Consider the following 144,179-nt stretch of genomic DNA (forward strand, 5'->3'; position numbering starts at 1 on the left):
ACACTGAACTCGAAAACGAACCCGAACATAAAATCAAAGTACTGAAGTCCTGCCGGGAGTTATTGATTATTATTGATTATTGACTCCCAAAACTTAGATTTAAAAATTAGTTTTCGCAAAAATATGTCAACTAGACGCAACCAAATTGTAAACTTAAACTGTTGTTTGACATTTGAAGCTGTTCAGTAAGTTTCATAGTAAAAAAGTGTGGAAAACTGAAGTGGAACAGACAGACAGTCGGACAGACGGATTGACGGACGTAGAAGAAAGCTATAGTCCCCTCCAGTGAAACCGGTAGGGGTATAATAAATGTGAAAACATTTCTGCAGCGAATCGCACAACAGCTGGCAGAAAAGGCTATTAGATTATTTGGATGGAACGGAATCGGTTAAGAGGCGGGCTACGGAAAATTGAAAAGAAAAAACATTTTTTTTAATAAATATGTTTTCTGGGGCGAGCGCAGCATGTGATCAAATAATGAATTATGATAAATCAATTAAAATAAAAGTATCAACGTAACGTAAATGAATTTGAATGCAAAATGAAATATAGATGTGTCTATTTTTTCTAGTAAATTTTCATTACTCATAATTTATAAGATTGTTTATTTATTTAAATAGAATTTATCTCGGATACAATGTTGTTAAATAATAAAGATTTTAACAAAATGTTTATTGCAGTTTTTTTCCTTATTTCTTGCAGCAGACATTTTTCTTAAACTTACATATAAAAATTTGACTTATCATAGAGTCCCCCCCCCCCCCCGTTTAAAAAAAATATAATTTACGTATAAACAAAAATTTGCTGATCATATAAGAATAACGGTTTAGTTTAAACAATATTTATTCAGTGAATTTCATCATACATATTATAATAACAGTATACAGAAGATTGAGAAACAAGCCAAAAGGCTTATGTTAATCTCGCTCTCGTCATTTTACAAATGAGAGGTGGGTAAAATTTTCAATTACTATAACATTGCACATAAACATTGATTAGGAGAAATGTAGGAGAAAGAAAAAAGAAAATGAATGGGGAGAAAAGAATAGCTGGAATTGAGTATTGGGACAATTGTATAAAACCAATAGATAATGTCTATACTAATAGACTAAGGTTACTTAAACATGTATTAATATTGAACCATAATGTTGCTTAGTAGCTTTAAATAAGCGTTATATATCTGTGAACATACAGGTACATACAAATATGGTATTTAATGTACTACAGTAGTAATAGTACAATAACAGGTGGACTCAGAACCTATTACAGGTACATACAAATATGGTATTAAATGTAATACAGTAGTTATAGTAAAACAACAGGTGAACTCAGAACCTTTTACTTTCAACAAGAAGTTTCTGGACAAGGTAAAAAATATTGTTGTTTTCACAATTGTATCAAACCAATAGATAATGTCTATACTAATAGACTAAGGTTACTTAAACATGTATTAATATTGAACCATAATGTTGCTTAGTACAATGTAGCTCTAAATAAGCGTTATATATCTGTGAACATACAGGTACAAACAACTATGGTATTTAATGTACTACAGTAGTTATAGTAAAACAACAGGTGAACTCAGAACCTTTTACAGGTACATACAAATATGGTATTAAATGTAATACAGTTGTTATAGTACAACAACAGGTGAACTCAGAACCTAATACAGGTACATACAAATATGGTATTTAATGTAATACAAATATGGTATTATATGTAATATAGTAGTTAAGGTAAAACAAGAGGTGAACTCAGAACCTTTTACTTTCAACAAGAAATTTCTGGACAAGGTAAAAAATATTGTTATTTTCAATTTCAGATAAATTAGCGTTACCATATAACAATAATTCTACATTAAGAATATATGAAAGTGTCAGGATTGTGTTGATCCTAACTCTGGAATATGTATTACAGTGTAGTAAAAAATGGTCAGTACTTTCAACTTCGCCGCAAGTACAAAGAGGCGAGTTGATTAACTTTCTTTGAAACAAATGAAAACTAGTGGGTATTGTTTTTTTATACAAAAAAAACACATGTCTCCCCTTCTCCCCAAGGATTGTAATATGGGGCAAATTTAAAAAGTGAAAAAGAATGAAGTCAGCTATATGTTAGATATCATCCATAAATGATACAGTTTAGAAAATGAATTAACTTGAGACACAAGATTGGTCAAGGTCAAAAATTATGGAGGCGTGCACTCCTTCTCAATACCATCTACCTATGTTCCAAGTTTGAAGCCTTAATGTCAAAAGGTATCCAAGTTACCACCCAGACAAAATTGATTATTTTTTTCTTAATTTGACCTTAAGTAAAACAAGGTCAAGGTCAAATAATAATCAATAGTACACCTCAGTGTATTATAATTGTTCTTTGTGTAAAGTTTGAAGTCCTTCTGTCAAAGAATATTTAGGAGGTGAACAATGAAGTTTTTTCTAATTTGACCTTGAAATAAAATTTTTAGGTCAAGGTCAAAAATTTTGGTATGGTTGAACTGGACTATATACCATCTATGTATGATACAAGTTAAAAGATTGTATGATTAAGGAGTCTTGTGTTATGGTCCGGACTATATTTTTTATAAAACGCTTGACCTTGAAGAAGATAATAGGTCAAGGTCAACAATTTTGATGGCGTGCACTTCTTCTCAATACCATCTACCTATGCTCTAAGTTTGAAGTCTAAATGTCAAAAGGTATCTAAGTTACCACCCAGACAAAACTTAATTATTTTTTCTCAAGTTGACCTTGAGTAAAACAAGGTCAAGGTCAAATATTTATCAAAAGTACACCTCAGTGTATTATAATTGTTCTTTGTGTAAAGTTTGAAGTCCTTCTGTCAAAGAATATTTAGGAGGTGAACAATGAAGTTTTTTCTAATTTGACCTTGAAATAAATTTTTTAGGTCAAGGTCAAAAATTTTGGTATGGTTGAACTGGACTATATACCATCTATGTATGATACAAGTTAAAAGATTGTATGATTAAGGAGTCTTGTGTTATGGTCCGGACTATATTTTTTATAAAACGCTTGACCTTGAAGAAGATAATAGGTCAAGGTCAACAATTTTGATGGCGTGCACTTCTTCTCAATACCGTCTACCTATGTTCCAAGTTTGAAGTCTTAATGTCAAAAGGTATCTAAGTTACCACCCAGACAAAACTTAATTATTTTTTCTCAAGTTGACCTTGAGTTAAACAAGGTCAAGGTCAAATATTTATCAAAAGTACACCTCAATGTATTATAATTGTTCTTTGTGTAAAGTTTGAAGTCCTTCTGTCGAAGAATATTTAGGAGGTGAACAATGAAGTTTTTTCTGATTTGACCTTGAAATAAAATTTTAAGGTCAAGGTCAAAAATTTTGGTAAGGTTTACCTGGACTATATACCATCTATCTATGATACAAGTTAAAAGTTTGTAAGTTTAAGGAATCTTGTGTTATATTCCAAACTCTATTTTTTATAAAACGTTTGACCTTGAAAAAGAAAATAGGTCAAGGTCAAACATTTTGGTGGCGTGCACTCCATCTCAATACCATCTACCTATGTTCCAAGTTTGAAGTCTTAATGTCAAAGGGTATTTAAGTTACGGCTTGGACAAATTTGGATGAAGAAGAATAAGAAGAACTAGAGCAAACCTCGTTGCAAAGCAACGAGTGGGTCTCCCGTTAATGTCGGAAGTAAAGCTGGAAGTTCCTGTAAGAAGCAGAGCTCTTAAACCAATAACTAAACCGAGTAACTAAAATAAAAAGATGAAAAAATCTAATAATTCCTGGTACGACTTAACAAAATCCGAATGATTTTAAGTACGACTTAACAAAAACCTTCTTGATTTTAAGAACAACTTAACAAAAAAAAATCCGAATGTGTTTAAGTACGACCTAACAATTGTTTTTGGTACGAGTTAATTTTACTATTAACATTACGCTATTTTTTAAACCAAGGACGCGGAAACAAAATTTCCGGAAAAATCAATTTTTAAACCCCGATATCTCTGAAATGCATCATCCGATTTTAAAACGGTTTTCAGTGTTAGATTCAACTTGATTAGGTTAACAAAACACATATTCATTTTTGATTTGATCAGAAAATTCATTTTTTCGAAAAATTTGATTTACTTCCAATTTCGACCGGAAGTGACGGATTTTGTTTTCCAGCCTTATTACAAAGGCAAAACGATCAATATATAAGCACGAAAAATTTCAATTTTCTATCTTGAAGCATTTTTGAAAAAAGCCGCGGACAAAATGACTTTTTGAAAATTTTAAAAATGACGTAACGTAAAAACAGAAGTGACGTTACTAAAGAAACTTTAACATCTTTGAGGCATTATAATTGCACATAATCTCTGAAAGTTTCATAAAAATCGGTTAAAAACTTTTTGAGTTATGAAGCCGAAAAGAAGTCAGAAAAAAAAAAGAAAAAGTATAATAACTAGAGCAAAGCTCGTTGCAAAGCAACGAGTGGGTCTTCCGTTAATGTCAGAAGTAAAGCTGGAAGTTCCTGTCAGAAGCAGAGCTCTAAAACCAACAACAAGAGTAACGAAAATAAAAAGATGAAAAAATCGAATTATTCCTGGTACGACTTAACAAAATACGAATGATTTTAAGTACGACTTAACAAAAACATTTCCGATTTCAAGAACGACTTAACAAAAAAAATCCGAATGTGTTCAAGTACGACTTAACAATTATTTTTGGTACGAGTTAATTTTACTTTGAATATTACGCTATTTTTTAAACCAAGGACACGGAATCAAAATTTCCGGAAAAATCAATTTTTAAACCCCGATATCTCTGTTATGCATCGTCCGATTTTGAAACGGCTTTCAGTGTTAGATTCAGCTTAATAATTTTTTTTGATTTGATCAGAAAATACATTTTTTCGAAAAAATTGTTTCACTTCCGGTTTCGACCGGAAGTGACAAAATAAATTTTTCTGTACATTTGCCATAAGTCAATCCGCAGATTTACAATCACAGAAAATTTCAAGTCTTTATAAACAACCGTTTATGAGAAAAGTGCTGGACAAAATCACTTTTTGAAAAATTTTAAAATGACGTAACTAGAAACCGGAAGTGACTTAATGACTAAAAGTTTGAATGCTTCAAGGGACAAGAAATTAAAATCATCCCTGAAAATTTCTTGCAAATTGGTTGAATAGTTTTTGAGACATAAAGCAAAAAAGAAATCAGAAGGAAAAACAAGAAGAATAATAATAATAACTAGAGCAAAGCTCGTTGCAAAGCAACGAGTGAGTCTTCCGTTAATGTCGGAAGTAAAGCTGGAAGTTCCTGTAAGAAGCAGAGCTCCTAAACTAATAACAAAAGTAAATATAATACAAAGATAAAAAAATCGAATTATTCTTGGTACGACTTAACAAACACCTTTCCGATTTCAAGAAAGACTTAACAAAAAAAATCCGAATGTGTTACAGTACGACTTAACAATTATATTTGGTACGAGTTAATTTCACTTTGAACATTACGCTATTTTTTAAACCAAGGACACGGAATCAAAATTTCCGGAAAAATCAATTTTTAAACCCCGATATCTCTGTAATGCATCGTCTGATTTTCAAACGGATTTCAGTTTCGTGTTCAGCATGACTAACTCTACAAACAGCATAAACATTTGAAATTAAAACGAAAAATTCGAAAAATTCGAAAATTTTAAAACACTTCCGGTTTGGACCGGAAGTGTCGGAAACTTAATTCCAGCCTTACGTCTAAATAAAAACGATCAATGTTTCAACATAGAAAATTTCAAGTCTCTATCTTCAAGCGTTTTTGAAAAACGCCCTGGACAAAATCAATTTTTAAAATTTAAAAATTGACGTAACGTAAAAACAAAAATGACGTTGTAGTTAAAAATTTTACATCTTTGAGGGACGATGATGATACATAATCCCTGAAAGTTTCATGTAAATCCGTTGAAAACTTTTGGAGATATTAAGCTTTAAAAAAGTCAGAAAAATAAAGAAAAAGAATAATAATAATAACTAGAGCAAAGCTCGTTGCAAAGCAACGAGTGGGTCTTCCGTTAATATCGGAAGTAAAGCTGGAAGTTCCTGTATGAAGCAGAGCCCTTAAACCAATAACAAGAGTAACTAAAATAAAAAGATGAAAAAAATCGAATTATTCCTGGTACGACTTAACAAAATACGAATGATTTTACGTACGACTTAACAAAAACCTTTCTGATTCCAAGAACGACTTAACAAAAAAATCCGAATGTGTTCAAGTACGACTTAGCGATTATTTTTGGTACGAGTTAATTTTACTTTGAACATTACGCTATTTTTTAAACCAAGGACGCGGAATCAAAATTTCCGGAAAAATCAATTTTTAACCCCCGATATCTCTGTAATGCATCGTCCGATTTTCAAACGGATTTCAGATTCGTGTTCAGCATAACAAACTCTACAAACCTCGTAAACATTTTAAATTAAAACGAAAAATTCGAAAATTCGAAAATTTTAAAACACTTCCGGTTTAGACCGGAAGTGACGGAAACTAATTTCCAGTCTTATGTCCAAATAAAAACGATCATTGCTTCAACACAGAAAATTCCAAGTCTTTATCTTGAACCGTTTTTGAAAAACGCCCTGGACAAAATTACTTTTTTAAAATTTAAAAATTGACGTAACGTAAAAACGGAAGTGACGTTGTAGTTGAAAATTTTAAAACTTTAAGGCACAATAATGCTTCATAATCCCTGAAAGTTTCGTGTAAATCTGTTGAAAACTTTTTGAGATATTAAGCTTTGAAAAAGTCAGAAAAATAAAGAAAAAGAAAAATAATAATAATGAAAAAGAAACAATAGAATAACAAGAGGGTCTTCCGTTGAAAACGGAAGACCCTAATAATAATAAAAAGAAACAATAGAATAACAAGAGGGTCTTCCGTTGGAAACGGAAGACCCTAATAAAAAGAAACCGAAGAATAACAAGAGGGTCTTCCGTTGAAAACGGAAGACCCTAATAAGAATAAGAAAGTCGACAAAAACAATATGTCTCCCCTTTGAAAGGGGAGACATAATTAAGACCACTACATTCTAGTCTTAGTTTGGAGTGAAGAGTTTGGCCTTTTCTGGTACCTAAATAAAAATAATTTGGGATTTTAATCCTACTGGTATGTAAGTATGTCTTAAAGCAATGTAATGAAGGGTTTTGATTGCACATTTTGGGGTAAAGCATTCCATTGTCTTATTGTAGCTGTGAAGAATGAATTAAAATAAAGCTTAGTTCTTGTATTGATTTCTCGCAGTGGGTGCATTGTTCTTGTGTTGTAGTTATGTCCTTGATTTTTTGTGATTGGATGATAGAAGATAAGTAATTAGGAGCCATATTGTGAAATATTTTGTGAAGTTGAATAAGACGATGATTTTCCCTACGTTTCGATAATGGTTCCCATCCCGTTTCTTTATATAACAGATGTCTGGATGCCAGTCTATTCCCACCCGTAACTATTCTGGCTGCTTCCAATTGTATACTTTCAATCTTATTGACCAAGTATTCTGGTATGTTGTCCCATATAATGTCTGCATATTCTAAGACTGGTCTTACAAAAGAAAAATACAGTTTTTGCAAAGATTTCCTATCAAGAATATACTTGAGTCTTCGCATCATACCAAGGCGCGAATATGCTTTTTTAATTGTTTCATCTAGACATGTAAATTCCAAGACAAATTACTACTAAGAATAACTCGTAAGTGTTTATGGGTTTCTACTTCTTTCAGGTGAACATCATTAAATATTAGGGAGGGATGGAAGGGTTTCTTGACTTTATTAGATATGGTTAGACATTCCGTTTTGGTTGGGTTAAAAGACACAAGCCACTGTTTTGACCATTTATGTATTTTTTAAAGGTCTGTATTTAATAAGCATGCTGAAGTATCAGCATTATCAACAACAATATAAAGAGATGTATCGTCAGCAAATAATTTGACCATACATTTAATATTGGTGACCAAGTCATTTATATATATAAGGAAAAGTAAAGGACCAAGTATGCTACCTTGGGGTACCCCAGCCTTAATATGGCCAATGTTTGATTTGCTACCATTGATTACGACATACTGTTTTCTATCATGTAAGTAATTTCTAAACCATTCGACTAATTCTCCTCGAACGCCAAATTTTTCAAGCTTGTACAGTAGACCAATGTGCCATACTTTGTCAAAAGCCTTGCTTATATCGAAAAACACAACTCTAACTTCTTTACCCTGATCGACTGCTTTGTAAAAATCACTAGTTATACTTAATAACTGATTGACCGTAGAATCATTTGGTCTAAAGCCAGATTGGTGCGGTGTAAGAATATCGTTGGTGAGAATGAAGTTGTATAAATGTTTGAAAATACACTTTTCCATACATTTACCAAGAACGTACACTAAATAATGATATCGGCCTATAATTGCTAACGATATTGCTGGCGCCTTTTTTTGAATACAGGGATTACGTTTGCAATTTTCCATTGGGCTGGAACTGTAGACTTACGAAGCGATAAATTGAAAAACTTGCTTAGTGGTTCGGCAATAGCTGGCGAAGCTTGTTTTAGTAATGTTGGGTTGATGCAATCCGGCCCAGTAGCCTTGCTCGTGTCTAGTGTTTTTAAGACATCTTTAACGTCTTGTATTGAGATCACTATATTCGAAATGGTATATGTATCACTAAAACTATCGTAGTTTGGTAAATCAGTATTTACGTCGTTAACTACTGATTGTGAACAGAAGTAATTGTTAAACAAATCTGCTTTAATTTTATTGTCACTTATTGGCATGCTGTGTTCCTCGCTTTTAATAGGAGGATAAGTACTTGAGTTTTTAGAACCGATGATTTTTCTTAATATCATCCAAAATTGTTTAGAGCTTAAGTTACCTGTTTTTAATATGTTCGAAATCTTATCGTAATATGTTTGTTTTGCATTCCTTATTTTATTTACACAGACATTTCTTATTTTTCTATATTTTGCCCAGTCATAGGGAGAATTTGTTGTTTTAGCTATATAATGAAAACGTTTTCTAGCTCTAAGAGATTTCCTAATATTATTATGCATCCATGGCGGATAATTGGGGCGTAAGGTAATAATTTTATTTGGAATTGTTTTTGTGGCTGAGTTAATAATGCAGTTTGTAATACCATCACAAGTTTGGTCAATATCAGTACTGTGCAGACTATCCCAGTCTTGATTATTTATAAGGAATTAATAATCTTGGAAATCGGTATTTGAAAAGGACCAAATTTTTCTCTTAAATGTTCTTGTATGAGATTTCGGTAGTTTTAGTACACAAAAGATTGGACAATGGTATCTTATATTGCTCGGAAGAATATTATCTCCAACACCTGAGAATTCAATGACGTCTTTATTATTAACAATCAATAGGTCCAGTAGGTTTGCGGAATTTTCAGTGAAATGCGTGCATTCAGATATAAGTTGAGACATACCCTGATCCCATATGATATCAACTAATTTTGAATCGCGTGTATTGTTTAAATTGCAGTTAAAGTCCCCAGTGATGATTATATTATTGATATTCGTGTCTTTGGCTTTTTCCATCGAGTAAGCTATATAGTCCCATTTACTCGACTCTGAGTTGGGTGGTCCACAGGGGCTTGGTTGTTGGATACTGCAGTTCTTAATTATTTGTTCCCGAAGAAAAAATTGATTAAGATTGGTAATCTTAGATGGATTTCTGTGTATTACATTAAATAAATACACTGAAAACCCCCGTTTCAGTCATGTTAAAAAAGTGTATTTAATGTACATTAAAAAAAGTAAAGGGACGACACTCGCCATCTTGGATTTATAGGGGGTCCTCGTTTCAAGCTATGTTTTAAACAAGTTCTTCCGTTTCTTCAACGATTTCTGACGAGATCTAGGTTGTAAAATGTTAAATTGACTTATTCATATCGTCTGACTACATATGTACGCTGCATAATAAACACATCGTTCCGAAATGTACTGGATACTCGCCAAACTTATCGAAAGCAATAAAATACGCTACTCATTGCTATGTAAGTCAGTTAACGTTTCACTCACGAAAGAACTTAAAATCACTAGGTGCGTGAAGATGTTATAATGACATATAATTTTAAGATTTCAACCAAACTCAATACTGGTACATCTGTAGGTGTAACATCATTAAAAATACTTTACTTACATTACTTCTTAGTAATATTATTTATCTGATTCCGATCCGTTCCGCAAAGTACCAATGCAATAGCCACAACAAAAAGAACCCATAACACGGCATATGGATCTGTAATAGTAATACACTATTTGATAATAATCATAAATTAATGGTTCAATATTTTGAATTACATTGTAGCATTAAACGTTAATGGTTTCACTGTTCTTTCAATCATAATAATTTTTGTTGATGTTCCTAATTGTTACACTGAGGTTACTAATTATTGAAAATGTTAATTTGAACAAAATCATTGCACAGTCTTTTATTTAGATATATTTATTATGTCATTACCACAACATGATGTTATTTCCAAAACACAGTGGCATCACCCCAACTATTATGAATTGGATCAGAACCAGCCTTTGATAATTAGTATACCATATAAATTAAAAGGAATTATAAACCTTAAATCTATGTGATTGTGTTAAAAGCAAATTTGGTATTGCAAGCCGTTCCGCAACGGAAAAATATTTTTTTATAGAATTAAAGCAAAGTGAGACAACTCTTCAAGAAAAGGAGAAGGTCATTAATTAGGACACCATTCACTCTTACATATTGATAATTAAACATGACACTTATGTCCAAGTATGTGGAGTATTAATCCAATAAACATTTGTTATGAAACCAGATTTATTGAATCTGGGGCTATTATGGATCGGATACCTTTGGTCGCACGGGGTGACTGAATAAACACAGACTGGTCGAATAAAGAACCAGATTGCAAAGTGAAACATATTAGGAGAAACTTTAACACATAAGGAGTCACAAAGAATTGATTTTTGCCACGTTAAATTTTCGATTTCCGTTCGCCAGTTTTGAAAAAAAAATCAGCTCGAGCACTCAGGAAGGAAGATTTCAAGAGGAAAGTTTTAAGGCATTTCCTACGGACGATTTTGGTCTTCTTCTTTTTTTGCTGAACTAAGACAAGATTTTATACTTACATAATTTCAATTAGACTTATTTTTTTCAATCTTGAAAAATAAAAACGCGCGATTTCGTGTTTTCAAATTTCGATTTTTTTCCTGGAGGTGACCTCCGCCCCCCCCCCCCCTCCCAACGGGAGGGGCTGCCCCCTCCCGTACCTACACCCAATCGGCGCTTCGCTTCACAATAGCCTACACATGAATAAAAGGGAATATACGCCACTGGTAAACACTGCTAATTTCTTGTGTAACTCATAAAACGTCCTCTACTTTCTAGACCATTTCTATTGGTCGAATATTAATTTCCACACCAGTATATATCCGAATATGACTGGTTGGCCAGGCAAGGTTTACCCGCAATAATCATGGGCAACTGAAGAATTATATATATTAATCTTAAGTAACACAAGTCAGTTTTAAACATGCCGTTTGATATACCGACATTGTATTATATTTAATCTTGACCTTGCATATTTAGAATTGAAATGATAGCTTACTTTTATTCAGTTGATGGCATATTTGTATTTGATTTTTCGATTTAATTCAGATAATTTACTACAGGAACTGAGATCGTCTCTTTTAATACTTGCCTCCGAGAGTCTTTTAAACACCATCACCAGCCCAGTAAAGTGAAGCGGTACAGTTTGTTTACATGCAAAAGAAGTGACTCTCGATGTCGATGTAAATTTAACATTCTTGTTTTTCCGAGGTTGACAGCGTGTTCCGGAGAACGTCTGAGGAAAGTAAAGAGACGATATCAGTAGTAAGTTGCATAAAGTTAAGAATTTAATGGCACTAATATGGATATTAAACATCCTTTAAGATTGTATCTTTTTCATTTCTTAATTTTTCTTAAGATACTCTTTCCCACACGAACTTAAAACATTTTCTTAATATAAAAAACTAAATGCATTTTGCTATTTTGTAATGTAATGTTCTTCATCCAATCCAGTTTCAATGATATACTGAATTCTATGATGCTTATTATATTCAAAACACCATCTTTAAATTCCTTAGAACACACACCCTTTCTCAATCAAATGTGATTACTTGCCAATACAAATGAGTAACATGAAAATATAAATTTGGCATAACGCAGTGGAAATCTTTGAATTGCGGTGATCGAAAGAGAAAATAATGGAAGATAGGTCACGTCCACCTTTAATATAAAAAAGTTTTAGAATAAATATTCGAAAAGCATTATTTAATTGGGGGGATGGGTGCTAAAATGCCATAAATCAAATTCACGTAACGCCACGTATGAGGTGTAACTGATCGATTGTATTACTTTATATTGATTAATGAGATCTGCCCCTTTAGACCCAATGGTCATCCGTGATAAAAGTTGCTCAATTTTGACAGCTTGATTGAGAGGTCCACGGTAACTACAACCACTGCTGACATACGAAGTAAATGTAGAATATTTAACTAGATCCAAACCGGCTGTTCAGTGCTGTTTGCATTTATACTTTTATTTTTTTCAACTTCAATTATGACTGATTTTCTGAAGGGGAAAACCGAAGTTTATTTGTGCTTACTTATTATCTAGTTGATTAAATTTTCATTTTTAGATAATCGGTGAAATAATGAATTTGAAAGACTAGTATTTCAATACTCTAGTTCGATAATTTAATTTTAACAAAGCAGATAGTTCAATGATAAAACATTTATCTACTAGTGTCTACATTGCCTCTCGTTTGAGTCAAATGCTTACATGTAGCTTACAAAATGTGTTTTCTAGTCTCGCCGTTAAATGTAGAATATTTTCCAAACTTTTCTTTTTCAGAACTACGTATGATGGTGAATGGGTCTTTAATTGGGATTAAAAAAAAGAATCCTCTAAACACTGAGATTTCGCCGCTTTTTAAACACCGAAATTTACCCTTTCAAATGAAAATATGGTAATATATTAGCTTAAAAATGCAAGTATGATCTGTATGAGAAAATTTCCAAAATATTTCAGTCAAGGATATTTTCATTATGATTATTATATCTACTTGATCTCGTTAAAAGTAACGAGTAGGTCTTCCGTCCGATTTGTTTGAAATATCGATACTGTCTGCCAAATGTGAGATCCTGTTGAAACTAGGTTTTTTTGTCTCGGGACCGGAAACGGACGAACGGAAGTGATTAATGAAAATGAGAGCCGGTATTTCCTGTACATTTTCCTAGTGTAAATCACTATTTATCAGTCTAGATGAAACACCCAAAAAGTCTGTTAAACTTATTGAAAACATGAATTGTTCGACCCTTCCAGTGAGTAATGGCAGTAACAGTTGACAAAATAGAACCCGTTAACAGATCTTCAATCAATTGTCTATTATTCATAAAAGTCTGAATCACTTACAGTGACTAAAATCTCATAGGTTTCAAATTTAAAAAGAGCAAAGTTACCCAAGATATTTGATATATATATATCACCGAAAAAGAATATGTTTGCTTATTTTACATTGTATAGTTAACATTTATAAGATTTTATACTGATATATTCATTCCATGAAAAATAAGTAAAAGAAAGGAAAAAGATAAATTTTGAAGTGCTTCCGGTGACGACCGGAAGCAACGTCAAATCAAACAAAATAATGTGAATACAGGTACATGTACATACTTCGGAATATTATCCCAGAAAGTTTGGTTGTTCTAGTTGTCACCGTTTTTTAGATCTCGTGGAGTCAGTGTTTATTGTCTCTTGACAGGAAACGGACAAACTACAAACATGCGCAGTGATAATAAAAGTTAGTTTTACTTGAAAATTAGACAACTGTAGTTAAGTTTAGTTTAACTTTCAAAGAATTTGATTTGTTTGAACCCTTCCGGTGAGGACCGGAAGTGACGGTTGACAAAATGAAAGCAGTTAAACGCATTTTCAATTAAATGTCTATCATCAATGTAAGTTTCGTAAATTGATCACTTGCACTTTCTGAGATCCCTTGGGTAAAACATTTGTTTGAAAAAGGCTATCCGAAATATTTGAGGTATTTTACCGGAAGTAGATTTTTTGTTTATTTGATATCGGATAAATGACATATGTAAGGATAAATACCTATATTACAATTGTATTTGATATAAATTTAATGCAAAAAAAAAATGAAGTGCCTCTGGTGACGACCGGAAATTATGACGAACCAAACAAAATAGTTTAAAGACATCTTCAACCATAGATCTATAATCCTACAAAATCTAATTGCTCACGTCTTAATCATTTTTTAGATCTCGATGTCACAAGCTTTTTGTTGCGGGACAGGAAACGGACAACAGGAAATGAATTTTGGAAAAAATGAAATTAAACCAAAACGAACTGCAATTTTCATGCTGAAATTTTGTTAAACGAAAATGTTATTTACTACTAAAATGACTAAAAATATCGTGTTTTTTAAAATTTTTGTTAGCCCTATTTTTGTGGAAAAAGCCATTAAGGAGCTTTAATTGTAGTATAATTGAATTACTATCGTTCTGTACAAAAATTGACCTGCATTATATTCCTTAGAAGAGAATTCTTTCTTCGGAAAAAAATAATGATATTTTCAAATCTTTTCTATCATAAAAGTTTGAATAACATGCAGACTTATACTAGCAAGTTTTTGCAGCAAAACAAAATTCTAAAAAATACAGCTCATATTGCTTTAAAACAACATAATAGTGCACAACTTCAAACTATAGTCTACATATCGCGAACACTTTGTAGTCATATCTCTGATGGTTTCCGAGATCAGCTTTGTACGAAATAGGTCGTAAAATATAACAGTATCGACCGAAAATCGGTACCGGAAGTGACGACGTCAAAAATTTCAGAAACGTAAAAAATTTTTAGGGACATAAAATATTCAGATCACATTTAATCATCTGTAAAAAAAAATAGGTTGAGATTGGTCGAATCGTGCATGAGAAATCGCCTGCACAAAAATTTGGAAAAATAAATAATATTAAACAGTTCAAAAACAATAAGGTCTTCGATCGGAAAAAAAAGATATTAATAAATAAAATTGTATACTCCAGTGCGAAATCCCGACTGCGCTGCTACGGCTAAATAGAGGTCTCTGTATGGCATTCAGAAGTTCGAGTTCTATTCGCTTTTCGCTATTCACTATTCGAATAGCGAATAGAATTCTGTGGTCGATTCGCTATTCAAATTACCGTAAACATGCTAATAAACGTAAATTCAAAATTTCATATCAACTTCCCTTTTTAATTCAAAAAAATAGTTTTATAGTAAAAATTATAACTTCCTCACCTAACCTAAACATTGACCTATTGAACACGGCCATTAACAGGCCTAGCTAGCCTGGCGAAAATTGGAAATTTCGTATAATACAATTATAATGGGATATCTTTCGAGGGGCTGGCTCACACCCTGTATTCCATATTTGGGCCTTCATATTTGGTGGGGATGGGGCCCCGGAGATGCCAAGTCGACCCTCAAAAGGAATTGGGTTTACACGGCCATTAACAGGCCTAGCTAGCCTGGCGAAAATTAGAAATTTCGTATAATACAATTATAATGGGATATCTTTCGAGGGGCTGGCTCACACCCTGTATCCCATATTTTGGCCTTCATATTTGGTGGGGATGGGGCCCGGGGATGCCCGGTCGACCCTCAAAAGGAATTGGGTTTACACGGCCATTAACAGGCCTAGCTAGCCTGGCGAAAATTGGAAATTTCGTATAATACAATTATAATGGGATATCTTTCGAGGGGCTGGCTCACACCCTGTATCCCATATTTGGGCCTTCATATTTGGTGGGGATGGGGCCTTGGGGATGCCCAGTCGACCCTCAAAAGGAATTGGGTTTACATGACCATTAACAGGCCTAGCTAGCCTGGCGAAAATTGGAAATTTCGTATAATACAATTATAATGGGATATCTTTCGAGGGGCTGGCTCACACCCTGTATCCCATATTTGGGCCTTCATATTTGGTGGGGATGGGGCCCCGGGGATGCCCAGTCGACCCTCAAAAGGAATTGGGTTTACACGGCCATTAACAGGCCAAGCTAGCCTGGCGAAAATTGGAAATTTCGTATAATACAATTATAATGGGATATCTTTCGAGGGGCTGGCTCACACCCTGTATCCCATATTTGGGCCTTCATATTTGGTGGGGATGGGGCCCCGGGGATGCCCAGTCGACCCTCAAAAGGAATTGAGTTTACACGGCCATTAACAGGCCTAGCTAGCCTGGCGAAAATTTGAAATTTCGTATAATACAATTATAATGGGATATCTTTCGAGGGGCTGGCTCACACCCTGTATCCCATATTTGGGCCTTCATATTTGGTGGGGATGGGGCCCCGGGGATGCCCAGTCGACCCTCAAAAGGAATTGGGTTTACACGGCCATTAACAGGCCTAGTTAGCCTGGCGAAAATTGGAAATTTCGTATAATACAATTATAATGGGATATCTTTCGAGGGGCTGGCTCACACCCTGTATCCCATATTTGGGCCTTCATATTTGGTGGGGATGGGGCCCCAGGGATGCCCAGTCGACCCTCAAAAGGAATTGGGTTTACATGGCCATTAACAGGCCTAGCTAGCCTGGCGAAAATTGGAAATTTCGTATAATACAATTATAATGGGATATCTTTCGAGGGGCTGGCTCACACCCTGTATCCCATATTTGGGCCTTCATATTTGGTGGGGATGGGGCCCTGGGGAAGCCTTGTCTCTTGTGTTTGTGGGGATAAATAATGAATCCAAAATAAATCATATACACCTTATTTTAGTCGTTGCTTTGTATTTCAATAATATGTCTTTATATTTCTTTTTTGTTTGCTAAAATTCGAGATGTTCATTCATATTAAACTTTAGGTTGAAAAAGAAGAGTTTTTTTTCTTTGTAGAGGAAATGTTAAGCAGATACTGGTCGTATTTCTGTTTTATTGTTTAGCGGATTTTTCGATTTGTTTAAACTGGTTTAAATGTAGGGGAGACAAGGTCTGAAGGTCAGGACTCATTTCAGATATTGCAGAATAAATAATGTACAACTTTTATAAAACATTTACTTTAATAGCCAGGGTCAATCTCAAAAGTTTTTGAAGATTTGTCCCTTATTCGCTGTTTTTGATATACGTATACTCTCCAATCCCCGGCAATTCCCATAAACTACGACAGGATTTGCAGCTATATCCATGTTAATATTCAACAATTGATTTGAAATCATACACATTCCCTCCGAGTGAGATTTCATGTTCTGACACCCCCCCCCCTTTCCACCATAAAATCGAAAGTGAAAATTAAGGTCACAGTTTCGCATCTAAAGTGTCGCATGTCAATAATATAAACATAAGCTCTTCTATCCAAAGAATAAATGAAATAGATATTCTAGGAATTTATACCCCTCAAACACCAAACCAAACCTCACGTTTACCCTTTTTTTCTAAAATTTGAACGGGTCTTTCCTGCGAAACCGTCCCATGCCACCTTATATGCTATCCTTATAAACAAAATATCCATTTGTTGACATGGCAGTCGAGCTCGGTTTCAATATTTATAAAAAAAAAAAAAACCGCACAAGACACAAAACTGCTTAATCTTGTTTATTTCTTAATCTCACTATGCATCAGATCCAAAATGTTTATAAGCAGCAATGGCCCCCATCCCCCACCCCACCCCAACACCTGAAACATGCCTTTCCTTCGAACAGTTATTCACTGATTTACAACATTTTATGTAAAGGAGGCGGTGTGTATATGACATTAAGTCAATTAACATTATATATAAGTTTTTATAGATACCAGAGAAAAACTAACTGTACCTAGAATGGGCAACTATATGCGTATATCTAGAGTGAGGGGGTCGGACACCCCCCCCCCCTCCCCCCCCGGCAACAAACAAGATAAAAAAATTTCCAGCCCCCTTCTTTTGGGTTAAGTTTTCTTGATCTAGAAGGCATATCCCTCTCTCTCTCTCTCTCTCTCTCCCTCTCTAAATCCGCATCCATTTAGATGATAGAAATTTTGCGCTACGCCAGAACACATTTTCCCACTCTTTATCGACATGCAATATTGTGATAGTTTTAGAGAACTCAACTTGTGTTCCAGCAGCAAAATTAAAATTTCTTTGGTGATTCATTCGGGATATGAAGGTAGCGACATTGCAATACATAAAATACATAACACGCGTTAGCGGGTTATGTTAATTTTTCCTGCAATGATCGCTACCTTCATAACCCGCATGAATCATCAAAGAAAGCATTTCAATGTTTATATTAACATCTTTCTTTAACTAATTAATAAACTGATTATGAGAAGTTAGTCAAATTCACTTAATTACTGTTAATGTACAAAAGTACGTTAGCTAAAAGAAATCGTCTCCTGTGAGACTTTGAGTCTGGCATCGTCATGATTATTTCGTGCAGTCTGGGATTTTACTAAGGTCGCTGTAGGTTCAGACCAATCGATAAACAGGGCGTGTCAATTTCAGTCCTGTCACTTTCAGCCGCAGTAGATTTCGACCAATCGATAAATAGGGCGTGTAAATTTCAGTCTGGCTGTTTCTGTAGAGCTATGAATTATATAACTATAAGTTTCCGTAAGAAATAGAGGAAATTATGCATGGTAGATGTAAATATATAGAAATGACGCGAATTCTACGGCGAACCGTACGCGCATAATATTCGTTGTGTTACGCTTTGCCAAGTGTGTTGCAAACGTTGAGGGTATTAGAACGGATTACCAACTGCGTCCAAACCAATCAGATTTCGGTATTTAACATGAAAGTATAATAATATGTATCGCTACGTGGCGCAGCCAATACCGTTTTCGGTTATGCTATAAGACACGCCCATTTTGTGTCACTCATGTTTTGTGAGGTTATTGGGTTTTAGGGTTCAATATTGATTCGTTATGTTATCACAGACAGACAGTTGAAAATGTAAATATGTTAAAATACATACAAAACTGAAATAATTCATCAAGTGTTGAAAAATGTATCATTTTCTCTGAAATACAAACTGATCATGAGGGAATGTCCATCAAATACATTCTATGTGAAGGGACAGCTTTCGTGTCGGCAACTACCAGGTTTAATTTCATACTCGTACTTATACTTATTTGATTGGTAGATAGTAAGTTTCGATTTGAAAAGCAATATATTAGTTACAGATTTATGATATTTAAAACAAAAGAAAGTTTCCTGCGATTCAGCGGTATAAGAGCACAAACGAAGCATTTAACGTTCTGTAAAGAGGGGAACAAGCTTGTTGGAAGTATTTGATTTATTGATAGTATTTCCATTCTTTCTCCTACCAATGAGGGTGACCGTCGTTATTTTAATCCTGGTAATCGTGGTGCTTATCGGATGAAAATCATAGACTCCCTTTGGATGGGACAGCAGTCCATCGTAGATCAACTTCCAACCCGAACAGGGACCCAATTTTATTTTTGTGCACTAATACAAATGTCGATAAAGTGTCTTGTCAAAGGACACAGCACATAGCAAGTGGCCACACCGGGGCTTGAACCGTCGACCTTTTTATATTTTCATATAATACTCACTTAATATAATTTATCATATGGCACATGAATCGTTATGAAATAACACACTGTGTGAACTCCAGTATATGTATTGAGAGATAAACCAAGTCGAACAAAGACCCGTATTGATTTAAATATTCGTTGACCTTTGTTCACGGGATTAAAGAATATATTACATAACATTTTGTTTCGTTATTGATTTTATGCACTATAAAAATCAAAAACCTGCTACATGCATGCAAATGTTATTACATGTAATACACATAATTATTAACGTCTGATCCTTTAAGAGAGATAGCGCTGACTTTACTATCTAATTTTAAAAAGTGTTAAGATGACTGTTGTAATAATTGTATGGTATGAATGTCCTTACACATGTATACATTCATAACAATAACTCTTTCTTAAATGTCCATTGATTTCACCAAGTACTACATTGTGACAAATGAAGATATGGATATGTAGGTCACTTCCTACAATAGTTTTCCCATATAGCTATTTCCATGATATTTGCGACTTCAAGTAGCTATCAACAAATATGTCTGTAAGTCATGCAAACAAAATTCCAGTTGATGGTAGACTGGACAGCCAATATTCCAATTATAACTGTATCTTACGTATATCTATTGTCGCCAAGATACCAAGACCTGTTAATGGCCGTGTAAACCCAATTCCTTTTGAGGGTCGACTGGGCTGTCCCGGGGCCCCATCCTCATAAAAAATAAAGGTCCAAATATAAGATACAGGGTGTTAACCAGCCCCTTGAAAGAAATCCCGTTATAACTGTATTATACGAAATGTCGCATTTTCACCAGGCTAGCTAAGCCTCTTACTGGCTGTGTAAACCCAATTCCTTTTGAGGGTCGACTGGGCTGTCCCTACGCCCCATCCTAACCAAACATGAAAGTCCACATAAATTATGGGATACAGGGTGTTACCTAGCCCCTTGAAAAAAAACCCATTATAACTGTATTATACGAAATGTCACATTTTCGCCAGGCTAGCTAAGCCTCTTACTGGCCGTGTAAACCAAATTCCTTTTGAGGGTCGACTGGGCTGTCCTGGCGGCCCATCCTCATAAAAAATGAAGGTCCAAATATGAGATACAGGGTGTGAGCCAGCCCCTCGAAAGATATCCCATTATAATTGTAGCTAAGCCTCTTACTGGCTGTGTAAACCCAATTTCTTTTGAGGGTCGACTGGGCTGTCCCGGGGCCCAACTCTCACTAAATATGAAAGTCCACATATGGGATACAGAGTGTTAGCCAGCCCCTTGAAAGAAATCGTATTTTAACTGTATTATACGAAATGTCGCATTTTCGCCAGGCTAGCTAAGCCTCTTACTGGCCGTGTAAACCCAATTCCTTTTGAGGGTCGACTGGGCTGTCCCGGGGACACATCTTCATAAAAAATGAAGGTCCAAATATGGGATACAGGTTGTTAGCCAGCCCCTTGAAAGAAATCCCATTATAACAGTATTATACGAAATGTCGCATTTTCGCCAGGCTAGCTTAACCTCTTACTGACCGTGTAAACCCAATTCCTTTTGAGGGTCGACTTGTCTGTCCCAGGGCCCCATCCTCCCAAATATGAAGGTCTAAATATGGGATACAGTGTGTTAGCCAGCCCCTTGAAAGAAATCGTATTTTAACTGTATTATACGAAATGACGGGTTTTCGCCAGGCTATCTTAACCTCTTACTGACCGTGTAAACCCAATTCCTTTTGAGAGTCGACTGGGCTGTCCCGGGGCCCCATCTTCACCAAATATGAAGGTTGAAATATGGGATACAGGGTGTTAGCGAGCCCCTTGAAAGAAATCCCATTATAACTGTATTATACGAAATGTTGCATTTTCGCCAGGCTAGCTTAACCTCTTACTGACCGTGTAAACCCAATTCCTTTTGAGGGTCGACTGGGCTCTACCCGGGCCCCGCCATCACCAAATATGAAGGCCAAAATATGGGATACAGGGTGTTAGACAGTCCCTTGAAAGAAATCGTATTTTAACTGTATTATACGAAATGTCGCATTTTCGCCAGGCTAGCTAAGCCTCTTACTGGCCGTGTAAACCCAATTCCTTTTGAGGGTCGACTGGGCTGTCCCGGGGACACATCTTCATAAAAAATGAAGGTCCAAATATGGGATACAGGTTGTTAGCCAGCCCCTTGAAAGAAATCCCATTATAACAGTATTATACGAAATGTCGCATTTTCGCCAGGCTAGCTTAACCTCTTACTGACCGTGTAAACCCAATTCCTATTGAGGGTCGACTTGTCTGTCCCAGGGCCCCATCCTCCCAAATATGAAGGTCTAAATATGGGATACAGTGTGTTAGCCAGCCCCTTGAAAGAAATCGTATTTTAACTGTATTATACGAAATGTCGGGTTTTTTGCCAGGCTATCTTAACCTCTTACTGACCGTGTAAACCCAATTCCTTTTGAGAGTCGACTGGGCTGTCCCGGGGCCCCATCCTCATCAAATATGAAGGTCCAAATATGGGATACAGGGTGTTAGCGAGCCCCTTGAAAGAAATCCCATTATAACTGTATTATACGAAATGTTGCATTTTCGCCAGGCTAGCTTAACCTCTTACTGACCGTGTAAACCCAATTCCTTTTGAGGGTCGACTGGGCTCTACCCGGGCCCCGCCATCACCAAATATGAAGGCCAAAATATGGGATACAGGGTGTTAGACAGTCCCGTGAATGAATTCGTATTTTAACTGTATTATACAAAATGTCGTCTTTTCGCCAGGCTAGCTTTGCCTTTAACTGGCTGTATAAACCCAATTTCTTATGGGAGTAGACTGGGTTGCCCTGGGGCCCAATCTTCACCAAATATGAAGGTTCAAATATTGGATACAGGGTGTTAACGAGCCCCTTGAAAGAAATCCCGTTATAACTGTATTATACAAAATGCCGCATTTTCGCCAGGCTAGCTAAGCCTCTTACTGGCTGTGTAAACCCAATTCCTTTTGAGGGTTGATTGGGCTGTCCTGGGGCCCAATCCTCATAAAATATGAATGTCCAAATATTGGATACACGGTGTAAGCCAGCCCCAGGGTGGATACAGGGTGTTAGCTAACCCCTTGAAAGAAATCCCATTCTAGCCAGGCTAGCTTAGCCTCTTACTGGCCATTTAAACCCAATTCCTTTTGAGGGTCGACTGGGCTGTCCCGGGGCCCCATCCCCACGAAATATGAAGGTCCAAATATGGGATACAGGGTGTTAGCTAGCCCCTTGAAAGAAATCCTTTTATAACAGTTTTGTATGAAATGTCGCATTTTCGCCAGGCTATCTTAGCCTCTTTCTGGCTGTGTAAACCCAAATCCTTTTGAGGGTTGACTGGGCTGTCCCGGGGCCCCATCCTCCAAAAATATGAATGTTCAAATATTGGATACACTGTGTAAGCCAGCCCCTTGAAAAAAATCGTATTTTAACTGTATTATACAAAATGTCTTTTTTTCGCCAGGCTAGCTTAGCCTCTTACTGGCTGTGTAAACCTAATTCATGTTGAGAGTTGACTGGGCTGTCCCAAGGCCCCATCTTCACTAAATATGAAAGTCCACATATTGGATACAGTGTGTTAGCCAGCCCCTTGAAAGAAATCGTATTTTAACTGTATTATACGAAATGTCGCATTTTCGCCAGGCTAGCTAAGCCTCTTACTGGCCGTGTAAACCCAATTCCTTTTGAGGGTCGACTGGGCTGTCCCGGGGACACATCTTCATAAAAAATGAAGGTCCAAATATGGGATACAGGTTGTTAGCCAGCCCCTTGAAAGAAATCCCATTATAACAGTATTATACGAAATGTCGCATTTTCGCCAGGCTAGCTTAACCTCTTACTGACCGTGTAAACCCAATTCCTTTTGAGGGTCGACTTGTCTGTCCCAGGGCCCCATCCTCCCAAATATGAAGGTCTAAATATGGGATACAGTGTGTTAGCCAGCCCCTTGAAAGAAATCGTATTCTAACTGTATTATACGAAATGTCACATTTTCGCCAGGCTAGCTAAGCCTGTTAATGGCCGTGTAAACCAAATTCCTTTTGCGGGCGTCCCCTGGGCCCCATTCTTACCAAATATAAAGGTCCAAATATGGGATACAGAATGTTTGACAGCCCCTTGAGATCATATTTTGACTGTATTTTACGAAATGTCGCATTTTTGCCAGGCTAGCTAAGCCTATTTATGGCTGTGTTATGGCTTTTGAGGGTCGACTGGGCTGTCCCGGGGCCCCATCCTCATGAAATATGAAAGTCCAAATATTGGATACAGGGTGTTAGCTAGCCCCTTGAAAGAAACCCCATTATAACTGTATTATACGAAATGTCGCATTTTCGCCAGGCTATCTTAACCTTTTACTGGCTGTGTAAACCCAGTCCCTTTTGAGAGTCAACTGGGCTGTCCTGGGGATCCATCCTCACCAAATATGAAGGTCCAAATATGGGATACAGGTTGTTAGCGATCCCCTTGAAAGAAATCCCGTTATAACTGTATCATACGAAATGTCGCATTTTCGCCAGGCTTGCTAAGCCTCTTACTGGCTGTGTAAACCTAATTCCTTTTGAGAGTCGACTGTGTTGTCCCGGGGACCCATCCTCACCAAATATGAAGGTCCAAATATGGGATACAGGGTGTTAGCGAGCCCCTTGAAAGAAATCCCATTATAACTGTATCATACGAAATGTCGTATTTTCGCCAGGCTAGCTAAGCCTCTTACTGGCCGTGTAAACCCAACTCCCTTTGAGAATCGACTGGGCTGTCCCGGGGCCCCATCCTCATCAAATATGAAGGTCCAAATATGGGATACAGGGTGTAAGCAAGCCCCTTGAAAAAATCCCATTATAACTGTATTATACGAAAAGTCGCATTTTCGCCAGGCTAGCTAAGCCTCTTACTGGCCGTGTTCATTATGTCAATGTTCAGGTTAGGTGAGGAAGTAATAATTTTTACTATGAAACTATTTTTTTTAAATTGAAAAGGGAAGTTTATATGAAATTTTGATTTTACGTTTATTAGCATGTTTACGGTAATTTGAATAGCGAACCGACCGCAGAATTCTATTCGCTTTTCGAATAGTGAATAGCGAAAAGCGAATAGAACTCCAACTTCTGAATGCCTCTCTGTATTAAGTTGAAAAAAACGCTTAGATGGAATGTCAATTAAGCGTGCGAATAGAGTGCATGAGTAAATTATAGTGTGTTTGAAGTGTTTACTAAGTCTTTTAAGTAATAACAAGCAATCTGAAAAACTGTCCTTTAGGGCTTGAGACAGTCAAATACATGTATATTAATCAAAATTTAGATTTTGACAATGTTTTGATACTTTTTCAATTTTTTATTACGATGTCGCATAGGTTTGCTCAAAGTGTGAATGTGAAAACACAGCTGACATGAATTCACCGACGAGTGAACCGAATGGCTGTAGAAAAGCCTTCAGGAAAGTTACTTGAACTTTCTACTTCGACCTACCTGTAACATTATTTATTCTTGTTCCTTGATGCTACATCGTCACTGCATGAACCCGTCGCACACGAGGTTAGAGGGTGAATATTAAAAAGTTTTTGATTTTTGTCATAATTTTTTTTGGTAGGTATTACTTTGGGTGAAGGGGTTAATGATGATAATAAGCGGTATGTTCGTGCAGGTTTCATTTTCTGTTTTTGTGAGTATTCATACATTTGTGACCTGAAATAATATATCAAAATAGAATTATGTTTATCTACTGAGCAGTAATATAACTGTATTTGCACTGTTAACAACACTGCTGAGCGATTCTTTTATATCTGATGAAATTTGCACTTTTGAAGGAATGCACAGCAATTAATAAAGTATTCATTTTCTATCTGAAAAAGATTTATAAAAGTAGTTCTATGTACAATTTTGTAGATAATTTTTAATGCAATGGAAGATATGTTGAAGTCTGTTAGGATATCGACAGTGATCGTGATCATGATGACGAATACTGTTGCCGTGACAACGGACAACCGTGTTATTCTAAGTGGAGTGCTGGTTGGTTCGGCTCTTGCAGCGTCACAATGTAAGTACATTAACGTAGATTCCATATTTATCGCGGCTACTCAATTTTGCAATTCCTCTGTTTTGTATGGAATGTCAAAACCCGGCAGTACCTATGTTTTGCTGCATTTTTAAAGTTCACAACTGCCAGAAAAAAAAAAGGTTTTAAATTCAAGATGGTGGCTTCCTGCGAGTTTTCGCTAATTATACCCAGCGTTGTAATTAGGAATTCACATTATTAGCTAACTCTGAAATTTGATTACATTTATTTTATTCAGATGGGAGCTACACGTTTAGTCCACTAGAGTTTGCAGCTTTGACGACTTCTCTTCTTGTTTTGAACTATCCTAGAAAACAGACGCAAACTATGAAAGGTAATAAGTAGTTGGACTGATGGCTGGCTGTCAGATAGGAAACACTTATAGTAAAACAATTGAACTTGTGTTAGTTTTTCTATTAATCTTAAATCCTCAATTAATCTTAAAGGTCTTCTTAGTTACAAAAACAATCTACACAATTTTTCTTCCATTGTATGATTCTTATAAACTCCACGCAAAGAAAGATGACTTTCAATACATGACCCTTTCTTATTGATAAAGTTGATAGGGGAATCCATTTTTTCCCGTGAGGTGGAATTTCTCAGAATTTCGCTAATTTGTGTTCACAAGGCCGTAGAAGGGGTGGGGGAGAGAGGTCTGTTTTGGTTATATTTATAGTTTGTATGTTAATTTAAATTTACAGGGGTTCAGACCCCTCCTCCCGTATGATCCGTGTTGTACCGCTTTAATTGTCAATTAAGGGTTGGTAAAAGAAGAAGGGTAATTTGCACACAGGCTATGGTTGGCTATAAAGGTAGATTCAGTGGTTTTCGTGTCAAGTTCTTTTTTTACACAGCATGATAAACTTCCAAATATAGTTTGAACACATCAGTGATCATTTAAGATGACTTGTATTTGATTTAACAGGTCCGGTACACTACCTGATATGGATAACATTATTTAACACGTGACAGTATTTACGTCAAACAGATTCTCCAATCCAGTGAATGAGTTGCAATGCATGACAGTCTACAACGTGTTTATGGTTCAACAAACGCACGTGGTTTTTGTCTGTTTTTATCATAATATTTAATTGCTTGCAGGAATGTTTGTACATCTTGATTTTTACTTTAGAAGGTAAAAAGGGAAAGATTACATACCATTAACTTTGTTCCATGCTCACATTGAAAAGCACCGTTGTTTTAATTGATCAATTGTTGCTTCAAAAATCATCAGTATCAAACAACTGACAAACATACGCATACAAGTACAAACAGAGTTTGATAAGATAAACCGCACAATTGTGTTTTGGTTACTTGTTCATTGTGCACTAGAAATAAGTTCAGGTAACTGTACATTTTTAACATACGTTAATAGCCACAGTAGAAGAAATGCACAAATATACCAACGCAGAAGCGCAAGCTATACAGCTTATAGTATTTTGTCGGTTAAGCATTCTGATGAATGTCCCTGGAGAAAATATTAACGCGCATTCTACTAATGTTGTCCCAAATATGGGGTATTTTTTTTTAAATGTGAGCATACATATTGAAGTTCAGACATAATTGTCCATATTTATTTCATAAATTCTAAAAATCATTCAAAATGAGTTTCCAAAGGACAATTCAAAATGATATATATTCTCAATACGCTTTGTATACACTGAAACTTGTAGTAGCCCACAATGCCTTACAACTCATTCACCTGATTGGTTTGTGGATAAAAGTACACAGATGGCTAATTTAGTATGCAAATTTATGCCGACGTCACAAAATATAGTGGTCTCTACCCGTTTAAAGTATTGTACAAGTATGGTGCAGTGGCTCCCTAACAAATATATTGCTAAGATTTGTCAAAAGCAGAGGAAAACAATAAATATGTCAAAACACTTGGTGGAGAATTAGCAAAGAATAGGGGAAGGGGGTACTACTGCACTTTTTTACGGTATAGCCAGCTAGAACCAACATTTTATTATTTAGTATCGTTCGAAAATTCGGATGAGTATATTCTTTTTTTTTTAAATGACTGTTGGATTATATCTATATGGTGCATTCCCATTTTTTCAATGTTTGCAAAAAACCAAAAAAAAAAAAAGAACCAAACAAAGTGTAAAACTAGTCAAACAATATGGAGGTATAGATAATCAAAATACTAACAAACGAAAACTAACTGGTTAATCTAGTTAAACTTTGTTCTGTTGTTAACTAAATATAATACTCTTAATAAATGTTTCATGAAAAAGTAAGTTAACTGTATAATTTGTTTTAAAAATTTTCAAAAATATGAATTTTTTTTAAACATGAATTTTTCGGAAGGTCATGTGAAGAATAAATGTAATATTTTTGTATATTTTTTGTAGAAAATCAATAAGACTTTTTCATTTAATGAATATCAAAGGATATTTTATTTGGTAACCTAATATCATTTATTGTGGCTCATAATTTAATAAATCATGAGATCCTGCTTCATTATGTTAAAATTTAGCTGTTGAATTTTTGGACCTTGTAAGCTGAAGTCCACTGTAGGAAAACAAACGTGCAAAGTTATTAATATTTAGGCCGCTGTAGTTGGTTTAAAAGTTGTTTTAACTGTTAGAATTATAACTGAAATTCGGGATATAAGGATCAATAGACTGCCTTGTTTCAGAAAAAAGGTTTGCCTTTTGCAAAGCACAAACCTTTACTTGAAATGAAAAGTGACAAATTATTTTATGTTTCAATTCTAGATTCCTTTTTCTTGACTTTTTTGTAGACAAAACATATATTTCTTTCAAGCTTTGTAGCATGGCTGTCTTTTATTATGTTTGGAAATTCAATAAATGTATGTTACGGTGCAACTTCTCAATTACCTTGTTTACTGAGTACAAAACTGTTAGTCAACGACATAATGTTTCTGATGTAACGTTCATATATTGCCTAATTTAATTTTCTTTTATTATAAAGTTGCAGATCTGACGTTCTACGGAGCAATTTTGGTTAGGAAAATTCGGCATCTCAATCTTAATTTTCCCGTAGAGCCACGGATCATATTTTTTGTTCAATTACAACGATTTTGTGAACAAAGTTAGGAATATGCGAGAACAATTGAAGTGTTTCGAGGACTACATAATTTTGAGCTTAACGAAGTTTACAAGTACTTAACATTGTCATCATAATGTGTCCAGAACGAAGCAGCACGTAACCTTTGTCTGATTTTCTCCTCCGCAAGTGTTATTCACACCATCCGCAATAGTTTTATCTTTGCTATCAAAGGGTTTATGTCCACTCTGCTCTCCATAAACCCTAAGGAGATTTCATTACAAAACTCGGTGTTGCGGTGGCGCTATCTAGCTATGAGTTGCACCTCTTGCAACTATGATTTTGATCGGATAAAACAATGGATTACATATGTATACATGCTACGGCTTAAATACCACTTTAAAACATGCTGAAAGACGAGTATCGGAACAAAATTTACTACACTTTTAAATAAGAATAAAAATAAAGGACTATTTTGTTAAAAATGATTGTAGGAACGTGAGCTGGGAGTGAAAATGCACTGATATATGAAAGCGTTCATGCCATAAATCCAGGTATCGCCGTCTTGAATATTGCGACACATGAAATTAAACACAATACAGTTCAATGAACCTCTCAATGCAAAAACCAGATCTGGTTAGACCATCCTTGGGGAGGCACTGTGTCGAGCACTTGTGTCACAATCAGTGAAAAGCACCAAATATTTTACAGAAAATCACACGTGTGCTCTTTTGAATTTAATTTACAAGTGACTGTTTTAAACGGTCCAATTTGCTTTACTTTTCGCAGTTGCAGCCAATCATAAAATGGGGGTTTTAACCAAGTCGTCGTAATGATAAATGCCAAGGGTTTAAGGGCAGCGAGTGGGCCGAAACCCTTGGCTAGCGAGGATGCAGTAGTTCTGGAGAAAAGATGTCGCATTTGGATGATAGTTTGCTCCCTTTACGACGAAATGTTTTCCTATGCGAACCTAAGAAACGCGCCTCCAATGTGAAGAGTGCACCTATAAAATTAATGTAAAATGTATTCCGTATTCTGCATCTAATGAGATTTTAGTCGTATTGATTAGATGAAGTTTAAAATTACAATAAACTTCATATATAACGAGTTAACATAATTTTAAATCAATTTCAAATCATCATATATAAGTTGCTCTTGCAATTTTGCGACAGATTATATCATAATAAAATTGATTGGTTGCAGTAAATTTCTTTTGAAAAATTCCATTTCATTTAAATCGAGCTTAGGTGATTTTAAACCATTTCAAATCATCTAAACTAAGTTGATCTTAATAGTCTGTACCTGATAATCTCTAAGTTTAATTGCAGATAAATTTGTAAAGATTTAAATTTACGTGTATTTGAATATCCTTAGATTCACTTCAAATCAATTTTAAAACAATAGATCAAATTTGATTTTGCACATCTGCGTCTGTTGACATTTTTGTCGATTTGATTCATAAATTTTCAAAATGAAAATGTTTTCATTAAGTTCATTTAAATTAATTTAAAATGACTTTAAAAATCATTTAAAAGCATACCACGAGAGATGCTCTTTGGTATAATGATATTTTTCGATTTCATTAGGATTAAGTTTAAATTTACAGAAATAATATTAATTTAATTACATCGGTAATTAAATAACTTCAAATTATTTATTTAGATTGGACCTCCAATAGCATTATATTTTCTATTTTAACAAAGAAATTACGAGAAATATGTATGCTCCTTTTTAAGAGAAAATTTAATAGCAATTTCGAATTAGATTTATCTTGTCAAGTTGTCCTAAAACTGTGTCGTTATCTTTAAAAGTGTTAATGAAAAGTATTTAATATCTTGATTAGATTGAAGGACGCGGCTACTGTAATATCCTGATCAAAAAATAACATTCAAAAGTTCAAAGGTTTTGTCTGTACCGTAAGAACTGCATTAGACCCTTCCCTACTACCAAGCTTTTGATATCCAGAGGTGTATGTAGTTTAGATACATGTAGAACCATGTGTATGTCTGTCAACCTGTCAGATCTAAAACTTGCTTATTATCTTAACATGTTTTCTCCAAGCACAAGAGTATGTTTTCTTCATGTATTATTATACCCCCACTCCGAACTAAAGTGGGTATACTGTTTTCCCGAGTATCTGTTCGTCTGTCTGTATGTCTGTCACACCAATTTTCGTCAAAGATTCTCCAGCAAAATTATAATCGCAGGTGCTTAAAAGTTTAACACACTCTCGTTTTAAGGCATGCTATTTGGTGTGCTTCGTCTTTAATAATTTCGTTGTCAGCTTCCTGTTAAACGACGAATTTTGTTTATATTTTGTATAATTTTTATTTTAAAAATATCGTAGCCTATTTTCAGCAACTCTGATTCGCAGATGCTTGAAATTTTAACAATTGATTTAAAGGTATGCCATATGGTGGGATTCATTTTTGGAACAATTAGACGTCAACATCCGTAAATGACGAACTGGTTTATTATAAGAGTTATTTTCGTCAAGCGAGTAAATTTTTGTCAATGATTTTTCAGAAACTATAAATTGAATATACTTAAAATTTTTACATACTCATGTTCAGGCATTCCATATGACTGTTTTGATACATTTTTTTTTAACAAGTTCGATGTCAACTTCCAGTTAAATGTTAACTTCTTTATATATCCACATGAGAACGGTGGTATCACTTGTGAATTTTGGCTCACAGATATTTTGTTCTGTCATTTTTTAAAAAATATCTTGCAGAATTATGTGATTCCCTTGGTCCTAAAGGATACATTTGGGATGTATCAAATGCAATTTGTTATCATCTAAACACCATAGAGCTGAATGCTGTGGACGCAAAGAGAAAATGTATGTCAGAGCATCCAAACAGTCGACTCCTGTTGATAGACTCGGATAAGACCGCCAATTTTGCAGTTTCAATTATCGGTATGAAAATGGTTATTATATTAATATTGACAAGAGGCCCATGGGCCACATCGCTCACCTGAGGAACAATAGGTATGATAAAATCAGCTTATTGGAGTCATAATACAAACTATCTGGACAATGTACAATAATACATGTTGATCCTGTATAAATAAAATCCATTTCCCCCCTGGATATTCTTATGTTTATAATCATCTTTTCTAACAGGATGATTTTATAGTCATATCATATGTTGAGTATTGCAGTTCTCAAAAAGATCCTTAACAATTGTTTATATATGGGATATAAACGTACATAAACTCTGAACCTTCTTGTGAGGCCAAAGAATTGTCCTGGGGCCAAAGTTTTAACAATTACAAAGAATCATCTGGCTAATTCGTTTCTGAGAAGAAAATTTTTAAAGATCTACCATATATATTCCTTTGTTAAACTTTGACCCCCCCATTGTGGCCCCACCCTACCCCTGGGGATCATGATTTTCACAACTTTGAATTTACACTACCTGAGGACGCTTCCACACAAGTTTCAGCTTTACTGGCTGATTAGTTTCTGAGACAAAGATTTTTAAAGATTTACTATATATATTCCTATGTAAAACTTCAACCCCCATTGTGGCCCAACCCTACCCCCGGGGATCATGATTTTCACAACTATGAATCTACACTAACTAAGGATGCTTCCACACAAGTTACAGCTTTCCTGACTGTTTGTTTCTGAGAAGAAGATTTTTAAAGATTTACTCTGTATATTCCTATGTAAAATTTCGCCTCCATATTGTGGCCCCACCCTACCCCTGGGGATCATGATTTTCACAACTTTGAATCTACACTACCTGAAGATGCTTCCACACAAGTTTCAGCTTTTCTGGCTGATTAGTTTCTGAGACAAAGATTTTTAAAGATTTACTCTATATATTCCTATGTAAAACTTCGGCCACCCATTAAGGCCCCACCCTACCCTCGGGGGTTATGATTTTCACAACTATGAACCTACACTACCTGAGGATGCTTCCACACAAGTTTCAGCTTTCCTGGTCTTATGGTTCATGAGAAGAAGATTTTTAAAGATTTACTCTGTATATTCCTATGTTAAATTTCGATCCCAAATTGTGGCCCCACCCTACCCCCGGGGGTCATGATTTTCACAAATTAGAATTTACACTAACTGAGGATGCTTCCACACAAGTTTCAGCTTTCCTGGTCTTATGGTTCATGAGAAGAAAATTTTTAAAGATTTACTCTATATATTCCTATGTAAAACTTCGACCACCCATTATGGCCCCACCCTACCCTCGGGGGTCATGATTTTCACAAATTAGAATTTACACTAACTGAAGATGCTTCCACACAAGTTTCAGCTTTCCTGGTCTTATGGTTTATGAGAAGAAGATTTTTAAAGATTTACTCTATATATTCCTATTTAAAACTTCGACCCCCCATTGTGGCCCCACCCTACCCTCGGGGGTCATGATTTTCACAAATTAGAATCTACACTACCTGAGGATGCTTCCAAACAAGTTTCAGCTTTCCTGGTCTTATGGTTCATGAGAAGAAGATTTTTAAAGATTTACTCTGTATATACCTATGTTAAATTTCGACCCCCAATTGTGGCCCCACCCTACCCCCGGGGGTCATGATTTTCACAAATTAGAATCTACACTACCTGAAGATGCTTACATACAAGTTTCAGTTTTTCTGATCTTATGGTTCATGAGTAGAAGATTTTTAAAGATATACTCTATATATTCCTATGTAAAACTTCGACCCCCAATTGTGGCCCCACCCTACCCTCGGGGGTCATGATTTTCACAAATTAGAATCTACACTACCTGAAGATGCTTACATACAAGTTTCAGCTTTCCTGATCTTATGGTTCATGAGAAGAAGATTTTTAAAGATTTACTCTATATATTCCTATGTAAAACTTCGACCCCCAATTGTGGCCCCACCCTACCCCCGGGGGTCATGATTTTCACAAATTAGAATCTACACTACCTGAAGATGCTTACATACAAGTTTCAGCTTTCCTGATCTTATGGTTCATTTGCAAAAGGGCGTGATCCTTAATTTTCACAAATTTTAATCCCCTTAGGCTAAGGATGCTTTGTGCCAAGTTTGGTTGAAATTGGGCCAGTGGTTCTTGAGAAGATGTTGAAATTGTGAAAAGTTTACAGACAGACAGACAGACAGACAGACGGACGACAGACAAAATGTGATCAGAATAGCTCACTTGAGCTTTCAGCTCAGGTGAGCTAAAAACTAATTAAAATTGTGATTTTAAAAAAAGTTTGTTGTTTTCTTAGTTTTAGTTATACAGCTAGTTCCTTGTACTTCTATAAATTAAAGTCATGTTAAATAATTGTTTACAATATCAGTTCTTTCCGCTTGCATAACTGAATTTCAATGAAAAATGCATTAAATGATAACATTGTTGCTTTTAATGTCACAGGTGCATTTCGAACACTTATTCTCTATGTTGCCATGATCATTAACCCTAAAAACGAAAGAAATTAACTTGTCGAGTTACCCTGAGATAGGAACAATATAAGCAGACAACTTTAAACTCCATTTTTCTCTTTTTCATTATTTATAATAGTTTACTCTTATATGAAGATCATGTGTTATAATTTTGCCAATTTTAGCTCACCTGAGCTGAAAGCTCAAGTGAGCTATTCTGATCACATTTTAAAATCTAAATCTAAAAATAGAGATAATCGCGGTGAATCAGTTTATAACTTCGGGTTCGGTATTCCATATCGAAAACGAAAGTTCTTTGTATAAAGCAGCCATGTTTGAATGTTGACGCATGACAAACGGGTCAAACTGACAAAGATGAATTTGCTTGTTGTGCAACAGTTTACGTGCGAAGGGATACTTGAAACATGCTAAACATATTTGTGCCGATTTCGTGATGTGAATTGAGGTTAAATCTTTCAATGCGTTGACATTTTTTTTCACTCGTGACCGTGGTTTTACGTTGTTTTAAATTTGTTTATGCTTTTTAACTTGATTGGAAATATCTCCGGTATTTTGGAAATTTTTACGTATCGAATCAAATATAGACTTCAGTAAATCAGACAGTTAATTATTTACCTGCGCACAATGAACAAAATCCGATGCACTAACAACATTTTATATTATAAATACTATATATTCTATTGGTAATTCGGTACGATCTTTAGGTAATGGTTAATTTTAATGCAACGTGTTTTGTTAAGATGCTGTGCATTTTCAGTCTAAACGGAGATTGTTTTTTCTGTTTTTTCTGCTTGAAATATATAGGTATATATATATATATATATATATATATATATATATATATATATATATATATATATATATATATATATATATATATATAATGAAAAATAAATTGTGCTCTTTCTTTGTTTTAGTGCATGTTTCTTCTGTTTTAATTGTCTACAATTTTCTCTTTACAAACCGTCTTCAGCTGTGTCAAGTTTCGAATTATAAGCAAGATACAGAGCTTTGCTCACAGAACTGAGGCCATGCTTTTGTTCATTCTGAATAGGAAATACCAAGTTTTAAAATCTTAAGTTGAATTTAATTTACTCTTGTGAACAAAAAAAAAAATGACTCAAACCAAGCAGAATTGTGAGTTCTGTATCTTGCTTATAATTCTTGATTTGTAGCCATTTGTTAATGTTGATTTTGAATAAAGATGAAAATAAAGGGTGGGCCATAGTAAAATAGAGCGGTATGCCTGTCAATACATTGCAGTCTGAGGCTCATTGAGAGGGGTGAGGCTAGACCTTATGAGAAATCTTGACAAGCAAAAAAGAAAAAGATTTTGAGTACGACTATGTCTAACTTTGCCAAAAAAGTGGGGGGGGGGGCCTACACCCAGTTCCGACGCCTATGCATTTATTATACATGTAATAGCTCTTTAACATATCACATAATAACATTTTTCATTCGAGTGTATTCATCGATCAAGTGAGTAAGGTTATAAAAGTTCACGCCTGGTAAACAACAATCGTTTATAATGCGGAAGACCAATAAGATTTTTGAATGTTCTTAATTTGAGCGCCTTGAGGTACAATTTTCTTCTTTCACATATAAGATTTTTTTTAAATAAAATACAATAACTACATGTACCTAGTACAATGTAGTTGAAGACGTATATGCATATTCTCATATATAATTTAATCGTTTTATAAAGTGAGGGGGCAGAACTAAAATAAAGGGAAGTGGAGTTAACAGTGTACCCTTACCAAAAATTTAGTTTTATATCTTGCATAGGATCTTATTTTTGGTAAAAATGATATTTCATAAGGGTAAAGTGTCAAAGATTAAGTGTAGGAAAATAAGTGTAAAATTTGGATACAGTTTATTTTATGGTATTCTTTTTTTGTTTTTATACCGAGGGGCAATATGGCACAATATCCTTTGTACACCCATATAAAGCCATTGTTGCTCAGATGAGCGATGTGGCCCCATAGGCCTCTTGTTATTAAATGCCCCCACATGCAATAAAAAGACCAATGAACATTCTGAATCCAAATTTCTTTTTATATTAACTATCAATGATATGGTTCACTTTTATTTTCTATTCATCATTCAATGTGTAATCAAAAACATTTTTTTGGCCTCTGTGTTTTACATAACAGAGTTTAGAGTTCTGTACATCACTTATAAATCGATGACTGACACTCGAATTATAATTATTTGCAAAAATCCTAAATGTATCAATCTTCACATAAGAAATGAAAAGTTGAAATTTAATCTTTGAGCTAAAATCGCGAGCGTCCCCCTTTAAAAGACTGTAAAATCCAATAATTGCAAAACAAAAGAGTTTGTGAAATCTGAAAAATGCATTTGTTACATAACAATTATGATACATATAAAACATTTATTTAGTATGAATGTTAAGTGATTAATCTTGTTAACGTAGCTCGCGGGTTTGCTGACGTCACAATAGGAATCGACGTAAAGAGTTGACCGTCATAGTTAACTCATATTTTTTTTTTAAATGACAAATGAGATATTTAGAATTATAAAAGAAAATATTTCAAAAAGCTTAAATGCGGTTTATGACTGTTTATACAAAGATTTATAATATCAAGTGCTGAAAATTTAAAGATGTCACATACATTGTCACATTTTGTTCTATAAAGATAAAGAATGGATGTGCGTTAGTACTCTTCCATTTAAAGTCGTGTTTTTTAAATAGAATGTATGCATTAACTTCGCTTTTTTTTTTATAATTATAACTTCCGTAATCTGTACTACCGATTAAATTCTTAAGTTTCTTTTGGCTTGAGATAACTGTTTTATTCAATTACTTACTTATAATGTCAGTAGTTGCCTGGCATTTTATTTTTGCATTGATTGACTCAGAATTTCATAAAAACAAAAATAGCAATATTCTGTATCTTTACAGCCTTACATTAATTGCATTTGAATACATTCACAATAATGTCTAATAAGCATTTACATGTTCTAAAATGTGTTAAACAGCTAGTCTTGTCAATAAATGCATTTCAATTTTGGTGTTCTAAGAAGTAAGGAAATGATGACGTAAGGCTAACGTCGTAATGAAAATATAAGGTTTTTAGAAATCTTTTAAATCTTTATAGTTTTTTTGCCAAAAATTGGCCGAGAACACATACTGATATTTTTTTATGAATTGATTCATAATTATCTCCTCTGTTTTTGTGTTGAGTATGATTAATTTCGTCTGAATCGTTTAAAAGTTTGGAGCATAGTTTTGTAATGCGTTTCTCAGTTAAAATGTGCATTTTACTATATATTTCATTGAAATAGCGTTGCTGGATTTTATTAATGATACTGTATTTGAAACACGATAACATTATTACCGCGCAGACGAATCTTAAATAAATTTTAGAAATAAAACTATAAAACCTATGGATCACGTGGACAAATTTTCGAGGTAGGTTTTCTCACAAGCAGGTAAACCCGCGAGCTACCTTAAAGTGTGCATTTCACATATTGCATTGTATTTTAAAGTTGAAATAATTATTTGATATTTGGTGAAAATAAATATTCTGACAGGGCTTTGTAGATGTAAGAACGGTTATGTCTTTTAACATACATGTATTAAAACTTACCACATAAAGAAAATAACTGTTTTGTAGATGCATTCAGCACTGGACCGATATATCTACAAGGAACTAAGTCAGGCCCCAACTTTGTTGACGATAATGGACAGGTAATTACTTACTTCAACTGGGATGATGGAGAACCTGGCAATGGGAATTACCTTCGCACCGATACAGTTACACGTTTACAAGAGGCATCATCGGGGACAAGCTTCTACAAATTTATATGTCGATTGTATTGAAAAGTCAAGATTCTTTCAGACATTAAACACTAAAAATAAAGTATTACATATCAAAACTGGTTTACGGAGCTATTCTTTTCTTTACGTCATTCCTATAACGATTTGTGTCTGATGTGTCATACATGTATTAAGCAGAGATATACAAAACAAGAGAAAAGGTGTCAATGTAACAGAACACTGGGTTTTCTTTTGTTTGAACTGTATCCATTATCCATTTGTCAATCTGTATTGAAATCACTACATACCGATATGAATAGAGTAATGTGTATGCAATATTTTGCAAAATGAGACTTATTTCCACACAACTGATCAGTGTTCATAAAATTATTTAAAAAAAATCCGAATCCAAGTAATATGCACATCTATACTACACTATTGAAATAATAGACTCGAATTTTTTAGCTTTAATACCGAGAAATCTGAAGAAAACTGTCTTTTGTTTTATATATTTTTAACATCATTGGTACCTAGAGATTACCAATTTGTTTTTATTTTTTCTCAATCAGGCTTCACTAATTAGTAATCAAAATATTTCCTTTAAAAACTCTGGAAATCATCTGAATTTTTCGGATTTTACAATCTTGCGCATGCGCATTACATTCACGCTTAATCACGGGATGCTCTTAATTTTTGTTGCCACAAATATCACATTTGCATTGATAAACTCAAACAAGATAATAGATAAAGAGGGTTACGTTATTTCGAAAATTTGTTAATTTCTTCTTTCATTGTTAAGTATTAAATTCATATTAAAGCCGCGGTAATAAAACTGAATGCTTTATTCAGTATATAAAAGATCAGTTCCTTGATGTTAATGTTTTTTATTTTCCATCTGATAATTTGATAAGACATACATAGAACTAGTCGTGTTTCTTCATTGAAGCAATATTGAAACTTATCTGTGTCCTCTTTTATTTCTTTTAATTCAGATTACCTTTTATTGAAACACTGGAAAATTTTACTCGAGTTTAGGGGCAATAAACATCGAAAAGTACCAGTCAATCAATGATCGAACTAACTTTTTAAAAACAAAATGGCTGCCAATATTGCGGGGCTCAGGGCTGAGAGATGGGTTTTTTGGGCCTTAGAACTCCTGATCCAACTTTCATTTTTCGCTGATATTCTTATACATACGTGTTACCATTAATCCTCGCTTCGAGAGGCGGGCTTCGCTGCGCTCGGTATAAACAAAACTAACTTTTAAAACATAAAAATACTGTGCTGAATAAAGACGACGTCGAAGGTTCTATATGTATGTAGTTTATTCTCCTGTGTCCCAAGCATAAGTGGCGAGAGGGAGACGGGGGAATAAACTTAATCCTCGACCTGTCCTCAGTTAGGTCACACAAAAGGGGTAAATACAGTGTAATCATACCCCCGCTCCGAAGGAGAGGGGGTATACTGTTTTACCCTTGTGTGTCTATCTGTCTGTCCGTCTGTCTGTCTGTCTGTCTGTCTGTCCGTCCGTCCGTAACAAAAATTTCTGTCGCATTAATTTCAGCAACTATTTATCGCAGATGCTTGAAATTTTTACACAGTGTTTGTTAAGGCATGCCATATCGTGGGATATTTTTTTGTACCAATCGGACGTCAACTTCCTGTTAAATGACGACTTTGTTTATTTTTAGCCAAAATTTTCAAACAAATTTTTGTCAAAGATTTCTCAGCAACTGTTTATCGCAGATGCTTGAAATTTTTACATAGTGTTTGTTAAGGCATGCTATATCGTGAAATGTATTTTTGTACCAATCGGACGTCACTTCGTGTTTAATGAGTACTTTGTTTATTTTTAGCCAAAATTTTCAAACAAATTTCTGTCAAAGATTTCTCAGCAACTATTTATCGCAGATGCTTGAAATTTTAACACACTATTTGTTTTTGCATGCCATATTGTGGGATATATTTTTGTATCAATCAGACGTCAACTTCCTGTTAAATGACGACTTTGCTTATTTTTTAACCAAAATTTTCAAACAAATTTTCGTCAAAGATTTCTCAGAAACTATTTATTGCAGATGCTTGAACTTTTTACACAATATTTGTATAGGCATGCCATATCGTGAAATATATTTTTGTACCAATCGGGCGTCAACTTCCTGTTAAATGACGACTTTGTTTACTTTTAGCCAAAATTTTCGAACAAATTTCCGTCAAAGATTTCTCAGCAAATTTTTGCATATTCACAGCAGAGCGGGGGTATCACTAGTGAGCATTCGCTCACAGATATCTTGTTAACAAATTGTTATAATGCCTTTATTGAATTTCTTTTGGGGAGCCTCACGAGGTTAGCGTCCCCTATTACTTAAATTTTCATTCAACTAGCGGAAGAGTTTTTCACTATCCTTGGCATCTATGGTTATGCGTTAATCCTAAAGTGATAGTAAAATTAACTCAAATACCTACGTACTAACAGATGAATAGATAGACCGACTTTTGTTTACATTACTTATTAATGAACTTGACCATTTGATAATTGCCGATATGTGAGAATTATTTATTCCTAAATAAATTTTTACTAACTTTTTAGATAAACGTTAATCCGAAGTTTTTTATTTTTTTATTATATACCAATATTCAATTAATTATCCTTGAGCTTTACAACTCATTGGAATACAAATTATAATACATATAAAATTATATACAAATGTGCAATGTGCAGTAAGTGAGTGGACATATTAAGACAATATAATCATGTACATATCTTAGATATGAATGGACATAAATGTATGATAAGTAGCTTAAACTGTAGTATTATTACAATGCTGCGCTCTCATTTTGGAAGCGCTAGACAAATATTTTCCTAAATTATTGAGTTCCTTTGTATTGTTAACACTTAAAAGTTTAGCTAGCTTAAAAACACTTGGTTTTTTGTAATAAAAACTCTTTATATATTTCTTTCGTAATTCAGCGTAAAAAGGACATATGAGTATAAAGTGGTGGCACCTTGTTGTGTCGACCTTTTTCAATATTTAAAGAGTGTGATGAAGTTCGAAAAATACTTATAATTTTTTTTGAAGTATAATTACTCGGTTTCCTAAGATAAGTTTGCAAACAAAAATTATCCACAAGGTGTTGATATAACCTACTCTTCGGCGGAGATGTCGAAAAAGATGACATCAAACTTTGTTTATTAATATCTAATATTCTACACTCAATTATCTTGTAGGTTTTACATTGATTTGAACAAGTTTCGACAAACAAATATTTTAGACCCATGCTAGATAACTCGCTTTGTATGGAAACCATCCAGTTATCGTTATTGACAAGCATGTTTTCGTATGCCTCCTTCAAGATAATGTTATTTGTATTTTTAATTTTTAACCAGTATTTGAAAATTCGAAGTTTTCTTTTAATATACAAAGGAAATCTACCCAAAGGATTTTTTTTTATTTAAGAAGTATTACCAGAAATCCTGGTACCTGTAAGCAAATATGTTTGTAAATTTCTTTAGTTCCACAAAATCAGGGGTCTACCTTAATCTCAATACTAATAACCGAAACATCTTTTAATTTCATTTTTTAGTATGGTATTTGATCATGTTTGTTTATTGAAATTTAATTAAAAGAACTATATATATACCAATTTTCATAATCAGTTAAGACTGAAACAGTAGTTTTTTAACATAGTATTCAGGTTTTAAAACGTATTAATCTCAGACTCCCTGAATTTTATCCAAATGTAATTTGATTTTTCTTTTAATAGTTTATGAAGATCATTTTTTGGTAGTACTTCTGAGTTGTGTATAATTTATTCTCTATTGATCAAACCTAAAAAAAATGCCCAAAAACGAGCTGTTATGCACACTGATTACTTCTTATATACTGACATTAGATTCAGATGGACAATGAATTATTATTTTTACAGCAACACCAATTGTTACAAATAGTACACAAAAAGGATTTATATGTGATATAATAAAAATCTAACTCATCGTGCTCCCAGGAGTTCAGTTTTTTAAAAGAAAAAATATTTAGATTAATATCAACCTATTCAAATAAATGTTTTGGATCTGCAAGATTGGATTGATATGCATATTCAAACAATATATTTCAAACTTTACTGAATACTGACAATCTGAACAAGTGGTGCATGGCCTGTCTGGCTGACAGGATGATAATCTGCAATATCACAGAATCTTCAGATTCATTCTAATTAAATTACCTTTTTTCAATTCCTATCACCACCATTTATGTACACAACATTTCTCAAAAACTCCATTAACCAATAATACAACATGTAATCTTGTACATTCTATAATCTTACTACTTTGTTTTCAGGAGAGGGTTCATACACTAAACTTTTCAACAAAATATGCTTTTAATAAATTCACTTTAATCTGATAGTGCTTTATTTCAAAATCTTCATTTGCAACACAAATACACTATCCTGTACGTGTAAAAAAAATCATCGTCCATTGCTCTGTTTACTATGTAGCCGATAGCTGACTATGTCATCTTTGACGAATAACGCACACGGGTTTCTTATCTCATTAAAGATCGGCAAAACTCGGAGATCTGCTGCAGCTGGAATTTTTAGCACACTTAATTAAGCTGTGTTCTTATCTGATACTAGTCAAATGGAAAAATTGTTATAAACTGATTTATATTTATCAAAGAAAATGTTTTTAGAAGAAAATGATTTTGTGTCACCTGTCCTTTAATATTTCTTTTTTAATTGTAAAATATAAAATAATTAAAACATTTGTCAAATATTATATACTATATGTAATTATTATGTAAAATAAATAAAAATCAAAATGTGCATCGTCACATTTCCAGAACATTTTTGGCTGTAACGGGTTCCTGTGTTAAATTAAAGTCATACAGTTCTGCAGTTTGTGTCAAAGATAATTAAGAACGTAATCGTGGTCCTCTGAGAGCTGGCCTATCTGCGACAGTGTGTTGTCTTCTGAAGATGTATTTCTATCACGAAAAAATTGACGTCCATATTAGCCATTTTTCTCTTTAGACTGCAAGTGCGCAAATGAGGGCAAAAATAGAAAGTCGAATTCGCGCGTGATCATATGTCATATGACAAATCATATTAGGATAGGATTTCTGATCAGCATCACGCCATTCGAATCTTTTCTTGTCACCTTTAAAAATCAAGAGAAAGGGCGAGGTGATCCGATAGTTTACTTGCCAAATTATGAATTTCTTTCAACTATTGTACTGTGACTTGTCGTATTAGTTTTTCACTAGCTTTTCTTAGTTTTTCTAAGAGGTCACTTGAAGGCTGCGCCTTATTGTGGCCTCTTAACCTCTCTATAGGTTATCTGGATAAAAACCAATAAAAACTAATACAGTAACTATTATTTGATCTGCAACACAGAAACGTCTTATTTTGAAAACTGTAGAAGTTTTCAACATTTCAATAACCGGATTTTTCCGTTGAAAACTCTGGATAAAATTATACATGTATACTTACTCCGTTGTTGGGACTATCGAATTTTGATAAAATAAAATGTCCGTCTTGCTATTGGTCCTACAACAAACAATTCTACAAATACGGTACATTACACCTTGCATTGATAAAAACTAACCCTCAATCAGCATGATTGAAAAATAATTTTACCGAGGAGTTTCAAGCAGAAATTCCACCTGATGTGACAGTTTTAAATAAATTCAAAATGGCGGCGATGTATTATAAGGTTGAGGGTATATATTTTGATAAACAGAAATTATTGTTTATACAAACGCACCTAAAAGCAATCTTTCTATCGAATGAAAAGTAAAATTGGCAATTTATTGGAAATCATTTAAGATGTATTTATTTATTTAACTTGTAATTATTGACATTAAACAGCAACGAAGTAGGGTATACTGATCGGTGGTCGAACGTGATCGAGAGTCGAACGCTATTGGTCACATACCATATTCTTACCACGCAAGTAGTTCTATTCTAAAAATGTATGTATTATTTCAAAAATTTCCAGGGGTACTAAATGGTCGAATTTGGTTCCTTTTATGGCATGGATGGAAAGAAAAAGGTTTGAAAAAAAAATACAGGCAGGAAAAAATTTAGAAAAATTATCTTTCTATCCGCAATAGAAAGGATGTAAAGAGGCCAGTGTTTATACAAATTCCAAAGTGAAAGTGAATTTTTTATGGTAGGGGTTATTTTAGGGGTCATATCTCAGTCCTCTCTCGATTGATTTTCCTGTAGTTTGATTATGTTGTTGGACTAGTGTCATTCTATAGGTATGCTGTATTTGAACTCATTTGAGCCGGTGGAATTTTTTATATGATTTATTGTTGTATAAAGGGAAAAATAATTGTGGTCTGTGTCCTATTCACGAAAAGCATAAACAATGAAAGATAGATAACTCCTCTTTGTCGTCTTTGTTTTTCTATTTACAATACGTTAGAGTTATCTTCCGTTGACTGAACTCTTTTGATCACGAGTACAAGGTGCCAACTGAGCTGCGTTTCTTATTTTATTTTAGTCCACCGGTGTTGTTCCAGAGTTTAAAACTTTGGTATTTTAGCAAAGTGATTTAAATTATAAATAATTTTATCTAGATAATATATTTAAAAAGCTAATTTTGCCATGTTTTGGATACATGATTTTCATATAAATCACCCAAAGATCATTTTATATAATAATATAATCTGAAGCCGAACACCTAAAATGACTGCAGGTCGAACAGTGTTCGACTTCAGATATATCTATTCAATTAAAAATCTATATCTTTGTAACGAGATGGAATTCATCATTGTAATTTGCAGATTAAGGATAACTTTTATAAGTAGACAAACACATGTGTTTTCACTGTCATTCAAAATTGACGTAAATTATAGCGTGTATAGCTTTAATGTTATGCAGAGTTTTTATGCAAATTGTAAACTAATTAACAAGTCCTTAATATAATATTTTCATTTAAAATATATGCTAAAGTAAAAAGCTTCCAGAGCGTGGCTTAGACACTGGAAAATAACACTAAGTTGCTAAATCAGAAAAAAATACTCCAATGACCAGATACTCAAATGCAGAAATTAATTTAGTTTAAATATTAGAATATTTAACACTTCTTAATTAATAGGACGAGAAGCGTTGTCGTCAAAAATCTATTTGCTGTTGGAATGCATCACCACGGAGGAAGAGAACTATAGAGAGATATCCCGATGTTCGGCTCCCTAGAGCCAACCAATAAATGGGACCCAAAGACAATGATCATCTATCACGACAGGAAAATGTTGCACATGGCCGCGTACCTAAAGAGATCAGACGCTGCTATGGTGTTTGAGCTTTTCCAGAAAGGCATCATCACCTGTTATCTAAAAGCTAAGGGTCCCACTGAGCAAATTACAATGAGAAACGGACCACGCAAACAATTTCTATAATACCGAATTGTGATGTACATGTGCACGCAGTACCGGACGGATATATTCATTTTCATAGCGCGTATAATCTGTGAATCAATCGGTAGATAAAATGTCTTCCGAATCTTGTTAGCAAGTTTTTGAATTCATCTTTATAGGTACAGGTCTTTCAGACGTAGCTGTAATAATTATCTACATTTGTGTACAGGATTGAAACCATTAAAGCTGACATGAATTCATAAAAGCATTTGGTCGACATATTAGTTTCGATCGCTCCTTTACTGCCTCTGGGGTACATATACCGGTTGAGAAAGTTACAGTCGGTTGCTTTCCGATCGAGGCATTCACGTTGCACGGACTTCTAAATGCATGAACTACACATTGTAGTAAAATGTAGTAATAAAGAATAAAGAAAACAACAATCAATGAAATACAAAAATATTTATTCTTTGAAGCATGTCCTAGGTATCCGTATTATTTTTGCACAGACAGTGCTGCCTTACTTCGCATGCACATCGAACACGTGTGTCGTTCATACAGAGTGCATAACGTCTGCATCTTCTTGGAAACCCCGGCGACACTACATCCAACACAGTAGATAAATGATCATAGTAAATCCAAGAAAGTAACAACGTTTCCATCCGTTCCTACAAAAACACTCCGTTTATAAAATCCATGCGATAATTGACATTGCTCGATCTGCCACAGTGTGTGGTTTGCGCATGTGCGATGTTATAACATACACAGGGAAACGGCCTACAATTATCGAGGAATTTTTGAAGTATCTGCGCCTGGATTTCAGTCTGTCTTGTTTCGTCGTTTATTGGATATATCTTGCCAGTGAAGTGGTTGTCATATTATTTTTGTTCAAAACGCGTTTTTACAAGTCTTTTCGTCCAAGGTGACGTGTTTGGGTGTATGAAATTCCTGAATGCGATGAAGCAAGACGAGGGCTCTCGGCCTTATTAGGGGGTGTGTAGCGATGAGCAGAACAATAGAAATCGACAACTAATATGGCGGTAGTCGGAGATAAAAGGGAAATGAATTGATGTCAGCTTTAATAATAAAATAGACCGTTTTAAATAATCAACCATTATCATAATGTTAAAAAAAAATCATAATATTTATGGTTTTTTATTTTATATATATTTTTTTTTTATATCAAAAAGACATATTTCTGGAATTAGATTTGTAATTGCCTTCTATAACCTTAGAAATTACATTTAATATATATTTGATATATTGCTAAATACTTCTGAAAAGTTTTAGATTAATTAATAGAAAAGTATTATTTAATGGGGGGGGGGGTCCTAAAATGCCATTAATCAAATTCAAGCAACGCCACGGATGAGGTGTAATTGATAGATTGTATCACTTATATTGCTTATTGAGATACGTCCTTTCAGACCAAATGGTCATCCATGATAAAAGTTGCACAATTCTGACAACTTCATGGAGAGTTCCACGGTAACTACAACCACTGCTGACATACGAAGTAGAATATTAGACTAGATCCAAACCGGCTTGTTCAGTGCTGTTTGCATTTATACTTTTATCTTTATCAATTTCAATTGTGACTGAATTTCTAGAGGGGAAAACCAAAGTTTATCTGTGTTTACATATTATCTAATTGATCAAATTTTCATTTGAGGAAATCGATCGGTGAAATAGTGAATTTGAAAGACCAGTATTTCAATACTCTTGTTCGATAATTTAATTTTAACAAAGCAGATAGTTCAATGATAAAACATTTATCTACTGTCTACATCGCCTCCGTTTGAGTCAAATGCTTAGCTTACAAAATGTGTTTTCTATTCTTGCCGTTAAAGCTATACACGCTATTATTTGCGTCAATTTTGAATAAAGGGGAAAATGTATGTGTTTGATTACTAATAAAAGTTACCTTTATGCTGTTAATTATAATGCTCAATTCGATCACGTAACAAATATATCAAATATCAAACAATAAAAAATATTTATTTTCCTGCCAGGAAAGTAATGCCCCCTCGTGAATATCAATCTATCACGTGATATCGACAGCTAAATTTAGTCTATCATACCAAAACTGGTGAAGGGTCAACATCTTCATAATTGTGATAGTTTCACAAAGGAAAGGATATTTTCAGTAAAGCATAATTTTTCCGATACACGAGTACAAACAAAAGAAAAAAATACAAGCCTGTAAGTAGATATGAATACTACCTTTAAAAAAATGACGTAGACCTGTGTTTTTCCCCTATGTGCTATTTATAGATCCTATAAGTGTTAATGCAGAAGTAAGGGTATCGTGAATGACAAACGTATTTTACTCAGTATACATGTATGTATTTCAAATTAACAACTGTTAAGCATATCAAAAATCAAGTTGGATATTTAATTAGGCAAACAATAACGACCACCTAGTTCTCCGCGGACATGCGCAATGAGGTCGGTTTGCTCTTCCTTCATCAATATTCATGAAAAGGTATATTTTTCTGGCAGGAAAATAAACAATTAAAAATCTATATCTTTGTAACGAGATGGAATTCATCATTGTAATTTGCAGATTAAGGATAACTTTTATAAGTAGACAAACACATGTGTTTTCACTGTCATTCAAAATTGACGTAAATTATAGCGTGTATAGCTTTAAATGTAGAATATTTTCCAAAATGTTCTTTTACAGAACCATGTTGATGGTGAATGGGGCTTAAATTAGAATTTAAAAAAAAAATGAATCCTCTAAACACTGCGATTTCGCCGCTTTTAAACACCGAAATTTACCCTTTCAAATAAAAATAAGGTAATAATTTAGCTTAAAGATGTAAGAATGATTTCTATGGGAATTAAAAACATATTTGTTAAGGATATTTTCCTTATAATTATTATATCAACTGGATCTCGTTAAAAGTAACTAGTAGGTCTTCCGTCTGATTTGTTTTATATGACACGATGAAATATCGATACTATCTGCAAATTTGGGATCCTGTTAAAACTGGGTTTTTTGTCTCGGGGCCGGAAACGGACGAACGGAAGTGATTAATGAAAATGAAAGCCAGTATTTCTTATACATTTTCCTAGTGTACATCACTATTTATCAGGCTAGATGAAACAACCAAGAAAGTCTGTTAAACTTTTTAAAACCATGAATTGTTCGAACCCTTCCAGTGATCATGAGTACCGGCAGTAACAGTTAACAAAATAAAACCAGTCAACACATCTTCAATCAATTGACTATTATTCATAAAAGTCTTAATCACTTACAGTGACTAAAATCTCATAGGTTTCAAATTTTTAAAAAAGAGTAAAGCTACCTAAGATATTTGATATATCTCACCGAAAAAGAATATGTTTGCTTATTTAACATTGTATAGTTAACATTTATAAGATTTTATGCTAATATATTCATTCCATGTAAAGTTAATTCAAAAAAGGAAAAAAAATAATTTTTTAAGTGCTTCCGGTGACGACCGAAAGCAACGTCAAATCAAACAAAATAATGTGAACACAGGTACATACTTCGGAATATCATCCCACAAAGTTTGGTTGTTCTAGTTGTCACCGTTTTTGAGATCACGTGGAGTCAGTGTTTATTGTCTCTTGACAGGAAACGGAGAAACGACAAACATGTGCAGTGATAATAAAAGTTAGTATTTCTTGAAAATTAGACAACTGTAGTTAAGTTTAGTTTAGTTTAAATTTCAAAGAACTTAATTTGTTTGAACCATTCCGGTGAGGACCGGAAGTGACGGTTGACAAATAAAAGCGGTTAAACGCATTTTCTATAAAATGTCTATCCTCAATGTAATTTTTGTAAATTGATCACTTGCACTTTCTGAGATCTCTTGGGTAAAACATTTGTTTGAAAAAGGCTATCCGAAATATTTGAAGTATATCACCGGAAGTAGATTTTTTTAAAATTTGATATCAGATGACATATGTTAGGATTTGATATCAGATGACATATGATAGGATTAATACCTATATTTTAATTGTATGTAAAATAATTTTAATGCATAAATTTAATGCATAAAAATTGAAGTGCTTCTTGTGACGACCAAAATTATGACGAACCAAACAATATGATTTAAAGACATCTACAACCATAGACCTGTAATCCTACAAAATCTAATTGCTCAAGTCTTAATATTTTTTAGATCTCGATGTCACAAGCTTTTTGTTGCGGGACAGGAAACGGACAACAGGTAATGAATTTTGGAAAAAAAATGAAATTAAAACAACATAATAGTGCACAGCTGCAAACTGTAGTATACATACCCTTAAAACTTTGGAGTTATATCTCTGATGGTTTCGAAGATCAGCTCTGCACGAAATAGGTCGGAAAAAATAACTATATCGACCGTAATTTGGAACCGGAAGTGACGTCAAAAATTTCAGAAACATAAAAAAATCAGATCACATTTAATCATCTGTGAAAAATTGGTTGAGATCGGTCGAAAAGTGTACGAGAAATCGCGTGCACAAAAATTTGGAAAAAAAAAATTAAACAGTACGAAATCAATAAGGTCTCCGTTGGAAAGAAATACATTAATAAGGCCTAAAAAAAAGTTGTATGTTTAGGGTAACCCGACCTAACCTACAAAAATGCCCCAATCCTACCATTTTTAGATATCTGTTTTGTGATTGTGAATTTAATGTTATTTCTATTAACGAGGCTGGGGGGGGGGGATGGCTGCCATTTGAAGCGTTTTTATCTCTATACAAAAAAGATTTTCACTTTACTGTTCTATAACTCTTACATCGTACTGAAATTGTCTTTTGAAAGAAATGGATATGATGGTATTGAAGCATTATTTAAAGAGTCAATTGATGGTAAACCAAGGGTTACAAGATGCATCCAACTTTTCAAAGGGAGGTAACTTGTAAAATCCAAATATTTTGTTCTAATATTTTCCTTTTATTCTTTTTTTTTTTTAATTTCACCATCGAATTTTTTTTTAAATGCTCAATCTTTATAACAAATGTATTGGATATTATTATGATAAAATTTGGAAAAATCTTGCGGCTACTTTTTCTTTGTTTTACATATTTGCATTTGTATGACATATATATTTTTGGTAAAATTGTGATACTTTACTTTATAACAAATAATGTTAAGTTTTTCTTATTGTGTTAATTTTTTGTGATGTTATTGGTATGTTTTTTGCCTTTATTTATATTTAAAATATTTTTCAAAATTTTTTTTTTTACATAATGTGCAGTTTCTTCAGATGCAATAAATAATAAAATTAACGATGATTATGATGTGGTCTTCCATACTAAAATGTAAATTAAGATTATATGAAACATTTCTGCAAATTTGGTGAATTTTGGAGAAATTTTTTGGACCCCCCAGCCTCCTTAAAAAAAATATGCTTTTGAATATGACACAAACAAACATTCTTAGAATTCATTTAGAAAAAAAATATGATAAAATAAAAAAAAATCCCTACATACCTAACCTACTTTTTTCATCAATGTTACCCTAAACAAACAATTTTTTATAGGCCTAAATACATTTGTAAACTTCAGTGCGAAATTCCGACTGCGCTGCTACGGCTAAATAGAGGCCATTGTATACTTTATGTTTTAAAAAAAACCCGCTTAGGTGGAACGTCAATCAAGCGTGCGAATAGAGTGCATGAATAAATTATAGAGTGTTTGAAGTGTTTACTAAGTCTTTTAAGTAATAACAAGCAATCTGAAAAACTGTCCTTTAGGGCTTGAGACAGTCAAATACATGTATATTAATCAAAATTTAGATTTTGACAATGTTTTGATACTTTTTCAATTGTTGATTACGATGTCGCATAGGGTAGCTCAAAGTGTGAATGTGAATACACAGCTGACATGAATTCACCGACGAGTGAACCTAATGGTTATTGAAAAGCCTTCAGGAAAGTCACTTGAACTTTCAACCTCGACCTACCTGTAACATTATTTATTCTTGTTTCTTGATGCTACGTCGTCACTGCATGAACCCGTCGCACACGAGGACAGAGGGTGAATATCAAAACGTTTTGATCATTTTTTTAATGATTTTGTTTTGTAACATGTAGTAATACTTTTGGTGAAGGGGTTAATGATGGTAAAAGGTGGTAAGTTTGTGCAGGTTTTATTTTCTGTTTTTATAATTATTCATACATTTGTCACATGAAATAATATATCAAGATAGAATCATATTTATCTACTGAACATGCAGTAATATAATAATTATATTTGCACTGTAAACAACACTGCTAAGCGATATATAAAGGCAATTCCATGTACAATTTTGTAGATAACTTTTAATGCCATGGAGTATATGTTGAAGTCTGTTATGATTCCAACAGTGATCGTGATTTCATTCATGATGATGAATACTGTTGCCGTGACAACGGACAACCGTGTTATTCTAAGTGGAGTGCTGGTTGGTTCGGCTCTGGCAGCGTCACAATGTAAGTACTGCACATTTGAAGAGTTTAATTTTGTTCAGAATTTTACTTGTCCGTTGTGGAAAACACATAGCAGAATTTTTTCTGTGAATTATAAAAAGTAGGTTCTGTTTGTGCTAGTTTAATCAGTACAAAGTAAACCAAATCGTGTGCGGTCATGCGACCCATCATAAAATTAAACATGGATTTTTGCTGTGGTCAATTTCAAATATGTTCAAATTAGAAATAATTACATGAGTATGAAAAGGTATTACAGCTTCCGTTTTCTTGATAACCATTCATTTTAAATCTGCCCTACCTTGAAACTAGAAGATCGCACAGTGCATAAAGAAGTTGTATTGGATTGGAGAGAACAACTTATTTCAATATTAGGAAACACGAAAGAGAATTTCTTTTCTTACCAATATTAATAATAATTGCACATGTAAAAATTACATTATAAGATGGTTAATGTGAAACGGCAATTAGATTTCCGTTTGTGATGCTTTATTTGGTTTAAAAGTACGAGTCCAACGGGATCATATAAATATTTGAATTTTTTCTTTACTTTAGCAGGCATTTAGGTATAACGGTATCAACACACTGTGGCGCTTTCATTTCTACTATACATTATCACAAAGTTATCTCAGTTTAGAAACATGCAATTGTTTATGAAACATTGTGTTGAACTACGTTCTTAAAGAGTAAGATTCAAATGGAAAACAGCAAAGTAGGCACTGTGTAAATTGAGCTGTCCTATTTCCTTGAACATTAGCGTAAATTCCTTATTTATCGCGGATGATCAATTTTGCAATTCCTTCTGTTTTGCATCGAATGTCAAAAACCGGCAGTGTCTATGTTTTGCTGCATTCTTTATAGTTCACAATTGCCAGAAAGATAAAAAAGGTTTTAAAATTCAAGATAATTGCTTCTTGCGAGTTTTCGCTAATTATTCTTAGCGATGTAGGTAGGACTTCACATTAAAAGCTAACCCTGAAATTTGATTACATTTATTTTATTCAGATGGGAGCTACACGTTCAGTCCATTAGAGTTTGCAGCTTTGACGACTTCTCTTCTTGTTTTGAACTATCCTAGAAAACAGACGCAAACTATGAAAGGTAATAAGTAGTTGGACTAATGGCTGGCTGAGGAAACACCTATAGTAAAACAATTAAACTTGCATTAGTTTTTCTATTAATCTTAAAGGTCTTCTTAGTAACAAAAACAATCTATAGAAGTTTTCTTCCATTGTATGATGCATCTACACTCTATGCAAAGGAAGATGAATTTCAATACATGATCATTGGGGTGGTCCATTTTTTCCCGTGAGGTGGAGTTTATCAGAATTTCGCTAATTTGTGTTCACTAGGCCGGGGAAGGGGTGGAGGAGAAAGGTCTGTTTTGGTTATATTTATAATTGTTTATGTGAGTTTAAATTTACAGGGGTTCAGATTCCTCCTCCCTTATGATCCGTGTTGTACCGAGAAGTCCCCAAGACAGCTAATCGGATAAATCAAGAAAGTTCTAAATGTAAGACAGAATGTTTGGTGTTTTAATTGTCAATAAAAGGTTGGTAAAATATAAAACCTAATGATATCAAAAGTAAAGAGGGGTAAATTGCACACAGGCAAAGGTTGGGTATTAAGGTAGATACAGTGGCTTTCGTGTCCGGTAAGTTTTTTTTTACACAGTTTGATAAGTATGAACACATCAATGGTCATTTAAGATGACTTGTATTTGAATTAAAGCATTGTACAAGTATGGTACGGTGGCTTCAGAACAAATATAATGCTAATATTTGTCAAAAGCAGATGAAAATCATAAATATGTCAAAACACTTGGTGGAAAATTACTTTACAAAAAGAAGGGAGGGGGTACTACTGCAATTGTTTCTACGGTATTGCCAGCTAGAAGCAAATGTTATTATTAAGTATACAGTTTGAATGAGTATATCCTATTTAGTGACTGTTAGACTATGTATATGTGTTACATTCCCATTTTTTCAATGTTTGCACACAAAAAAACCCCCCAAAAAACTAGTCAAACAATATGAGGGTATACATGTTCAAGAGACTATCAAACGAAAACTAGTATGTCAATTTAGTACTGACTGTTAAATTATCCCTATGTGGTACATTCCCATTTTTCCCCCTCAATTATTGGAAAAAAAAACCACACACACACACAAAAAACCACGTGTAAAATTAGTCAAACAATATGGGGGTATAAATGTTCAAGAGACTATCAAACGAAAACTATCTGGTCAATTTAAATAAAATATGTTCTGTTGTTAACTAAATATATAACTCATTAAAAATGTTTCATAAAAGGAGTAAGTTAACAGTATAATTTTTTAGAAATTTCTTAAAATATGAAACTTTTATCACGAGTTTTTTGGAAGGTCGTGTGAAGAAAAATGTAAATATTTTTGTATATTTTATGTATATTTTTTCAGTTAACGAATACCAAAAGATTTTCTTAAATGGTAACTAATATAAAGTTTTTGGTTCATAATTTAATATATGATGAGTTCCTGCTTTATTGTGTTAAAAACTTGGCTGTTGAATTTTTGGACCTTGTTAGCTGAAACTCACTGTAGGTAAGCAAACATGCAAGTGTATCAATATTTTGGCCGCTGTAGTAAGTTTTTAAGTTGTTTAAACTGCTCGAATTAAAACTGTTCGGGATATAATGATCATTAGACTGCCTTGTTTCAGGAAAAGGTTTGTCTGTCGCAAAGATGAAAGGTGATAATTATTTTCTGTTTCAATACTAGATTCCTTTTCCTTGACGTTTTTGTTGACAAAACATATATTTCTTTCAAGCTTTGTAGCATGACTGTCTCTTATTATGTTAAGTAATTCAATAAAGGTATGTTACGGTGCAACTTCTCAATTGCCTTGTTTACTGAGTACAAAACTGTTGGTCAACGACATTAAGTTTCTGATGTAACATTCATATATTGCCTAATTTAAATTTTATAATAATGTTGCAGATCTGACGTTCTATGGAGCAATTCTTGTGAAAATTCAGTTTCTCAATCCAAGTTTTCTCGTAGAGAAACGGATCATTTTTTGGTTCTACTAAAACAATTTTTTATACACAAATATTAATAATATGCCCATACATTGATCTTAACAATTACCAATCAAGCCTATTCCATTAATAGACTTAAATTTTTCGTTCCATCTATGAACTGCAGCTTGTTAATTTTTTACCTTAAAAAACAACTATATAGTAATTGACAAAATAATGTAATTTATTAATGACGAATCAAAAACTTGTACAAATAAACCACATCACAAACAGGGAGATTAATATCATGTGAGTGCAATTGAAGTTTCAAGAGGACTACAAAATTGTGAGCTGAACGACGTGTACTTAACGTTGTTACTATAATGTGCCCAGAACGAAGCAGCAAATAGCCATTGTCCGATTTTCTCCTCCTCAAGTATTATTCAGACCATCCGCAATAGTTTTATCTTTGCTATCCAATGGTTTTTGGTCCACTCTGCTCTCCATAAACCCTAGGGAGATTTCATTACAAAAACTCGGTGATGCGGTGGCGCAATTTAGCGAATAACTTGTGCACCTCTCACAAATATAATTTTAATCGGAGAAAACAATGGAATACATGTAAATACCGCTTAAAAACATGCTGAATGAAACAAAAATTTACAACACTATCAAATAAGAATAAAAAGATAACGTAGAGAAAGCAAGGAATATTTTGTTTATTGTAGAAACGCGTACCGGGAGTGAAAATTCACCGATATATAAAATCGTTCATGCCATAAAACCAGGTATCGCTGTCTTGAATATTGCGACACATGAAATTAAACACAATACAGTTCAATGAACCTCTAAAAGCAAAAACCAGATCTGGTTAGACCATCATTGGGGAGGCACTGTGTCGACTACCTGTGTCACAACCTGTGAAAAGCACCAAATATTTTACCGAATATCACACGTGTGTTCATTTAAATTTAATTTACAAGCGCATGTTTTAAACGTTTCCATTTGAATTTCTTCTCACAATTGCAGCCAATCATAAAGCGGAACTTTTCACCGAGTTGCCGTGATGAGATTTGCCAAGGGTGACATGTATAACAGCAAGTAGGCTGAAACCCTTGGCTAGCGAAAATGCAGTAGTTCTGGAGAACAGATGTCACAGTTGTATGTTAGTTTGTTTCCATTACGACGAAATTTTGTCTTATATGACCCTGAAAACGCGCCTCCAATGTAAAGAGCGCACTTATAAATGTAAAAAGTATTCAGTATTCTGCATCTAATGACATTTCAGTCATGCAGTTAGATTTCAAATCATCTATACTAAATTGATCTTAGTAGTCCATACCTGTAATCTCTAAGTTAAATTGATTAAATTTAAATCTTTTAAAGTTGTAAATTGTACGTGTATTTGAATATCCGTATATCGACTTCAAATCTATTTAAAAACAATAGAACTAACTTGATTTTGCAGTTTTGCGTCTGTTAATATCTGTGTCGATTTGATTCACAAATTTTTAAAATGAATTTTTTCCTTAAAATTCATTAAATTAATTTGAAATGACTTTAAATGTCAATTAAAAGCATACCATTAAAGATGCTCTTTCGTATAATGATATTTTTCGATTTCATTTGAATGAGGTTTAAATTTCAGGAAATATTATCAATTTGATTAATTTTATTTTGATTGGATCTCCTTTAGTCTTGTATTTTCTATCTTAATAAAGAAACTATTAGAAATTAAGATGTTTTTCGATTTCATTTGGATGGAGTTTAAATTTTCAGAAATAATATCAATTAAATTACATCCGAAATTAAATAACTTCAAATTATTTATTTAGATTGGACCTCCTATAGTCTTATATTTTCTATTTTAACAAAGAAATTACGAAAAATATGTATATTTCATTTTAAGTGGAAATTTAATAGCAATTTCGAATTAGATTTATCTTGTCAAGTTGTCCTACAACTGTGTCGCTATCTTTAAAAGTGTTAATAGGTCAATGAAAAGTATTTAATCTCTTGATTAAATTGAAGAACACGGCTACTGTAATATCCAGACGAAAAGAATAACATTAAGAAGTTAAGTTGTCGTGACTGTTCCGTAAGAATTGCATTAGACCCTTCCCTACTACCAAACTATTGCTATCCAGAGGTGTATGAAGTTAAGATACATATAGAATCCTGTATGTCTATCTACCTGTCGGATCTATAACTTGCTCGCTATCTTAATATGTTTTCTGAAAGCGCAAGAGTATGCTTTCGCCATGTATTATTATACCCTCGCTCCGAACTAAAGTGCGCCAGGCATTTTCGTTTATTAGTGCGACCCCATTTTCCCTGTCATTAGTATTACCTTGATTTCCATTCAGTAAACTTCCTCCTTCCAAACAGCACGTGTTGTGGTTGTCCCTTATTTATTGGCGTGGTGGAAGCGGTATTCGACCCCCCGTTCAGTGAACATAAGGTACTTTAATCACACCGTAATTATCTATTACCGTGGACACGTGTGTGTATTGGATACTGTTTTGGCTTTATTACAAAACATGGCTAGTACGTCTCGCGCGCCAAAACAATGGTGCCTTACAAAGATTGAGACTGTCAACACGTTTGAAAATTGGAGACATAACTTGTTATATACACTGTCCCTTGATAAAAACTTCGCACCATTCCTAATTACCGGAACATGGTGGGAGAAAAAGGCCAAAAATACTCCATTCTGCGGATTCACCGACGACGACGAATCGATACCCGAAGGCAGCCGCCTCACTCGCATGCAGAAAGTTCACATGCTTGAGCTTATGTTGGGCCTGATTGCAAACTACTGCCCTGTTATTTCTAGGAACACAATCGTTAAAAATTCTACGTCAGTTGATCAAATTTGGCAGACTATTCGACTCCATTATGGTTTTCAAACCACTGGCGCCCACTTTATCGATTTTGACTCCATACGATACGACCCGAGCGAGCGCCCTGAGGACCTCTTCCAGCGTTAAACAGCTTTTGTTGAGGACAATCTATTGCGTAAGGATATTGGTATAACTCACCATGGCCAAACACCTGAGGACGATGAGGAACTGAGCCCGTCAATGGAAAATTTCGTGGTATTAACGTAGTTACGATTGCTCCACCCTGAGCTTCCAAAACTTGTCAAACAGAGATACGGTACAGAACTTCGAGCAAGGACGCTGGCATCTATCAAGCCAGAGATTTCACAGGCACTTGATTCATTGTTGGAGGAGCTCAGGACATCTGAAGATGCTAAAGCCATGAGAACTGCTGTAAATAAGTTTTCTAAGCCTACCAATAAACAACACACTACAGCCTATCGTTCTAGATCCTGTTCCCTTTGAAAAACAGCCGGTCGGCCTGATAACCATTTTCTCAGCAAGTGTACCTTCCTACCATTACAGGACCGCCAATGCATGGCCAAAGCACGCGCTATCTCAGAAATTCATGATGTTGAGGACCTTGAGGACTCCACTGCAGACAGTATCCAACCAGTCTCTTCCAGTCGTATCCAGGTCCGACAATCACCGTACGTGGACACTTTTCATGGCCATATTCCTGTTAGACTTACAATTGCAGCGGCGCCACAGGAAACATGATGAGAGCGTCTACTTCAACCAAACTGAATGCCAAGATTACTGGAAGCTCCCAGTCTGCTCATCAGGCAGACGGTTCATCGCCTCTTACAGTTCTAGGTGAAACAAGACTTCACTTCACCCGTGGCGGACATGAACTCTACTTTGAAGGCCTTGTCGTAGAAAACCTGGACACTGAGGTTCTGGCGGGCATACCAATTATAGAGATGAACGACATATCTATTCGTCCCTCCCGCCGTGAAGTGTGTACAGGTAACAAATATGTGTATACGTACGGATCATCTGCCGCCCAAACTCGTAAACATACTGTACGTAGAGCACACATTGTTCGAGCTCCACCTCAGTCAGTTACATTGTGGCCAGGGGATTTTATAGAAGTTGACTTACCTGAAGATATGCTAGGTTCTGACAACACATTCTTTGTAGAACCTCATAGCTTAACTGACAAGTCAGTAATGTGGCCTGAACCGTGTATTGTTTCAGACGTCTCAGGGAAAATCCGAATCCCTAACACTACCGCCGGTCCCTTGGTCCTGCGACGAAATGAACACTTATGCCAAGTTAGGACAACATTTGTGCCTGAACCGTCCACTTGTTCAAAACTGACACCAACCAAGTCCGGTAGTTCTAGTGTGTTCCATTCAGATGCTGTGAGAGTTGATCCCGACTCCTTGCTCCCAGTCAGAACAAAAAGTAGATTTGAAGAGTTGCTACACAGATACGACAATGTATTCAATCCCCTCTTCAGTGGTTATAATGGTGCCGTTGGACCCCTTGAAGCCAAGGTCAATATGGGCCCCGTACAACCTCCCCAAACGAAAGGCAGAGTCCCACAGTATTCAAAGGATCAACTTTGCGATCTACAGGAAATGTTTAATGAACTAGAAAACATAGGAGTTTTCAAACGTTCGGAAGATTTGGGCATTTCCGTGGAGTATATCAACCCTCTTTCCTTGTGAAGAAACCCAGTGGTGGTTTTCGTCTAGTTACTGCGTTTGCTGATGTGGGTCGATATAGCAAGCCTCAGCCCTCTCTTATGCCCGATGTAGACTCCGCTCTTAGATTGCACAATGGCAGTACATCATTATTTCGGACCTCACAAAGTCATTCTATCAAATTCCGCTATCACGGGATTCGATGAAATATTGCGGCGTAGTTACTCCATTCCAAAGAGTGCGGGTCTACGTCCGAAGGACCATGGGAATGCCCGGCTCGGAAACGGCTCTCGAGGAACTTACTTGTCGTGTATTACGTCACCTGGTACAGGAAGGGGTGGTAGCCAAGATTGCACACGACTTGTATTGCGGCGGTCATACACCTGAAGAGCTCTTAAAAAACTGGGAAAGAGTCCTTATCGCATTACACAAATGCAGCCTCAACCTGTCGGCTTCGAAGACTATCATAGCTCCTAAAGACGCAACAATCCTTGGATGGCACTGGCACCTCGGAACGATCCAAGCAAGCCCACATCAGATAGCCACTTTAGCTAGCTGCCAACCTCCAAAGACTGTAACGGCACTAAGATCCTTTATTGGCTCATACAAGGTTCTATCAAGAGTCATTAAAAACTCATCTAACCTTATAGCTCCACTTGAGGATATAATCGCAGGCGGAAACGCTATGGATACCATAAGGATACCATAGCTTGGTTACTTGCAGCATTCGACAGGGCCCAAAAAGCTCTAACTACACACAAAGCCATTACCCTACCCAGACCTAGTGATCAACTCTGGATAGTGACTGATGGAGCTTTTAGAAAATTGGGACTTTGAGCTACTTTGTATGTAGGGCGCGAGGGGAAACCACTCTTAGCCGGCTTTTTCAGCGCTAAACTCAGACCGAACCAGCGTCAATGGTTACCTTGTGAGATCGAGGCACTTGCTATTGCCGCGGCAATTAAACACTATAGCCCATTCATCTTTCAATCTAAACTGTCAACCTGTGTTCTCAAGACAGCAAGCCTTGCGTCCAAGCGTACGAGAAACTCTGTAGAGGTGAATTCTCCACAAGTCCTAGAGTGTCTTCATTCTTAGCAACAGCTAGCCGCTTCCAAGTATCCATTCGGCATGTTTCAGGTCAGGCTATCCTGCCTTTTGATTTTGCCAGCCGCAACGCCCCAGACTGCAGCACCCCGTCCTGCCAAATCTGCAATTTCATCCACCTTCAAGAGGACTCGGTAGTGCGACATATAACCACACAAGATGTCCTTAGTGGTAAAATAAAGTTACCGTTTACAAGCAGAGCTGCATGGCTATCCATACAAAATGAATGCCCCGATATACGACGTACAATAGCACACCTCCGGCAAGGTACGCGTCCATCCAAGAAAATCACTAACATACGAGATGTGAAGAGATACTTAAATGTCGCAACACTTGCTCGGGATGGCTTATTGGTTGTCAAGAAACAGTTGCCCTTCACCCCCTATCAGGAATGTATAGTCATCCCAAGACAGATACTGGACGGATTGCTAACTTCACTACACATAATGCTAGATCACCCTTCTTGTCATCAGCTGAAGAATGTTGTTAGCCGGTATTTCTATGCTCTGTATCTGGAAAAGGCCGTCGAATTAACTACAAACACTTGTCATCAGTGTGCATCTCTGTTGAAAACTCCAAAAGTCTGCGTTGAACAGGGTTCATCCGATCCACCAGAGACAGTAGGTTCTACTTTTGCCGCTGATGTACTAAAACGTGAACGGCAGCTGATACTCGTTATTCGTGAATGTGTCACATCCTTTACATTTACAAAGCTCATAGAAAGTGAACGCCACCTTGACCTTAGAGATGCTATCATACAACTCCTTGCTGAGGTGCATCCATTAGATGGTCCATTCGCAGTCATCAGAACAGACCCAGCACCTGGATTTAAAGCACTGGTTAGTGACCAACTCTTAGCTCGTCATCGCTTATCAATCGAGCTCGGCCGAGTCAAAAACCAAAACAAATATCCAGTTGCTGAGAGAGCGATACAAGAACTTGAGGACGAAGCTCTGTGATCTAATTTGTCTAACTCTGCCTTGACACCTTTAACTTTGTCCCTTATCACAGCCCGTTTAAAAACCCGCATCAGAAGCCGCGGTTTATTATCCAGGGAAATGTGGACTCAAAGAGATCAATTATCTAACAACCAACTACCTGTTGCTGACCATGAGCTTATTCTTTCACAGCAAGAGCTCCGACAGAAGAACCATATTTATAGTGAACGAGCAAAATGCCCATCTGGCAGATTCCCTGCACTCCCTAATTTGTGCGTGGGTGACGTAGTTTATCTCCGATGTGACCTTAACAAGAGTAAGTCACGTGACCGATATCTTGTTGCTGAAGTCGACCCACCCTGGTGTAACATCAGAAAATTTGTCGGCAACCAACTACGCCAGACCTCGTATCGTGTAAAGTATACAGACTGTTATAAAGTCACAAGTGATTATCCAGAGGTGACAAACAAAATACAGACACTCCCACACTGATGAGGATAACCAAAATCCAGAATATCTGCAAAGCGATGACGTTCCCCACTCACCTTCTTTACCAGAAGTTCCTTCTGCAATATCTGAAGTGCCTTCTCCTCAACAACATACATCGATAATCGCCCCTAACCCGGCAGTAGACTTAACCGAGACTCCTGATAACTGTGGTACGGAACTAGCAGCATTACCGGTAGACTCCGAGTTCAACACAGAGGAGCCCATTCCAAGTGATTTACCCGACAGACACCGTTGTGACCCGGCCATCACGACGCCGCACACTGCCTAAGAAATTTGACGAGTTCGTAATGTTTTAATAACAGTAAACTACTCTTTCTTGTGAAATATTTTATAACTATTGTTTACTTATTGACACTAAGTTTGTGTTAGAAACATTTCTGTCACATAGTATTTCTTAATTTGCGTTGTGAAGGGCAGAATAATCTCTTAAACCTAAGGGTAGTACAGTACCCGCAACGTTATTTTTTACAATCCTATCCTATCCTATCGTGGATCAATCCTATCGTATCGTGCGTGTATACTGTTCTATCGTGTGTTCATTTTATCCTATCGTGCGTGTATACTGTTCTATCGTGAGTTAATCCTATCCTATCGTGCGTTAATCCTATCAGGTTAATCGTTTAATTTTAACACTTCTTCCGTTTATCCGTTTATTCGTGCCTTTTCATAAGCAAGTAAATTTATTACTAAGTTGCAACTCGTTCGGTGCGCCGTATACGAATATTTATCGAACAAGAATTGTAAAATCTGTATTGTATACCCAATGAAGGTTTCACATATGTGTGGATATATATATAAAGAAAAAAAAAGGGAAAAAAAAGAAAAAGAAGAAAAATGGTAGCGACAGGCATTTTCGTTTATTAGTGCGACCCCATTTTCCCTGTCATTAGTATTACCTTGATTTCCATTCAGTAAATTTCCTCCTTCCAAACAACACGTGTTGTAGTTGTCCCTTATTTATTGGCGGTGGATATTCTGTTTTTCCGTGTGTCTGTTCGTCCGTCTGTCTGTCCATAAAACAAATTTTTGTCAAGGATTTTCCAGCAACTATTTATCGCAGGCTTAAAATTTTAGCACTCTCGTTTTTAAGACATGCTATTTGGCATGCTTTATTCGAGGTCATTGCATACACAATGACCATAGACACTATGTGAGTGAAGTATGAGCTAGATTGGTCGAAGGGGAGAGATAATATGCTCTGGACTAGGATTTTATTCATAATTCTGGTATGACCTAAACCTTAGTAGACCTAGAAACATAGTTCAAGGTCGCTACACACCCTTTAATCAAAGGCTCACTGTGGGTCAAGTATGAGCCAGATTGGGGCAATGGGAGAGAGGATATGCTCCGGACGAGCCAAGATATGCTCCGGAGAGACTGACGGATGGACAGACTGATTACTATAGGGCGCCGGGGCCCTTACATGTATTAGACGTCAATATCCTGTTAAATTACAAAATGGTTTATTTTGAGCTTTATTATTTGAGTAAATTTTTGTCAAAGATTTTTCAGAAACTATAAATCGAAGAAGCTTAAAATTTTTAAATACTCTATATTTAGGCATTCTGTATGTTTTGGCTTTTTTTAAAAAAACAAATTCGACTTCAAGTTAAATGTTGCCTTCTTTATATATTCACAAAAAATCGGGGGTTTCACTTGTGAATTTTGGCTCACCGATATTTTGTTTTGTCATATTTTTTTTAACATCTTTCAGAATTATGTGACTCCCTTGGTCCTAAAGGATACATTTGGGATGTATCATATGAAATTTGTTATCATCTAAACACCATTGAGCTGAATGCTGTGGACGCCAAGAGAATATGCATGTCCGAGCATCCAAACAGTCGACTCCTGTTGATAAATTCGGATAAAACCTACAATTTTGCAGTTTCAATTATCGGTATGGAAGTGGTTGAAATATTATTATTAAATACAAATTTAACAATGACCCAATTAAAATTGTGATTTTGTTTTAGAGTTTATTGTTTTTCTTTTTATGTTTTACAGCTAGATCTTTGTATTTGATAAATTGAAAACATGTCAAATAATTGTTTACAATTTCAGTTCTTTCTGCTTGCACCACTGAATTTCAATGCAAAATGTACCAAATGATGACATTTTTGATTTAATGTCACAAGTGCATTTCGAACTCTATATTATCATGAACATTTTCTCTTTTTTATTATTTATAATTGTTTAATCTGAGATGAACACCACGTGTTATACATGTATTTTCGCCATTTTCTTTATTAAATGCCCCGACATGCAATAAAAAAGACCCATTGACAATTTCAATCCAAATTTCATTTTAGACTTCATATCAATGATATAGTTTACTTGTATTTTCTATTAATATGTGTAATCAAAAACATGTTCTTGGCCTCTGGTTTTTACATAACAGAGTTGAAAGTTCTGTTAATCGCTTATAAATGGAAGAGTGACACTCGATTTAAAATTATCCATTGCAAAAATCCTGATGAAGTAATCTTTACATAAGAAACGAAACTTTGAGCTAAAACTGTGAGTGTTCCCCGTTTAAAGACTGCAAAGCCATTTATTGCGAAACAAAAGAGTTTCTGAAATCCAATTAAAATGCTGGTTTCACTGTAAAGATATAAAAAATGCATTAAAGTTACGTAACGATTATGATAAATATAAAACAGATATTCTAACAGGGCTTTGTAGATAAAACAAAAACGGTTATGTGCTTTAACATATTAAATTTACCACTTTAAACAAAATAACTGTATTGTAGACACCTTCAACACAGGACCGATATATCTACAAGGAACCAGGTACGGTCCCAACTTTGTTGACGATGACGGACAGGCTATTACTTACTTTAGATGGGATTCAGGACAACCTACCAACAATAACTACCTTCGCACCGATACAGTTACACGTTTACAAGAGACATCTTCGGGAACAAGACTTAACAAATTCATATGTCGATTGTATTGAAAGGCAAGATTCTTTCAGACATAAAACACTACAAATAAAATATTACATATCAAAACTTTTTTAGAAGGTTATTCTTTTCTTTACGTCATTAGTATCACGATTTACAGTAAAAATGTATTAAATCTTCTTCTCTACTCCCATATATATTTGTTAAAAACTAAATGCCTGGTTATGATGTCCATGAGGCCCTCTACCAAAATTGTGAAATCCATGACCCCTGGGTCATGGGTTCAGGCTCTTTGGTGGGGCCAATATGACCATAAGGTAAAAATGCATTAAATCTTAGAAAATCCTCCTCTCTACTACCATATATATTAGTTGAAAACTAAGTGCCTGGTTATGATGTCCATGAGGCCCTCTACCAAAATTGTGAAATTCATGACCCATTTGTTAGGGGTTCAGTCTCTAGAGTGGGGCCGATATGGCCATATAGTAAAAATGTTTTAAATCTTAAAAAATCTTCTTCTCTACTCCCACACATGTGGGCTAAAAACTGAATAAATGGTTATGATGTCCACTAACTCCTCTACCTAAATTGTGAAATTCATCGCCCCTGGGTCAGGGGTTCAGGACATGGGGGGCATAGTGTTAATGCATATAATGTTTAAAAATTTTCTTCTCTATTCTCACCCATCTGTATAAAAAAACTGACTTATAATTATGTGTACCAGGAAGTCCTCTACTAACATTTTAATTTTTATGTCCCCTGGAGAATGGGTTTTGACTCTAGGGCAGGTCCAAAATGGATGTATAGATGTTTTTAAATGCATATCACGTTAAAAAATTATCTTCTTTACTCCCACACACTTGAAAGGAAAATTGAATTCATGATTTTGTAGACCAGATCTTTAAGTTTTTCGCCAAAATTATAGGTTTCACAGTTCTTTTGAAAGATTTCAGGCATGGACATAGCTGCAGATCTGTAGCTCTCTGGTTGAAAAAATTCGGATAGACAAACCAGAGAGCTACAGTTCCAAGCGTTGTAAAAACCTCCGATTTACGCCGCCGTTTTTGTGTCGCTCGCTTCGGGAATTATATCCGACTTTAAAAGCATTCAACCGCCTAAAAAATTGGATTTATTAATTAAGGTCTTCCGTTGGAAACGGAAGACCTTTCTATTATTGTGCGGGTTAAGATTTTTCTTATTTTTCTTTTTTTTTTTTGTTTCCTAGACACGAACTTTGAGGCTTCATATCTTGCTCATTTCTGAACGGTTTTTGCTCAAATTTTCAGGGCTAGTGTACTTTACAAAACACTATCTTAAGCAATTCATAAAATTTAGAATTCCCTTTTCGTTAAAGAGTTATTCCCCTTTTAAATTTTTTTAGGGCCTTTTGTTTCCAGACAAAGGCTCCGAGACTATGATAGCAGGGAATGGGAATCCAACGAATTTGAATAGCAGAGACATTGTAGTGGTGCACATAGGTTTTTGTTTTACGATTACGTTCCTTATTTAGAAAAAGGTAGGGGGTCAAAAAACAGAATTCAAAAAATTGCAAAAATTTAGACATATTTTCCTTTATATCTTTTAAACGAAAAATGATTTGTTAAAACATGTAGAATAAAAGTTGTGCAGAATATCAAGGGCTTTCATTTGACACCAATAAAAAAGGGCTGGCCCCTTAAATTAAGGGCCAATAGCCCCTAAAAGTTTTTGCTTAATAACTCAAAAACGGTTAGGATTTTGATATGGCTGTCGCTGGAAAAGTTGTTTGTTGGGATCTCATAAAGGTCGTAACAATATTATTTTGTAAGTGATTTGTGTAGTATGAGTGTAAAAAGCTTTACATGTTGACATGTACCTGGTTTCATTTGACAAGTAAACGAAAGTCTTTGTGCGTACAACTGGCATAAAGTTGCCGCAGAAAGTATGCTGGTTTATACAGGAGGCAATAATTTATAAGAATATTTTTGTTTGTTGGAGTACATGCTTTTTTTTTTTAGGAGTTTAAGTCATTGTTGTTAAGTTTTTATAGTGCACAATCATTAAAAACGGCAATTGGAAAACAAAACATTCTTTTTCTTTTCTAGTAAACCACAAAATATGGAATTAAAAAACTCTATGCATTACATTTTATTTATTAACTCCATGCATTAAAAATCTACCTTGAATCAGAGCTGTGTGTATGTGTACCATTACGTAAGTTCTCCCTCGCCCGCGGCCGAGAAAATCGGTCACCATGCTCGCGGCTGGACTACCTAGCGGTCAGCGGTTATCTAATACACGAGAGCTGTGTCTCTCATATACATGTATGAGTTTATTTAGCCGCGAACTCAAGAATTGGTTTCGTTTTGAATACACATAATTTGTTATGGATTAAACGATTGGGTGTCAATTAAGAAATCATTCAGTTAATTAATAAAGGCAATGTCATTCTCAATCTAAAGCAATATAGACACCGATCAATTGTGGGTTTTAAGTTTAAAACAAATAACTTCTATTTGATAGAGTAATGTATGGTCATTATACTGCAAACTTTTCAAATCTTCCTGGGTTCTGAGCTGTGCCTGTCTGTGCGTTGTACATGTACCTTTACGTAATATATCCTTCGCCCACGGCCGATGAGATCAGCCACGGCTGCACTACCTAGCGGTAATTAAGCGGTTATTTAATAGACAAGATTTTCACACCGCGACGCAAACTTACATGCATATGAACGTGTTTGACTTAATATAGCCGTAAAAACGGGAACTCCATCTTGTATTTATTCAATTGAACATTTGAGTGTAAATGAATATTAATAAGCGATATAACTCCAAATCGGAAACATCGTCAGACATAAATTAATGGTTAGTTTGTTTATGTAAAATATTTTAAAAACTGTACAAATAATGTTTTAAATCACCCCCCCCCCCACACACACACACAAATAGTAAAGCTTTAAATGGTAATCATCCATCGCACATGGCTGAGGAGAACCGGTGCGAGTGGACAAGTAATCCGCGGTCGGTTCGTGTTCTTCTACATGTACCTTATCACGCGTTCATGTTTCATATTTTGCACGGACACAACTATATTTTATTATGTTTTCAACTAGTATATTCGTTTAAGATGAAAAGATAAATTCATTAAACTTGCACAGTTGATTAAGCATTGATTTATAGATAGCGTACAAGGTAGTTTAAAAATCAAATTATAATCAAAGTTCTATGTAACATGATTGCGGTAGGTGCTAGCACGATAAAAAAAATGTCCTGAATTGAGGCATTCAATTATCTTTTTTTTAAAATTTTCACATGAATTTTAAACAACTTTAGATTAGATTCTATCGGTCACATATTAATCACTTCTGTAGTTTTTCTACATGGTCGTTCGTTTCTTTGTAGAAGCGAACTCACTGCTGCCCCCCCCCCTCCCGTTCCGCTGACAGGAGCTCGCGCTGGATTTTTTTAATTGTCAAGATCTATCGAAAATAATTTTTGGTGGCTTCTTTTTATGTGTAACATTTTGTTTCACCTTCCCACCCTTTTGTTTTTTCGGTCAGTCTGTGTAAATTAAATCGCCACGTGCGACCGAGAATCTTGTGTCGCTTCAGCGCACACAGCTCTGAACATATATAGCCCCAGGTCATCAATTGTTATATAATTGAGTAACAGTTGAAATTGTGCTTTTACATAAAATAATAAATGATAAAATCATCCAGAAAAGTTACCGTAACTCAATAGTCAATACCAAAAATAAAATCCGTATGATTGCAAACTGAAATCGGTTTTTCAGTATTCGGTGGGATTTGATTTTTCTGCTAACATGGTTTCAGAGATTACGATGTAAAAACACAAACAGTAAATACACCTGATATTATTTACATTGATAATGTTGAAAAATATTTAAAATTAAATTAGTCACAATCGTAAGATTAAAATGTTCTACAAACAACCGATTATTTTTTTCCTATGTCGTATCATTCGTAAATAAGTATGTTCTGTACATATATATACATGTACCTCAGAAAAAAATCAAATGATTACACAAAAAAGAAAGTTGTAATTAGTATTTCGGAATTTTTTTCTGAAAGTAATTTCACATTGTATTGAAAAGAACAAGAAATAAAAATGATTTAATTTTTTGACTCAATATTCGTATATATTACCGGCGCTTCGTGCATGTTAAACGGCGTACAGTGTATAGATTATTATAATCTGTTCGAATTAAATAACATGCGTAAAGATTCCCATAATAATAACTAGTAATTGCATGACTGTGTACATTGTAGGCAAATCCCTGTGTGTTAATTACTTCTAAGACTCTTTGTTTTCCGTTAACAGTGGTTTAAATAATTTTCAGATAATTAATTAAATTTTTGTAATTTAAATTGTATGCTTCATCAAATACTGATTCCGATTACCTTGAAGTCATTAATTTTCCATTGGCTATTGACAAAAAAAAAAGAAACGCTTGACCATCCAATGAAAACAAATACACAGAGTTTGATTGACAGGTTCAGCCAGGTGCAGGAGACACCCGATGTCCGAGGTTATGTGTGCTGCTTGTACAAAGTCGAATGGTCTCAGTAAGAGTTATCGGTGTAAATAAATAAAAAAAAATATATGCTTATCAAAACATGACCGTTTAAGTTACAGCGAAGTACGTTGAAGCGTTTATAGGGTTTTACTCCAGAAAAGTTTATACCTAATGGTTTGACTGACCTTTGTCCAATCAGATCGTAGCTGGGCGGAGTTAAGACATTGCCGCTCGTGACTTGAATGAGAGAAAGAAAAGAGAGAGAGAGAGTGAATTGAGTAAATTATAAGTGGTGCCGATAAAGGAATAATCATTAGTTATAAACTTGCAAACAAATTAATTAAAGTCTGTATATAAAAATTACATGAATATCCTATATTGTATAACTTTAAAGCGTTTTAAAGAACGATTGTGAAAATTTCTTCGGCCGCGCGCCGTCGACAACATGCACATGGATAAGAATGACGTAGCTTATATCCAACTAAATTTCCTAGCATGGAGTCCGAGAATACGGACATTAAATATTTTGAAATGCGAACGAATGATCACTTATGAACATGATGAATTTAGATGTAGTGTAAAGGAAAGGCAACGAAGGCGGATGCTTAGTGGAAAAGTAAAACGTCTAAGGTAAAGAATGTTTCACACTGAGTAACCATGAAGAAAGTTTTCATACAAAGTAAATTTACAACCTATGTTTAATTCCAGAAAGATTCGTCAAACTTTGATTTGATTATTAACGGTAACACTTGTAATAAAAACAGTTTCTTAAATATTCGTACAGTCTTCGATGTTTGACATTACCTTATCCTATTACTGATCTATATATAGACATCGTTGTTCCCTGGTTAAAGAATTTCAAAACACTTCAAAGTTTCATAAATTTATAAGATATACTATACTATGTCCCGAGTTTTTTCTTCCACCACTTTTTGCTTGATATTTCAATTATAGTAAATACCTTAGTGCTCAAACTACGTTCATCCACTTACATGTATATGGAAAATATCCAGATTATGTGTTGAAACGCCCCCTCTACCGCTTCAGGTTTCAATACACATCCCAATATTGAAAGTCTACGGGGATTTTGCATTGCATCAGCCATTAATAAGCCAGGATGATAACGTTAAAAAATTGCGCGAGGTATCCCGATTACTTTCGAATGAAGAAAAGATGTAAACATTTCCCATTATAAATATCCGTAAGAAAATTGTTTTCGTTCCTGTGAAATTTTATGAGTAAAATCTTGGATATATTCCCTTTCATCAATTTCAGTTGTGTTTCTTTCACAGGTATGTGTATTTTTATTAAAAATCATCAAAAATTGATGGAAGCAATAACTTGGGACATACTATAGACCGTGATTTGTCACTTTATACGATAACTATTGTTGATAGATAGTTCACTCATCTGCGTCATCTATAATTTACTCCATTAACCAGTTAACCTTCTCTTTCTCTCTCTCTCTCTCTCTCTCTCTCTAAAATTAAGTCACGACCAGTATTGTCTCAACTCCGCCTTCTACAATCTGATTGGACAAAAGTCAGTCAAAACACTACGTAACAACTTTTCTGGAGGAAATGCCTATTAAAAGCTTCATCATTTCTTGTAGATTTTTTTTCATGAAAATACCTACATGTACAAAAGAGTTTTGCCAATCACAAACAGTTTAAAGTAATGTAAAACACGGGCGCCATTTTGAAACAATTAAATTGTCAGAGAGTTCCGAATGAAATCTGATGAATGTTTCACGCGGTTCTCGCACGCTTTGCCCGAAACAGTAAACGGTTTACACGAAACGTTTCACAATCACACGAAACGCTAAACGGTCTACACGAAACGTTTCTCGCACTTAAGTCGCACGTTTTTGGTGTATTAGTACGTTTCAGGGTCTGTAAATTTTGTCATCACACAACAATTCTAAACTTGCACATAGATTTAAAAAATTTAGAAATATTTTTAAATAAAGAAGTTATCTAAGAGAAAAGGTTACGTGTTTTGTAGGCGGGTTCGGTTTTTAAATCAAAGTACTGATGTACTGACGGGAGTTGATTATATCGAATATTATTTATTTTAAAATCAACGATATGCTAGTTTGCTTGGCAAGTAGTTTATAATCTGCATTTGAATTATGCACATTTTTAAAATATGATTTCTCTGACTTTTCCGACAAGAATTTCGAGAAAACCTCTAATGGATCATGTTGTGTTATATTTTGAAATAGAATTGATTTCATCAAACTGTGTTTTGGTATTCCAAATATTTCAAAAATTGTATGGATCCAACCAACAATGAACTCTAGTCTCGTTCAACTAGATGCTCGGCTGTCTCCGTTAATCTCCGACAAGTAAGAGATACCAGGTCACGTGATAGCTTGATGATGCGACCTCTAAATATAGACTGACTCTCTACTTGCCGGAGATGTAAGGAGACAGCCGATGGTTGAACGAAACTATGTATTGAACTCTGGCGTAGGAATACACACGACTACAAAAAACTTCTAATTGTTCGTACCATTAAAAATCTGACTATTTCCAAGGTATTTATAAATAAGTTTCCTTTAAAAAAAATGCTTCAGCGTATATTACATCGAAGTTATCGATTATTTTCAAGAACGAAGTCTTGTCAGCGGCGATGATTTGTGCTTAGGTGCAAACACAGTTTCAGTTTCGGTTTGCTAGAGTAACTGCATAGGAGAAATGATTAAAATCAACTCCCCAAAAACACAATTCCTGACATGAATCATGAGTACATGTAACAATGCTTGCTACCCTCTGAAAATTTAACTCGCCATTAAACATCCCATTTTTTAAAAAATGTTTGAAACGATTACATAAACTGTGTTCGACAGATAGTTTTCCTAAAACATTTTCTTTCTTTTTCAAAACACGTTTTATATACAGGCTTTCAATCACAACACATTTTTATAACAAAAGCAGAACTGAAAGTTTAGTCATTATAATTTATTGACACCATATCACATACATTTTCAACTCGCAGCAACAACGGAAGACCTACTCGTGGCTTTGCCACGAGCTCTGCTCTAGTTAAACATATAGTTTACCCTAACTCTGCTAACTTTGTTTTCCTTTCAATGGTTCACAACGGCCATCCTTCGCCTTGGAATGTCATCGTTTTAAAAAACTCGCCTTATGACAACCATGTTTACCTAGTAGCGAGATCTCGGGTGCGTCGATTTACCCAAATGGACCCAAATGAACCCAAATGGACCCAAATTCAAGCAGAAAACAATTATAATAAAATCCTCATAATTTAGGGAAATTTGGAAAAATAAAAGCCGAAGGTCCAAAACAATGATTAAAATTATTTCAGCATATCTTTAAAAATTGTTTTTGAAAAATAAAGATGAGCATTTTATTTCGATTTGTAAAAGTATATAATGTATGTAAATATATTCAAATAATATAAATACATATATTATATAAAAATAAAACAACTTTTTAAAATAATTTTAATTATTGTTATGGACCTTCGGCTTTTATTTTTCCAAATTTCCCTAAATTATTAGGATTTTATTATAATTGTTTTCCGCTTGATTTTGGGTCCATTTGGGTAAATCGACGTACCCGAGATCTCGCTACTAGGTTAACATGGTTGTCATAAGGCGAGTTTTTTAAAACGATGACATTCCAAGGCGAAGGATGGCCGTTGTGAACCATTGAAAGGAAAACAAAGTTAGCAGAGTTAGGGTAAACTATATGTTTAATTAATAAATCCAATTTTTTAGGCGGTTGAATGCTTTTAAAGTCGGATATAATTCCCGAAGCGAGCGACACAAAAACGGCGGCGTAAATCGGAGGTTTTTACAACGCTTGGAACTGTAGCTCTCTGGTTTGTCTATCCGAATTTTTTCAACCAGAGAGCTACAGATCTGCAGCTAGGAGATGGTCGTCATTACAAATTTATAATTTTTCTACTCCAGAATAAAACCTAATTAATTAAATGCATATACGGGACTCCGACACAAATTTTTGTATGGGTCATATGCTACTAAGGTGACCTTTAAGGACAATTGGCCTCTTGTGTTAAGTAATAGGTCCGTGCTGAATTTAAAGCTGCACGGTCCGTCAAAACAGGTAAAATGTTGCGCGTTGTGGTACCGCGTTGTGGTACCGAAATATTTGTTATGTAGCAAAACAAAACACATTTTTTGATTAGAATTTTGGAATAACTTAAAATCAATGTTGTAGCTAATATTTACCAAGATCATCACATTCATGGCTTGCAAATTCGTCCATGCCCCGAAAAGGATGGTGACAGCTGTCGCATTCAAACGGTGATAAAAAATGTTAAACTCAATTTCATTGGTTAATATTCCTGATGGTCCAATCAGAATCAGTCTTTCTCGAAGACGTCAAAATGGCTGGCCCTGTCCTGCAGAATAAAAGTTCAGTTTGCAGAGTATTTAAGGAATTTTATCGGAATTTAAGGATGTAAGTAGCGTGTGTTTGATGTTAGATTTTAAAAGATTAGTGCGAATGTTTCTCGACTTGTTGCAATACTGTTGTCATAGGCAAAATCCCATCTTGAGCCCTGGACCGGTAAATGTCCGAGTAAAAATTAAACTGGCGACTTCGAGAGAATAATTACGTATTTCTCCGCTATTTTAAGACCCATCAACTTGAAATTCGGCATGAGTGTATCTTAGACATTACTTTTCCGAAAAATACATGCATATTGCAAGTGTTGTAAAAAATACTTGATTTATTAAGGCTTTTGAAGCAAGCTGGTAGTCTTTTATCTGGGTCAGAGTTCAACCCCTTTCTTTATTTATGGTTACATTGAAATTAATATTAAAACGGGCTTGGCCCCTGTGAAAAATCCTTTTATATATATATATATATATATATATATATATATATATATATATATATATATATATATATATATATATATATATATATATATATATATCTGTGATTCGATCCTTAAGCTGGATAGTTTATAGACAGTTTTTCACGTGCTGCAAGTTTGATTTATTGAAAAACATATTGGCTTTGGCACGCTTTGTAAACACATTATTATGCTATATTGGATTATGGACCCCTGCGCTGTTTGAGAAAGCATTTGTGTCTTCAACATAGCACTCTCGCTTGAATCAGTTTATAAAGCAGTGTCAAGTTTGTAAAAATGTATTTAATATTAAAACCAAAAACATTTGTATATTTTATATATTTAGCAAGTCACATTTTTTCTTTGGAGATTGATGATTATGAATACAAACGAGTCGAAGAACTGAACGATAAAGTAGCATTGGATCCAGAAGTATTTCTTTACCGCACATTGTCTGCTATCCAGTGTATTTCACAATGTGCTTTAATTCCAAACTGTGAGTCGGTGTTCTATTTTCAATCATCTTGCAAAGGTTATTCTGCCGTTTATTCGCCGAGTTCTTCAAATTTGGGTTCAAAATACGGAGCCCGTTATTATATAGACAAACAAGCAAAGGCCGGAACAACCGAGAGCAACACTGAGGGTACAACAACCTTATTCGAATTTGATCAGACAACAAGCATAAGTACCCAGTTTGCTACAACTAGAAACACCATGCTAGGTAAGTATTTTTTTATCTAACCCTAATTCAAATCAAAAAGATAAAATAAGGGTTGTTTCAGTTCAAGTGGAACCCAATGTAGCAGCGGACGTTTTATTATATTGAAATGTAGTTAATTGAAGTAGTTCATCCATAACAGAGGTAAAGTTAATTTTGATTGATCTAAACTACATTAAATACGTCTTTCAAAGGTCCTAGATCACTATTTTATTTTTCGATTTCAAACATTTAAAATGCGTCAATAAGGCACTAGTCTTCTAATTTTCAACAAAAATATATGTTATGTAAACAAAGCTGAGATCTTTTTTTAATTTTTTGTTGTTTATATTTTGAATATTCCAGATAATGCTCAACTTTATCACCAAGAACAACGCTCTTCGGCGTAAACGGTTTAATACCAAGATTGCAATTTTTACACCTCTTAATAGTGCTGAATTTTTTCTCAAATATTCTTGTGCAATAATGTAGATAATTTTGTATTACGGGTTTTCAATTATCATCCTCATGTGCAAAAGATTAAAGCGTCTACGTGTATATATTTACAGATTAAACAGTATAGTAAGAACCCAAAATGCAGAGAGACAATTTATAAAAAAAAAAAATGCAATTCTACCTTTAATTGAATACAGACCTTTCAGTCATAAAACCAATTATGCAGGTGCCTTACGTTATAAAAACTAATGCAAATTTTGATGCATCTCTTCTCTCTTGATCAAATCTATTGGAAACGCATTCCAAGCAAAGTGAGCGAAGTAGCAAGAGACTTAATTGCAATTTCATGTCAGCCGAGTGAAGTTTTCAGTGAATCAATTATTTTCTAACAAGGTCGCTAGGTGAACAAAATAGAGGATTACTGAATTGATACATGGTATATGTATATACGATCTAGAAATACAAATCACGATTGACGCAAGTACAAATAATATCAAACTTGCATCCAACGCATTAGAAATCATAAATTTACCGAAACCCGGAAAGTCATAAAAATAACGCTTACGAGTGGTTTAATACAATGTTCGAAATAACAGTTACAACTTCACATTTAACGAAATAACTACACAGATAGAATATTAAACCGTTGGCTTTCCATACAAAACACAGATTACATTTAATAGGAACATTTCCACTGGTTTATTCTCTCCAAAATACATTGTATTATGTTGTCCAATATATGCACCAAAGAAGTTAAATTATATCCCCGCTCCGAAGTAGAGGATGCATACAGTTTAAAGGTTTGACAATACGTAACAACAGACGATTTCAATTCATTGGGAAACTGTTTATGTCACCAAAATTAGGTATCTGTCTCTGTAGTGCAGTCTACTAACACGCATGTCAGGGGTTCGAACATTGCTGAGATTTTTGTTTTTATGAAAAGTTGATTTTCTCCCAAACTGAACATTTTTTCCGCCATTTTCATATTTATGCATGCTTGAATTTCATATATTTGAAAGGAAAAATTGGACTTGTATGACCAAATTCTCCAGAGGCTATGGAGGATTAATTGGTAATAAATTACGTATTAGAATTATATTAAAAGGTTTAAGTAATTTACGTTAAAACATTAATAGATCATAACAAGCGCAATCCAAGTTTTTTTTGCGCCCTACATTGCAACTTTTAACACTTAGATCTTTAGCTCCCAGGTCGTCCATTCGATTTTTTTTCAAACCGGTAGCTACAGAACTGCAGCTATTACCGTAGCGTGCAGTTGTAATCTGAACAAAAAATGTAAATATGAAGATATCAATCATATTAAATAAAACTTTTATTTGTTTTTAACTGCTACCTCTGTATAATAGGGAATGTTAATCAATATGGAGGGCTTGAAATACCATATAAACTATAATGATTACTGTTTGGAGAAAGTAGATCATGGCGGCACCATTCTAATCATGGCGGCACCATTCTAACTAAAACTTTAAATCGATTTTCTGTTTTAGCTGTCGTTTTTGGTGGTCACACAAGCATATATAAAGAATGTGGGCGCTTAAGATGTAGATTCGGCAGGAATCTGGGCGCACAAGGAGAGTGAAAATTTCATCAATTAATTTTGAATATTTTTCGAATTATAACCGTTATTTGGTTTCTGTTGGATGTGGAATGAGTGGAAAAATATTTGAAATGCAAAAGGTTTTATTATGATATGGGTCTAAATATAGCAACACGATGCAATTCATGCAAAATCCTACTTATTTACAACTGTTTTAAAATGATTTTGTTGTCTCTGGGTCTTCTCTCCACAAATTTGAAACGTGTAAAGGTTACATATTTCAACATTAAAAATGTCGCATTTTAAAAAGAGATGGAGAGATGACCCAGAGATGACTAATTATGTACTTTTCAAATTATTTTTTGAAGGATAAAAAACAAAGTCCATTGATATGAAAGTGGTGTTTCAAACAGTACTTTATAGAGCATATATTGACAAGTCTCCGTGGTTCAGTGGTTTCGTCCTGGATTTAGTGAATACATACATTCAGTGTTTTGGGTTCAAATCCAACTGGTGGTCTTTTTAAAAAAAATTAAACTTTTTTGTTTTAAATGTATGTTATTATAACATGATGTTGAATTATAATATACCGGTATATTTTAATTTGTTTTTATTGATTTCTAGATCTGCTGTTTGAACACTATAAAAAAATTCTTTTCTTATTACTAGTTTTTTAGGACAACACAATATAACTTCATTAAATAATGTTTTCATTAACATTTCCAACTAGTTATCGGTTTACCTCTCATTGCCTTTTTTGAAAGCTTTGTGAGTTTTTTAATAACCGAATAGCCATGTACTTCGACTCTCAACATAATATATTTTTGTTGAAACCTGTACATACTACATAGCCTTTCGAGGTTATAGACATTTAAATCCCAATTGATTCGTGTCGAGGATTCCTGCAAACTTACAATCTTGTGCGCTCACTTTCTTATGTAAAAATCATGTAATTATGTTTACGGTGTATTGAAGTAAAGTTATATTTAAATACAGAAACTTCCATCAGTAAAAAAACATATACATTTACGTACATAATGATGGAAGGTGGAGAAAAGCAAAAGGAGTAGATAATTTTGAAAAATCTATCTTATTTATATTCATTTCACTTTAACACATCTTTTACAATACCATCATGATTGAAAATAACCTTTTTTTGAGCATACTTTGTGAGAAGGTCTTTATAAAATAAAAAAAAAGCTTTGGTTTGTGACAAAAAACTTTTCCTGTGATTTAAAAAAGGCTTAAAATTGAATATCGGTACGTTTTAATCCCCCCGAAGATTCATTTATGATTCATCATGACTACATTACTTTCTGTAATAACGGAGAAATAAGATTTTCCGGTGGTAGTTTTCTTTATAAATTATCACTTTTGAAGTCTGGAGATCATATAATTGTTGTTATTCCGCTGCAGTGTCTATATCGAACCGTCAGATTTTAATCTATTAAAATAATTGAACTGTTAAATAATATTATTGATTCCATCAAGTGTAGGATACTGAAAAAATGTTTTGTGTTTATTTTATAAACTGCCGCTTTTGTAAAAACATGCTTTATACTAGTCAAACACAAATTTATTTTTAAGTTTATTTTCAACAATTACAGATGAAATTTTTGAAATGGATGTACAATGTCTACAATTCTCACATTTGATAAAAATAGCCATATTGGAGGTTGTGCAGTATAATTGAAAGGCACGCTCAATTATCAAACCAGGTTGAAAATTCACAAGAGGTATACATGCAGTGACGGGCACTCGAAAACCATGGCCCTTCGATTGACCTGTCAGAGGATCACATTTTTGCGTTTGAAGATCTTTATTTGAGTTAAGACCCTATATCAAATTTAATGTTTAAAAAATGGGAGGGGGTGGAGAGGATTCTAAAGAATCTCAGATAATTAATATCCTAGCCCCTAAAGCCAAAACATTGTAACCTCTCTGTACAAATTGACCTGCTGGCCTTGAATTGTTCATTTTTTATGATATGCAGTGTTATATACAGTACACACTACATGCATATATTTATATCTACAACATACAATGTACAGGAAATTAAAGTAAATTTCCTAGGATCTGGCAGCAGTAGGATAGGTGACCTGAAATACGTTACATGTTTACTATCTGCCACATTTTATCCAAATAAAAAGCTTCAGCCTCTGCTCGATTGACAGAGCAGGGGCCCGTTTCACTAAAAGGCGTACGCCCGGCGTAACTTTACGCCTGGCGTAAATCCGGACATGAGTCAAATATTTGGACTAAGGTCCGTTTCACTAAAAGGCGTAACTTTACGCCCGCCCTAAGTTCAGTCAAAAATCTACGCCTAGCCAAGGGTAGTCGTATCTTTTGACGTAAACATGAAATGATTGCTAATTTTGTTGCTGAGTATATCGGTGCTGACCGTGATGTTAAATTGTACAATTTGTCATGTAAATATTAATTTCGTATGAAATTAAGAAAATAGAGAGTTTTGATAGGCGGTACCAATTCTCGAATAGAAATTTTCTTACCATGTTTTATGCACATTCTTTATATTTGCACTTGCCGTTTACTTGTTAAAACGACATATTTAGACAATCGATATATAGTTTTCTTTCGATTATTTTTATTCAATAATTTGATTTACGTTTCATATGTTTTAGTAGATTGGGCAATGAATAATGCAGAAAATATACATACACGATGCACATGTAGAGCAAAGGTGTATTTGTACAAGAAATGTTTAGCATTTCAGGCATTACATTTTTTTCTCCAACTTCCACACAAAATATGTCTGAGCGGGATATTTTTGAAATTTAAAACTCACTAAGTGAATAAATGACTTATATTTTTTCCTCTTTTTTATTTCTATTTGGTGAGTAAAAGGTGTCATACTTAGGTAGTTAAACTAAGGTAAATCACAAAAGTATCTTATGTATTGTTAAAATGTAAAGACTAAACAATGATGAAAGCTTCAACTGTGTTTTAGAATCGTCAAAAGTCCTGAAATCTTTTTGAAACATTAGATAATGTATTTATCACACGACCGATGCAAAACACTGACTCCAGTTTAAATAGATTTTATTTCGTGGGTTACATACACCTTTTCTATTAACTTAAAATTTATACGAAGCCTCGTTCAGTATACTAAATACACATGTAAGTGTACTTGGGTAGTTTATGTTGAGTTTCCCATATATCAGACACATGCATCTGTGCCTTGGATCGGATAACTTTGGTCAAACATGCACTTATGGTTTGTTTAATTTATTCCTGAATTAGAACTGATGGACTTTCAAGAATTTGACTATCACATTGTCCAAAAAAATAGCAATAAAGGCATCGTAAAACACGCCATCATTAAAAACTGGGTTACACACATTTTACACAAAGGTAATTTGAATGTTCGGCATTTGAAAGGAACAAGTGAATATGTACCCTTCCAATTAAATAATTTCAAAAAATCACTTCTGAAACAAATTGTGTTAAAAAAAATTAGCCTTGCAATTCATCAATTATTTCCTAGGTCATTTTTGCTCCATATTTTACATTGACACAAATCAAAATATGAGAGTAATAAATATATTTATCCGAACCAATTGGGTTTTTTATTTTGCATGAAAAAAGAAAATTCCTTTATTTTTAATATCTACTGTATGGTTGTCCGATCGATGGTTGAATAGCTCGTTACCGCATTAATTCGCTATATTTTGTATGTTTAAACAAATTCACTGATTTTTTTTAATCATTAAGCAAGAGGAAACCAGAAAATTTCATAAAGAATATTTATACTCGGGCCATAATTGACGCATGATCAAAAGGGCAATTCCAAGGGTGTTCGAAACATGGTGAAACCATCGTAGATATCGATATTAAAATAGTTCTGTTGAGTGAATAATTTTGAATGAACATATCCTATATGCTTCATCAAATATATCCTTTAAATAAAACATTTCAGCAAGTTTTGCTGTGTGACTTTGTCACTTGACAGGATTAATTTTTAACCAAAATGTACTACTTTAAATGTAACCAATTCCTGAATTTGCGGTTCTCTTTTTTCTCTCTCTCTCGCAAACACAATTGACAAGTATCTATCTATCTATCTATCTATCTATCTATCTATCTATCTATCTACTGTTTATCATCTGTACGCGCGTGTGCATAAGCTCGTTGTCAAGGACGTAAGTCTCGCCTTAACTTAGTCCGATACTAGTATTTACGGCCAGGCGTACGCCTCCTAGTGAAACAATTTACGCCGGACTAAATTTTGGCATACGCCCTAAGGCCTAACTTAAGTTTTGTCTTATCTTTCACCTTTTAGTGACACGGGCCCCTGAACACTATAAACATTATGTGTTAGTTTATCCCCTTCAACTGTAAAAATATGGCTAAATGTATTCGGCGCGTCCCGCACAACAGATTTTGTTTGTAAATTAGATTATCGATTATACGATTTTATTTTCATCGGGCACGATGTTTCCCTCTGCCAGAATGAGTAGTGAACAACGATGGTAATTGATGTACAAAGTAATAAATAATACTGCTATCAATGAGTTTGATTTAAATGAGGGACATGGTGTCTTTTTCTATAGAAGTATTTAAGAAACATTTCGTATAATATGAGAATGAAGAGATGATATATGAATGAGAGAAAAATCTAAAAATGTTTTAATACTGTGAATTGTTTGTTTGATGCGTTCGTTATAATACAATTTTACGTTTTTTGTTATCAAACTTCATGTTATTTTCATATAATGCTAAATACAACTAGAAATCAGCTTTATTTTTTCTCGAGAGCATTGGGGAGAGGGAAGCGCAAGCAGCTGGATGATGTTACAAATATTTCTTGCGATAATGATATAATTCTCTGTACTACATGTATAATAATTATTATTGTAGTACAGAAAATTATCTTATTTCTAAAATTAATATTAAAACGTCAGACATCTGTGCCCTGGACCACCATCCACACGGTGAAATCGTACCCTGGATAAGTATTCATTGATCATATAATTAGGTACAGGTTCAAGGCTGAGAGGGAAGCATATTATTTGGTTATCCTGTGCGCATATATGTATAGTAGTACCTTGTATTATTATTTAAATTGGAAAGAAGGTCTCTTGATAAAAGAATACAAATGTATCGTGAATAGGTGCGGGAGAAAATTTTAAGTTATAGAAAATGTCTGTACAAGCCATGGGCCTTCTTGTCATAAACCTTACGATATTATTGCTCAGACGACGATGAGCCGTGTGTAAACATTCACCATAAGAACAGTATGGACAAATCTTGCGATTAAATCACTTAGTTATACATGTACATTTACATACAGCATGGACGACAACATACCCCGGTTTAAAATGTTGAGGCCAGTTAGACTATTGACTCAACAATTCCAATTTCTAAACGATTATAATTGGTATTAATAAATACGGACAGTATGTGTTTGTAAAATACCGATACCCTGTGTGACATCAGAGACATAAAAACATTTGTGTTTATGTTATTTATGTCTCTGTTGGCGTTTAATGTCATGATTTATCATACAAAAGTAGACTGGACTCCAGTATCAATGTCATATTAAAGATTTCAAAAAAATGTTAGCTGATGCATGTACAAAGAAAATAAAAGCAAAAGCTCTAACCCCTCAAAGTTATAGCAAAATAGACAATATCCATTGTCAAATTATGAATTGAAAATGAAATGCAAAGAACTTTGATTCGTTTAACTGAAGAATAAATCTGCGATTTATAAAGCTCTACCGCCTACCGTTATAAAAGTATAAACTATTTGTCAAGGTTATTACTATCGGGGTCGAAATTTCTTGACATAAATGTAAGCGATAATGCTTTAAAATAAAGAAATATCGACGTCATTTGAGTGTTTTACTACGGGAAGATTTTACTTGGAATAAAAGAGATGAGATGGACGCGCTGGTGCGCCGACGCGCTAAATACAATAAAATTAGCCAAAAATATAACGTTCAATGCAGTTTTACTACATGGCCGGTCTTATGCCCCACACCTATGGGTCATGATCTTCACAATTCAGCAAAAGTATATGCAAAATCTTTCTCCAAAGCATAATCTTCTCTCCGGTTTGTCCAATCTGGCTCATAGAATGCCAATATGTCCAAGGGAGTGAAGTGATCTTGACTGATGTTTGTAGGTCCAAGTCACATCAGACCACGAAAATTCCCTAGTTTTCATAGCATATATACTCATTTTAGCTCTTTTCAGCACAAACAGAGCTTTTGACTAAAGGAAGCGCAGTGACCAAGATTCATCGACAAATGTGAAAATCATTACAGATCTCTCGTAATTCACTTTTAGACCATAAATTATTTCCCATTTGTTAAATCTTGTATCAGATTTAACAAAATATTGCCAGTGGGAAAGGGGGAATAAGATTGAACCAAAAGTTGCCAACTGGAAAGCTTTTAAGTTATAAAACCAAAGTGAAAGCACAAATATTCTCTGAAATGCTTTTCATTCTATTGTCAATTACTTAAGTGGAACCCTTTGAGATTGTCATCATCTCAATGGTTTCTTGGCTTCCGTGCTATGTAAAGCGAGAAGAAATTGTGAAAAGAATTAATTCATTTTCACTACATAACCATTTGGCCGCATCCTATTTCCGGAACCCCTGACTCAGAGGCAATTAATTTCACAATATAGGTAAAGCAAATCCCAAGAAATTTATGCCGCACGTTTTCTCAAAGTGTTCCTTATCAATATATACATCTGGGTTCAAACGATGTTCACTCAATACTTTTATAGTATAAAAAAATCCCAAGACTTCCTTTTTCAAACGCCCCCTCTAGCTTTTCAGATTTCAATACACGTCTGAAAATAAGAATTCTACGGGGAATTCCACTCTAGACATCAAATATCAGAAAACAGATTTTGATTAATTATTTTTTTTAGTTCAAACCGTGTCCAATGTCTTTAAAGGAAATATTACACATGTGCATAGAGTTTTCTTTGAGCAGGTTTGTAGCTCCCGGGTCTAAAAACAAAATCGGTTGAACGATCTGCGTGTTCAACTGTTGCAATATACGGTTTACTGTTGTTTTTGACTAATTGATTACTCTGTACAAATATTGAATTTCAAAAAACTTCATTGGAAACTTAAAAACATACCCTATACAATTATTGTTGTTTCTGAGGTCAATACGATGATTTATCTATTCGAGAAGTACGATATTCACCGAGCCGGAGGCGAGGTCAATAATATACGTCGACGGTAGCTAAATCATCATGTATTGATCGAAAAAAAATACCTGCAATAATCATTTTATTTTATAATCAGCGATGAATTTATACACTCATATCTCAAGCATGGATTATGGTTTGAAGCGATCTGCAAATGAAATAAACTTAATTTTCGGAGACTGGAAAGCGTGTACAATGAACATTTATGTTTATTATAACTATAAAATTCCAACCAAATTGTACTCTACAGTTTAAATATAAAATCCTTGGCTTCAAAATGCAACAATATTACATACAGTAATTTATGTACATAAATAGTAAAACGAAGAAAAATGGAAATAAAGGTTAAGCTTCAAATTTATTTTATTATCTTCAATCCTCGTAACCCTTCTTTGAATAAATAAAAACAGTAAACCGCCTAAGATTTCCGAACATTTGTTACAAAATACCATGGTCAGTATCATGAATGGCCTTTAAAGAGCACTGTTTAGTATTAAACATAAGCACATTTTAACCGGGATTTCCGAAGGAAGAATACGGTTATTGAAATCTATACTACTATATTAAAATAGACTCGAATTTTGTGTCTTTAATGCCGATTAATCGGAAGGATTACTGCCTTTTGTTTCATATATTTTAATCATCATTGGTACTTGAAGATTACAATTTGTTTTTTTTTTCAGTAAAGCTTCGCTAATTAATAATCAACGAAAATTCCTCATAAAATTCCGAAAATCATCTGGGTTTTTTGTATTTTACAATCTTGCGCTTTCGCAATACATTCACGCTAACAAGATCTTTAATTTTTTATGTTTCCACAATATCATATTTGCATAAATAAACTCAGAAATGATAATACAAAAACGGGTAAATTTTCATTGGAAATTTGCTATTTATTCTGTTCGTATTTATGAGAGAAAGTACAAAATACTGTATACAGAGTTATTTTCGCCTAATGTTATTTTCGCTCTTCTACATTTCCAAACAGTTACGCCCCGTCATAAATTCGTCGAGACACGCATGTGTAGTAAGAGAAAACTTGGAGCATTGGAATTCGCCCAGTTTTAAATACGCCCGCTGATAACGATGACAAAAGTGGCGAAAATAAAACGGAGGCGAATATTTCCCTGTATACAGTAACAAAAATACATTTCAACTAAGTACTTACTTTTTTCTTCGAGATGACAAAAACTTTTTGATTGCATGCAAAAAAAAATTAACAATATATTTCTTAGTAGGGTAAAGATAGAATATGTTTTATCGTAAAAATGAATAATGTCCTACGGACCCAGCTTTACGTTAAAATGCATTCCGTTTATTGTCTCTGTAGCAAAAAAAATACGTGTACGTTGGAAAAAAGTGTTGAAGTCTTCCATAATTATCTCCAAAATCGTTCCGGAACGATTCTGCAATTTTCTGCTACACTACGGGTATATTGGAGGCATTCCAACTGTGGTGAGGGCCTTTCCCGAGACACAGATTATTCAAACTAAGGAAAGTGTAGTGAAATTAAAGCATTATTGTAGGCTTGTAGCTTTGTTATGTAGATAACAATAATACGGTGTGTCGATGTACCTATTTCGTAAATGTCCGGTATGCAATGTCAACCCGTGCACGCACGGGTCAAAGTCTAGCAGTTTAAATGACGGGCGGGTGGCTCTCGAAAATGTACCCATACTGTACGAATAATCCCTCCTACAGTTTCTAAGATATAAATTGTTTGTTTTGTTGATCATTTGTAAATACGTGCAAATTATTTGGATTTCGATATTTTGTTAAATATACTAGCGGTAGAAGGTATCCATGATTTTGCAGATTCTTGCATATAAAATAACCATGATATTGTACAGATAACTCCTCTGACCCTTTTCAAGATAAGTTTTTGTACTGCATATGGAGTCCCCATTTCTCTTAATAGGTAGTGTTAATCAATTCAGAGCTGACAAATGGATTATGGATACTTTTCATACAAACGAAGTTACCATTTGCTGTCACATTGACAGCTTCTTTCTTGAATTTAACTATGTAAAGATAATGTTTCTTAGAAATTCCTTTTTCAAAGTCAATCGCATTACAAGGAATACGTGTTCTTATTGTACATTATAGCCCAACTGTCGGGTGCTAGTTATCACTTTTAAATAACAAGGTTAGTGACCTTTTTATGCTAGTGACCTCTGAATGTTGTCAAAATTGTTCAAACTTTCCAAGGTTCTCTTTATTTTACAATGATTAGAAATAATACAAGAGGCCAATGGGCCACATCGCTCACCTGAGATACAATGGGCGTTCAAAAGATAGTGTGCCATATGGTCCCTCGGTAGAATAAAAAAATAATATTGTAAAGTAATCGAATTTTACACCTATTTTTGCATCTTTGACACTGTACCTTCATGAACTGCTATTTTTTACCAGAATAAGAAAATCCTACGCAAGATATAATTTAAAAACTAAACATTTGGTAGGGGTACACTGTTAAGTTGTTAACTTCCAATTCCCTATATTATCGTTCTGCCCCCCCCCCCCCCCCCCCCCATTTTGTAAAGTGATCAAAATATATGAGAGGATATAGGTACATTTTTTCATCAACTACTTACTAGTTATTGTATTTTTTTTTTTTTAAATATAATAGTTATTGTTTTTTATTTTAAAAATCCTACATGTATAGATGTGAAGAAGAAAATTGTACCTCAATGTGCTCAATTCCTCAAATTAAAAACTTTAAAAATTTTATTTGTCTTCTCCATTATAATTAAATGACTGTTATTTACTTCGCGTACAAACCAGGATAATTTTCCGCTGTGATATTTTCTTAGGAATAGCGATAATTACTTTATCCCCGCAATAGAAATGTGTCAGAACTATGGAAACTGTTTTAAAGATGTCGTTTTTATTTACTCGTGTCTGAAAAACTATCAAAATTAATGCAGATTTCACATTATTTATTGTATAAAGAGGGGGCCCCAGAGAGTAGGTATATACAGAATATTATTCTTTTATTTTGTTTGTACAAGTATTTAACATACTCTAATTCATACAGAATTTCTAATGTTAAACCAAAATTTCAGCGTCAATCGTAGAATTATAAGCAAGATACAGAGCTCACAGTTCGCCTAGGTTTGAGTCATATTTTGTTCACATGAGTTTTTTACATTCAGCTTAAGATTTTTAACTTGGTATTTCCTATTCAGCATTTAAAATGGGAAAAAAAATGGCCCAAGATTTTCAATTCTTTTATTCACTCAAGACCAGTTCACTGGTATTTGAGGTTCAAAATCAGTTTATACAAATGTACACAAACACAGTCAAGGATCACATGTACAGTAGGAGTAAAAATGACGAAAAAAGGTTAAGTTTACAATACAATAAGTTGTTAAAGTTGGTTTCTGGAAGAATAGATTTTGAAAATTTTCTTAATAAATATTGACATTTTTTATTTTACTTTTTTAATCTTTAGTTTTTAAGATCTGTGCAAACATAGAATTGTGAGCAAATCTCTGTATCTTGCTTATAATTCGAAGCTTAACACTCAAATATGGTTAGTAAATAAAAATTGTAAACAATTAAATACAAGAAACATGCACTATAACAAATAAAGAACACAATTTATTTTTTCGAAATGAATCATATATATATATGTATATACTTACATACATGTATTTCCGTCAGCGATATCAAACTCTATTTAAACCGAATAAGAAACATGCACTATAACAAATAAAGAACACAATTTATTTTTTCGAAATGAATCATAAATATACATGTATATACATGTACTTACATATTTCCGTCAGCGATATCAAACTCTATTTAAACCGAATAAACTCAAGAAAATGCCGAGCATCTCAACAAAACCTATTGCATTAATCTACCATTACGCAAAAGATAATGCCGAATACCGATAGCTATGAATTGTATTTCAGTACTTTATTGATACATCAGATATCGATTTTGCTTAATTTGTGCAGGTAAACAGTTAACTGTTTGATTTACCGAAGTCTCTGTTTGATTTGAAACGTAAATATCACGAAATACAGAGGATAGTTCCGAGGTTACAAAGCATAAATAATGAAAACGAAACGAAAATCAGAACAAACTTAACACCAACGTCATGTATGAAAACTGTCAACGCATTGAAATATTAAGCCTCAATTTATTTCACTAATCGGCACCAATATATTTTGCATGTTTCAAAAATTTCCCTTCATACGCGAACTGTTGCACAACAAGCAAATTCATCATAGTCAGATCGACCCTCAGGTGAGCTAAAACGATTTGTTGGTTGGAAAATGATAAAATAGCTTTACTAAATTCCTATTTCAATAAATAGATTTAAGCTCATATTTTAAATTAAAATTAGACCGAATTTCCTCTTTCAATTCTCAAATTCTATCCATTTTTGACCGAGTTTTACAAATAAAATGACTAATAGGAGCTTCAAACCATTGATAACCTAAAACTATTTTATTGTTTGTATTCTGTTGACATTAACTTTATGTAAGGTCAATGATCAAATTTTCGAGATAATCTATCTGGAATTAATTTTACGTATTTTAAAGCGCCCAAGCAAGCCATATAAAATTATACTCGAAAAAATACCATCATAAAACATGTAAAATGATATTGAAAAACACGTAGAAACTATTGCAATTTTATTGCTGCAAAAAGTTTTAAAGAGAAAAGAAGAAAAATGAAAAATAAAATAGTCCGAATTTCTTGTTTCAATTTTGTCTACCTTTGTCGTTGCATATCTTCCTCAAATATTCAAAACATGGATATTAATATCGATATTTGTTAATAACATTGTTATTTTGTATTTTTAAAACAATTTTGACCTCAGGTATTGAACTTTGTAAAAATGTTTTTTGAAATCTCAATCCCTGAGTAAACGTAATCATTAATTCTGTACACCGAGAGCCAAACTCCACCTGATGCAACTATCACTCAAAGTGTCGATGAGTCTGCTTTATTCCTTAATTTATTTAAGAGAGGGGTACATTGACAATTTTGAGTGAGAAAATAATTGAATAATTGGAAAAATAGAATTTTTTGAAAATACAGTAACTAACAAAATTAATTTTAAAAATGTTAAACTTTTGTTTATTTTCTGTTTGAAACTTGAATAGACCCGCAAAAATTACCTGTACGTTAGGCTATTTCCCCAATTGTCCCAAGTATCTTTAGATGGGACTAGGGCTCTTCTTTCAGTTGCATCTTATATCAATCTTACTGACGTTAAAGAATCTACAGTGTAGTAAAGATAGCAGAAGATTCAGTAAGAGATAAACTTTTGATTTAGAACTGCATCAGAAGTTAAATGTGCTCAGTCCGATTCTATAATTGTGCACGAATTTAAACGATTGTTATGCTAAGTATGTTTATAATAATGCAAAAGTTTTCCCAATCAATCAGCCATATTTTAATAAAGAAAATGATGCACAAAATTTGTCCAAAACAAACGTTACACAAAATGGTATCGCGTTTTTTCGCCTCATATTAAAATTTGCATCCGAGGTCGAGCTCGAGGCGGATATCATTGTATTGCGTAATTTGTTAAGAAGTATGTATCAAATCAACATTATTATAATCAGATTCTAATTATTTTACATAATATAATGCGTGTTTCACAAGAAGAAGACAAACATAATTATTTAATAGATTTTGTTGCTTTACAGTTATTCAACAATAAAGTTAATTCAATTGTTAAAAGGCAATTGTTCTAGCGTAACTTTGCATGGATTATATTTTCAAGGCTTATCTCAACAGTCTATGGGATAATCAGTTCAAACTGCATTGTAGAAAACAGCTGTTCTTGCTGTTACAAATTTAATCCCTCTTTAATCTGACTTTTGACCAATTTACTAGTATCAAAATAATGGATTTATTTATAAACGACATGTAATTATAGGCATGAAATGATTTATTTTCGGCGTCGTCGTTTCAAGAACTGCCATCAGTTGAGCGAACAAAATATCGTAACGCGCGTTAGCCAATTTGTCTTCTCATTTGACAGCAGTTATTGATATGACATAAACAAAAATAAATCACCCAATGATATATAAGAACAATAATCTTTATACGTTTTCCAAGAGCGCCAGAGTACGACTCCATCGTGTATAATTCCATCATTATTTCATTTTCTTTCAGATCTATGTAATGCTCTTGGTCCTAGTGGTTATATTTGGGATATATCACTTAAAATGTGTTATCATCTAAACACCATCGAGCTGATTGCCGTTGACGCCATCGCAAGATGCCAGTCGGAGCATCCAAACAGTCGTCTCTTGTTGATAGACTCGGATGAAATTTACAATTTTGCTGTTTCAATTATCGGTAAGAATTAGGTTAAAATATCATGGAATTCAAAATGCAATTACATGTAAATTTGTTGTTTTGTAAAAGTTTGTCTTTTCTTCTGCGTGAATGATGTTTTATCTGTATGTAAATCATGTTCTTACATGTAGGTATGCACTTGTTTATAATAATCTGAATAAAACGCATTACATCATAAATATTGATTTCATTCCTGACAGCCATTGGCCAACGTGGTCAGAACTATTTTTACAACAATTGCAGGGTCGCCTAACAACATGGCTCAACCTATCAGCATCATGCTAAACATCATAGAGATGGTAACGTAACCATCACAAAAGGTCCCTCTCACCGTATTGTCCCTATGACAGGAAATATGAATTTTTATATGTCCTTGACCTATTACTTACAAAATTTATAGTTGGCACAAAACTTAAATTTAGTCTCATTAATCTGTACCCATATACATTTTTGTTCAATCTGAGCAAGATTAAGCAAATGGGAAAAGGAGTTATTGTCTAAAACTGGATTATGAAGAGATCTGCTAAGACCTTCAAATTTGACTTGGGTCAAGGCCAATGCACGCCCTTTACTAGAAAGCTCTGTTAATGTGAAGTATGGGCCAAATAAAGATAAGTTAAGGGTTTCATGCTCTGAAAAAAGGATTTTTTGCGTTGTCCGATTTGACTTTGACCTACAAACATAACTCAAGATCACTGCACACCCTTTGACCAAAGGCATCATTCGAGTAAAGTAGGAGCAAGATTGGACGAAGAGATTATGCTACCGACTCATTCAACACACACTATTAACCCCATATTATTTTCATATATAATTTTTGGGTGTTGATTTTAATCAACTCTCCTATGCAGTTACTCTGGCAAAACGAAAGTGAAACAGTGTTTGGATCTAAGCACAAATCATCACCGCTGAGAAGAAGTAGATCTTGAAAATAATAGATAAATTCGGTGTACTGTATGCTGTACCATTGTTTTTCAAAAGAAACTTTTTTTATAAATACCTAGAGATTAGTAAGATTTTATATAGTACGAGCAATTTAATTGTTTTTTGTAGTTGCATGTATTCCTACGCCAGAGTTCAATATAGTCTCGTTCAACCAGACGCTCGGTTGTCTCCGTAAATCCCCGACAAGCAGAGAGTCTCTCTTGGTAGTCGGAGATTTACGGAGAGTTCAATATTGCTTGGATCAAGACGTGTACAATTGTTTAGAAAGATTTCGATTACTGATACACAGTTTGATGGAATTAAGGATGACGTTTTCTCAGAATGAAAAAGCATCCACTGATGATAATGAAAAACCATCTATTGTTTGTTATAGACCTTTTCTTGTATTGTTATTTTTCACTTTCAGAAATTAGGTCAATGACGTACTTTTTGAGTTAATGGCCATTGAATATTTAATTGAAAAATCACAAAAAATCCCATAAAATTTTACTCTACGATTGAGATTTTCTTAACTATAAAAATATTACAAATAATTAAACACTTCAAAAAAATAAGAAACAGTTTATGAATGGTAGTGGCACTAAATAAGTACACAGCATTAAGATTTCAGCAACAATTTTAAGAAATAATCCAGTCCGAATTTCCTCTATCAGTTTTCAAATCCCTTCCCATTTTTGATCCAATTTTACAAAAAATTGAATGATAATAATACAAAAACATTTATGGTATTGAACTACTTATTATACCCCCCGCAAACGAAGTTTGGGGGGGGTATATAGGAATCACCTTGTCCGTCCGTCCGTCCGTCCGTCCGTCTGTCTGTTCGATTCGTGTCCGATCCATATCTTTCTTATGGAGAAACATTAGAAGTTCTTACTTCACACAAAGATTGCTTATGACCTAAGGGTGTGTCATGACCTTGAACCAAGGTCATTCGGGCAAGGTCAAGGTCACTGGCAGAAAAAGTGCAAAATTCGTGTCCGGTCCATATCTTTCTTATGGAGAAACATTAGAAGTTTTTACTTCACACAGAGATTGCTTAAGACCTACGGGTGTGTCATGACCTTGAACCAAGGTCATTCGGGCAAGGTCAAGGTCACCAACAGAAAAAGTGCAAAATTCGTGTCCGGTCCATATCTTTCTTATAGAGAAACACTGGAAGTTTTTATTTCACACAAAAATTGCTTATAACAAAAGGGTGTGTCATGACCTTAACCCAAGGTCATTCGGGCAAGGTCAAGGTCACTGACAGAAAAAGTGCAAAATTCGTGTCCGGTCCATATCTTTTTAATGGAGAAACATTGGAAGTTCTTACTTCATACAAAATTGCTTATGACCTAAGGGTGTGTCATAACCTTGAACCAAGGTCATTCGGGCAAGGTCAATGTCACCAACAGAAAAAGAGCAAAATTCGTGTCCGGTCCATATCTTTCTTATAGAGAAACACTGGAAGTTTTTATTTCACACAAAGATTGCTTATAACCTAAGGGTGTGTCATGACCTTAACTTAAGGTCATTCGGGCAAGGTCAAGGTCACTGACAGAAAAAGTGCAAAATTCGTGTCCGGTCAATATCTTTTTAATGGAGAAACATTGGAAGTTCTTACTTCATACAAAATTCCTTATGACCTAAGGGTGTGTCATGATCTTGACCCAAGGTCATTTGGACAAGGTCAAGGTCAATGGTAGAAAAAAGTGCAAAATTCTTGTCTGGTCCATATCTTTCTTATGGAGAAACATTGGAAGTTCTCAGTTCACACAAAGATTGCTTATGACCTACGGGTTTGTCATGACCTTGACAAAAGGTCTTTTGGGCAAGGCCAAGGTCCCTTGCAGAAAAGGTAGAAAAAAGTGCAAAATTCTTGTCTGGTCCATATCTTTCTTATGGAGAAACATTGGAAGTTCTCAGTTCACACAAAGATTGCTTATGACCTACGGGTTTGTCATGACCTTGACAAAAGGTCTTTTGGGCAAGGCCAAGGTCCCTTGCAGAAAAGTTTAAAACTCGTGTCCAGTCCATATCTTTCTAATGGACAAATATTGGAAGTTCTTAATTCACATCTAGAATGCTTATAACCTGAGAGTGTGTCATGACCTTGACCAAAGGTCAATTGAGGAAGTTCAAGGTCATTGTTAAAAAAAAATCGGGCCCAGTATACCAATAATTCAAAATGTTTATATTAAGTGGCTGCTTTACATGTGGAATTTGTTTGATTCGAGTCATGTTTGTTAACATAAGGATGCAAATGTCCTCATGCATTAACAGTTAACTTGAACTAAAATGGAATTTAAAGAATAGAAATTGGTTTGTGTACTCATATAAGCATTAATAGTTTTAAAAAATAGAGCAGTTGTTATTTATAGAAAATGGACGATGAAATAGATTCATCCAATATTTTCTATAATAGAAAAAATACATGAGTTATGATTTTTTCTTAGCGGGGGGTATCAATTGTGAGCTTGCTCACAGTACCTCTAGTATTGACCTTATTCTGTTGTCATAAACTTTATATGAGGTCAATGATCAAAATTTTGAGATATGGTGTCTTTTATCGTTTTTAAGCATTTTTCAATATTATTATAATTCGTGCCATAAGATTATTTTAATGAATAAGGGAAGTAAAACCAACGGAAAATATGCAAAACTACATAGACTTAAATATAAAATCCTAACTTTTAGCAGAAAACAAAATCAGCAGAATTTAGTCCGAATTTCCTCTGTTTGGCTAAAAGTCAATTTCTGATTGAGCCTAATTCCATAATAAAGTAAAAATATTGAATGTTTTGTCAATAATAATTCATTTCATTAATACTTTTTGTGTTTAGAACAAATTTTACTCATTACATTGAACTTTATAACAATCGGAATTTGAGAACCCAAACCCTGAGTAAACAACACCCTTAATTCTATCGTATAACATGATTATGATATGAGGTTTTCTCGAAATTCGTACCGGAAAAGTTCGAGAATTCATATTATAAAAATGTGCGTAATTCAAATACAGATTAGAAACTACTTGCCACGCCAAATAACTTATCGTTGATTTTAAAATTGATAATAATAAATTAAATCAAATCCCGACAGTACTTCAGTACTGTAATTGTTCTTCTGACTCATTAGAACTTACCACATATAAAAAATAACTATTTTGTAGATACGTTTAACACTGGACCGATATATCTACAAGGAACTAGGTCAGGACCCAACTTTATTGACGATGACGGGCAGGTTATAACCTACTTCAACTGGGATGCGGGAGAACCTGGTAGTGGTACCTACCTTCGCACTGACACCAGTTCACGTTTACAAGAGGCATCCAGCGGAGGGGGCGCTTATAAGTTCATTTGTCGTTTATACTGAAAATCTAGACTCTCGTAAGTTAAAGAGGCTTGGTCACGATTTTGGTAAAATATGATTTTTTGTTAACAGTGCTTCACTAGGGCATTTTTAATGGGCAACCAAAATTTGAGTGTCAATCGTTGAGTTACAAGCGAATTACTGAGTTACAATTCTTTGCAATGCAAACAAAGCTTTTGTTTACATTTTGAATGTTGACGTGAAAATTCCAGTTTTAGACTTAAAATGAATGTGTTAAATATTAGAAACTGTCTAGCTATGCCTAAAATGAATAAGAAGATAAACAAATTACTTTGAAAAAGATTTTTACTTGTATATTGAGCCTGTTTAAACAAAAACAGGGCACAAGCCTTGTTTACATGACAAAGATTTAAAACTCTACGACTGACTCTCAAACGTCTTCTAATCACTAGAAATGCTTTTTTTAAAGCATTGTAATTAATAAAAACAGAAAAATAAAATTTGACCAAAATCGTGACTATGCCCCTTTAAAAAAGAATTTCAAGACTGACACCAATGCACGTTTACAAAAGGATTTTGGGAACTACAATTTGGAAATTTATATCCCGATTGCATTGAACAGTCAAGATTTTCCAGAGTACCATTTAACACTACTGTTGATACAATGCTGTTTTACCGTCATTCGTATTATGTGTTAAAGTCATTTGAAAAGGTTTGTACATCACCTGTCGTATTTAGCTGCAGGTCTGTAGCTCCCGGTCTGAAAAAAAATACTCGCCATCAAACTAGGAAGAAATAAATTATATATTTCCCCTTTGTTTGGGACTGTCGATTTAAGTAAAAAGAAAAGTAATGTTCGAAAAACCACTTGTTTCTGAGAAATATTAGTCGATGTTGTAACGAAAGGTATATATGCCTGTAAGTAGAAACCCGATTCACCCCGTTCGTAACGCATTTAACACTCGGGAAGTTTATTTCGTTTTTAGTGGGTCATTATCTGAAATACTTTAGATGTAATTTATTGTTAGTAAGACACATTCCATGTGTATTAGACTTTGAAATAGTTGTACCCGTATTACAGTGAATTTAACGCAATAACGACAACGGTGAGATATTTGATACCAATGTTTTGCCATTGATAAGTCATCATAACCGTATGCTTGTTCGACGCTTCATAAATATTTTTAGATCCAAGAAATATTTAAGACCAAAACATAATGAATGTGTAACCTGTAAGAGTAGTTTTTTGTATTTATTTACCGGTAGATAGTAATCAAGTAGCTCTTTACGAAACCCTAAAACAACACTATAAAACTGGAATATAACTTAACAAGCACAGTTGAAAATATATGTGGAAATACTTTGAAAGAAGAATGTTTTCATTGATATTATATTTTTATTTCATTATGAAAACTTTCACACGGATGATGTGCCCTAAAAACAGCTGACATAGTTCTCTCACTTTATTCAGAAATTGTTCAGAAAAAATTGAAAGGGACGAAAATTGTTAACTTTTTGTATTAACACAGTTGTGGTATTGTAGTTATTGTTTGCATTATCTAAAATTGAAAGCTCTCTGTTTTTATAATGTAACATTTAATGTGTTGACTCAGGTTGGGCATTGATTGTTTTATTCAATAATCAGATGGAATTTGACTAAAAAGGCCGCCATAGATTTAAATCACCTTGTTCATTTTGTCCAATAGTTAATGTCTGAGACCGCAGTCTTTTCACCACATTTGAATAGGATTGACGCAAATGACGTCTAAAATTTGATTTTCATACCAAAATAATTATGACCTACATTACTAATGTCTGTGTACGTTAACAATAAAAAGTTTATTTTCAATATTCGTTTTATAGTTTTTTTTTATTATTGGTTAAGTTTTTCATTTCGAATCTTTTGGTGAATGTATTTGACAGAAATCTTGCTGTAGTTTAAGAAATATTTTATTCAAAAATATACATATTAGTGTAAAAATGAATCTGGATTGAACAGCAGGCAAAAATTTGTTCTCTCCATCTGAGATCAAGGTATAAATATTTATGATACTAATTTATATGCTTTTCAAAGTTTTATATGGACATTCTACTAATTTAAAAAGAATATAGTAATAAAGGAATTAGTTAAATAACAAGAAAATTATATATATATATATATATATATATATATATATATATATATATATATATATATATATATATATATATATATAGTACATTTAGCACAGTGTTACTCATTGTTTATTTTTCATTTTAAAAATTCTTACTGTTTTTTTTTAACTTTATGAGCTTGGTCAAAAATGACTTATTTTCTGCGAGAGAAAGACAATCATTACCATATAGTACAATATTAATATCTTTTGGTATGCCATGATCACTGATGTATATAAACAGAGAATTTCTCTGAGGTTTATAACATTGACAATGAAAGAAAAAATGAAATGAATCATAATACAGTACCCGCAACGTTATTTTTACAATCCTATCCTATCGTATCGTGCGTAAATACTATCCTATCGTGCGTGTATACTATCCTATCGTGCGTATATTCTATCCTATCGTGCGTCAATCCTATCAGGTTTATCGTTTAACCTATCAGTTTTTCGTTTATCCTATCATGTTTTCCGTTTGTCAGTAACCGTATCGTGCGTTAATCGTTCTTTCCGTGTATCAGTAATGTATTCGGAAGTCCCTGGACTTATGCTTCATTGTACCATAAAGTCCAGAGGTGTTCTTGTTAAGCTTTTCGTTTTGTCGAAAAAATAATCTTTAAGAATCACTTGCAAGTATGGCGGTGAATACGAGAGGTCGGAGAATGTCGGAAGGAATTAAACTGATGATTGTGCGTTATTTCCTTTTGGAGTTATCGGTCGAAGTGATTCGCGAAAAACTGAAACATTTGCATGGTTTTGTGATAAGCAGACAAGGTTTGTACGCCTTCAAACGGCGATGGCAATCGGGGAAGGAACTCAGAAGAACTCAGAAGGTTTGTAACAGTGCCGTGAAGTTGAAGAAAATTTATTTAAAGTTTATGGACATGTGGCTGGCCAAAAATAATGAACTAACCACAGAGATGTTGAAAAGGAAACTGTTCGAAGTTTTTGGGGTGAATGTGTCGACCAGTCTAATAAGAAAACGACGATCGGAGTTAGGATGGAAAACTGTGGTGTCGAAAACGTGTCAGCTGATCAGCAAGAAAAACAAACTGGTTTGTACATCTTATACATGATAGTATAACTATTATTATATGTTTAAATTATAATATATTTATTGCTGGTTTGCATCATTTTTGTGTTATGATATGTTACTTTACAAGTTCTCTTTATTTTTACCACAAGGATCTGAAGTGTCAATCATATAGCTAAAATAACAAGCATTCTGGGAGTATTGCATAAGCAATACACGTCCCATACCGGTTTGTGGAAATTGTGAAAACAATGCACTGTTATGCAGAATGTCGAACCCGAACATTAAACAATTGGAATATAAAAAACTAATTTTCTCGAAAATATGTCAACCAGACGCTGCAAAAGTGTAAACTTGATCTGTAGTTTGACATTTTGAAGCTGTTCAGCAAATTTCATATTATTCCCCAAACGCATAAAGAAAAAAAGAGTGGAAAACTGAAGTGTGACAGACAGACGGACGGACGGACGCAAAGGAAAGTTATAGTCCCCTCCGGTGAAAACCGGTAGGGGACTAATAATAAGCTGGTCAATGTAAAACAAAATGAACGCTTTAATATTCAGTTAACATAAGCAAAAGCACCAAGCATTTTATTGTGATCTGCAGTTCAGAAGTCCAATACTCATTTAATATGCCATGTCTTAAAAAGTATAGTATTAATCAAAGTGCAGTTAGGTAGTACCTTATTACATTGTACACTGTTTAGACTACACATATACAAATATTTGAAAACTGTTAACCGCTGGAATGTTTGATATTCAGGTGAGACAGAGTTGGTGCTTGGATGCACTCAACAATAAAGAGGATTTCAGGAACATCATTTTTGTGGATGAAAGTACAGTAGAAATGTCATCTTCTGGACGACTATTCTTTCACCAGCCAGGATCAAAAATACAGAAAATATGTGCACGCAGACCAAAACCCAAGCATGCATGCAAGGTAAAATGTTAATACCAGTAAACAAATGCTAATCCGTTATTATTTTGATATTTATAATGAAATGTAATAGGTTTGTAGAATTTTTGTATGTATTAACAGGTGCATGCATATGTCTGGGCTGGAATTTCGTATCGGGGAAGAACAAGCATTTGCATATTTAATGGTGTAATGGACTCAGTGGTGTACCAAGATATTCTGGACAAAAATTTCATTCCATTTGTTGAGGAAAGATTTCCAGACGGAAATCGCTTGTATCAGGTTCATGCAGGATATACATGTACATGCAACATTTTATATTGAAATTAATGTCACATTCATTTCTTTAATCATGAACTGGAATGTGCAAGATAGCATTTTTGTCCTTTTTAACAGTTTCTATAGCATTTATGTACAATATCAAACTGCAGGGATTATATTTTAAATATTTACATTTGATAGGACAATGACAGCAAGCACAAGTCGAAGTCCACCAGGGATTTGATGGCTGAAAAGGGAATACTTGACAACGTCATGACAACTCCTGCCTCCTCTCCTGACCTCAACCCAATAGAGAATGTGTGGGCATCCATGAAATACTACCTACAGACTGTCGCTAAGCCAAGAACCAAAGATCAGCTGATTCAAGGAATCAAAGCATTCTGGGAGACACTCTCAACACCTCAGTGTGAACGGTACATAGACCATATCCATAAAGTGATACCGTATGTTGTGCTAAATCGTGGTGAAGCATCAGGATACTAACTTGTGTTAAGCAAGTTGACATGCTGTTGAATGAACACAAAAACTTCAGTGTGATGGGTTCTTTTATCATGTAATAACTATTGCAACAATGTAAAATATTTTTCAGAGTTTACCACTTTTAAATATCTGATTATTTCTGTTAGTAATTGATTTATTATTTCAATTAAATATCCAACAAAGTGTTAAGTAAATTCCTTCTAGTAATCAAGAAAAGTAGAAATATGCACAGTTCAATGTTTCTTATCTACATCACAACCAATATTCTTATATTTTTCCTTCTGACTGCACTCTGCTTAAAACATCTTTAAGTCCAATTTTTACCAATGTCTTTGAATGATGCTTGATGGTACCATGTGCATTTGATTTTATGTTAATAAATTTAATAAATTTATTTGTTGTTGTCATAGCATTTGTCAATTTGAGACAATTTAAAAAAGAGGATTAAGAGAGCTGGATGGTGGTGGTCTTTTAATCTCATTTATAATATGAGTTGAGCTTATAAAATAATATTATACAAAAAAATTCAAACTATATAAAAATTTGTTAATTAAATTTAAAAGCTAAATTATTTGTATTTTCTTTATTTTGAATAGAAGTTGAAGGCCATAAATAAAAGGGCTCGATGGTTGTGGCCATTTTTAAACTGTACTGACTTAATCTCCTTTAAAAGAAGAGCTCCATTACATACATGTAATACAGGGAAATACTCAAATTTCTTTTCTAAATTATTGCATTCAATTCATATCTGAAAGTTTTTGGACGACCTGATGCTTAATTTGTTGACCATCTCTCATTAAATTTCCAGGTAGAACTGGATGGCAATTTGTTGAGGATCAAGCCACATTTACTATCTTATACATGTATGTGTGCATTTAACTCCTTTTCTGCACTCGTCTGTGATATAATTACATTTCATTATCCATATTAAATAATTGTGGTTTTTGAACATAAGATATTTATAGTTATATCAATATCAATTAATGAATATTAACTACTGTTTACTACACAGGTATAAATGGAAATAAAACAAGAGATATATGTAGAAATAAATATAATTTTAATTTTAGATTGAAGAAAATATGAACATTGAATACAGAATTACCTTTTGCATTATTAACAATTCATAAATAACTTTTTTATGAACAGTCTAAATCTTCATAAACATGTAAGCAATTCTTGCATTTTTTCTGTGATAACAGTCTTCTCTTCAAAACCTGTCACAGTTAAATAAGAGGGTAATGCACACTTTTTCAATTTGAAAGTTTATCGCCGCAATGACCTAATTCCATTGTTGATGCTGTTCACAGCCTTTGTAAAGTCGGCGTAGTTTGAACCACAGTGCTCAAGGAATGCAGATTTCAGGCAGTTCCTTCTTCTTGGAGAAATGGCTAATCTTCCTTTCCGACCAAAGAAATTTCTACCAACCAGTTCCTCGTCATGGAAGAGTCTCTTTGCCAAAAGCCACATGAAATTTCCATCCGAACAAGAAGCTTCCTTGAGGTCGGACAGAATATCCCTCCTCACACGGAATTCAAATTCCCCATACACAATGTCACACTTGTCCTTTATTTCGATGGTTGTTGAAGTAGGGCGGCATTTAAACGTTAATACCTTGTCCTTGCTTCCGGTGGTCTTCTTGTTCAGAACTTTGTGGGTCACTCCTGCAAAGGGGGTTCTCTCTACAGAAACGATGTTTTCGGTGTAAACCTCCCGTCCTCTGGCACATCTTCCTGTTCCTTTCCAAACAAGGTCTTCTTTTATAACTGGTGGTGGAGAGTACTAGTATTCTTCATCCATTTCTCTGGTTACTACCTCACTGTTCAACACTGGTGATGTGGGTTCTCTTGCACCTAAGATCCCAGATAGCAAGCTTATATTGGCCCAGCGTTGGCCCGATGTTATCATTTACGTGGGCCCAATGTCGGAAAATAACATCGGCCCAATGTAATTTTGCTCATCGGCGCAACATTGCACCAACACGCTGGCGGGACGTTGTCCCATTGTCAGTAGATTGACAGTTTTAATGTTGGCCCAATGTTGGAGCAACGATTTAATCCAACCAATATTCCCCAAACTTTGTCCTTATAAAACAATCTCACAAAGATTAACAGTAAGTCTAATCTTTATTGTTTTCTCACAGAAATATAATTAATATTCAAATTTTCAAATGTTTTTTTATAGTCTATCTATATACTTCCACATCCCTTCAAACTTCTTCATTTGTTTTCTTTACTCCTATACTATTCATCCCCTTTCCAACTCAGATGAAGAACGAATCACAATAAATGCGTTTGGTCACTATCTTTAGTTCACTTCCAGTTTAGTTCTCTAGTTCTGACCTCGTTGATAACTTCAAAAGCCCGTTTTCGCAAAATGCTGCTGTAAATTAAAATAATAATCATATAAAATGGAAAAAATAAATTGATATAAATAGAATTGCATTTACATTATGAAAATAATATTGCAGAAAAAATCTTCAATATATAACGATTTAAAAAAATGTAATACATTATTGTGTCTTATTAAATTTAGTTTTCAATCCAACAAATAATTTGTTTGCGGGAAGGGGGCCTATTTTACCGTGCAAAGTTTCAATATGCAATATTACAGCTTTTTTACTGTGAATAAGTCAATTTGAATTTTCCGGGGAGGAGGCTAGGGGCGCGGGGGGTCTGTTTATATCCGACCTTCTTTAGATCCGTGCAAGACCCACAGCTTCTGATCTAATATTATCAGCATATATCATGCCGATGATTTATCATAAAAACAAACGACAGATGTATTTATTTAAGCTGCATTGAGGACAATTATATCAGTTTGCCCTAACATTCTGATCATCTCACATCAATGATAAAAAATTTTGTCTTTAATTCCTACCCTAAATATTGAATATTGGGCCTATCATAATATTAAATTCAGTTACCTCAGATGTTCCTTAACTTGAGCCGATAAACTGCATGGTTCTATTCATCTTCACAAATAATATAGGAGACAGCCATATCATGGAGTTAGAACATCAGCAGGAGGATGTCTGTAGTACAAGGAAATTGCCATTAATTTGCTTTCAAATTTTCATTTCAAAGTTTTGAGAACATTATTGTATAATAATCACCCATATATAATAACAATCTGTAAAAGAACATCTGCATACTTACATTATTCCTGCAGGCAGCCATGATGATAGCATAAGATCAAGTTACTCTAATGGATTTGTCAAACATGACATCACAGTTCTATATTGGCGGTAATGTTTCATTCACGAGTGCAGAAAAGTTACTATGCATTGATACTGTATTTCATTCAAAGTGTAGACAAGTAAAATGCTTCATGATGGACACACATAATATAGTCATGTACATATTAAAAAAAATTAAACAACTAAAATTCTAAATCTGAAATTAATTTAAATACATTTATATTTATAGTAACCATTATATATTTATAATGTATTCAATATATTATAAATCTAAATTAATCTAAAGATTTTTAATTAAAAAAAGACTTTTAGTCAATAGTTTTTTCAAAGACACGCCAGTTTTAAAATTATATACTTTGTTTATCTGTAAAATAGATTTATAATCATTTATATAAAAATTCAAAATACAAATTTTAGTCTGTCGGCCCGACATTGGTGCAGTGTATTCGCGCCCACCGAGATCAATTTGATATTGGCCCAACGTTGGTACAATGTTTATGTACCCACGTTGGATGAACTACGTTGATCCAATATTGGAACGATGCCAATGCACCAACAGTGATAAATACAAGGTTGGTCCAATGTTGGTCCAACGTCGTTCTACCAACAGCGATATGTAGCCAACCTTACAACCATAAGCCAACGTTGGGCCAACGTAAGCTTGCTATCTGGGATAGAGTCTTCCTCAACAGGCACAATAGTAACAGACTGCATTCCTGGAAGGGTGGTTGATGTAGTTGAGGTTACCCATCTCAATACGTCGCTCACATTCATCGGCTCCTTCTTCCTCTTCAAAATAGACAGAATCTCATCCAGTTTTGAGGACACAGCAGACAAGTCGGCTGGATCGCTTTGAATGCACTTGTGGTCGGAGGAGTTCTGTAAATGGTTTCGATCTGTTTGGGAATAGCCATCAGTGGTCCTCTGGGCTGTGTTCTCTGTTTGTGTTGCACTGTCTACCATCTTTTTCTTTTACAAACTGTATGTAACGATCATATCTTACCAACTGTCCCGGTCAAAATTTTATGCAAAAACTTAGATAAAATTACACCATTGTAAAGGAGGGGGGCATACATTATGACAAAATTCGTTCAAAACTAAAATATTTATCATAGATTGCACACTTCTGTAAAATAAAAAATAAAAAATGCACGTGCCTTTCCAAACCATTAATACTATTACAAATTATCATTTCATTAAATCAATGTCTTAATCAACTTTGTATACGAGCCATCAATCGAAATTTCTGAGTAAGAGTTATCAAAATCACCCAGAGCGAAGAAAAACAACGTTACGGTGAGTTAATAGCCTAATGTGTGTTTGAATGTTTGTTGTTTGAATTTAACACGCATAAATATACATTTGTAGTCAAGGAACGTTTAGAGAAATAATATTGAACTCCTCACTGTTCGTTATCGAGGACACTCGGCGACCACCGAATTCGTTTTGAGCGAATAACAAAGATACGGTGAGTTAATAGATACTAGCTTAAAGCTTAAATGAATTCATAAAAGCGTTTAGTCGCCATGTTAGTTTCGATCGCTCCTCTACTGCCACTGGGGTATATATATCGGTTGAGAAAGTTACGGTCGGTTGCTTTCCGATCGAGGCTTTCACGTTGCACGGACTTCTAAATGCATGGACTACACATTGCAGTAAAATGTAGTAATAAGGAATAAAGAAAACAACAATCAATGAAATACAAAATATATTTATTCTTTGAAAGGATGTCCAAGGTGTCCGAATTATTATGCACAGACAGTGCTGCCTTACTTCGCATGCACATCGAACACGTGTTTTGTTCATACAGAGTGTATAACGTCTGCATCTTCTGGAAAACCCCGGCGACACTACATCCAATAGAGCAGCTAAATAATAGTAAGTAAATCCAAGAAAGTAACAACGTTTCAATCCGTTCCTACAAAAACGCCCCGTTTCTAAAATCCATGCGATAATTGACATTGGTCGATCTGCCAAAGTGTGTGGTTTGCGCATGTGCGATGTTATAACATACACAGGAAAACGGTCTACGCCTGGATTTCAGTCTGTCTTGTTTCGTCGTTTATTGGATATATCTTGCCAGTGCAGTGGTTGTCATATTATTTTTGTTCAAAAAACGCGTTTTTACAAGTCTTTTCGTCCAAGGTAACGTGTTCGGATGTATGAAATTCCTGAATGCGGTGAAGCATGAATAGTGCTCTCGGCCTTATATAAGGGGTGTGTAGCGATGAGCAGAACAATAGAAATCGACAACTAATATGGCGGTAGTCGGAGATAAAAGGGAAATAATGCGTATTGATGAATTCATGTCAGCTTTAATGTGTGTTTGAATGTTTGTTATTTGAATTTAACACGCAGAAATATAGTCAAGGAACGTTTAGAGAAATTATATTGAACTTGTCACTGTTCGTTATCGAGGACACTCGGCGACCACCGAATTCGTTTTCCTTTCACTATCCTCGGATCGTCGGATTTAGTGCCTGCCTAAAGGTAGGTAAATTGCCTTCAAAGTTTTAGAGCGTACGTGGTATGTTTCTGCTAGGAATAAGGGGAACTGCCCAACCACGTATGCACACAGAGCCATCAATATTAAGTTAACGAAACTGTGAAACCCCCAGTCAGTCAGTAATTTTCTAAATTTATCCTCTATTTTATCTTCTTGTTTTGAATGTCTTAAATTTCTCAAAAGTCAATGAAAATTAAAAAATATCATTTCATACTTAAACCTGTTTGCATAGAACTGTGGTTTGTATACAGCTGTGAAGTTATTTGGTAATTTGGTACTTGATGCCAATGTAAATTTAATTATGTAATTGTACAACTTTAAAAAAAAAGGAAAAAAGTTGCAATTTCTTTGGAAAATGTAAAATTTTAAATTTCCCTAAGTCAGTGGTACCTGTGGGTCGACAGTCGGATGACAAAATGATTGAGCAACGAAGCAAGACTCAATCTATTTTAGCTAGAACAATACGTTGAAATTTAAGTGTTGTGACACACTTCAGAAAAAAGTATAGGAGTAAGGAAGATCACGGGGTGTCTATGTTTAAGCTACAGCTGTAGAACGATATGTTCAATTTTGAGTGTTGTGACACACTTTGGAAAAAAGTATATGAGTAAAGAAGGTTGCAGGGTGTGGAGAAACATTAAATGTTCCATCCTGTCTCCCTATGAAGCATGATGTCAACATATGATTGCGCCCATGAGAAAAGGGTGCTTATGACATTTTTGACAAAACAGAGAAATAACGTCACAAACATGACGTTACGTCATAACGTCGTCTGAAAAGCGTAAAATATATAACCTGTAATTTTCATCGCGTATAGTTTTCTACCTTTTCCTAAATTTAGTCTTCACATTATTTTAAATAATCCCTTATTATACTCTATTTGCACACAAATTTGATTAACTACACGTATTTCTGTTTTTCTCGATATTAGCGTATTGCTCCAAATTCGCTATGATTTGGTAAAGTTTTACAGAAATATTTTGCTATTAATTTTATGTGTCTGCTTCACCCCCCCCCCCCTTGTTTTTTTTTTTTTATAGCGCATTGATATTAACATATTTGCATCCCAAATAAAAAAACAATCTTATTTTAAAGAAAGGAAATCATTATTCAGACCATATACTGTTGATTCCTTATTTTACGCTAGTACTTAATCCCGGAATTCAGCAGTTTTTTTTTATCAAATTGTGAGAGCATAAATTCGCGATTGCCGAATTTTTATCATAGTTTAATGTATGTTACATATGTTTAAAAATAAAAGCGAGATTTTAAAATTCGCGAGATGCGCTTCTCACAATTTTACGCGGATATTAATTCCTTTCGTTTAAATAGAAATCTACGCTAATAGTGCGTGGATTAAGAAAGCAAAAGAAAAAATGAACCTAACAAATATATGTACTTGAATCGTCTTAGTTCAGCAAGTACCGTTGCCGGTATTGTTTTAGCTTTAAATTTATTTTCCTAAATCCTTTTCTAATAAATTACTCAAAATGCTGTGTACCTAGAAACATTTCTGGTTAAAAAAAGCTGAAAGAAGACAGTAAAAATCTATCTAAAGATAAGACAAATGAAAGTCTGCAGTTCTGCACACATCTCACCGATTCGGTAAAAAGTTGTATTGTTTAATTTCTCATAAGTTTACATAACAAGTGCTTGTGTTTCCTCATACATTTTTAATATTAAGTAAAACGCTGCATTTACATGTACAAAATGAATCTGATATGCCCTTAACCCCCCCCCCCCCAACAATTCCTTGTTTTTATTCTTAACGAGGCTGAGTCTAATTATTTCTACCCTATATATTTTGATGAAATATCTTGCATAAAGTTTTACTGTTCTATCAATTGTTTTTAGATAAAGAAAAATATTAACGGCCCCGATTTCCTATGCAGTCTTGAATGTTATCAAATTTTTAGAAGGCACTATGGGAATTTGTTGAAAATGCGTAAAATCTCACTTTTTCCGCATATATATTTTTTTCTCTCTGCCCATGATTTTTTTTTGACCGATCGATTTAATGTTTAGAAATGGATCGTGAGGGTTTCAGCTCTGTCAGTATCTATAGAGCTATGATTCACACCTGGTTTTTTATGAATTGGAGAGGCAAAACTGGGTGTGTATAGAAAGCCCAAATCAAACAAATAAATGCTTTCTCTGGTAATTTATGCACAATATGAAGGAGGCAACGTTGCCAAAAAAAAATAATAAAAAATAAATAAGTAAATATAATTAACATAACACGCCCTAGCGGTTTATGTATTTTTTTTCTGCGATGATCGCTACCGCCATAACCCATATGAATCATCAATGAAAGTATTTTGTTGTTTCTATTTACATCGCCATTTTAACAGATTAATGAATTATTCGTAAAGAGTGGGTAAAATTAACTAAAACATTTTTAATGTACATCAATACGTTAAATAAACGAAAAGGGTAAATCATCTTAAATGGGAGGTTAAGTCTGACATAATCATGATTCTTTCGTGCAGTCCAGATATTTCCTAGCTAGGTCGATTAATGTTTCGACCAATTGATAAACGGAGCGTGTATATTTCAGTCTTCTCAGTTTCAACAGAGCTATGAATTACAAATAAATTTCTTTAGAAATAGAAGGAATCATACTTGGTTGATGTGATTGTAAACAAAGAAGTTAACTCAATGGTTGATGTGATTGTAAACAAAGAAGTTAACTCAATGTACAACTTAAAGCTGACATGAATTCATAAATACGCATTATTTCCCTTTTATCTCCGACTACCGCCATATTAGTTGTCGATTTCTATTGTTCTGCTCATCGCTACACACCCCCTATATAAGGCCGAAAGCACTATTCATGCTTCACCGCATTCAGGTATTTCATTCACCCGAACACGTTACCTTGGACGAAAAAACGTGTAGAAACGCGTTTTGAACAAAAATAATATGACAACAACTGCACTGGCAAGGAATATCCAAGGAACGACGAAACAAGACAAACTGAAATCCAGACACAAATACTTCAAAAATCCTCGATAATTGTAGACCGTTTTCCTGTGTATGTTATAACATTGCACATGCGCAATCAGAAACTGTGGCAGATCGAGCATTGTCAATGATCGCATGGATTATTTTTTTTTGTAGAAACCGATGGAAACGATTTTACGTTGTTACTTTCTTGGATTTACTATCATTCATCTACTGTGTTGGATGGAGTGCCGCCGGGGTTTTCAAAAAGATGCAGACGTTATGCACTCTGTATGAACGACATACGTGTTCGATGTGCATGTGAAGTAAGGCAGCACTATTTGTGCAAAATAGTACGGATACCTTGGAAATTCTTTCAAAGCATAAATATACATGTTTTTTGTATTTTATTGACTGCTGTTTCCTTTATTATTTACTACAACGATTTTACTACAATATGAAGTTCATGCATTTAGAAGTCCGTGTAACCTGAATGCCTCGATCGGAAAGCAACCGACCGTAACTTTCTCGACCGGTATATATACCCCAGTGGTAGTAGAGGAGCGATCAAAACTAATATGGCGACCAGACGCTTTTATGAGTTCATGTCAGCTTTAATAAAAACACCATTTCATGTTCCTATCATGTTCCTATCGGCGATTTTGTTTTTAATACTTTTGGTTTTAAAGGTGTTCAACAGTCAAAATCTTTAGTGTTGCGATTCAATGTAATGAACACGAGTGAATTTAAATATGCAGAAAGGCACAATCTGGATGTTGGTTCCTGAGAATGATTCAGAAATTACCGTATAACGGGTGTTTTTTACGTGCTGCTAATTTTTTACTAATTTTTACGAGTTTTATAAATCCGTAAAAATTAAACGCGTAAATTTTCACAGATATAAAAAAACACCGCACGTTAATTTCTACATCGTACGTATGAGAGTAATGTTCATGACCTTCAGCTTAGTCCCTGACGGCTGTCATGTACATGTAAGTATATTTGAGCGTTTTTGATCTCGTGGTGATAACAGTTCAGATCTTTCATTCAGTCTTGAATATTTTTTAAAACTACGCATAATGCCACGTTAGCAGCTAGATGTCTTTTTTGATTTGGAGAGAAAGAAAGAGAGAGAAAAAAATTTGAAATGGAGTTGTCTTTCTTTTTTTCCCGGTAAATTGAACTGAGACGAGCACATAGTGTACATCAATGATGATACCCAGATAAATAGGAATAAGTAAAGTGTATATCACATATGAAATAAAGTTAAATGTATAAAGTAAGGATGTCACTTGTACATACAGTTATTAGGATTTCCTACGCCTCTAAATATGCTAAATGACCGTTATCGCCTGTGGCAGTGTTTATATAGTAATTATCGTGACCAAGCACCTGTTACCTTTGGCTTACTTTAATGATTTGTTTTTCACTGAACATCGTTTATATAGTCTATTAAATAAATTAGATAGAACACAGTAGAGAAATTGAACAGACCTAAAATGCCGCCACTGACTTCAAAGGTCTGGAAATAAACGTAAAATTTCAGCTGTGCGAAATAAACTTATCCTATACGGGGGGAACGACAAACATGTTAAATCACATTCGTCTTAAACATAAGGAGGAATTTCTACAAAAGTGAACAAGGTTTTACATTTATCAATGTACTTGTTCATATTTATTTACACTCTTACCGAGTACCCGGGTACTCGATCGGAAAAATGTCCGAGTAACCGAGTACTTAAAATTGACCGATTTACATCCCTAGTATAAACGCAATCATAAATATAAGGAATCGTTAACAGAAGAACGATTTTCTGATTTGTATGTGTGTTAACTGTAACAAAGTTACTGTGAAATGTTCCCCCCTTTTACCACAGGTGATTTTAATTTTTACGGACATGTCCAATTCGTAAAAATATAACGCGTAAAAATTCAAATCATCCTATTTTATGACAAATTCGTAAAAAATTACAGCAGTAAAAATTACCCGTTGTATGAAATCATACTCTTATACTTTAAAGGTCATATGAAACGATATCCTGACCATATTGAGTTATATACGGGAATAAGTTCATAAGTGCCTATTTAATAAGACTGACATTGTTTTTTGGATATTTTATGCAAAATGTGAGCGCCACAGTCGATCAAAATTACTTAATCGGGAAAAGGAACATTGACTTACGCGGCTTACCTCCCTTGCTTATGACGTCAGTAAGACCCAATCGCCTTATAAAGCTATGTTGTGAATACAAATATCCATGTCATTTTGCAGCATTTTAAAAGAAAAAAAATACTATTTTTTATAAAAACTTGTATAATTATACAATAATCAACCACGTCAGTATTTTCTTCTCTCAAGAAATGAAATCGTGTGCGTTTTTATTACATGTAATAGCGTGTACATAATGATATTCAGTTTCGAGACTGCAGGAAGAATAAATGATTTTCTTCATAGATCCACATGCAAGTATAATATAATTTTAATATAAGCATATTTATATGTTTTATTTTGATCTTTTAAAGAAATTGACAAATTCAAAAATAAGTCTGATCGTTTTTTTCCCATAATTTGCACGTTCATGCAATTCATTAAGGTTTTTTTCTAAACAACTTGTAGGCCTCATTCGATTCACGATTATATTGTTTGTTTCACTTTCAAATTCACAAATATGTTACCATTTAATTATTTTTAGTCTAAGAGAAATTTCTTCAAATGTTTTGTTTTTTAAAACGTGTACTTGAATGTGCCGTGTTTTGATTTTAAAACGTATATGTGCGGTGTTTACTCACAGATCCCTTTTATCTCACTTTCTTCCGCAATGTTTTCTTTCGTTGTTTTTTTATCATTATTGATGCTTGTTCTTAATAAAATCTGTTGATTATCTTCACAACCGATTTATTTTACCGATACATTTCTAAATCCTTAAATGCCATATTTCCGCGGTCTAATTTAATAAAACGTTAATACACGTGTACACAAAGTATTTTCTAAAGATATTGCTACATGTATATATCAATAAGTCAGAAATTTATATTATTTCGAAATAAAATTTAAGAATAATTTTGAGGCATTTTATAGCAGCTCTTAAATACAAACTATGTACACAATGCCTCAAACATTTTAATTGGCCTGCCTTATATACTTTTTTATGTGACAAAATAAATCAAATCAATTTCAATGCTTTAATTCCCTTTAAATGTAGCTCAATCATTATACGTACCGAAGAAGAAAATGATGTCTCTATTTCAAAAGGATAAGGATAATTCATTAATCAGCTGTAAATGTTGGAGCATTTCTTTCGTTAAATATCCACTCCAGTACGGGATCTTCATCATGATTTTACGTTTGTGAGAAGCTGATATTAGATTTATTCATTAACGACCAATTAAAACTAAGTCATCTGTAGGCTACTACGAAATCAAATGATCTCATTTGAAAAGAAAGACACGTTCATATATGCAAAAATTACTAAAATTTAATCGATAAACTACTGTAAAATTACACTAGTTTTAATGCATTGTTTACATCGGTGGGTCTTTGTGACGTCATAAATCCACAAAATCAAGAACGATAAGCGGGCAAGAATTTTTTCAGGTGCTCAGTTTTCACGGTTAAATCTATGTAATGCAAAGGCAAAAAAATCTTACATCATGTATTTTAACATTTGTTTATACCAAGCTTTATATTCATGAAAGAAAATCATAGTGTTAAAAATCGTTTCATATGACCTTTAAAAAAATTAAAACTTCCTATTTCAAGTTATATATTTAAACAAAGAACGTGAATAAAAATGGTCATGGAATAGTACCAAATAGATAAAAGGAAAGAGTGATTACTATTACCTCCAAATTATACACTGACATGATTTCTAAATATACGTTACAAACAAAAACTAGACGATAAACACAATTGTAAATTATGTTCAAGCATGTTTTTTAAATACAAGATTCTTCAAGTCGCACGCATTATGCTTAAAAAAGTGAGAAACTGTTATCGTGCCAGTACCTACGGTGTCGAAAGAGTTCGGAATATTTTTCCAAACATGAGTAGTTAGTGATAATGTATTACTAAACAAAAAACATTTTTGACATCATAATTACAGCTCATATTTTTACTACCATATATAAAATTATTGACTCGCTATTTTCTGCTTTAATACCGAGAAATCATGATCGAAAAAACTGTATAATATTATAAACGTTGAACCTACCTCATATTTCTTAACGGAACTTATTTTTTAATTCGATTATCATTAATTAATCAATAACTTTGTAATCGTCAAAACCAATCTCGATATATATTCATTTTCTTGTGACCATTACTGAAGAACTTGAGAATATCAGACGGTTTCACGATCCCTTCCGAACCTTGGCTTAATTTTCATTTTTATTTTAGTCGATGGAGCGGATTCATTAACTATTTACGACTTTGATGAAGTGTGTAAAATTTACAAATGATTATGGAATATGTACATGTAGGATACATAAAGACTTATTATACAGCTTGAATACAGCGTACTGACGGTGTATTTATATGCCTGCATAAGCTTTGGATTATGGGTAATGGACGGTTGAGAGTTATCTTGAACCGATGGTGAAATTTACATTAAAAACACGGAATCAATCTCTACATACTGCATGTTTTCTCTATGATACTAAACCTACATATTTGCTGTGGAATAGTCACACGCAGATGGAAAGTGTCTGGAAGTTATTTTTCAGGTGTGGGCACGCCCGAAATGGGAATAAGCAAAGCGGGGGGGGGGGGGGGGGGGGGGGGGGGCTTAACAATTGTAGAAAAACAATCACAGTAATTCGAAAAAATGTGTCTAGAAGCGACCAGAAAGTAAAAATACCCCACATACACTAAAAAAATACCTTTTTAAATTATGTGAAATATATCAATATTGGATGGGGGTGAATATCATCCGATCCAGGGAAGGGGCACTCTTTTCCATAAATTCTGCATAAGGTCGAATGGAAAAAATCTTTTGAACAGAAAGAGTGGTGTAAAGGGCATGATCCCGGCAGTGGTAGAATTAATTGGTTTTTTTTCTTATTGTGTTTATCTGTGAGTATACAGGTTAAAGTCTAGTTACCGTGGTGAAAACTTCAAAAGAATAGTTCAGTGTTGTTACTATAATTGCATCAGTAAGTTGTACAATGGATCATGAGTAAACAAAATTGTTTAATACGTTACTTCTGATATTGTTTTCAAAGTTCATTACTAAAATATGACATATTTAATAATGTCACGAAAATCGCAGAATTTATGTTGTTTAAGAACAAAAGCTACATGTACAAATATATTTTAGCTATTGCTTGTTTATATTGAAAAGACAGTGTTTATGTAAATGAAATATGTTCACATAGAATACGCCACTAAGTAGTTTCTCGTTGATATCCTCAAATAAAGTGAAACTAAACAACCGCCATTTTTTTTTGGGGGGGGGGGGGATAATCACTTTTCACTGGCAGACAACTGCGCTGACAGTAGAAATAACAACAAACCTTTGTTTCTGAAATAAATGAATAGCATAGATGCAAGCAAACAACTAAAGGCAGCAATGTGAAAAGATACTAATAACAAAGTGCTGTATTTTACGTTTATTAAACGACTAATTCACAGTAATGATTGTTGACGTTGCGTATGTGAAACACGACGTCATGATTTTCCTAATGTAAAAGCATCACTGTAAATGGGCAAAAAACTCTACTTAGAATAAGCGTATAGCCATAACATTTTAGATTTGAGAACTTTAAGATGTGTTTAATTAAATCATGTAAAAATCTAAAAATGTGCAAAAAATGTCATAAGCACCCTTTTCTCATAGGCGCAATCATATGTAGATGTATGTGATGCACTGTAGGTCATTAGTTTCAAAATGTCCAAAATGGTTTACATTTTATATATAAAATATATCCTTTTATTTTTGACATACATGTAAAATCAAAATCATTTCTTTTTTATGACAGGTTATCAAGACATGACTTCCCCAAGTCCTGCCCAAAAGAAACGGGTTGAATTACTGTCCGACTTAATAAAAACAAATGGGAAGGAGCTTGACACTTGCATTACGTCCACTCTCTACCATATAACTTAGAACGATTCCAAACAATCATCAACAATGCTTGAGAAGGTCAGAAGAAAGCAAACAATGCTTAATACATTTTAAAACTACATGAAATAAATCTGGAAATTTGTTCACTAAAGCAAAAAACTTATTGTCAGGAAAAAAGAGAGCAGTTCCAGTCGAGGCATATTGCTAATCTTGAAGCCAAGTTGGAAAGATTTACAAGCTTTATTTCATTTGAGAACGACTTTGACTCTACTGATCTACTAGAAACTTCATTTGCTGGTAGCTCTGAAGGCGAATCCCATGAAACTTCAGTTGCTGGTAGCTCTCAAGGCGAATCCCAGGAAATCTAAACCAGTCATCTGTGACTTGTGTAAAAGTGCAGAAACTTTTTCCTTTCAGAAGTGATTTTGGTTATGTGATAAAAAGAAACTTTACTTAATTTGAATAACTTTTTTGTTTAAATGTATGTGATAAAAGGAAACACTAGTTTGAATAACTTTTTTGTTTAAATGTATTGTGCAAGAGCATTGATCTGGTTTATTTTTTTGTTTATATGTACCCTAACTTTAATTATTGGTTGATATATGTCATGTAAAAACATTAATTATTGGTTGATACTTGTCCTGTAAAAACCTTTATATTTTGTTCATAAGTGTTGTAAATTAACATCTTAATTTGTATTTTACATGCAAATTGAAATATGTATGTAAGATAATTAAAAGTCATTTTCAAGTTACGTAGCATGGTTATTTTCCCCAAAAACATTGAGAGAAGAAACTGGAATATGTGTTCATCATGAGAATATTTAGTTCTTTAAAAAAATTCAGCTCATTTTCAAACTTCGGTCATTATTACTGCATAGGGTGCATATATTGAAATAAAATGTGATATATAGGTTTATTTTGAAAATATCTAGGTCTTTTTTACAGAAAAATTATGCCTTTTGGACTGGTAATATTTTTGGTAATTTTAGTTTCTGGTCATTTTATTATATCTGTAAATTGATTACAAAGAGGTATAGCGCATCTAATATACGATTTGGCCTCAAATATAGCCTTTTGCAAACATCAAACATTTTCAATATTATACAATATTTAGTTTAAATATATTTAAAGAAACGCAAATTACACAATCACCATGCTCTAGAAGTCTTAATTAACTTACACGACATCATTAAAATATTCAGGTTTTGTAAGGGATATAAAGAAAATTAGTTAGTATATGATAAAAAATTGGATATTTGACTATTTGAACCACTCTAAACCAAAGACATCCGATAAAAATTATGTTCTACAGGTATTGAAGTACATGTTTACATTGAATTAATTTTGGTTTAACGTGGTCTTCGTACTGAAAATTAGAAAAAAATATTTCAGTTAGTGTCTTTTCTAATACAATCATGTTTATAGCCATATAAATTGAAAATGCATCTGTTGAAAATGTTAGATGCGTGGCCGAATGGTAACGCGGAGATCTTTTTGATTTTGTGGTCGCTGGATCGATTCCTTTTAAATTGAAACAAACAGAATAGAGAGATTAAGTTACACGTATCTAATCTTCTGGTTTTTGAAAAATTATCTTGTTTAATTCAGTCTGAGTATGAGCACACCCAATATATACAGATCTCAACACTGTACATATACTCTAATTACACTTACATCCATTGCACTTTGCTGGAACTTATCACTGTTCAGAATATCAACTACTGTTAAACACAGAGTTTCCCGAATTTATGACAAATCAGTTGTTAAAGACACCATTATAAAATCAGTACATTGTATCCAGGTTTCGAAAATCATATTGCGACAGCTAGGTAACTGAAGCTGTTTTTAGTAACAGGTACTTTCCGTCCAAACACAGGTGTAGGCGAAATAATGGGAAACGGCGCTATACCTCTTTTAGACTGTCAGTGCATGGCCAAGAACGGGAGGGGGCATACATGTTTTACAATGTTTTACAATCATCTCTCTTGTTCGTGATGAATTAATGACCTGAACCCAAGGTCTTTTGGCAATTCAAGGTCACTTAAAGAGAAATGGTTGCATTTTTTATTCATGTTATCTGGGGTTATCTTTTGTAAGCTGCTCCCTGTACCACCACTTTCTTTGGTTTTTATCCACTAGTCTGCATACTTTGTATAGTAAAAAAATCATCTTAATTTATCATTTTACTGGTATTTACTAAAAAAAATTCAGAAAATATACTTAAAATTAATTCAAAATTGGTACTTTGGAAAGATCGCATGAAAAAAAAAAATTATAAAAAAATTATTTGTTCAATTTTAGGTTGAAGTACCAGTATCTCAGCAACAGCAAAAATGAGTTATCCAGACACAGAAATGTTTCATTGCATTTCGTTCACAGATGCTTTAGTAGGGGAGATACCAATTGCTATTATGGATTTAATATCTATCAGAATTAAAGCACAATTCAGAGAAAAATTTGGACTTTTTCCTCCATCGTATATCTATGCCAAAATATGTGTGAAAGATATATTAAATGAAAATGAAATGATTACAAGCGACATCAAAGCAGTGCAAATACATTACACCAATGGACACTATTTGATATCCTGTCAATTGCCACCCAATCAATATGTTTTTGATTCTTTTTGAAACTTTATCAAAGGATAAATGAGTTGACGCTACAGCTGCAACGCAACTCGTGTATGCATCAGTCTCAAACCAAACAGTAAAACAAAAAGATATAAAGAACATTGTTCCACAATCCTAAGGGGTTTTAGTGGATTGTGAGGCATTTTCTGTAGCAAATGTTATTTCTCTTCTTCACAATACTGATCCATCAAATATTCCATCAAAATTAGTTAAGGTCACACATATTTCAGAGCTTATATGGACATAAATTTCTGATGTTTACTCATTCTGTTAAAAACAGCATCGACAAAACCAGTGATGTTTTGATAAACGACCGTGAAAAACCACATCAATGTTCGAAAACAGTGCGAAAAAGAAAAAAAAACAATTGAAACTAAAATTAGAGAGAACAGAGCAGAACCATATGAACAGGAAAATAAAGATGAGTAAGCAAAACAAATATTGGAAGAAAAGTGTGCAAAACGTGCAAAGAATGCCCAACGAATTAGAGAAAATAGAGCGAGACTAACAGATGAAGAAAAGTGCAAAGAGCGGGCAAAAAATGCTCAACGAATGAGAGAAAAGAGAGCTAGACAAGCAGATGAAGAAAAGCATACAAACGATTTGAAAAATCAATCGAATGAGAGAGATGAGGGCCAAACAAACTCATGAAGAAAAACCCACAGAAGGTATAAGAAATGTTCATTAAATGAGAGAGAAGAGGTCCAAACAAACAGATGAAGAAAAACGCACTATAGGTATAAGAAATGTTCACAGAATCAGAGAGAAGAAGGACAGACAAACAGATGAAGAAAAACGCACTGAAGGTATAAGAAATGTTCATAGAATGAGAGAGAAGACGTCCAAACAAACAAATGAAGAAAAACGCACTGAAGGTATAAGAACTGTTCATAGAATCAGAGAGAGGGACAGACAAACAGATGAAGAAAAACGCACTGAAGGTATAAGAAATGTTCATAGAATCAGAGAGAAGAGGGCCAAACAAACAAATGAAGAAAAACGCACTGTAGGTATAAGAACTGTTAATAGAATCAGAGAGAAGAGGGCCAAACAAACAGATGAAGAAAAACGCACTGTAGGTATAAGAAATGATCATAGAATGAGAGAAGAGGGCCAAACAAACAGATGAAGAAAAACTCACAGAAGGTAAAAGAAATGATCATAGAATGAGAGAGAAAAGAATGAAGATAACACCCCTGCGAATGTGTTCGGAATGTTTTCTTTATCGTTGCCTTAATTCTGATCAAATTCGCATTACATTATCAAACTATCTTGACAACTAAGTACAATAGATCTTGCTAAAAAAATTGAAAATCTGCCAATTTTTATCCATCTCTTTTTTTTGGTAAATACCAAGCCCTTTTTGTTGTTGTACCTGTAAGAAGATTTTTCTCTATTCCTATATAACCCCCCCCCCCCCCATTTCGTGGCCCCACTTTTCTCTAGGGAATCATGGTTTCATCAAACTTGAATCTGCATAACCTGTGCTTTCACACTAAGTACTGAGTTTTGGACCAAAAACTTTCCCAAAATATTTTTAAAGATTTCTCTATATATTCCTATGTAAAAATTCAAACCGCCATCACGGCCCTGTCCTATCACTAGGGACTGTGATTTTGCAAACTTGAATTTACACTACCCGAGGATGCCTCTACACAAGTTTAAGCTTTTTCTGGCCAAATAGTTTTTAAAAAGAAGATTCTCTCTATATATTCCTATGTAAAAATTCCCCCATTATGGCCTCACCATACCCCTGGACTATTATTTAAACAAACTTGAATCTATACGATCTGGGGATGCTTCCACTCAAATTTGGGCTTTCCTGGCCTAATAGTTATGAGACGAAGATTTTTAAAGATTTCTCTATATATATATAAATTTATCCCCCATTTTGGCCCAGCCCTACCCCCAGGGACTATGATTTGAACAAACTTGAATCTACATTATCTGAGGATGGTTGCACGACAATTTGAGCTTTCTTGGCCAAATAGTTTTTAAATGAATTTTTTCAAAGGATTTTCTCTATATATTCCTGTATAAAAATTTATCCCCTAATTGTTGCCCAACCCTAACCCCGGGGACTATGATTTGAACAAACTTGAATCTACACTATCTGAGGATGCTTCCACTCAAATTTGAGCTTTCTTGGCCTAATAGTTTTTGGGAAGAAGATTTTTAAAGATTTTCTCTATATATTCCTATGTGTAACCAGTGTAAGTAATTAATGTTATTGTTTCAGTGTATGTGTTTGTTTATTGTATGGCGTCCAGTCCATGTGTGAATGTCAACGTGTGTTTGTTTATGTTTACCTGTTGTGACGTGACTGACCAAATACCTGTTCGACCAGTTTACTTGTAGATAGTTTCTATTTTTAACAACATACTAAGTACTTACCTTCCCGCTAAAACCATAGTTGCCCGCACACCTTGAAGGGAACAGACTTATGTATGATATCTGCATGTACTATATATGTAGCTGAATACTTGGCAGTGCTTGGTAACTATAATTATTCTAATGCACATATTCTCTTATAATTATAATAAAGTGTAATTACAAATGTTAGTAATATTTATAACTTTATTGTAGGTTTTTCGTATATTTATCAGTTATTTGAGAATATTAAAAGTATAGTCACCCTATATGACTGTGTCAGTTATACTTTCTCTACCGACCTGGACTACATATGTAAAACTTGATCCCCCAATTGTGGCCCCATCCTACCCCTGGATACCATGATTTGAACAAACTTGAATCTACGCTACCTGAAGATGCTTCCTTTTCTGGCCTAATAGTTTTTTAGAAGAAGATAGTTAAAGATTTTCTCTATATATTCCTTTGTAAAACATGAGCCCCCTATTGTGGCCCCTTTCTACCCCGGGGACCCTGATTTGAACAAACTTGAATCTACATTACCTGAGGATGATTCCATTTTAATTTGAGCTTTTCTGGCCTAATATTTTTTTAGATGAAGATTTTTAAAGATTGTCTCTATATATTCCTTTGTAAAACTTGATCCCCCTATTGTGGCCCTACCCTACCCACAGGGACCATGATTTGAACAAACTTGAATCTACACTACCTTAGGATGTTTCCATTTTAATATAAGCTTTCCTGGCCTAATAGTTTTTGAGAATAAGATTTTTAAAGATTGTCTCTCTATATTTTTTTGTAAAACTTGATCCCCCAATTGTGGCCCCATCCTACCCCTGGAGACCATGATTTGAACAAACATGAATCTACGCTACCTGAGGATGCTTCCATTTTAATTTGAGCTTTTCTGGCCTAATAGTTTTTGAGAAGAAGATTTTTAAAGATTTTCTCTATTATATTCTTATGTAAAACTTGATCCCCCAATTGTGGCCCCACCCTACCCCCGGAGACCATGATTTGCACAAATTTGAATCTACACTATCTGAGGATGCATCTACTTCAATTTGAGCTTTCCTGGCCTAATAGTTTTTGAGAAGAAGATTTTTAAAGATTTTCGCTAATTATTCTTATGTAAAACTTGATCCCCCAATTGTGGCCCCACCTTACCCCCGGAGACCATGATTTGAACAAATTTGAATCTACATTATCTGAGGATGCATTCACTTTAATTTGAGCTTTCCTGGCCTAATAGTTGTTGAGAAGAAGATTTTTAAACATTTTCTCTATATATTCCTACGTAAAACTTGATCCCCCAATTGTGGCCCCTCCCTACCCCCGGGGATCGTGATTTGAACAAACTTGAATGTACACTATCTGAGGATGCTCCTGTTTTAATTTGAGCTTTTGTGGCCTAATAGTTTTTGAGAAGAAGACACTTCGCCGCTATTGGCGATTCGCACCGAGACGATTCGCCCTATCAGCAGACCCTTCGCTTTTATAGACACTTCGAACCTTATAATATAATCTTATCAATATATAAAGAATATTTCACAGGTGTATATCTGTTTACATAGTTTGTAATTATTAATTAGGGTCATTAATTAAAAATAAAACAGATGTCACAGAAGAGGTAAAAATTACTTTCAACAAAGGATAGGTACCATTTTATAAATTAATTCAGCATGAATGGTATTTACGATTGGATCGTCAAATTTCATCTCTGTGACATTGAAAAGAGGAGGCCTAGGGGCCACATCACTCACCTGAGCATTACGGCTGTGAAAAAGCAATAATCAATTTAGTATATGCATTGAAAAGCTTGAATGGTTACCCTAGGGGGTCACAATTTCTACAAACTTGAATCTATATTATCTGAGAATGCTTTAATATGCATTTCAGATCATACATTGCATTGTTGTGAGAAGATTTTAGAAGATTTGCATGAGTTTTATCTTTCTAAGCCATTTAGGTTCTTCTTCAGAGGAATTTTAAATGATGCCATTAATTTGTCACTATTGCGTAATTATCTCCCCCTGGAGGAGGCATGGTCCTTCATTAAAACAAACTTGAATCCCCTTTACCCAAGGATCAATTTTGTGTCAATTTTTTTTTAAGTGGCCTGGAAGCTCTGCATACGCAGATGAAATTGTGAATATCTTTCTGAGGTCGCAGACACGCATGGTATAGCCTTATCCTCTGCCTCAAGGATCATTTATATTGTGTGCTCTGTACTTTGTCTCTGTCTCGACAATATCAGATTCCCAACATCCCAGCAAGAGCTAAAGAAAGTGAAGGACGAGTTCTTCAATATACAGGGATTTCCAAATGTCGTTGAAGCCATAGATGGCACACTTGTCCCCATCCAAGGCATGGCAGGTGATGAGGAACCTACTTTCATTTGCCGGAAAGGATTCCATGCCATTAACATACAGGCTGTGGCAGTAGCTAAGCTCAGGTACATGTTTACAACTTTTCACAAGCTTACCGATTTATTGTTCCCAACGAAGAAAGAAGTTGATATATATGATATACTGTTTTATATTATTTAGTTTTACCAACATTGTGGTAAGATGGCCAGGATCCACCCATGACTCTTTCATTCTGGCTAATTCCTTCTTGCCACAAATCATGAGAGGAGTGAATGGATGGTTCCTGGGTGATTCTGGCTATCCACTGAAGAAATGGTTGCTGACACCATTTGCCCAGCCATCCAACCAGCAGGAGCAGCGGTACAACTCCTCCCATTGCTCGGCGAGGAATACTGTTGAGAGAGCTTTTGGCGTTCTCAAAAGCAGATTTAGGTATCTTTCATAACTATAATACAAATCTTGTGCACAAAGCTCCAAGTATAAAATCTAACCGTAACGGATAATATCTGTAACACCACATTTGTCAGATAATTTGTTTAATAAAATGGATTAGGGCAGCATCATGAGAGAAACTGAAGAACCATACACTTTACTACATCTACAAAAGCATTATTTTTTCATACAGATGCCTTCACAAAACAGGTGGTAGCCTGCAATTCAGGACAGAGAAGTGCATCAAAATCATTGAATGCTGCTTTAGGCTTCACAACAAGGCCATTAGTGAGAGGGTGCCCCTGCAAGCAGGGAAGAATGCTGTGCCAGTGTACCACAACCATGATCTATACAATGGAAATGATAATGATGGATTTGCCTTGAGACAAAGAATTGTGCAACGCTTTTAAATATCATTTGTCAAAATGAGACTATCAGATGGCAAGATAAATAATGTACATCTCTGCATTTACATTGTGATTTTAAAGTACATGTATTTGAAAAGAACTTAAAAATCTTTTATCAATTTCTATTTGTGATCTGAATACAAAAAAATGACAAATGTAAAGAGCAGTGAAAACTTTTGATATTGTTAAGTTTGTCAACAATAACATTTTTAAAAACAATTTTGGTTTGTCAACAATAACAATTTTAGAAACAATTTAGGTTTTTCAACAATGTCATTTTTTGAAACAATATTTCAACAATAACATTTTTAAAACAATAAGTATATAAGTGCTCTTGCTGCCAGATATTAACAATATCACAAAAATGTCTGTAATTAGAATATCTATGAACAAGTGAGCTAATAAGAATACCTTCATGGAAGAAGTTTTTATAAAATAAATTGTCTGATGAATGTCTAACTAGATTTGGTCAAAACCAGAAGTACATTGTAGAGGAAGAAAACAAAATGAAAGCATGTCAACCCACCGGAAGCATATTGGTGGATCTGAGCAATTTTCTCAGCTTGTTATAGTTGATTTTATAAATAAAATTAACTTTTTTGATGCAATAAAGATAAATTTATAGAACAAATCATCAATTGCATTGGAAATTACCCTTTCTAGATTAAGAAAGTAATACAGAACGTAAATAGTCACATGTCATACTTACTCACATTGAATTTAGCTAGGTTCGATTATTATTTTAGTCCAGTTAATATAATAATCTTGTCTGACAAAATAAATATTTTATAAAGCGGGGTCCACTGTATCCCTATGTTATTGCATCAAATACTTTAAACTCACTTAAAATTTGTAAGGATTAAACTACATGTATTAACTAAATTTTATAACAGGTGAAAGTGAATATGGCGAGGGAGACTGAGTTGACGCATGAAATTTCGTAGCTATGACTTCCAGAGCGGTTGTCGTTCTCCTCTGTATCTCTATAAGCTCGCTCTGTTGTTGAACAATTTTCTCCAGCAATGAAATCTTCTTCTTTCTGTAGTCCTCCGCAGTCTTGTTTTTATCTCTTTCCCCATCAAGAAATTCTCTTTTAAGGTTGTATGATTCATCACCTGAAATATGTAAATAGCATTCCTTTAATGGGTTTCTTCTTTTAAAGAATCCCTCATAAACAAAGTATTTTGGGTATAAAGGAATAACCTTGACTGGCAGTCTGTATGCCTGTCTTTCTGACCATGCAAATAGAGCCAAGCTTTGATATTATACACCAAATACAAAAGATCATTAGACACTCATACTTGACACAAAAATTGCTTATGATCTCAGGGTTTGTCAATACATTATACATGTATATTTATTAGAGAATAATCCTATATAGAGAAACACTCAACATCATTTTTATCAAGCTCCTCAGAAAATTATTGACAGTCATTAAATTTTAATAAATGTCCGTCAAAGAGAGTTTTCCCCATATCTTTATTGATTTGGATTTTGGTTAGAAAATTGAATTATTATAAGGTAATGATACCATCGTGACAATATGGTCTCTTCCGTTTATTCTGCTTTCTTGAAGATGGGCATATTTGTCCAGGTTCACATCCGGCATTGAATTGGCAAAGACCACTGTAAAAAAGATAAAAAAAAAGTAATTCCTTACAGTAAGATCCTCACTAAGAATAAGAATCAATAGAATTTACTAATTTAACATTAACGATTGAGTAATTGTTTAACAAGTTCACTTTAACATGAGTGTTTCATCAGTAAAAGTTAACTTAACATTCCTGTTGTCTGCTGAGAGAAAGAGAATACCTGTCTCAAACTGTTCTTCCTGCTGGACATCCTCACCACAAGCACTTTCTGAAATAGGAATAATATATATGAGAACTGCATGTTTAATATCAACTATCAAATATGTCTTCATTATCAATATTTTTTAAAGCCATTCATCCAAAAGATAAATTGTGGCAAGTTTTGTTGAATTTAGCCAAGTTGTTAAAAATGTGCATTAGTTTACCTGGAATAGAGGGTTTCATTTGCGTGGTGGAGGCAGGGAATGCTTCAAACACATATGATGTTTCTACAAAAAGTTTGTTAAAATATTATGTAAAGAAAATAACTGTTACTATGAAACCTGGTTCACAGGTGCATGAAAGTCAGGTCAATATATCGGGTCTCACTGGTTAGCACACTGGCATTCCAGGTATGTCAGAGACCCTGAGGCCCTTTTAAAAAAAACAAAACAAAAGAAACAAAAAAACGACAAAGACCAAAAATTTTATTCTGCTTAGAACTTTTTTATTAACTATATTAACTAGAAAATCATTTTAATCTTTTAAAAAGGTAATATGTAGAGTAATATTTATTTACACTAGCAATTTTAAACAAAACCAGTAATTTTGCATGGTTTTACAATCAACTTAAGATTTTGGTCTTACTCATAAGCTTTTGATTTAAAGGCTTTTATAAAACAGGCGCTTGAGTCTTGGTTAAAATATGAAATTTTCACCACCTGTGACACTACATAGGCAACAAAGAATTTTTTTTCTACATTTCCTCCATCAAACGAAAATTGTGGATATGGCAAAACTTTGTAATTAATTCATGCATTACCCTTCTCCATAATCAGACTTTGTGATGGAGCTGAGGTGTTCACCCCTCCTGGCACCCCTTCCAGCGAGGACTTTGATATTGTTCCAACAATCTAGATTTAAGTAAAATTGTAAACATGTCCATTAAGTTCAATATACCATGAAAAAAAAAACTTGGTTTCTTAGTTACATTTTGTACATAATAGACAAAAAAAAAGATTACAAATAAAACAATTATTATGGGAAATTACTTCATCATAATGTAAAATAACGTTTTATAAATTTACTTCAAAATGGGAAGTTGTTTGTATTTTAATGAAGTCAATGTTAAAGGAAAGAAAAATGTTAACTCACAACTGAACTGATATATATTCACTGCAAAAAGTTTTCTAATTTATAACATGCCTTCTATTCCCATGATTTTAACTCCTCAACAAGAAGACTAGGGCCTCCTCCAGTGGCATGGAACCCTCTTCTCCTCTCAGCTTCACGTTTTTTAATTTGGGAGCTCAAATCCTGCCATTTCTTCTTTACGTCGCACACCTCCCTCTCAAAATTGGAACAGTTTACTGCATTTACCCTGAAAGCATTCAAATAATTCAATTTCTTTTATAAAGTTTTGATTCACTATGATACAAGGGGCTATTTATCTCCCTCTCTCTTTCTCATCTTATCTATCTACTATGATATATTTGAAGATGGAGTTCATTTTATATAAATTAAAAAAAATTTAATCATCTTACTATAGAGAACCAGGTGTTGCTTATTAACTTGAATATGTATATATATTGCACAACTAATGTGGAGTTAAAATTATGATAATTTTTTTTTTGCTTTTAAAGCATGGATGAAAAAAAAATCACTAATCAAAAATAATTATCATTATTGTTTTATCACAATGTCTTAAAATTGTATTAAAATCTTACTTATGTTACATAGTGATCAATTTTACAGTTGTAGACATGTACGTAAGCTGTACATTTAGCCTACCAAATTTTGCTCTCCAAATGATACGAAAGCATCATGCAATGGGGGAAATTTTTAAATTCGCTTCGGTGGTAGCGCTGAATATATAAAGTTGAAATATTTTTTTTTTGTACATCACAAAACAACTTGATTCAACCCAGTTTTATTAAGTCTATATAATCTATCGTGTACTCACTGTGACGTTATTTCGACCCAGGAACGATTTTTTGCTTCATTGGTGATCGATGGTGTAAATTTTCCTTTTATCAGTCTAATGTTATCGGTGACACCTTGTACCAACACCTCTATCTCTTCGTTTGACCAGTTAGGTATTCTCTTTGCTATTTTATCCATTTTTAGGTGGTCAGACGACAAAACGATATAAACACGGAAATACGTACCGCGCATGTGCATATGAAACGAAAGTAAGTTGTCAAGAAAGCTTTTTGTCGTAAGTGAAATCGTAAGTGTGCACGTAGACTAAAATTGCAAGAATTGTCGTACGAATATTTTTTTACTTACGAGTGCGTTTGTGAAAAGCACTTAAGAATTGACTTACGAGTTTCTTAAGTCTAAAACTTACGAAAAATCTTATGAATTTTTGTGAAAACGGCTACAGGATTTTATATTTGATTACAAGTACCTATAGATTCTATGAAATAGACTATAAACACGTGGCACGATTTTCACTGCGAAACTAAGAGGGTCAAATGAAACCACGTGGTCTAAATTTAAATGACAATAACATTCGCAGGGGTGGAAAGGAAAACGGAAGGATTAAAAAAATGTAAATAGAATAAGGGGAAAAAGAGCAAAACTTACAGACAAAGAAAAGCATACAGAAAGATTGAAAAACATTCATCGAATGAGAGAGGAAAGAGCGAAACGAACAGATGAAGAAAAACTAAGCGAATGTGCAAAAATTCGTCAACGAACAAGAAATAAAAGAGCACAAGAAACAGATTGGAATTTACAAAATAAGCGCATAAGAAATGCCCATAGCATGAAACAAAAAAGAAATATGCAAACAGCTGTTGAAAAAACTGTTATAAAAGCTAAACAAAGGAAACGGATGTCAGTGTTCCGTGAACTACAAAATAAGGTCTTAACCTTTAGAGAGCTTTGTTTAAATGGTCCTAACCATGTGTGTGCCTCTTGTAAGCGACTTATGTATGCACATATGGTAACAAAAATCGCAGATAAAATATATCAAAATGCAAACAAAGACCTTTTTCATAAGTGTCTTCAAACACAACCTCATCCTGACTCGCCAGTTGTTGTTTGTAAAACCTGCAAAGGATATCTACAAAGAAACAAAATGCCCACACAATGTCAGGCGAAAACCCTTCTGCTAGACAGTATCCCAGAAGAGCTAAAAAAGTTGTGTGACCTAGAGTGCCAACTTATTTCAAAACGAATACCCTTCATGAAGATAGTTAACCTTCCACGAGCTGCACAGAAGGGCATTAAAGGAGCTGTTGTCAATGTTCCTACAGATCTTTCAAAAGTTTGTGCATTGTTGCCTCGAACAATGTCAGATTCTGGAATTGTATTAAAGACAACTACACTATACTGAGCATGTGAATTATCAAACAGTGCGTCCAGAGTCTCTTTACAAAGCAATAGAATACCTAAGAGAAAACAATAAACACTATTCAGATGTCAACTTAAATGAAGAATGGCAATCTATAAATACCCAAGAAGATTCTGAATTGTGGAAAACAATAAATGTAAGCAGTGTGAGTGAAAACCCAGCAGTACACTTTGATACATGTCTTCAAAATGCTAATGGACCATCATTAGAGTTTAGCATAGCCCCTGGAGAAGGCAGGCAACCAATTAGCTTTTTTAAGGATGAAAATGCAGAAGTAATGTCTTTCCAATGAGAATTTCCAAAGGGGAGATTAAGTTACAACACCAGCACGAAGTTATATATAAAGAAATATTTCAATTCCAGACACCTCAGTAATGATCAAAGATTCGCCAAGAATACGTCATACATATTTTATGCACAGTATATCACAGAAGCATCGCAAATACTGCAGAGCATAAACATTGCACTTAAAAAGAAAAAACCAGTGTAACTTTATGGCAGGTGTGCAACTGCAAAAGATGTAATTGATAATGACTCTGTCAACAAACTTATTAGTTATAATGATGGCTTTAGAGTTTTAAGAAACATAAGAGGATCTCCAGCTACATGGCAGAAAATGCAGTATGACTCTAAAATAATTCAAGTCATTGCTCAACAATATGGAGAATCTCTAACATCAGATCAAGTCGAGGAAATGGACTTTGAAACAAAAAGTATTTGGCTTAAGAGAAATCCAGTCACTGCTGTGCGTCATATTGACTTTATGTTCCAAAAGTTTTTCCCTATTAAATAGTTATCGATACCGGTTTATCGGAAATTTAAGTGGCATGAAGAATAGTCGCATCATGGTGAGTACATAAACTATTAATGTAATGTATAATTTTCATATAAAAACTTCCACGTCATCAAAATATGGATGCGTTTAAACATAATCATGAGATGAATACCCAAGGGGTACTGTATAAAATTCGCCATTACTGAAGAAAACCCTCATAAATAACTCAAAATAAAATGACATGCATGTACCTATACAACCACCTCCGACGTGACTCGATAGCCTTGGAAGCAGGAAATGAAGTTTGAAATCTAAACGCCGGATACGGATGAGGTAGAAATGTCATCATTAAGGCAGATATCTACGGAAAGCCATAAAGAGCGTAATTATTCCGTAGTGGGCGTGTGTGGTTTTTTGTGGCATATATTCTAATTTGTTACTTTATAGGAAAGTAAAGCATATAAGTTTGAAAAAGATAAAATTAACGAGGGAAGAAACATAAAAGACAGCCAAAGAGAGAGAAACCAAGAAGTGGAGTGGCTGGTACAGAGTTTATTGGGGATTCTGAAAAGAGGAAACAAACTCTGTACCAACGTAAGAAAACGCTATTTAATAAGGTAAGAAAAATATGAATAAATTTTTTTTATGTTAAAATATATACGAACATTAAAAATACACACCTTCCTCATCATTATCATCGGCATCCCTACTCTCTATGTGCTCTACCACTTGTCTTATGTCTTTGTAAAACATTAATAATATTGCCTTTTTCTCATTTTTGATGTTTTTGTAGAATTGCTGTTGTTCAGTTCCTGAAAATACCCCTGCGAGATGAAATTCATACTTTCAGGAACTATTATGACATGTTCATGAAGTTTCATGACATGTTCATGAATGGCTCATGACTGGTTCATAAAGATGGTTCATGAATTTTATTCATGAATATATTCATAGAGTGTAATTCATGAACAAATGATGAATACATATGAATAATAGTTAAATTTGTACTTTTTTGAAAATTTATAGGACGAATCAACTGGAATGAACATTCATGAACGTTCATGAACACTTAATTGACACCATTTGAAATTCAGAAAAAAGCAGTTTCTAAGAACATACATGAGTTTTCGAAAGTACACACCAATATAAATCTTTTTTCTTGAAAATTTAACAGAACCTGTACAGATTTATAATACATTTTAAGATTTCTCCTGCTTGATGTTTTTTTGGTTTAATACAATTTATTGTTGTTTAAATCTGTTAATTCAAAATAAATTGAACTTAAACATACTGGTATGTTATGTTGCTAATATGTTTTCCATGCTGTAGGAGCCAACACAGGTATATTATTGGAGCAGTTATAGCAATGACTTCCCCAATGAAACATCACACAAATTCTTTACTTATTTCCATATAAAAAAAGCAATTCCTACAGAAATTCAAATCACAATCCTTTATTTAATGTACTTCAACAAACTTGCCAGAATGAACTTTTACATGAACATTTGTAGTGCATTTTGTTAATTCATCAACCATGAAAAATACAGTTCAGCAACAGTAAATTTATATAACTTTTTGAATTATGGTTAAATTTAGTCACTGAAAATTTATACATTTGTAATTCATTAAACATCCCATTGAAATCTGTAAAATAGTACATTGGCAGGTAAAAAAAATGTTGAATTACAGTGTCAGTACATATCTGCCTAATGATGTTGTAAGTTTTTCATTTAAATTCAGTGATCTGAACTCGAACTCTATTGTTAAATGTAATTGTCATTTTACTTTACAAACTGTGGAAAACCAACTATCTCTATAAATCAAGAAATATTGGCAAAACCATGAATCGGACAGGGCATAATATCCCAATGAAAATTGACTGTCTTTTCCTAAAATCTACCTAACTGAAAAAGTGTGTTGTATTGTGTTATAAAACATGAAAGATTCTAAGGATGCTGATAATTGTAACTATGCTTAGTGAGACATCCTTATATATGTGATATAAAATAAACAATCACAAAACAATACTTTTATGATTTAAAAAGTAATATGCCAAAGAAAACTTTATAGAATCTTTTTGTTTTGCTAACCTGTGTTGAGTCACATTTGTTATTAATAATTCATTTTTCCAAAAAAAATACCAAAACATTAAATTGTCGACAAAAAACTCCCAACTGAAAGGACACAGAACCCTGTACAAAAAAGGGTCAATGAAACAGCTGATAACAGTAAAATATGTGTACACATAAAAAAAAATCTTCCCTCTTGAAATAAACATTTATAATAATAAAAAATGGGATCCAGAACTTTTATTTGAAAATGGCATGTCCATGAGAATTTGGCATCCTAACAATGAACTTATCTGTGATAGTGTCATCTTTGACATCAACATACCATAAATTTTCTTCCTTCAAGTTCTTCAACTAGAATCAATTCACAAATTTGGTCAATATTCACACTTGCAAAATGTTTCCCAACATTCAAAATACCATACTCTTTCAGTTGCATTGGTAGAACAAGAGCATATACAAGTTCAGTTTTTAAATGTAAAACAAAATAAAGCACAACAACAAGTTTTCTGCTTTTCGTCATAAAGACACTACATGTTCTCCTCTTCATACGAGAATAACTTTGAGAATAAAACTTTTTGCCATGGAGAAGAATTCTTTCTACTTTTTTTTATCTCCGAGGTATCCTCAGCACAAAACGATCTCATAATGAAAGATTCATATGCATCATTGGGAATTTTACGCAAGGCCCCTGCAACTTCACAATTCAACATACATTTGGTACATTTCCATAATTTTTCTTTTAAAGTCAATTGAAGATTGTTTCTCAAAACAGTTTGTGCCTCCTTCAGCCTCATTACCTGATGCGTTATATTCCCAGTTCCATGCACTGATTTTGTAATCATAGAATTGCAGTCTTCAAATGGGAAACAGCTCCATGGCCACAATGGACCAAGAAGTTGAACATAGTCTACATAATGGAACCCAATGTTATGCACGTTAAGTCCACAGTTTCCTTGTGGGTACAAATTACAAAAATCTTGAAAAAACTTGCTAAGAATTCCTTCTGCTCTTCTAAGGTTTTCATTCGTTATATGATCACTTAACAGCATATAAATTCCTTCGGAAAGCAAAGCAAAATGATGCAAATAAATCTCTGGCAAAATTCCACATAGACATGGAAGGGCATAGTAAAGAAGCCATGCTTGCAATTCTGTAGCTTTGAAATGAGTGTAATTTTGTTCCAGATCTCGAGGTAATCTTTCATACATTGTGGAGGCTGTATGCTATTCATTCGTTTTGAAATACTCTTCAAATGGTTCCCAACAAAGTAGTTACTTTTGCTTTCCGTTGCCGAGAACCATTTGTTCATGAGGCATTTAACAACACCAAGTAATGTTCCATGCATGTAGTCAGGGGGGCTTCCACTTACAATTGTGAAATCCTTCAGCTTCAGTAGAGCAGACTCTCCTCTGAAACCTTTTATTCGACTGTTTGGTGTGCTGTTCAACATGCAAAGAGATACATTGTCTTGATTTCGTTCTGGGTATTTGTCATTATTTTCTCGGAATGGAAAATTTCTGCAGTGTCCCTTTCCTTGTTTTAGTACTTTACCTGGATCTTCACAGGCTATGCAGGATTCACTTCCATTATATTGGGTCATATTTAGGACAGCAGCTTTAGCAGGTAAATCGTAGGTACCACAAATAACTTTCACTTTGACACTGGTTTCTTTATTATCTAATTCTACAACAATCCCTGCATCATACAAGTTGTTAAAAACAGAGCACAGCGATCCCAAATATTGTTGCATTGGTGGTTTCCCTTTTCCTTGCCATATGCTTGCAAGTATAATATTTTCCCTTGCAAAACCCAAAGAAGGTGATAGTTCATTTATAGCAAAGAAAAGAGGCCAAAGTTGTACTTTAGAAGACGAATAAAGACTCAATCCATCAGTATTCATTAAAACAGTAATATTGCAGTTGTGATAGAGGAATCCTCCTTCAGATAATAACTCTCTGTATATCTTTCCATCTGTTATATCAGTGATAAGGTGAGGGGTGTCTACATGTCTTTCCAATATTTGGCTTTTGTTTCGTTTAATATCATCCCATATTCCTGCAAATGAAACATTATGAAAGCTTAATAAATACCTGCAAGTTATACCACATCTTATCTCTTTGAATTTGGTAAACACATGCTTTATAAATTTAGTAAAAATATACTTTGACATAAATTCAAAATAAGCTAGTTTTAACATCTTCATTTTATTGGATAATTAAGGAATTAATTCAATATTTACTTAGTATTTGTTATATACGATATAAAATGGTTTGGGGCAGTTTACGCATTATTAACCGCGAAGCGGTTTATAAAAAAGCGTAAACTGTTTCAAACCATTTTATATCGTATAAAACTAATAAATATTGAATTCATTGCTTATCATTTTATTTGTTTACTCGTCATTGTCGATAAAAACGGTCATTTGACCTTTTAAATGACGTGAAATTGTACAAAATTCAAACGTAACGTCAGGCGTATTGATACGTTTCTGACGTTAGTCTTTCTATGACGTAGGCAACATTCTTTATACGATATAAAATAATTTTTTAGCCAATCAGAAAGCGCGTTACAACCAGAATTAAATTTTAATGCTCATAAAAAGCATCACATAGAGGGTTATCCACTTGTTCAACATGCTTAGATCAACTAGATGTGTCAACACCACAAATGCCCCCACAGGTGACCAAAATTTTAAATGCCAAATGTTTGAATTCAGAATAAGTTAAAAATCCCTAAAAATAAGAAAAATACTCATTCTCTTTTAAGTTCACCAGATATAACTCTTTGGACTGGAACCAAGTTCAAACTTGACCTGTGTTTTCTATCAATTAGCATTATTGGAAATATAAACTTTACATATACATCACTTCAAAAGTTAGAGAGCGGAAACTACGAATTTCCTATTTTTTCCTAAGTTCAAGAGGTATAACTTTCTCATATATCATCCAAACGAAACTGAATTTGAACCTGATCTGTATTTTCTTGTAAATAACCTACATCAGAACTATCAGCTTTATATATGCATCCCTTCAGGGAGCAAAAACTAAGGATTTTCTAATTTTTTCAAAGTTCAAGAGTTGTGCCGCACAACTCTGTCGAAAATCATCGGACTGGAACTAAATTCGCATTCAACCTGTGTATTCATACGATACATCCTTAATAATATTAAATTTGAGTTGAATGTGTGCAATGGTCGTGATAATGATGGTAAAGTGAATGATGATGGAATGACAAAAGGAAGGAGTGATGGAACAGGGTAATTCACTTTATGCCCCAGCCATTTCATAGTTGGGGTATGAAAAGGGATAAAAAGGGATCCTATACTCTTACTCTCTCTCCTCAAACAAACCAATTAATCAAAATTATATTTACCTGGAGATTGCAACAAGTTGCACAAGTTCTTCAACTGTCTTTCAACATTTGCATAGACAAAGCTCGCACATGCTTGTTTTGCTCTGTTAATTGTATAGCCTGCCTTGTATCGTGGACCCCCACATTCCCTGCATGTGTCAACATCTGGATTGTTAGGGACAACTCTATAGCACTTTTCGCAGTAATGTACTTCTGATGCAAAGTCTGCATCGAGAAATCCCCAAAGTTTTTCATAATTTAAGTTTCCTAAAGACTTGCACTGCGGGAACGCCTTTTGCATTGTACAAAGAACATCCTTTGAAGAAGAAGCAGAGAAATTATTTCTTAAAAAACATGACAATAAACACATTTCAACATTCAGGTCCTCATTATCGCTGAGCTGATCATTGTCCTCTTCGCTGCTAGAAGATAGTGAATTGGAGAAATCACTGTCGGAGAAATCACTGTCGGAGAAATCACTATCTAACTCAGAGCTGTTGGGCGTTTCTGCTGATATGTCTGCGTCACTCTGATCACAAGATGTATTTGCACCCTGGAGATTTTGGTGTGGTAATTTTGGATTATCACAATGTAAAAGTTCTCTTGTCTGTATGTATGAAATGTAACATCAGTTCAAAAGTTTAATTATAATAGTAACAACCTAAGGATGAATCGCGTCACGTGGTTGCCTTATAAATTTCTTTACACGGAAAGCATCAAAGTTTATACGGCAACATGGCGAACGTAACGTTATCTGACCTGATTTTTACATAAACGTTCAACCATACTTTTAATTTTTAAGCTCCAAAATATTTAGAGTGACCGCCCTTTGCCCGTGAAGTAAAATTATGATCCTACAACAGCATCCATGTTTGCACAAACCACTGACGAGGAAGGTAAATAATTATAAAATTAAGCTATGAATTTGATTCTTATATGTTATCTTTTGTTTGTTTACATATCAAACTGCGAGTCCTCGACAAAACAAAACACTTATTAGGCTCCGCCTCACCTTCTATATGGACTTTACCAACCCCCCAAATTTCTGTAAACAGTCAGTAACAAACCTAATAAGTAATAGTAGTAAAATGTCCAAGGAATATTTTCGAATCAAATATTTGCACAGAATATCAGAATTATCAGTCCAATTTAACTAGCGCTTTTTTTTGCGCCGTAAATTGCAGTTTTTAATTATTATTACAATGTAGTGGGGGGGGGGGGCAATTCCAAACAAACAATAGTTTTATTTTGGTCTTGTTTCAGGACATTTATATCAAAACATTTAAAAGAGCTAATTCTGTTCTAATAATGAAATTACCTTCGAATTCTTCTTTGACCTCATTATCATCATCTTGAGTCTCTTCTTTAGTCGGTATAATTTTTTTCTTTTTGTAATGCAGTGTACTCCGGGGGACTTCAATTTCAGGGTTGTAAAGATACTGTTTTCTTCTTTTTTTCAATGGACCTGTAAAATAATTTAAAAAATTGAATGTTGAATATTTATTATATATAGCACATACATCAATTTTACACAGGGGGCTACTGTGCTTTCACATTAAGCCAAGTTATCTAAAAAGAAAAGGAATTCATTTTGCCACATTATATTAACTATAGTCTTGGGAAAAGAACGAAATCTAGAATGACTTCATTCTGAAGTCCAATTTAATTGCAGCATAATTCCATAAATGTAATCTATAGCAGACATATCAAATGTTACGTCAATGATAATTCATTTCGTTGATTCTATAAATTTTACTCATGATTGAACTTTTTAAAAGCTCAAACCCAAGTTAACAACATCCATAAAAAGTCGTACTTTTTCCATGCTTCGTATGTACATGATACAACGTGGATCGCATGGTTGTGAAGTATCTGTGACATGATCCACATTCGTATTGTTTTCGTCCATTTTCCCATACTTATTCGTAGTCAAAGTTGGCTTCTTGCTCCTCTGTTGAATTTGACGGTCCGTTTTTCGCGGCCGTCATATTGCCATTCAAACATACAAAACGAGGCTCTGACGCTCGGGGACGCGCACTGATTCATGATGTTAAAAAATCGTGAAGATAAAAAGGTTTTTTTTAACTTTCATATCAGTAAAATAAAAGGATACTTTTATCTGTAAAAAAGGGGTTTAGATTTTTCTTCGTTACTCCTTTTCTATATCAATTTCTTGAAAATTCGGAACTATTTTTTAACGCGGACGTACATTTTCTATGGACAAGACAAACAAGGCGCGAACTTGAACCGCGCGAGTCCTTGAAGATGTCGAGCAAGATTTATGCATTGATTGAGTGGGAGGATCAATACCTAGCCATCATCTGTGTCGACACTATATGCCAGCCCAGAAAGGAGATTACGGAATACAAAGCGGGGGAGTACATAAAGGCCAAATTTAAAGGCTCCATATAGGGCAATCATCGCTGAGATAAGTCGTAAGTACAGTCTGTCCAAAATGGCCGCCGGCAACATCGTTATTTTCTATTAGCCCCCTTTCCAAATAATAATAATAATAATAATAATTTTATATATATATATATATATATATATATATATATATATATATATATATATATATATATATATATATATATATATATATATACACCTGTTTCCTGTCACCCGACATACACTATTTTTTTTTTGTGATCATGATGGCGATCGGTAACTTTGCCAGAATTTCCTCAGACAGAGATGTTAAGTTTTTAAGTCTTTGGAGTTCACAATCGTGTAAATTAACCTTTTTCGCAATGATAAGGTTTATTAAGATAAGAATGATAGTAAACGAAGCTACATCAATTAAATTGACCCTGTAATGAGGTAAATAACTTACACTATCTTATCTTTAAAGGTAAACTAATACGGGTGATGCAACAGCCTACTGTTCATTGGAAATTCCCATAACGATGTTTATAATTCTATTAAATCCTAATATAACAGTGAGTTAATAACCTGTTCTAAGTTTGTCATTCTGCAATAAATCATAAAATTGTCATAAATCTGTTTTCTGCATTATCTTGTGAATTAAACAGATCCTCTACATATCATATTTACTTGCCTCTCGTCCCTATTTTTTCTTGCATGTATTTTTTTTGTTTTAGATCAAGGGACAGGTCAAACAATTAAGGTTATATAATTTAATATTAACTGAAAAAGCAAAGGGAAACTTTGTTTGTCTTATTGATTTATTGTAAATTTTCAGATGATAAAAAACATCTTGAGGACAAAAATAAACCTGGGGAGCTTAATTTTACATTTAAGGATGCATCAGTTGGTATGAATATTGAATATTAATTTCTTTTAAAGTCAAGTCTCTTATTAAGTTAAACTGTTGAATAGATGTACTTTGTCTCTGAATAATTGCATAAAAACATAAATAATATTTATGTCTTAGTAGCACCCTGTTCGAGCAAACCCCTTTCACGGCAATCTTTGCAATTCACTCCGCAGAGGACTGTTTTATCAGATTCAAAGTCTGCGAGACAGTTGTCCCCAGCCACACCAGTGAATTCTACAGGTAATTCAAGCAGGTTCATTTATCTAGTAACCATCTGCATCATCTCTCTGCACTGACTTTCTTTCATGATTCCAAACACGATAATGAAAATATATCACATAATAGCGTCCTGTTCGAGCAAATCAGATCTTCCAAGACCGACTTCGCAGTAAACTTCCAAAAAGACAACTGTTTCATCAGATTTGGATTCAGTTTTACAGTTGTCCACAGCCACACTAGTGTATTCTACAGGTAATTCAAGCAGGTTCATATATCTAGTAACTATCTGCTTCATCTCTCTGCACCGAGTTTCTTTTATGATTCCAAACACGATAATGAAAATATATCATATAAAAGCATCCTGTTCGAGCAAATCAGATCTTCCAAGACCGACTTCGCAGTCAACTTCCACAAAGACAACTGTTTCATCAGATTTGGATTCAGTTTTACAGTTGTCCCCAGCCACACCAGTGAATTCTACAGGTAATTCAAGCAGGTTCATATATCTAGTAACCTTCATATATGTGTATGTGTACATGCACACACAACAATGCACAAAATAAGAAAACGGGTTGAAGTTGATATTAAAACAATGATAGTTTTATTATTATTTTATGATTATGATACAAAGGCATATTGTTTAGCAATGGTGTAAATTTCAGATATGCTGCATCATTTCTTTGCTGTGGATTTAAACTCATAAATTGAATTTTGTGGAAAGTAAGGGGGGCATTATGAATACTTAAGCACTTGTAATGTAATGCTTTATGGTAATTTATAACGAAACATGTACTTAAGGACGACAGACCCAATTCCATTTGAGCAGATATATCGCTCAGCTAAAGGAGTGATTGTTACGAACATTGAAATCTCAATACTACGTCACAATCACTGATAGTGAATGAAAAATCGCTTATGACGCAATATATAGCTGTTCAACGTCATTAATACACATTTAATGTAGTGCAAGTAGTGGCTGACCTTGCTATAATTTACCATGCTAAAATCATGCTTTCAATATTGTTCAACATGCACAGATATCTTTAAGGGATGTCAAGTGCTGCGGTGAGTTTTATATTAGTTAAAGTTAATTATAACCATCTACATAGGTTAGTTTAAAGAATTTGAGCCAGTGAACAAATCATTTACATTTTTTTCTGCTTCAATACTCATATATAAAATAAAGTAAATCCTCCCTGAATTTTTAAAAAGTATTTTATCATAGACAAATGTTAAGCATTCTCTGATAGTTGTTTTGTTTCATAAATCAACCTCTAAAAAATGTATATATGATCTTTTTTTTAGAGTTTGCACAGTACTTAATTCTCATGAAAAATTAGAGAAAAATAACGACAAACTGCATCATCATATAATTTAGAGTCACATTTCAATTTGGATAAAAAATCTATTGCAGGAATTTTTAAAATTATTTTTTCTTTCTTAAAAAGGCTTTTTACCTTTTTATGTTCAGTTGAAAAAGAGATGTAACACAAACATTTTTTGAAATGGTCCTAACTTGATATATAATTTGATTTTTACGTATTTTTGGATTGATTTTTATGTATTTTTAGTAACTTTAACTCGTATAAAATTTTCGTGAAAATCACTATTGTAGAAGTGAATTGAGTCTGTAGTCCTTAAGTGTTTTGACCCAAGACTGCATGTAGATATAAATTATACAGAAGCATCATGTCCAAGCAGACCCCTTGCCAGACCCTCAAATGTACGACAAACTCCCAAGAAGAAAACAGTTTCATCAGATTCGGACTCGTCGACACAGTTGCCACCAACCACACCACTTAATTCTACAGGTAAATCAAGCAGATTCATGTATCGTAATCTTGGAGCCCACTCTTTTCACTTTTTCTAAGTTTAATTCGTAAAAAGATATTTTATTGTTTATAATATATATATACAAAGGGAAAACAGGGTTCGATATAAAATCATTAATATTACCTGGGGTGTATGTAATTTTATGATTATGATAAATGGCATATTGATTAGCAATGTTGTAAATTTCGGATAATTTGTTGCATCATTTCTTTGCTGTGGGTGGGGTTATGACCCTTAGAATATAGCACATGTAACATAGTGATTTACTGTTGTTTATATATAGATTATTACATGGCAATTTTTATATCGCATCCTATATTAGCCCGGGTAGCTGTATATCAGCGACCGAGGGCTAATACAGGATGTGAATTATCAAAAATTGGCATGTTAAATGATTTTTTATCATATTATTATACTTATAGAAAATATCAAAGAAACAATAAATAACATCATGTGATGAATGATTATTGTTTACTGGGATGATATCGCTCTGTATCTATATATTTCATCTCTGATAAACTTCCCTGGAATTTTTGCGCTAGCTGTTTGTATACCAAGTTGCGATGACGTACTATTTGACGTCATACTTTGAGATCAGAGCTGAACGACGCATACTATATAATGATACACACAAGCTTATGTGCTTTGACCCAAGACTTCATGTAGATATAAAAAAAATTCTTAAACAGCATCCTGTTCGCACGGACCCATTGTTCCCAGGCACACGAATACACGACAAACTCCAAAAAAGAAAACCTTTTCTTCAGATTCAGATTCAGTGACGGGACAGTTGCAGCTAGCTTCACCATTGGATTCCACAGGTAAATCAAGCAGGTTCATTTTTTGGAACTGTTTGCATTGTCTCTCTGCACCAACTTCCTTTCATGATTTCTTTGAGGGAAAAAATCTCACTTACGTTAAATTTGCTTTAAAGTTTTTCTTCAGAGAGTGACATAGAACGTACTGGTAATGAATTTCTGTCCAGAAAGTCTTCAAGCAAATCAAAGTTAGTATGGTTCATATTTACCTATATTAGTATTAAAGCCCTGATAAATTCTCAAGAATCCTTGTATTAACTTAAATAACCTGGTTGAGTTTTTCATCATTGGGCCTCTTGTTCAGTTTTAGTTTGGTACTTGACATCCATCTGTATTCTGTAGCATTTTTACATTAAAAGTTGTTGTATTGTAACACTTTTCAACTGCTAAATAAAGAGTATACTTTATATTTTTTTTTTATAATGTGAATTTTTTAGGCAACCTTCATACATGAGATTGCATTTTTAAAATGGTGATAAGGATTTTTTGTGATCAAAATGTTATTAAAGAAATTTAAATTGACATCTTTTTTGTTGTAGGGATAGGGAAAAATTTGTCCGGTTATCAAAAGAAGTTGACGAATTAAAATCGGAGGTGAAGAAATTGAGGAGGAGAGTCCGTTCACTTGAAAAGAAAAAAGAAACCGGTGATCCATCAAAGAATTCCACTGATGATGAAGTCTTGGACATTCCACACGCAGGGCCAATTAATTTATCAGAGTTGACCAGCTCCTGCAAAATATTCACAAAAGCGCCTGATGCTGTCGCATTCTTACTTAATTCTCTTTTTTCTAAAAATGAGATTAAAAATTCTTCCATTTCTGGCAAAAGAACTATTAAATGCAGGCAGGAGGGACCCCGCCCTCCTCTTGACCAGGCTAGATTCAGGGTTCTGGAGAGAATTATTTTTGAAACCTTTCCAGATTTCACAAGGAAAGACATACGTGAAAAAATTCAGAACTTGCAAAAAGTTGAGAGAAAGCGTTAACTATGTGGTTCAATTGAAAAGAAAGGAATAAAAGTGGATACCAATTTAGTGCATTTATTTGTGTATGGGTAAGAATGTTCATGAATGGTTTATGAGGTTTATTTTAATATTCATAAAGGTGTATTTAATCATGAATATTCATAAATGGTTCATGAAGGTCATTCAATCGTGAATGTTCATTAATACTTCAAGAATAATCTTCATGAATAGTTCATGAAGATCCGATGAACTTGTTATTGGACATTCTTTAAATGATGAATATTCATGAACATCAATGTTCTTGAATTATGCATGAATATATATGTTCATGAATATTCATCAACTTTTTTTAATGAACAAATATTCAGGATTCTAAAATGTCCAATAATAAGTTCATGGGATCTTCATGAATAATTCATGAACATTTCATGAATGTAATTCATGAATTGTTCATGGGAAAATCATGAATTGTTCATGGGAAAATCATGAATTATTCATGATAATCTCGCAGGGGTAATAATACATGGAAATTTGTTGATGAATAATACAATTTATAACCTCATACACCTATGCTTAAATTGTCACCCCCCCCCCTTTTATTTTATGTTTTAAATCCAAACTTATTACCAAAATCAAAATCCATTTTCTCCAATCTCTGCAATTCCTCTTCAATGATTTTGCTGATTTCTGATTTGGTTTTCTTTTCAATAGATTAAAAATTTTACGGTCGTCCGGGATTATATAAACTGGGTCTAATTTCATAGGTTAAATGGAATGTGTTTTGAACATTCTTCAATGAACATATCGACTTTGTAGAAATGAAAGGTCGTAACTAGAATTTTCATAGTTTTCAGTATAAAGGAAAAACTGTTTCTTTCATATTTTTTCAAATAGATACCATTTTAAGATATAATAGTAAAATCTATAAGCTATTGAATTTAAAATACAGCATACTTTTTTGGAAATTATATGCAAGAATTGAAAATAAATGAAAAATAAATCAGATACGACTTTTTAATGCTTGATTATAGAGATATAAATAGTTGTAACTGACACTTACGACTTTATGGTTGGTTGATTATTATAAAATTATGGTCTTATGTATCACATACAACCTTTCAGTTTTCTCTTTAATTATTCATTTTTTTCTATTTTATCTATTTACAACACATTACGGTTTAAATTTACTACATTTTAACGACATACAGCTACAATGTCTCTGTAGATGATTACACTATTTAGTATCTTATCAATGTTTTTAAAAAACATTTCAAAATATTTTTTTCACTAAAAGATAGAGAGATTATAAATTCTTTATTAACAAAATATTAAACTATGAAACACACCAACTGTAAATAATATAATACGATTCTAACATTAAAAATATTAATCAGAAACAGAAACTCTCTATTTGAAATTATTCAATTTTTTCTCATTATTTTAAACTGTTCAAACAATTCTCTACCAACCAAACAATAGCATTCTGATTTTTTTTTTCGCAAACACCGTCAATCATCCACTTCTGACTCATCTGAAGTATTAGGTTCACTTCTTTGCTGTCATATGGTAGACTCTAGTAAAACCTGTGATACTTTGATCAGAAATGGGAAGCCGTTCTCTGTAGAGTGGTTTTTGGTTTTAAACGATAACCTTCCAGAGACTTCATTTTCCGCCTACCTTGGTGAATGTTTAGGCTTCTGTAGTCATCCTTAAAATCATACTTGAAGAAGATGATATTCGGACATTCTTTTTTGTATTGAAATGAATGAATTCTGTTCCAATGGACAAGATCCCCATTTGTGTCTTTTTTTCTATTTGATACCACAGAAAATACATACTCTTTGAAATCTAAAATCATTGAGTGCTCAATTTCATGCACGGCATATTTTGGAGAAGTCTGCTTAGCATTTTTAATTCCTAATATCCAATCATCTGGACTATACATCTCCAACCTTTTGGTAGAGTTTTCAATCGCTGCATGCACTGAGTCCCCTTCCATTTGAGAATGCCCTCTCTCAAAATAGTTATGCGTTATAACTTTGATCGGAAAGTTGGTCACGCATAGCAAGCACATGATGCAGAATTGCAAATTTCTTTGCTGCCCTGTGCAGCTGTCGGAGTAGTATATGATTTCATCTTTGTCTCCAATTTCTATGTTGTGCATGTAAAGACAAGTTGAAATTTCACAACTTCCCCGTTTAGCCTCAGTTTCATTCCACACATAGCATTGTACGTTCCTCGATGCTAGATCAAATGTTGTGAAGTTGTAGGTGGATAGCTTTCTGCTATAGTATGCATCACTCACAAACATTTTAGGGGTAATTAGTACTTTCTGTAGTTCAAAATTTACCGCTACGATATTTTTATCTTTGAGTGCTCTCTCTTTATCTTCCTTCTTTTGATTTCTTGCGTTCTGTTTCCTCTCCAAATGCTTAAGATGTTCGTTTTTCCTATCGTCTTTTTCTTCTTGTGTAATTTTTTCAAAGGCGTCGCAAAATGTGCAATATCTTTTTTTGGACGATGAAATCCTATGTTGTATTCAGTGCAGAAGATGTGGTCATATAGCCAATATTTTACTGGCTTTTTTTCTTCGAACAGACATTTTTCCTTATATAGCTCATACATCTTTCTAATTGACAGGTGCTTTTCCAGATATTTTCTGCTTGTAGTTTTCCTACAATAGTGAGTTTGGACTGTGGGGAAGGATTCAATATGCTTTCTAATGACATTTCTGTTTTCCTCAGAGATTCTTTGACTTCCAGGTTTTTTGCCTCTTTTGTCCACGCATCGCACTGTGTCACTTCTGTTTAACGTGTATGACACCGTTTTTCCCCCGATATTGAGCGTGTCTAAGAAGAATGCTTTGCATACTCTTTCTCTTCCATCATTATTTTCAATAAATATGGATATGTGTATTTCCTTCTTGATTCTCTCTCTGTTGTGCGTTTAGCCTTTGTTTCCTTTTTTTACATATTGCCTGATAAAATCTCTTTGTCCACCATATCCTAAGCCCCAATACTGCCTAAATATTTTCAGCTGATCATCTTCGTTAACTTTTTTAGAGCACTGGAATCGGCACCTGCAATCTTTTCTGTTAAGACTTCGTTTTCTAACTTTCTCACCCTTGCAGGAAGTATATACGTCCCCTGCGTTTCTCTTCCTCTTTCTTACATTCTGTTTCCACGATTCCGGGTTTTTGAGTGGACGCCGAGATCTAGTTACTGTTGTTTCCTCACTCCCTGATTCGGATGCATTGTCAGTTTCATTGTCGTTAATAGATTCTGTGTCATCGAAGCTGTCTTCTGACAACTTATCATGTGCTTGATCAATTTCCGAATGCTCAGTTTCAAATTCTGTGTTTTCTGTTTCATTTGTTTGGGTTTCGATTATAACATGTACAGCTTCTGTATCTAATAGGGCTGTTT

The 144,179-nt window shown here is 34.0% G+C and overlaps 4 protein-coding genes, 1 long non-coding RNA gene and 1 pseudogene across 8 annotated transcripts; 5 read left to right on the top strand and 1 right to left on the bottom strand.

The window, feature by feature from the left end:
* The first annotated feature begins 25,016 nt into the window (after positions 1 to 25,016).
* On the top strand, positions 25,017 to 37,951 carry LOC128161390 (uncharacterized). The gene is made up of 5 exons (XM_052824679.1): positions 25,017 to 25,128; positions 25,480 to 25,630; positions 25,887 to 25,982; positions 31,401 to 31,586; positions 37,705 to 37,951. Exons 2-5 carry the CDS (start codon positions 25,495 to 25,497, stop codon positions 37,908 to 37,910), a joined length of 624 nt encoding a protein of 207 aa, XP_052680639.1. The 5' UTR covers positions 25,017 to 25,128; positions 25,480 to 25,494; the 3' UTR covers positions 37,911 to 37,951.
* Positions 37,952 to 51,197: 13,246 nt separating this feature from the next.
* Positions 51,198 to 64,730, top strand: LOC128160484 (uncharacterized). Its single transcript, XM_052823818.1, has 5 exons — positions 51,198 to 51,214; positions 51,492 to 51,648; positions 52,648 to 52,743; positions 63,444 to 63,629; positions 64,485 to 64,730. Exons 2-5 carry the CDS (start codon positions 51,507 to 51,509, stop codon positions 64,688 to 64,690), a joined length of 630 nt encoding a protein of 209 aa, XP_052679778.1. The 5' UTR covers positions 51,198 to 51,214; positions 51,492 to 51,506; the 3' UTR covers positions 64,691 to 64,730.
* A 9,523-nt stretch (positions 64,731 to 74,253) lies between these two features.
* Positions 74,254 to 96,330, top strand: LOC128155510 (uncharacterized). The gene is made up of 3 exons (XM_052817257.1): positions 74,254 to 74,727; positions 90,058 to 90,243; positions 94,343 to 96,330. Exons 1-3 carry the CDS (start codon positions 74,304 to 74,306, stop codon positions 94,546 to 94,548), a joined length of 816 nt encoding a protein of 271 aa, XP_052673217.1. The 5' UTR covers positions 74,254 to 74,303; the 3' UTR covers positions 94,549 to 96,330.
* Positions 96,331 to 121,243: 24,913 nt separating this feature from the next.
* Positions 121,244 to 122,295, top strand: LOC128192518 (putative nuclease HARBI1; the record flags this gene model as incomplete). Its single annotated transcript, XM_052865263.1, has 3 exons — positions 121,244 to 121,539; positions 121,634 to 121,885; positions 122,079 to 122,295. Coding segments are annotated over 3 exons (765 nt in total), but the record flags the coding sequence as incomplete, so codon positions are not given.
* Positions 122,296 to 123,165: 870 nt separating this feature from the next.
* LOC128166384 (uncharacterized) lies at positions 123,166 to 128,500 on the bottom strand (annotated as a pseudogene).
* Positions 128,501 to 136,410: 7,910 nt separating this feature from the next.
* On the top strand, positions 136,411 to 139,795 carry LOC128166311 (uncharacterized). 4 transcript variants are annotated; one of them, XR_008241145.1, is made up of 6 exons: positions 136,411 to 136,915; positions 137,036 to 137,158; positions 137,264 to 137,389; positions 137,495 to 137,620; positions 138,820 to 138,948; positions 139,660 to 139,795. It is a non-coding gene; the product is annotated as an uncharacterized LOC128166311 (long non-coding RNA). The 4 variants fall into 4 exon arrangements; XR_008241146.1 differs by having other exon boundaries at positions 136,411 to 136,580; positions 136,844 to 136,915; positions 137,264 to 137,620; XR_008241147.1 differs by having other exon boundaries at positions 136,411 to 136,580; positions 136,844 to 136,915; positions 137,039 to 137,158; positions 137,264 to 137,620.
* The last annotated feature ends 4,384 nt before the right edge of the window (positions 139,796 to 144,179 follow it).

This window comes from Crassostrea angulata, chromosome 1 (genome assembly GCF_025612915.1).
Source record: "Crassostrea angulata isolate pt1a10 chromosome 1, ASM2561291v2, whole genome shotgun sequence".
In the NCBI taxonomy this organism is placed as follows: Eukaryota; Metazoa; Mollusca; class Bivalvia; order Ostreida; family Ostreidae; genus Magallana; species Magallana angulata.

Bases quoted from the DNA above. Each gene is read 5' to 3' on its own strand.
- LOC128161390 (XM_052824679.1), top strand. From the start codon at position 25,495: ATGGAAGATATGTTGAAGTCTGTTAGGATATCGACAGTGATCGTGATC. The intron at 25,631-25,886 runs GTAAGTACATTA...TATTTTATTCAG, and splicing joins GGCTCTTGCAGCGTCACAAT to ATGGGAGCTACACGTTTAGT. The intron at 31,587-37,704 runs GTATGAAAATGG...ACTGTTTTGTAG, and splicing joins TTTTGCAGTTTCAATTATCG to ATGCATTCAGCACTGGACCG.
- LOC128160484 (XM_052823818.1), top strand. From the start codon at position 51,507: ATGGAGTATATGTTGAAGTCTGTTATGATTCCAACAGTGATCGTGATT. The intron at 51,649-52,647 runs GTAAGTACTGCA...TATTTTATTCAG, and splicing joins GGCTCTGGCAGCGTCACAAT to ATGGGAGCTACACGTTCAGT. The intron at 63,630-64,484 runs GTATGGAAGTGG...ACTGTATTGTAG, and splicing joins TTTTGCAGTTTCAATTATCG to ACACCTTCAACACAGGACCG.
- LOC128155510 (XM_052817257.1), top strand. From the start codon at position 74,304: ATGTATTTAATATTAAAACCAAAAACATTTGTATATTTTATATATTTA. The intron at 74,728-90,057 runs GTAAGTATTTTT...ATTTTCTTTCAG, and splicing joins AACTAGAAACACCATGCTAG to ATCTATGTAATGCTCTTGGT. The intron at 90,244-94,342 runs GTAAGAATTAGG...ACTATTTTGTAG, and splicing joins TTTTGCTGTTTCAATTATCG to ATACGTTTAACACTGGACCG.